This window comes from Lonchura striata, chromosome 10 (genome assembly GCF_046129695.1).
Source record: "Lonchura striata isolate bLonStr1 chromosome 10, bLonStr1.mat, whole genome shotgun sequence".
Classification (NCBI taxonomy): domain Eukaryota; kingdom Metazoa; phylum Chordata; class Aves; order Passeriformes; family Estrildidae; genus Lonchura; species Lonchura striata.
In genome coordinates, this window is record NC_134612.1 from 12,119,263 (window position 1) to 12,241,158 (window position 121,896).

The 121,896-nt window shown below is 42.4% G+C and overlaps 1 protein-coding gene across 3 annotated transcripts; it reads right to left on the reverse strand.

Moving 5' to 3' along the window:
• Window positions 1–25,661: 25,661 nt before the first annotated feature.
• PID1 (phosphotyrosine interaction domain containing 1) lies at window positions 25,662–117,677 on the reverse strand. Of its 3 annotated transcripts, none has more exons than XM_021536980.3 (3): window positions 117,661–117,677; window positions 75,693–75,839; window positions 25,662–27,287 (listed from the first exon to the last, which is right to left on the reverse strand). In XM_021536980.3, the coding sequence occupies exons 1-3, from the start codon at window positions 117,667–117,669 to the stop codon at window positions 26,811–26,813; spliced, it is 633 nt and encodes a 210-aa protein (XP_021392655.1). In that variant the 5' UTR covers window positions 117,670–117,677; the 3' UTR covers window positions 25,662–26,810. The 3 variants fall into 3 exon arrangements, with proteins under 3 accessions (XP_021392655.1, XP_021392654.1, XP_021392657.1); XM_021536979.3 differs by lacking the exon at window positions 117,661–117,677 and adding an exon at window positions 108,779–108,856; XM_021536982.3 differs by lacking the exons at window positions 75,693–75,839; window positions 117,661–117,677 and adding an exon at window positions 108,779–108,867.
• Window positions 117,678–121,896: the final 4,219 nt, after the last annotated feature.

Below are 121,896 nucleotides of genomic sequence, written 5' to 3' on the forward strand. Positions count from 1 at the left end.
TTTCTGCTGCTCCCCAGCTGCTGTTTCTGCCCACATTCAGCCACTCGGGCAGTTCCTGGTGCCTTCTCCTCACTGCACACAAAGTCCTGCCATGCAGAGCCCAAACCCTCCTTCCAGCCCCTTTCCAAACCTCCCTCAGCTGCTTCAGTCTCCACTGCAACCAGCATGGACCCCTCAGGCAGACAGAGCCAGGACCTGAGCACAGTCTCCATCTCCCTTCTCCAGGGTCAGGCCATGGCTGCATTTTGCAGATTTCACCTGCATGATACTTGTAAAATGCAATTTTCTTATATATTGAGCCATTAAAAAAATTTCACCATCACCACATCTCCCATCTGATACAATCTTACCTCAAAAACTCAACCTTCTAGCTCATCCCCTTTCGGAGACCTTCAGTGGATCTCTGCATGACATGTGCCTGACACCAGCAAACCCAAACTCACTGCCTCATCACTCACTGATTCCCAGCTCCAGGCAGATATTTTGCAGCTTCACAGGCAGAAACCTCTGTAGTTTTTTCCCTTCACCTCCTTCATTGATTTAATATCTCAGATCATTTTAACAGCCTTTTGGACTGAAAGGCTTCCTGGGTGCCTGCACCATTATCCATTCCCTGTGTTTACTCTGAGCATCCAAAACCATCAGGAGACAAATTAGACTCTTAATTACTGCAACAGGAAATTGAGCTTTACTACTAAAATTACAATGACCTCTTGCTGGAGTAAAATTTAAGAAACATGCAGAACTAGGAAAAGCACCAAGTGGACACAGAATCATACAATTATTTGGGTTGGAAGGCACCTTAAAAAATATCTAGTTCTAACCCCCCTGCCATGGGCAAGGATACATTTCACTAGACCAGATTGCTCAGAGCTCCCTCCAATCTAGCCTTGAACACTCCCCAACATGCTTTGGTATAATTTCCCTAATGCACCTGGTCAAAGATGTTGATACATGTTGATACATGTTTTCCTTAGAAAAAGCACCTCGTAAAAATTTTCTCCTTATCCTTCTTCCTTAAAGTCTCCAACAGTTTGCCATTTTGTAATTATTTTGTTATCTCCTGCATTTGTAGTTCATCAAATCTCTCATTAGTTGCTTATCCACCAGGAATTGGAAATGATTATCACTCTGCTGCTTTGAATTTATACTTTGATATGATAATTTGCTGTCTGGATTTTATCAATAAGAGCCAGAGGAAGCAGCATGAACACCCTGGCTGTAATTTGATGAAGGATTTGTGGCCCTACTTGGCAGTTCTTTAACAATCGATCTTCCTCTGCAGGGACTTCACCTAATGCCCCCCGTCTGCCACACAATGAATTAGGTTGAGGTGCAGGGGGAGCAGTGATTATTCCAATATATTATTTCCACATCAGAGTGTCTAAACAGTGTTTACAGCCTGTATGGGAAGGGATGGTTATAAAGGACTTGTTTACAGCCCTGAATGCACACTTCTCCTGGAATTTATTATGTAGGTAAATAGCTCGAGTGGTAGTCAGAGCTTGTGTTTTGTGTCCAGTTGTAATTCAGTTGTAACTCCATTAAAAAGATTGTCAGTGACCTTTGCTAGTTCATTGTATATATTTGAGGGAAGAAAAGGGAACTTGTTCTTCACTCCCGTTTATTCAGTTATTTGTGTAATAAAAAGCTAATGCCAGACAGCCTCCCTGCCAGCACTAGAACTACATCTGAGCAGAGGAGCAGCACCAGTTTGCTGGTTGCCCAGTCTTTGAGAAGACAGGCACATTTATTTTCACAGAAAACATGAGCAAAATTCAGCCATTCATCTCACCCCAGGGTGATGGTCCTCCCTGCAGGGACCCTGGAGCTCATTTGGGTTTAGGAACAAAGGCAGTGTGGGATGTCCCTCTGCACAGCTCATCCCTGCCAGCCGTGGCCTTGGGCACAACCTCCCGGTGACCGGCACCGCTGCCAGAGACACCGTGCCCCAGCCAGCACTGCAGTCACAGGGGGAGTGCTCTAAGCCTAGACCAAAATAATTAAAGTCCCTTGTCAGCTGCATGGACAGAATGTCACTGTCACCAAAGCCAAATTTCCATCGTTTTACAGCTCCCAAAACAGGCTGTCAGCCTGCACCTGAGGCAACAGTTCTATGACCCTTCACCAACACTGACTAAATAAATTCAGAAAGAAGATGATGACAAACACAAAAATTGGAAGCAACCATAAAATTCTGCCTATTTGTGTTTTTCAAGACAATTCATGTTTGTAAAAGTTCCCAGTTCTTGGACTCCTTGGCTCAGCAGCTGCTTGCCTGGTTGCATAGCAACTTTCTCTCTGCTTCTGCTTGCCAGAATCAAAGGGCCACATGTTGCATAAAATAATTAGAATATTTCTTGGCTCAAGGGGACTGAAGTTCAAGCAGGCCGGCTGGCACCTTGCTGCCTGCACCGCTCTGTGACTCCAAATTCCCACCTTGACAATAAGTGATATTCATGGGACTGAAATCACAAACCTATCATTTGCCTTTTTTTTTTTAAGGGCACACTGGCTATCTCTTGCTCTGAAAATAAAGATAAAAGAAGATTATCCAGCATCCTTGTAAGAAAACCTGGCTGTAGCACCATCTGCATTAGAAGACCCAACGCTGTCTTGGTCTTCCCCAGTGAGATGTATGATGGTTATTTAATACTTCATAAAGATGCAAGACCTGACTGTGACAGCACCTCTGGGTGCCAGTCATGAAAGTGCTGGCAGTCAGCTCTGGACACTCAGTCAGAGCCATGAAACACACACCAGCCCTGGTTACAGCCTGGCATAGCCACAGGCAATGCCAGCCCCTTGAAATATTACTCACTAAGCCTTTGTTTACTGGGTTGGCTTTAGGAGAACACCAGTTGCATTTTAGCATGAGGCTGAAGCATGGTGAGCTCCACCAGCTCCTTGCAGGACTGTGTTCTGGAAGGTTGCTGAGGGGACAGTGTTTTGGTGTAATTTCATGTATTTCTGTGTACCTGTGCTTTTCCTTCAGGGCTGTACTCCAACACAAAACATGGCTTATCTGAAAGAGACCCAAGCTGTGCCTCTCATCACTGATCTGTTTTATGCTTTGTCTATAAAATCAGTAGGGTAGGCAATTACCCCAAATTTTTTCCAGCTGCCACAAGAATAACCCTCTTTAGGAGCAGTCCAACTTTCAACAGAAAACAAACAAACAAACAAAAAAATCACTCTAAAAAAAAAGACATTTTACAGGATTTTTAGGGCAAAAACTTAAAATGACAAATGACTGCCTTTGATGGAAATATACAGATACACACATACAAGGATCCAGCCCTGCTATCCTGTATTGCTGCTGTTACTGGGAAATGGGTGTGTGGATTTAACAGTCTTTTACCTGACTCTAAAACTTCCCCACTTTTTTTTTTTTCCATCTCATAATTTGCAGAGCACAATGTCAGCAGGAAGAAATCACAGTGAGCAGTCACTCCATCCCTGTGCAGCAGCTCTGGATCACATGGGCAATCCAACACTGTTCTTGCTGGGCTTTTGGGCCAGGCCACCCATCAGCAGTGCCAGGATTTGCTGACAAGCAACAGAAAAAGGCTCTGCCCTGGCAAACAACCATGAGAGCTCACAGCAGCCACAGCCAATACCCACCCCTCTGTGGGTGGGGGCAGCTGGCAAGCACAGCCCCCTGAGCTGAGCACACACACAACACCCACCTCAGTGCATCAGCCCGTGCCCAGCAAGCAGCTTCTGAGCTCCCTGCCACTCCCTAACAGCTGAGACAGAATTGTCTCCTTTGTTCCTCTTTCCAAAACCCCACACTCCTCAGTTCTGCTCTGTGAGTCCAAAGTGGTGGCTCAGATATAAACCACGGGAAGAGAATCAGCCCTATCTTGCCATATCCTCTGGTGCTGGTCCTGCATCAGCTTCAAAGGAGTCACACTTTGTCTACATCACCCTGAAGGAAAGGAGAAAATCTGGCTATTTTCAGCATCCATCCCCTTTTCTAGTGCATAAAAAGCAGCTTACCTTGCTGGAAATATGTTGAAATCTCAGATTTAAAAGACCTAGGAACTTCCAAAGATAAGACCAGTGCTGGATTTGATCTGAAATGTGCAATGAAGAAAAAAAAGGGCAGAAGCTCAGATTTTTCTTTTTAGTCTCTGTACAACACAAAAATGCACATATTTGAAGAAGCTGTTTTCATTAGTCTCATCCTAATTCTTACACATTTTCCCCTTAATCACCACAATTTCCAGTGAAAAAAAAACACTCTCAATTTCCCCAATCCCATAAACATATCTTCAACACTATAAAGATTAAATTTGAAGAGGGTAAGGGCAGAGCCAGGTCACCTACTCACCTTACTGCAGGGTCAAACTTCCACAAGGAAAAGTCCAGCTGTGTCTGAACCTAGAGCAACTGGTATCCAAGAGCACTAATTTGGGATGCTAATTGATCTGCAGGCAGGTACCTCCTCAGCTCCTCTAATTTCTAAACAACGTCTGGAGACCAAGGCATATGTTTGTGCAAGGCATCATTAATATGCAAATTATGTATATGTGTGTGAAGATAAATACGTGCTAATTAGCAAATACTGGTTGTAGGGACATCTAAATACTTTTTAAATTTGGCCTCAGCTGCAGGAAGTAGTAATACTGTGCTCCAAATATTTAGCAATGAATAAAAATCTGGTTCCTGATCATTCTAAGGACACAGAAATGACTTGAGATTACCCCAGAAATACTTTGTTACTCCACAAGATTCTTTCCACCCACATTTCTTCCCAGCTGTCTGATGACTGTAGAGTGTAAGTGCACACACAGAGTGGGCAGGAGGCAGGCTGCAGCTTCTTGAGAGCTCAATATTTGGATGAAACATTTCTAAAATTCTTCAGTCATCTTTTCAATTAAAAAAAAAATACAATTATCTTTTCTTCTTTCCTCTGGCTATACAGCTTCCCCTCCTGAAGGATGTCTCAATGCCCAAGTGCTGACGTGCCCATCCCATGGCTGCAGAGTGATCTGCCACCCCCATGAGCTCCCAGGCTTCCCGAGCCTCCAGTTCCTGTGGGTGCCAGAACTCTGAAGGAGGAGCACACTCACAGTCTGCTCTCAATCACTGTCCTGGCAGGTGCCAGGATGTACCCTGCATTCCTTTGGAAACATGTGCCATCTGATGGGGACTTGCACACTGCCAGGATGCTTCACTCATGCTGTGATTTTACCTTTATATCCCCCTTAGTTCCTGTAAACACCAGCATGATCCAGCCTGAAAGGTGTGCTGCAGCTCCTTGCTGGCCCAGCCAGTGCTGCCCAAAGCAGGTGACAGCAGACACAGGTGAAGACATGCTCAGCTTAAAGAATCCTAAGTTTTGGTTCTTTCACTGGGACAAAAACAACCACTGAGTAATTTGTTGCTCAGGTGAGCAGCTCCTCTCTTCACATAGTCCATCTAAGGAAGAAAAAGGGTTTTTATTCTGAGAAAAAAAAAAAAAAAAAAGTGGTATTTTCTGTCTCACTGTCCCCCCAGGCTCACACTGACACACAGCTGCTGAGTTATGGCTGCTCAGCATCCACAGCCATACTCTGGGCATGAGCTGGGGCTCTGGGCAGTGAGTCGAGCTCCACCCCTGCTGCTGCCTATTTGTAGTATAAAATCCCATCGGGGAGCAGCCCAGATCCACCACCCAGCTTTGCCACTCAATCATATGCAGTGGTTAAGTGGGGAGTTATCACCTTTGTGCTGCTGAAGCCACCCAGTGCCATGGGCACCTCTGGGGGCTTTCATGTCCCTGCCTGACTCCAAGCTCCCAGGGTGTGTGGGATCCATCATCAGAAATTAAGCACTGCCTGAGCAATATAATTTCCCTCCTTTTTTCTTCTTTAATGAATGCAACAATGACAGCACAGTTATGATAAAAGGTTCCCTCTGGCAACAGAACCATAAAATAAGAATATGATAGACCCTCTGTCTGCTCTGAGCTGTATATTGGCTCTGGCATTTTTATTTTTTTAAATTCAACTCCAAAGTACATAAACTTGGGCTAAAGCTTTTGGAAGTTGGTTTAGTGATATGGAATAGGATTTGCTCCCATGAAAGTTTGTTGCAACTCCTCCTACTTTAAGTTGTAGAAACGGACATGAAAATAGCCATTAAAAAAACACATAGGTGCTGGGAATTCTTCCTACAAGCCTCCCCTTGGTGACTAACATTGTTGTCCTTCAGGTTTTTTACATCACCTTTAGAAAGTCAAGTAGTCCAAAGTTCAAGAATGTCAAACCTAAGGCTATTTGGACAACTTATATCACTGAATGGAAGACATTGGTTACAGACACGTTTGGTGATATTAGCACCAAATGTGTTTGAACATCACCTCAGTACTTCAAGGGAAAACACCTCATTAAAATCCCAGTGACAGTGGGAAATGGGAGCCTTTTATCCTCCATGTGGAGTCCTCTGTGGTGGCAGATTTTGGCACACTGGCAAGTACAGCTGAGCTCATGGAGCCTTTGGCTGTGCCCAGCTCTGAGGATGGTGTGACCAGCTCCCAAGAATATGCCATGGAGAGGGTGCAGGTGAGAATTATCACCTTTCCATCATGTCAGGTTATGATAAAAAGACTTTTTAAAGCAAAAATCCTTCCAGGAGAATAAAAGAACAGCTGGACCCGTGGTTTTTCTACTCTTGGTGTTTTCTTTACCAGCTGGATCCTTTCAGACAGAAATGTCTCATCTTTGGCTTCCATCCATCTGCCTGGAACCTCATCAAAGCCATCAGTATTACCTCAGTCCCTGAACTGGACCTGAAGAGGAAGTGAAAACCCCTCCACCCACAGGCCTCAGGAAGTTAGGATTTGCAAATAGGTCTTTTCTTTAGGACTGTGTGTTTGTTCATTTACCATGAACAAACCTGGGTACACCTGAGAAACTCATCCCAAAGGTAATACTTGAGCCCTGGAGCTAACTGATGGAAATAATGAATACATAATACACTGATAAATCTTGTCTATGGTGCAGTGAATCTGTCCAAAATTTGGTAGGAGTTCCCATAGAGTGAATTATTTGCCAATAAATTCTTTCAATTCATAGAAACAGGACAAAGCAATGAAGATGCTGTCACTGAAATGCAGGGAAAAAACTAATCTCCAGCAAGTATTAATTATGTTAAAATATATATGCACAGTGCATATAAAAATACATGTAAAATATATATTTATATAAAATCTCATTACAGGGTATGCCAGGCATGTAGGTTTATGTGTAGAGTACACGTGATACCCAATTACAAAAATGCTACATAGTGATTTGCTGCTTTTAGCAGGTTTGCTCTTAAAACCACAGTTCATAACCAATTCCACATTTTGAACTGGAATGTTTATAGCAGGTTTTTAATATGGTAGTTTTCTCACTTAGAAAACTATCTGTATATTTAACATACCTATGAAAAAATATTTTCTTCCGTTGCAATTGAAAATGGGTATTACTTCACTAATTGGGAAGAGCTGTTTATCTGAAATATATTCATTTAATTGGTTTGGCAATTGTGATTTTGCACTCTGACAGAATATGTAATTTGCATAAATAAATTCTAAACCTCTGTCAACTTGGCTGACATGAGTATTCGCCCTTTTTTAATCTTCAATTGCAGCTTTTGCATTAAAATGGACAAGCTTGATAAAAACAAGTCATGAAGAGATAAAATTTCCTTGGAAAGGCATTCATATAGAATTCACTTAAGCAATTTCTTTGTGTCCAAAACATATGGAATATGGAAATCACTTAAGCAATTTCTTTGTGTCCAAAACACTCTTTCCAGGGTCTTGTGTCACTTTGGCAGGTTGGGTTGCTGGTGTGTGCAGGAGAGTTTGACAAGCACTGAGGTACCAAAGAGAAAGATCTGAATTCTCAGTATCACAGAAGCATTGAAAATAAATAGATTTGCAGTAAAATCTAAAGGAGAATTAGAATTATTTGGAAGATTTAAAAACCTGACAGAAGAGTAGCAATAGCACCAATACAGGTCTGTTGGGGCTTCCAGTTGATGTCAAATGCAGAATTTGGGATATGAATTCCAGTGTGAGAGGGTGGAAACTTTCCGCTTCTTATTTCTGTCTTGGGTCGTGCAAAGCATTGAGAAAGAGCATGTTTGCTGTCAATGGCAGGCCCTCATCTGTGAGTGAAGAAAGCCCTCCCTTTCTCTGGGAGTTAACAAAGGGCAGGACATCCCAGCCGGGCCACCTGGGCTTGGTGGGCAGCTGCTCAGCCAGACAGGGCACTGAGCACCAGGGTACTTGGCACTGCACAGCCCAGTGACCCCTTCACTGCTGCTGCTCCCCAGCATAAGCATTTGCTGTGCAGATCTATCAATTACAAATTGAAAGCATCCACATACTCAGGATAGTTGCAACATTTTCCCCAGGAATGTGAGAGATATTTGAAATTTCCAACTTCAAAAAGGGGGAGGGGGAGAGAAGGAATTTAATCCTGCTAGTGTATGAGGTAACGGCAATTCCTTGCAGTCAGGAGACTGGGGCTTAATTGATATCATATGGCTAACAAATGTACTCCAAAGCCAGCCTCATTTGATAGCTTTTTAATAACTAATAACTCTCAGTGGGAGTCCAAAATATGTATGTATGAAAAAGAGTGCTGGAGCTGCCTCTCTTGTCTGCCAAGATCACTGTTCCTGAAGCAAATTTGTACCTTTTGCAGTCCTGGAATAGACACCAGCAGTGGCTGGACACGTATTCTCTCGGCCTGCTCAGCCAGGAGTGTCTGGAAGAGCTGCAGAGATGCTGGAGGGCATGTCCCTGGAGGTGGCTGTGGCTGTCCACCCTCGCTGGGGTTGGTGATGAGCCATGGCTGGGGGAAGGACTGAACCCCTCCAGAGGTCCTCCCTTGCCTGCCCAGACCAGCTCCACACAGGCACACTTGCCCATGGCTGCAGGGCACATAAAGCTGTTGTCACTGGGCAATAATTCTGTCAGAAATAATTTTTCCCATGGGGTCCATTGCCTTGCCAAGTCACAGATCCCAAAGCAAGGAACTGTCCTCTGTGATGGGGCAGGAGAATCATCCATGGCTGGGCTGCTCAGTCCCCTTTGGTAGCCCCATGTCACCTCCCCTGGTGCTCAGAGTCTCCCTACCTGCTCCCCAGCCTAGGCAGTGTCAGCAGACCACCAGCAGTGTCCCTCAGTGTCCCTCAGCCCAGGAAAAACACAGAAATCAGCTGGATTCCCTGAACAGCTGATTGTAAAAAAGCTTTGCCTGAACAGCAGGGTCCAGGTGCAAGCAGATTTTTACAGAGTAGGATATATGCAAAAATATGGTCTACTGACTAGCACTAGCTGGCAAAACCAGAGGCTGAGTCCTACTTTCCTCCCTTTTCTCCCTGTCCCAGCAGGGTGGCTGAAGAGGAACACAAGGATATGACACTGCTGTGTCACAGAGTGCCCTGTGCCTCTCTCCAACCCTCAAACTGGTGGGTGAGTGGCCAGGACTGGGCCATGTAGGGCCAGGAGTCACTGGTTGGCTCCCCAGGGCTCCTCAGCTGCTGGAAGCAGCTCATGAAGTGGCCACTGTTCTATCCCTTGGCAACTGAAATATGTGGTGGGGGTGACCTGAGTGAGTCCCTCACTGTGGCAGCCTGTGGGAGCCAGGACAGGGGAAATCCCATGCTGGACATCTGACCTCCTGCTTTATGGCATTGGTGAAACTTCTCATGGAGGGCTACTTTGTTTCCTTGTCTGGACTTGGTTTTGAGTTTTATGATTTTGGTTTTGTTGGGGTTTGGGTTTTGTGGGTTTTTTTTTAGTTGGTTTTTTGGTTTGGTTTTTTGTTTTTTTTTATCCAAGGAACCAAATGTTGAAAAAATTGTGATCCTGTGCATCTTTCATTCCACCCATGGTAAATACCTCTTCTTGCTGTGGTTGCATCTGGGTTAGTGTCAAAAGGAATTCAGATGGTTTGTGCCTATAACCAGATGTAAAACTGGGCAAATTATACTTGGGATAATTCGTATGTATTTGATTTCTATTGCTTAACAAGAGGATGCAAAAGAAAACTTATTTAAAATGTGTTTGCAGAAGGGCATTGAAGTACATATACTGAGAACAATTAATAAAGGACTTCTGGGATTATTAGAAAGACTACTAGGAAGACAGCGAATTATAGAAAATTAAAGATACTTGATGCAGGCCAGAAAGAGGAAAACAAAACCCAGGCTGAATAATTAATGATGAAAACAAAATTATATCCTACTGGAGAAGAAAACAAACACATTCAAAGAGTCCAGGAGTGCTTCTGTGAATAGAGTCTGATGACTGTAGCACTACCACTGTTTCTGTGAAGCACTGGCAATGTATCAAAATTAGTAGAAAAATCATGAGCTTTAAAACAATTCCTCAGAAAAGCACAGGTGAAATACTAGAAATGGCTATTTTGTGTTGAAAAAGGGAAGAAAAATTACTGCAGTGTCCATTGCCTAGTTATTCCTCCACTATTCCTCTGCTTCCAAACCAGCAGAGGTAACAGACTCATCAGAGGACACCTGCCCAACCCAACTTCCTACAGAGACACAATGGGACCAATTTATAAATGTCATTATTGGAAGCAGTGTCAGGAAAGATTGTGGACTGTTACTATTACAGGACTGGTGGCTTTGTTTTACACATATACATACTGATTCTACTTCATCTCTATAAAGCTGCCATTGATTAGATTTTCATTAAGACTCACTAAATTGCACAATACATTTGAGTCAAGGTCTTTCCTTTAGCTTTCCACTTTTCCTGTTTCTCTTTGTCCATCAAAGCTCAAAATGATAATATTTTCATTCTGGAGTGTAAGATAATCAAAAGACGCTGTTATTTCATAAATGTCTGGTAAAAAAAGCAAAACCAAATCAGCCCAAACAACAGAAAGGAAGACCTATTGCAATGAAATTTCAATATGTGGTTCTGAAAACAGGTAGTTTAGATGTCAGCTTCAGTTCATCAAGGCCCACAAGAACTAGCTTACAGCTCTTCAAAACAAAAGTGGTGTTATTCAAAGTAATATTGAAGCAATATGGTTGGTAATTGTAGTAGATGATTTTGGGCTGCTTCTAAGCAGCAACAGAGTAAGATTTGCAATACCTTTATACAGTACTGATGGACCTACAAAACCAACCTAAAAACCCCAAACCCAAACCAAATAAATCAACATTGGTACTCTGTTACTGGAATGGTGCTGCTGCAGGAAAGAATTACAAGAAACAGGGTTGATGTTCAGGCCTTTTGTTGAAGACTGCAGGTGCTCAGTACTATGTGTGACAAGTTCCTCAAGCCATTTAAAATGCAGATCTCTTGACTCCTTTTCCTGATATGAGTGAGTTGCTTAACCTCTATAATTTTATTCTTTGTCACTTGGCCATGATTAGTAATAGGAATAGCTTACAGCCTCACAGGTATATAAAGAATCTGTTCTTAGGTTTATGCAATTAGAGGTTGCATCCTTCAGTATTTACTGTTACCTTTTATCCCAAAGGAGCAGTAAATTCTGGCAATTTGTTTCTTTCCTGTCCTTTCTCTGCACTTCCTTAACATCACCATTAATGCTGCAGTGCCAGATCCTACCCTTGGAAAACTGAGGTGGTTCCTTGGCCAGTGCCTTGCACCAGCTATGGAGCTGCTCCATCAGAGGTCCCCATGGGCAGGTAAAGCCACCTTTAGCTCTGGTGAAAGCCACCTTCCCCTTCAGTGCAAGACATGCCTGGCTCCAAGTGCTGATCACAGGGATCCAAGTCAGAGCCATGGAGCAGAGTTCCCTGCCATAGCCACGTCCTCAGTGAGACACAGCAAGTGTACCAATGTACCACCACCACCCCTGAACTGTTTCCATTTCACAACAAGATGATACAAAAATTCTTGTGTCTGAGCATGCAAAGGTGCTCATTAAAAAGTTTGCTAATTTTTATGCCTCATAAATGTAAAAGACTCTTCAAGTTTGCTGTGAAAACATTCCTTTTAAAATCTGAGATATGCGACACAGAACAAATAGGATTTCAGAATAAAGCCTAGTTTCTATTATCTCAAGAATTCTGTTATTGTTAATTAATAATTCTGCTTTGCCTTTCTTTGTTTTCAAGTCTTTTCAAGGCATGTATTTCTGAAGATCTACTGTTTTACTGCTCTCCTTTGATGAATATTTTATCACATAGTAATGAACATCTTGTAAGGCAATTGTACAGTTTACAACTGTTACACAGTGAAACATAAAACAAGAGAGGGAAGCAGGAGCAGAATTCTATTAAACATTTAAACTTTTAGAAAAGCTAAAGTGACATGATATTAATTTATTCTAATGCCAGGCAGCATTTTGCCATTCTGCTCCTGCCAGCCACTTCCCTGAGTGGTGAGATTTGGCTGCTTGTGTGTGATCAGGTTGTTGGTCACCCTTTTGGAAGCATGGGCACAGGGAGCCGTGGTGCCACTGCCTGAGCTGGGGCACAGAGCTCTGGCAGACCCCACACCTGCCTGTGCCTCTCTTGCTGGCACTGCAAACTTCTCCCTGCCTGACAGTCGTGGCAGCTGATGCAGCACTGGATTTCATTTATCTCTGTCCTGAAGAGCTATTTGGAAACCTCGTGGTGAGTTTCTGGTCGGAGCACAAGGTCATTGCCCCTCAGTGGCTGGGCACATCCCACAGATGCCCTCCTGATGCAGAACATCACAGTGGGGGAAAGCATTTTCAACAGACATTATTTATTTACAGGCTGACAAAATGTAGGCCTTAGGGCTGAATATTAATGTAATAACCCTAACTGTAATAAACCAGCTGCTTCTCAGAAGTGCTGATCTCCCACAGCTTTCAATGTCTCTTATTTTTTTGCCCATATTCTTTACTGTTCTAAAAATCAGACTGCTTTAATTTCACTCTACAAGCAACAGTCTTATGTCAAGCAGCCTTTGGAGTTACTGTTTTGTTTCAGGATTGATTCTTGTGTTCTACTAAAGTCATTTACTTGAAAATTGTTTGCAAGACTTTTTTGAAGTGTTTGGGTTTTCAGGATTTCTTAAACATTCATAAGAACAGCACTACATGCAGTACTCTCCTGAGCAGTGTGCAGGTACCACAGATTTGATGTCACCGTTACCTGATACCCCCAGGGAAGCTTCACACAGTTCAAATGCAGGAGTTTTTTCTGGTGGAGGAGCACTGGCATGTTTTTGTGTTGTGTGTTACATGGATGCATTTGGACCATTACTGACATTTGCATTTTATGTTATGAGGTGCTGATAAAGTGCTAGGAAAGGTTGTGCCCACCTTGACAGAAAAGGTTCCTCTTCTCTTGACTCTCTCCTTCAGCTCCAATTCCAGGTTGTACAGATAGTCCCAACCTTCACTATCCCTCCTCAGTTCAGAAGCTGATTTTTAATTTTTCTTTTCTGCAAAATGGATGGAAAACCAAGGGTTGCTGTGTGCTGGAGGAAGCACCCTCCATGAGATCAGTGGTTCTGGTGCAAATGTCAGGCCTGAAACAACAGCACAGGGTGAGGTCTGCAGACTTGGCTTCACTGCTCTATTGTTCCTTAGGCTTTATAAAAGAAAAAAATAATAAGGCTGTGAGAGCTGATGGAGTTGTATTGATACCTCTCAAAACATTGATCCTTGTCCACAAGAGCTCTGTCACACTTTCCTGTTCTGTGGTCTTGGGTTGCTGCTACACTGTTCAGGAGGAAGCAGAGGGGCTAAAACCAATACTTGTGGAAATGTTCAACAGAAGGGGAGTAGGATTGTTTCTTCCCCTCAGGAAGTGGCAGTGGCACGAGGAATCTTTTCTCAGCCTCAGGAACCAATCTTGCCCCCAAACATGATGTCACCAGTTTCCAGCTGCTTGAGGCCATATTTCTTCTACAGCTGCTCCTCGAGCATGAGAAACTGCTGATAAACCAGAGTTTCAAATGCTCTGGATGAATTTTGGTGTTTCTACTGGTGCAAGTCTAGAGAAGCCTCATCAGTAGCAAGGTAGAAGATCTACCCATAACTCAAGTACCATTCTATAAGAAATACTGAGAGTTTTATTTCAGCACAGATTGAGTAGTAGGCCCCTACTACAGACAGTACAGAGCAGTACAGAGACCTACAGGAAAGAAGTAAAAAATTAGCTAGAATATGCTAAGTTTTCCATTTGGAGCATACACAAGCACAAGGATACCTATTCAGCTGCATAATCCTGCCAGAACAGGAAAGAACATGGTGATTTTATCCATTATCACTGTAGTAGAGTGAAGGATTTTGCATGGGGGAGTAAGCAGATTTTAAACAGCTTTAAAGATTTACTACTGCTTTTAAAAAAGTTGCACATCATGTCCATAACCTATTCACTCTGCCACATATTATCTTTGCATTCAATTGTTTGATAGGATTCACATACAAATTAGGCAGAGGAAAATGAGAATATCAGATGGCTCTAATGAGGTAGATCTGTTTAAAAAGATGTAAATACTCAGATTTCCTTGGAGCAAAAGCCACTTCCAAAGACAAAACAATGCACAGAACAGAGCACTGCTCTGCCTGCTATGGTAATTCCCACATCCTGAAGGGGCCTCATACTATATTTTACTGTGTCCTCTTACACACTACATTTACATAAAAAAAAAATAGTACTTGCTATCCTTGAAGTGCACACAAGAATTTTTAGCTGCATACCCACATAAGTGCAGAACTGCCTTGGGTTTTCTCCTGGCATTATTCTGCCCTTGCCTGGCACCTCTGAGCTGCTTCCAGCCCAGCACTCCTGAATCAGTGGAGTGAGCTGACAGTGAAGCACAGCACACCGAGCCTTGTGTGAACACAGCAACAGTTTAGGAAATTGCTATCACTATCTCAGCATTTCAAATGGCATCAGTCTTCAGCCCAGCATTATTGTTATTACCTTATCTCTGGAAACATCCAAAATCCAGAACACTGGAACCCTTTTATTCCACAGGCTTTCAGTGGGGCCCACAGGCTATCAACCTGAGCACTGAAAATCAGAGGTGGAACTACCAAATTAAATCTTTCTCTTGACTTCCTTTGCAAGTATCTTTTGACACTTTCATGTCCACCAGCCCATCCAAAGGCAGGGGCTAGCTCAACACTGTTTTGCCTTTGGCTGCTGCAAATACTGTTGGAACATGCCTGGCCACCAGGCTCACCGCTCAGGGAAACACCAAGAAAGATGAAGGTGCAAAGAGGAGAGGGAAAAGGGAAAGAAACATCTATTTTTGGACATTAAAATAAAGTCTTTTTTAAATCACCAGTGCTGGCAAGGAAAAATATTTGATTTGAGATTTGCAAGTGATTAATTATATTTTTAAGCTGGCATGAAGTCTGCCCTTTGTCTCACAGGATCTAATCCAACACCAGCTGAAATCACTTGCCCATGGACGTGCACTTGGACTTTCATGTAAGTTAATACTTTACATAAAAACTTACAGCTTAAAATTACCCAATAGAAATGTTTGCAATAACTACCTTTCTATAAAAATAAGCCTCCATATTTTTAGAAGCATTTTAAGTGTTTACTATAAAATTTTATTATATATTAAACTTAATTACCCAAATTAAGTTCTCAGTTATTGTACCTGTGCATGTTGTTTTGTTCTTTGCTTCAGTAATGCCAGACAGTATAGTGATTTGATTGTATTTTGAAATTTTGATTGCATTTATTCAGGTATTTCAAACTGGTAGTGAACTAATGATAGAATCTGGTTAAGCTTTAGTATTACTGACAGCAACCATGCAGGCTCTGCACTGCCAATCATGGCTGGCAACAACCCTGGGATTTTCTGGAAGAAAGGCAGCAGTGATCAAACAAATGTGACTGTCTGCTAGGTCCTAATGCTGAATCAAAAGCAGATTTCCATTTTGAAGCCAAATCTTTCTCAAACCCAGGTTTTCATAGATGAAAACATTACATCACCTTGGGGGAAAAGGGAAAGGATACAATAAGAAATTTTAAGGCAAATAAGCCTTATAGGTTGCCAAGTATATGACTGCTGACAATTAATTTCATTTATGCACTTACAGAACATCTTTTACATTCTTATATCCAGTATAATAATCTCCTCCCCCCATACCCTGAGTCTCCACAGTACTAAACCATCAAAATAAGAAGTTACATTCTTATTATTTTGATTTGAAATGTGAGTTCCCTGTTACTCTAAACGTTGTAGCAGGCATATATTTTCTGGTAAGCTCACTGATGAGCTCTGCTAGCCATACAAATAATACAAACATAATTCATTGCAAAGATATGCCCCTTTCAGAGATCACTTCATTTATTCCTTGCAGTAGCTGAAAAATCCACACATGAAATCAGGTTTTCCAGCTATGCTTTTTGTCATATTTATGGTCTCTTTGGTAAAATCAAAGGAATGCACTTCTGTGTAATGGGGCATAGTTTGAATGGGGCACAGTAACCATCACACCATAAAATTTAGAGTTGGGCTGCCTGATTACAAAAGCATGTCCTCACTCCAGCCTTTGCACAATGCAGCTGTTTAAATCACTGGGAGTTTAAAATTGGAGTCACCTGAGAACTAGAATTGCATGTGATGGCAAAATGGAAGAAGATATTAAGTTTGGGCTGCCAATTTCAGAGCAATTTCTAGAAGTCTGAGAGCTTACTGATAAAATTATGAGATGAAGAACATGCAGCAGTCATTAAACTCCTTCCCTTTTGCTTGCATCATGAGATTTCTTATCCCAACACTTTACTGTGGGACTCCTTGGACTTAGAAACAATACCAACAAACAAGAACAGGGTAATGAGATTTTTGATGAATGGGGCCTTTAACTCCTGCTGGTTTTCTCCTGAGACATGCTCTCTGCTACTGCTCACTGGAACATTAATAAATGTTCATGTATTAATATATTGGACAAAACCTTGAAATCCCTACTTGGTTTAAAAATGTTCATGATGTGACAATCCCATGTAAATTTCCAAGTACAATATGCTAGTGCAATGACCACCCTCCTTTTCTTTAAGGTGATGAACATGGAGAATGCCCCTGGGAGACCTCACTTCAGTCTTCCAGTACTTGAAGGGAACTTATAAAAAACATGGAGAAAATTTTACACGGGCAATGAGTGTTGGGAATGGTTTTAAACTTAAATAGGAGAGATTTAGATTTGCTGTTAGGAATAAATTCTTCTCTGGGAGGATGGTGAGCACTGGCAGATTCCTTGGAGAAGCTGTGGATGCCCCATCCCTGGAAGTGTCCAAGGCCAGGTTGGGTGGCAAAGTGGAAAGTGTCCCTGCCCATGGCAGGGAGTTGGAACTAGATGGTATTTAAGGTCTCTTCAAACAAGTAATTTACGAGTTGCTGCTGAGGAAGATTTGTGCCATGGCTTAGTTTGGGCAGTGGAGCCACCTCTGATCCCACCAGCTCTGGAAGGTGGATGGGAACTGGCCAATCCCCACTACATTTCTCTCCTCTGGGAGCATGAGACAGAAAGAGGGGGAGGTGACACTTCACCAGACACTCTAAGTTACAGTAATTGCATTGTTATAAGAAACTACAGGGGCTTTTTTTCCCATTTTATTTTTCATGCTCCTCCACAGAAGCACCCAAACCATGTGAGCTGCCAAGGATACTCAGGATGATATGTGACTCATTAAAACTCAATAAATGAAGGTTTAATAGCATGCTTTTGCTGCTTTTCCTAATTTCAAATGCTAAATAGCCCCATATCTTATTCTCAAGGTAATTCTCAGTTTTTGAAAAAAGAGAGAAGACCACACTTCCCCACCTAAATATTAAATACTGAAGACTCAATAATTTATTTTTATCAGAAATGTGTAAGGAAAAATAATGTGATTATCAGAGCTAATGCCAAATCACTGTCTCCTCAGGATGACATCTCAGAGGTTTCCAGATCTCATGTCAAAGCATCACTTATCTCCCATGCAGGGCAGTTTCTGCAGGGCAAAGGCCAGCGCAGAATCTGTCCTCTACTCTTTCCTGAGGCTACTCATACACTTTCCACAGGAAATGAAGTTTAAGGATTACCAGACACCATTGCAAGACGGCTCCTTCTGGTTTTCCTATACTAATAAACCCTCAGCCCTGCTGCCAACAAGATGTCAGTAAATTCAATAGCTTCCAAAACCCTTTGTTAACTGTGGAGCATCTGCAACAGCACAGGGATAAGCAGAGCAATCCTCCTTCTCTACAACCTCAAAACTTTTATTTGGAAATTAGTGGAAAGCCATTGCTGAACCAGAGCATCACAGGGAATTAAAGGTACAAGACTTCTTTCTTTTCAGCAGTTAATTGATTGTAGAATTTTTTTCCATGTTTGCAGCTATTGTTTTTCTCCTTTCTATTAAATCTGGGTGTATAGTACTTCAGATAATTTTGATTACCACCTGCATGAAACATACACACATCTTGCATATGACATCACCTTTCATGGTGATGACCTTATCTGCAAGATTTGAGTTAATTCTCTGTTTTACCTGATTAACTCCACTGAACTGATCACACTTGCTTCTCTCTCTGGCTAAGATGTACACAGCTGCTCATCTAAAGCATACAAATTATCTCATAGCCTAGTTATGCTGCTGACACAAGGTCATGAAAAATGTGCCAACAAAACAGAATCCCCAGCGCTCCAGCAGACAACAACGAACCTCATATTTCACTATAACTTGGCAATTAAGTTGGAAGAAATACCTCAGGAGAGGAGCCATTCTCCAGGATTTCAAGCAGAACAAACCGCTGCTGCTGAATTAGCTGAGACCCACTGCAGCGTGCAGGCAGAATGTGAACCATGCTGGAATGCTCTGTTCTTAACCTTTATAACAGCATAAATTAGGATTCCTGTAAGCAAGGCACAGGGAATGCTGAGATCTGCTGCATGAAACCGTGCTCAGCAGAACTCAGCATCACCAACCCCTGCAAGCAGCTGCAGTGCCACCAGCCTGCCAGGCACCCCAGCCTGTGGCCTGGCTGTCCCCTGGGAGCACCCCAGAGCCAGGGTGACAAGGCTGTCCCCTGGGAGCACCCCAGAGCCAGGGTGACAGGGCTGTCCTGTGAGAGCACCCACAGCCAGGGTGACAGGGATGTCCCGTGGGAGCACCCCAGAGCCAGGGTGACAGGGCTGTCCCCTGGGAGCACCCCAGAGCTGGGAGTGACAGGACTGTCCTGTGGGAGCACCCCACAGCCAGGGTGACAGGGCTGTCCCATGGGAGCACCCACAGCCAGGGTGACAGGGCTGTCCTGTGGGAGCACCCACAGCCAGGGTGACAGGGCTGTCCCCTGGGAGCACCCCAGAGCTGGGAGTGACAGGACTGTCCTGTGGGAGCACCCACAGCCAGGGTGACAGGGCTGTCCCCTGGGAGCACCCACAGCCAGGGTGACAGGGCTGTCCTGTGAGAGCACCCACAGCCAGGGTGACAGGGCTGTCCCCTGGGAGCACCCCAGAGCTGGGAGTGACAGGACTGTCCTGTGGGAGCACCCACAGCCAGGGTGACAGGGCTGTCCCCTGGGAGCACCCACAGCCAGGGTGACAGGGCTGTCCTGGCCCCACAGGTTGTCCCGTGTGCCCGCTGCTGGCTGGTGCCCCAGACACACGTGAGCCCACTGGGAGCATCACCCTGACACCAAGGCAGTAGTGAGCCGAGGCAGGAAAGAGGTGGATGCAGCCCACAGAGACCTGCAACGAGTCAATTATCCAACACCGGCAATTACTGGCAGTCAAACTTCTGCAGACTGCAGGAAGGAGCTTTTCCTCCCTGCTCAGCACAGCCCAGTACATTACCATACACACACTTCCACAGCACTGGTAAAGAACAATGTACTTTTCTGCCAGGCCACACAAATTTAATCAGAGCACACTACCTGCAGCAGACACTGCAGTGGCCCAGGGAGCAGAGCAGGGCTCACTGGAGGTGACAGCCATCTCCTTGCAGGGACACCAGGGACAGGCAGAGCAGGACTGCCAGGCTGGGGCAGAGCAGTGGGTGCAGGGCTCCCACAGCTCCTTCACACAGACCTGCCCCCAGCTCATCCCAGGTCATTCATTCCTCTGCTACCCAACAGCAAGGACTGTTAGAAACAGGGAAGGGAGGCACAAATGCTGCCGCTATTCTGCGTGGCCAGAGCAGACTCAAAAAGATACAAAGAAACTTGGAAATCCCAGAGAAAATTAGGTCCCAACCCATTTAGGAGAACCTGAGCAGATAGCATGGTCTATTAGTCAAGCACAGTTTCAGGTTTCACCTGTTCCTGCACTGGAAGAGGTCTGACATATTTTATGGACACAAAAATATCTTGCAGTTGACTATCATTTAACCTCATTTTTCCTTTCTAGAAGAGTTTCCTTTGAAGTTCCTCTGTGTATTTCATTATTGTCTTGGGATCTGGAAAAGCTGTTGTTACTTGAAACCATGAGATCTGGAATCCATTAAAGATGAGGCTGAGCCAGGGAGCACTGGCATGGTACTGAGCGCTCAACCACAACAATTTAACCCAATTGTGCAAGAAAACCTTGATTAATTATATCCTCAGTAATTACGTCTAAAACTATTTCTACTCTCTAAATGAGAGGTAACTAAATTGAAATAACTAATTTGAAATAGGAATAACACACTTTATCACATTCAAATGACCGATATAAACTGTATAAAATTACAATTGACTAAGAATGAAATCCACTCCTGTCCATCATTCTCAGAAAATCTATACTGCCCGCAGGAAGACATACCAGCCACATGATGCATTATTCATGGGATTATAATGTTTCCTCTCTTTCCAAAAGCAGTAAGATTTGCAGGAAAATAACAGAGTATGTAAAGTACAATGCAAATCAAAGCCTAACAGGTAAAAGTTACCACCTAGTGCTATCTTCCCACTCCAGTGGTGGAGGCTGGGAAGGACAGAGATGCTCCAGTCTGCACAGTAACCATCCCCTGGGGACGGGACATTCTGGGGAAGTGTGATTCTGCACCATGTGACAGGTACAGCAATGAAGAGTCACACCTTTGCCATCAGAGCTGGGACCTTGCTGTGCCCTCCCACCCTCTCCCCCAGGATTAAGCCCAGTGCCAGTTCATCCCATTTGCAGCACAGTCAGCAAGTGCATCACACCTGTGCTTCCAACACATCTCACAACCTGAAAAAGTTCAGAGAAGAACCACAGCAGACAGATAACATCTCTCCAAACATACAATTATTTTCAGTAAATCATTGTATCTGCTTTAACAGCCCTGATCAAAAGTAATTACAACCTTAACTGCAGAAATTCTCACAGCACTTACAATAAAGGGCAGCCACACAAGAGAGGTCTTCCCAAAGATCAAGCAAACCACAGCAGACACTCTGCACTGCAGCACAGGGGCACAGTACCAGTGTCCGTGTCCTGCTGGGGTGGGAGGGACCACATCCCCTGGACAACCTTGCCTTTCCCCAGCCAGCCATGATCAATGGCACATTGAGAGAGAGGAAGCATTTTAATGGAGTTCAACAAAAAAGGAACTTTCAAAAACGCCCTGTATCTGCTTAAAATTATATTAAAAGAAAGGTATAATGAGTGTCTCTACTTCCACTAAAGGATATCTTCTCTTACTGTAAAATCTGGTCTACAGCACAACAATCATACATTTAAGTTAACACTTCCCAATTACATGCAAATTAATAACCCACTGCCACAGGGAAAAATGAGCCTAACCACGTATCATTCTTAGAGCAGCTAATGGGCATGGAGTGGGATAGCTCTGGTGGTAAATGGTAAATAATGCATATAGTACATCAAATTTTGCAGGTAGGTAGACAGTTTAATTTGCTTCCTACTGAAAAAGGGAGAACCTTTTAATGAGTAAAACATTGATCTCAAGACTAACATGCAAGACTTCCTTCACACATCCACCTACTGTTACATATGTCCATCATACAGAGAATATTTAACACAGATCATGTTTCAAGGTATGTGTGTGGATATGTATGAACAGACATATCCATACATGTGTATACAGACACACAGAGAACCTTACAATTAAAATAAAATTCTCTGTGAATTCACTGATATGGAAGTCTCAAAACATCTGAGAATAACATATTTAAAGTTTTCTAAGAGACTGATAAGGGGTTGCCACTGTATCAAAGGCTCCTCAATCACATACCATTTATCTGTAAGTTTTAGGAAAATTAAATGAAAGTCATTTGCAATATCAAACTCTTTTTCATATAAAACTGAAGTCATTCCCTACAGAAAAGCTAAGGAGTGCAACCAGCTGCACAGGGTTTTGTTTTTGGGAGATTTTTTGTTGTGTTTTTGTTTTTTTTTTTTTTTTTTTTTAGGTTTTTTTGGGTCTTTTTTGGGTTGTGTGTTTTTTGTTTTTTTTTTTTGAACAAAACAAAACATTCAGCTGTTCTTTGGAGCCTTTGAGTTTAAATATAAAAGAAATTACTCTCTGCCTTTCTCCATCCCCCAAGGCTAGAACCCCCATGCATATCTAAGCAATTCTCATGCAATCTATGCTCACTAGTGCGGAGTGTTGCTCTCCCCATGGCACAACCACCATTCACTCACAGCTCCACAGAAGACTTGGTAGGAACAGAAGATATTTAGACTTCAGAGCTTGAAAACCAAACAAATTTACTCTATACAGAGTAACAATTTCTCTTTCTTAAGGTAGTTAGAAAAATTGTGAAAATTGCCTTGACATAACCGGGGTGATGTTATGCACTGGTGTTGAGGCGTAACAACCTAAATGCTTTTTCCACACTCCCAATAATGCACAGACACTCAGACCCTTTCCACTCGGCCCTAGAAGCACAAGAGGGAAATAAATCCTTCACATGTTTTCCTGGCTGACACTGAAGGAACTCATCAACCCACAGCGAGATGCAGTGAGATCCAAAACTGGACTCTTTGTAGTTGAGCAGGAACAACTTCAGCCAACTGGAAATTACTCCTGATGGAAACTTTGTGATTTTTCTTTTCCAGCAGATTAATTGAAGTAAAAGTTTAACTTGATATTTCATTCCAGTATCTCCTGGCAACTGATAATCAGTGATAACTGCTATGCTAGCGATTCATAATTGAAAGCATTTCTCCTTCTTGCAAATGGCATCACACATTTGGAATTGATAATGCAGAGAGATTTGGCCTGAATTCCAAATTACCTAAGGATTCAAACTCATGATACTGATTATTTTTCAAATCTCGTGTTTTCAAAGACAAACTGCAGTTCACATTCCCTCATATTCTCTTGCGTGTTTGAACTATTAGAAAATAGCTGGTTCATGTTTCAAAGGATCTGATTTTCTAATAAAAGGTCTAGAATTTTATCCTTTATATTTCATTTTTATAATGAAAAATTCTCAGCTAATCCAGAGCCTCCAAATCACTTAGGAATTATCACAGATACCACAGTATCAATATCTGTGGGAGAACTCCCCAGCCCACTGTAAATCAGTACATCTGTAAAAGAGAAATATAGACTGTCCTGTATAAGAAAATAAAAATTAAGACAACAGTAAAAACCCCAGCAAAGGTATTCTTCACTCAACCCACACTGGCAGGTGACTTAGGGAGACAGATCAGGTTCCAACACATTACAGGAAAGACAAAAATCAAATTATCATAGAATTATTTAGGTTGGAAAAGATCTTTCAGACTATCAAGCCCAAATGTTAACCCAGCACTGCCAAGCCCACCACTAAACCGTGTCCTTAAGCCCCACATCTACACGGCTTTGAAATACCTCCAGGGATGGTGACTCCACCACTTACCTGGGCAGCCTGTTCCAGTGCTTGACAACCCTTCTGGGGATGAAACTTTCCCTACTACTCAATCTAAATATCCCCTGGTACAGCCTGAGGCCATTTTCTCTTGTCCTATCACTTCTTACCTGGGACAAGATTCCAATTCCCACTTTGCCACAACCTCCTGTCAGGGAGTTGTAAAAAAGGGTGAGGTCCCCCTGAGCCTCCTCTCTCCAGTCCCCTCAGCTGCTCCTCACCAGATTTGTGCTCCAGACCTTTCCCAGCTCCGTTGCCCTTCTCTAGACACATTCCAGAACTGTTGTATACTGAGGGTCCCAAAATTGGACACCACACTCTCAAGGTGCAGTCTCACCAGGGCCCAGCACTGGGGGACAGTCACTGCCCCGGTGCTGCTGCCACAGCACTGCTGACAACATTTCTGTAGTTGTGCTCTGCCCTGGGCTGAGAAAAGGCCAGACTATGTCAGCCGGAAAGATCACACCCATCCCATGACAGGAAGACATCCCACCCTCCAAAATATTTGCTCCAGAAATGTAAATCCCAAACTCAAACCGCCCACTGTGGTTCTCCGTAGGGCTGGCAGGAGGCACCTCAGCTCCTGTGTGAGGTGGGCTGGGAATCTCCTGCTCCTTCCACACTCCAGCAGCCCTTGGCCAGAGCTGGGGCTCGTACACAAACCCCTCTGCTGTCAGCAGGGACATCTGAGTGAGAGGATGGAATGATGGATTCCACACGCCCATTCATAGCAGCTTTGGTGGCAGAGGATCCAAACAAGTCAGGAAAATAACATATGACTACAGCTCTGAGCAAAAGAAAATAATCCGTTAAAAGCTGAAGGAAATTTTGCCTAATTCTGCCTTTGATCAAAAAGGAAACTATATACACAGCAGGACCCAGATTTTTTTTTTTTTTTGGACCAGCATATAGCCCATACATGACTCTGCACTTCCAAGTACACAATGTGGGAAGATAAAGAGAAATAATTTTTTAGATCTGTATTTGGAAACACTGGGTCATCCAAAGATTCAGAGAAAAACTGGAAGCTGCCAGCTTGGTGGTGTATTCCTCATCCTGTCATCAAATGCCCTACCTGAACCATGCTGTGATTTCTGAAGCAAGGCAATACTGTTCCCACTCAGCAGAGTTCATTTCAACTGGCCAGGTTGCGAGGGGGTTATCTCTGCCACCTCCTGCTAAGCAAATATTATAAATCATGTCCCTGCTCCACAAAGTAAAAAAAAAAAAAAAAAAAAAAATCAAAAACCCAACCCCCAACCAACCAAAAAACCCAAAACAACTCAAAATAATCAAAACAAACCAACCAAAAAAAACTACAAAAAAACCCAACAGCCAACCAACCAAGACACAATACCCCCCCCCAAAACCAAAACAAAACTTTACAGCAATAATTAACCTAAATATTGAAGTGAAAATAATATTAAAATGTTAACAGCAATTCTCATGAAGACTGATGCAATAATTAAATGGAAATAAATTAACATTTTCATGCACTGAATGAAATAAACACAGAACCCACACACACAAAACCACAGTTTACATTGGAAAGACAGTTTAAAATGAGCATGGTTTAACTCAAAATTTTTTTTATTAAAGTATGAATGCATTTATGCCGGAGAACAGTTTACATACATTGTAAAGCAACAAGCATATTTTCAAGAGGTGTGGGCCCTCCTCAATACATCTCCATGCTCAATCTACATGCTTTACCACTGGACTCGCACATACACTCTCACATACAAACACAGAGACACAACACAGACACAGAGCTATCTGCTTGGATTAGCTTTCTTTTAAGGCTTCTGTAAGGTGCCCTAGTGCCCCTAACATTACCATAATTACAAACAAAATTGTACAAATGAGCAGCATTACTTGCAAACTATTGATCTGCTCTCAGCCTTAAAAAATATCAAGTGAAACAAGTTTTTCCTTTATTTGAGTTTTATTAAACATCTGCATTTAAGAAAGGCATGACTGTATATCTGTGAACAAGGAAAGGTATGGGAATCTTAACATGAGGTTCTCAACCAGAACAGATGTTCAAACCTGACTCCTAAGGGACCATTTCCTTTGATCTTTACAGTGAGGCAGCCCTGCGTGGTGGGACACTGCCAGCTCCATCCCACCAGGGTCGCTCGACCAGCAATGCGGCCAGGGGAACACAGAGCTGTGCCCACCGTGCTCGGATCTCGTCACACCTGAGGTTGATGAGAAGTCACAGTTCTAACACTGACCCACCCAAGTGTCCCTCAGCTCTTCCCAGCGGGCTCCCTCCTGTGGAGCACATCAGGGTAGGATAATGCACAGACAGCAGGGCTGACTTGCTGAACCCCCGGCCACCAGGGAGTATTTTTGCCCACCCCTTTTTGGTATCCTGCAGTAAATAGTCTGAAACTGCAACTACTGGTGTTGGGTGAAAGACGTGGCAGCCAGTATATTAAGAAAATAGGTACAATGAATAAAATAAAGGATAGCATATGATATAATGTGTACATACAAGCATCTTTCATTTTTTATCTGTGAAATGTGACTTAACTGCAGAATGCCAGGCCATTAGTCTAGAAGGCTGTGTATGGCTGTCTTAGCCTACGTACAGTCAAAGGATCTGTGTGATGTATCGTGGGGAAAGATTCTTCGGGAACCATTAGGGCTTTCCAGGCCTACTTGCTTTTGTGCATCAGCATCAGCCCGCAGCTAGGAATGCCAGAGAAGCAACTAATAAAATTGCCTGACCGGTCTTATAAGACAAACAGGAATGACTATACTTTATGGTATGCGCCTGAACTACAAAGATGAGAAAGGGACAGTGATGGGAGGGTGACAGAGGTGGGGGAGGGAGATCTTTTTCTCACTCTTACAACAGCAGCAGATTTCAATGTAACGTAATTACTTTAATGATGCATATCTCTAGGTACCAAATTGCTCTTCTGATTTAAAAAGCTGGTCAGACAAGTGTTTGGCAGTCCTTTCATTACCCAGTTTCAATTGTTGCTTATTCATCTATCAGCTCTCATTCCCTAAGCCATTTCTGCCTTTGCTGAACTGTGAATGAGTTCAGTCAGCCATCATCAGATTCAAATTCATGAGACACTTCCTCCGATGAGCTGTTCCTGTGGATCCGGCCATCGCTTTTCATGCTGTGAAAAGTCTTCTTAAAGGCCTCCATCATGGCATGGGCCAGCTTCTTGGCCTCCAGCTTGCTCTCACACTCCACAGCGTGGCAGTCCATCTGGTAGGACAGGTCATCGTTGATCTCCCGATAGACCCAAGCAAAGATGTTTGGGCTGACGTTGTGGTCAGCAGTGCAGTAGGCTATACGTGCTACCTGAAAGGTATCCATGTGCACTGTCGCCTCACCTTTGAGGTCCAGATGATGCAGCCAGACTTGGAAAGGACGAATTTCCAGAAGGGCATTAGCTGGGTAAACATCCTCCCTGGTGAGTGTGTGCTTCTTCCACAATTCAATGACTGGTTTTTCTGTGCAGCCTGACAAAAATTGCATCCCTGTTGTGGAAACCTTACCCAAATATGTAACCTGCAAAGAAGAGCAAAGATAGGTGAAAACACAGGGAGCAGACTCTGGTGGTAATATCTGCCATCCCGGGGAGTTTCACTGGGGAAATAAAAGCACACACCTCCCCCTCACAAACTCCCAGATTTCCGCATCATTTTCAGTAAAACAATTTTTAAATGCTCTCCAAATATTTGCTTTTGCAAATGCTGACTTCATCATTCAAACCCAGAGATTAAAAATGCCCAAGTGTCTGAGTTTTAAGGCATTCCACTTTCTTCACCACCCCTACACAGCCCAATTTTAGAGCCCATGACTACCCCAAGCTGATCTTAGCAAGTGCCATTGGAGCAGGTCCCAGGTAGATGTGATGCAAACCACTGCTTTTTTTGCCTTCATACTTTATTCAGATGATTTTTCTGTACCATACTTCAAACATTAGTATTAGGGAGATGGAGACAGTCTCAGTTTGATAATGCAAGGCTGCAGGAGGTCAGAAAAGCAGTAGAAGATTTTAAACTGTTTGAATGTTTCTGTTCCAAAATGATCCTGTTTTTCCACCACTTCTGCTACTTCTACTTAAGTATTAAGCCAGGAATAGCTCAAAGCTGTTCAAAACTTTATCTTTGAGCAGGGCTGAGATATTTATTACATCAATTTAAGAAACTATGCTGCTAAAAACTCTAGCAATAAATCTACCCAAGTTTAATCACATCATCTCTCTGCTTTCCTGTCTAGTCCTTTTGAGTAAATACCCCTGTTAGGCAATCAGCACAGGAAAGCAAGGTGGTTTTAGTGCCTTTACAGAAATTTGTTCACCAAATATCAAATTCACTAGGAGGTCCACATCAAAATTCTGTATCAAGCCTGTGCAGAAACATTCCCCTAAATCTGTGCATCTACTAATGAGGCTTCCTTCCACTTACAGCTGAATGGAAGATTATTTTATCTGGGAAAAGGGATTTTCTCTAGGAAAGACAGATCAATGCCACATAAATGCAATTATGTAGATTATTCTATTTATTGCTGTTGTCAGGATGGTACATTTAAGAACAACTATATGAAAGCAAAATTGTCTTCATCTATCTCTTGCAGCAGTAACTGCTTGAGACAGAATCTTGCTTGATGTCTTATAACCTTCTCTACATTTTACTCAAGGCATTTGGAGGAAAAAAGTAATCACATGAACTTTTCAAACTAATTTCTTCAAAATTCTGCATTAAACCCACAGTATAGGTTATTTTTATGTTGCAAATGTGTTAAGAAATGTAAAGAAAAACCATGGAATTTCTACATTTAAGCACATTTAAAAATTATAACCACAAGAAATACAGGATTTGTAATCCATGCAAACAAAATTTTCCACAAGAAAAATATTTTGCTGCAAGTTTCACACGTTTTGTCAAACTTAGAGGCCTAAATTAAGCCATAATTAAGAAAAAAACTTATGAAACTTTATTGGAAGTCTGTGTGACTTAATCATGCTTGCCAAAAAAGCAATTTCATAGCACTGACATTTCAAAATGGGAAGTTTTATTCTTTGCCTATAAATATTCATGATTTGCACTGGGAATAAGTTGAATCTTATAAACCTTTGTATTTTTTTTGGAACAGTGGGAAACACAACAGCTAGAGCAGTTAACAGGCAAGACCTACCACCAGTGTTTTGCCTTATTTTATTTTATTAGTGATGAGAGTTGAGTTCCCTAAAGTACTGTAGAAAAACTTAAAAGAAAACCTCAGAGTTCACAGTGCCAACTAAACACATACAAACAGCATATCCAGGACCAAAGAGGAATGTGTCTACAGCATACTGGGGGGTATTTCAACATATATCCAAAATCAGATTGCTTTGAACAGAGCAAGATCATTGTGCAAATTTGCACATTCAATATATTCTCCAAAGGCTTGCTCAGCACTGTTTCATACTCACAAGCCAGCTAACAAAAGACAAACATTGTAAACTGACACTTGGGGTCAAATTCAAAGCCCATTGCAGCATCAGAAGTCCTTCACTAACTTCAAAGAGATTTGCACAAAGACTTTAAACCCCGAGGAACATGAAATAGCCGCTTGCACTTTGTCACTGCCCAAATACAGCTTTGAATCCCTGGCTGCAGGAGAAGCTGCCACCACAGCAACATTTTGTCCCCTTGGCTGCTGTTTGGAGAGGCCCAATGTCACCTGGAGACCACAGAAATCAGCACCTCTCATGAGTGCACAAGAGGGGATGCAGGGAATTGTTTCACTGCTGGCTCGTCCTAAAGAAGAAGCTGCTGCCAGCTCACGAGCTGTCCTGAGCAGCAGCATGAGGACAGGGAGAGGGGAGGAAAGCAAAGGCAGCTCCATCCCAGGCAGTCAGTGTTGCTGAGCTCTGTGCTGCAAATTCACCCCAGCACACAGCATCATCCTCTGAGCGTAGGCAACTCCCAAGTGATGCTTGGACCTTCAGTAGACAAGGAGCAAGACCAGAGTAAGTAGTCACATAGCAGCATAAATTGAATTTAATGTTCTCCTCTGTTCCTCTGCAACACCTAACTGCAACCCTCTGTTGGCCATCAATCCATGTGTGTGGCCTGCTTAAGAGTGAAGCTACAAAAAATAATGGACTTCCCTAAAATAAAGTAGTTGTATTCTAAGAAACAAAAAAGCAGTGAATTACTCTGTAAGCAGCCAATGCAAAAGTAACTAACAATAAGGATGGTATTCTGGTTTATCAGAATGGGATGTACTGGTCTGATTTGCTGTCCCAGTTCTGTCACAGTATAACTGTGTAGGAACCTTCAGAAAGTTGCTTCTTTTAACATCACTTTGAACCTCCATTATATAAATCTCATTTTCCTTTGAGGACACGTCCATAAATATTTATAAGGTGCATAGACATTACAATAAGGAGCTCAGAGGAAAGAATAAACAAAGCCTCAAGTTTAAAGTTTCTCCTGCACTGTGTCTTCTATAGAAGCATCTACACCTACTAGTGCTGTTACTTTTTGGGTTTTAAAATGAATTATCTTTTCCTAGTTGAGATACAAGCATTTGACAAGAGCAGCATCACTGAAGCTCTTGGTGAAGACAGATGTCTAACACTGTATCACAGCATGATCCCCTTCCAAAACAGGGATACAGGGGCTGGTGAGACACCTCCACTCTCTGACCCACGGAAAGGCACTTCTCCCTGAGCTCAGAGTCACAAGGTTATTCCACAAGCAGTGCTCCCTGCATTTTGGCTCCTCCCTTGACACACCTCACAGCATACCAGCCTTTGTTTAAATGCTCAGAAACCACTGACCACACCATTACCAGTACAGTACAACCATCTTCCTTTTCAATTTCCAAACTGCCAACCAAAGGTCAAAGAACAACTAATTCCTTTCATTATCAGATGGAAAAGAAAGCTATTTTGAGGCAAAATTTCCTACTGGTGGTCTTTCCCATTAAAATAATTGATATCTTAACAGTGTGAAGCCAGCAGGTATTATAAAAAAAGACCCAAAAAAACCCCAGAATTTCATCTTTAATAATCCTAGGAAAGAAATGTGAAGGGCACAGAAAGACATTAGTAGTAGCAGCAGTAGTGATGTTGTTACTGCTATCATTGCACATACAAAAGCACACTGAAGTGCCTGAACAGAATCAACTCCACAGCTTTACTGACCAGAGAGTGATCATTGACAAAGACAGGCAAAGCCACAGTGCAGGCTGAAAGCCACATCTGTGATAATGCAGCTCTGAGCACCAGCAAAAGTTCACCAGGACTGAATAATGCTTTTTCTTCCTCTGAAATTCTGGAAGTCACTTCCACAAATTTCTGGAAGATAAATACACACTTCACAAAAATTTCTCGTGCATGTTAAAAATTATCCACATTCTTTCCAGCCTTTCTATGGCAAATTTCATCCTCTGGCAAGCCACTGTCACCAAGCATGACATAAAATACTCTTGAGGTTTCAGCACCTCTGCTTGCAAGAACCCAAATCTTTTGTAAAGCCAAGATATTCTGAAGAGCTTCTTATTTTACCCTAGAGATTTGCCAACACCAGTGTCAGTATCTGGCAAAATCACCCTCAACTGAAAAATGCTGTGCCTTTGCCCTTTTGTAATGCAGCTACACCCATGTGACACATAGAGATGTCTCATGTCAAAGGACATGAAGAATAATTGATGTCTTTTTCATGCACTCTCTGGAACACAGAAATATCTGAGTATTTTGACATTGTTGTTTTCAGCCCCTTCAATCCAATAGTGTATAGTGAAAATGCCTTTTAATAACTATGTTTAAGAGCTTACAAACTTTGAAAAGAGCAGTAGAACAACTGCCATAGACATTTACACTTCTAGCACAGTATGATTTGTCAGAAGTCATAAGGGGTTTTTCCTTTCCATACTTTCCATCATTGATCTCACATTTTTCACTTGCAATTCGTAGCAGATAAAGAGCAGCTCAGCTCCTGCATGTGTTAATCTGACCTCAGATCTGACTCCCCAATGGATCATATACCCATACTACTCCTATCTCACAAGCCTCTCTAGGGCACCTGAAGTTTGGCACTCAAATGACTTTTTCTCCTTCTGTTCCCTACCCCCAGTCCATAGACTATCAGTGCTCCAAGAAAGCAGATCCAAGCTGTAAAGACCCATAATTATGGCATTACAGGAGGACAGATGCTCTTGGCACAGGAGTTGGCACAGGAACACATACCTCACAGGACTCTCGCCTCTCTCACTATTCAAGACCATGATCAAAAGACCATATGTAAAATTAACTCCTTGTTTATTTATTTATTTCTTCCATACCAGATAAGGAGGGTCTTTGTCAGCTAAATCAACATAGAAAATGAAAAAAAAAAAAAAAAAAAAAAAATAGAGCACTGACCTTGAGCCAGCAGGTATTTACTCTGCATATTTGCAGTCACCAAAGGATGCCCTAGAGGATCTTGAATCCTGTGCAAATCTTAGTAATAGATGACTGTCTCTTTTGTTGATCAGTGTTTTAAAAGAAACATTCCTTTAGCCTCAAATTTGGTCTAGTTGCAACTGATTATGTTTGATCAAGACAGTTTGCTTCACTTAAATGTGAGGCAAACAGATGTAATGAGACATTTTCTTTCTGAAAACAGACCTCCTCCTGTGGCACCTTCAGGATATGTGGCAATGAAGAAAGTGACTGTAAGGGTCTATGTTAAGATGCACAGGTACAGACCCTCCAGTCAGCAAGTAAACCACAAAATCGTGAAAACATCAGGATTGAAAGAGATCTTTAAGATCATACAGCCCAACAATCCACTCAGCACCACCACTGCAACCCCTGCACCACTGAACCACATAATCCAGCACCAGATCCAGACACCCCTTAAACACCTCCAGGGATGGCGACTCCACCACCTCCCTGGAAAACCTGTTCCAATGGCTGAAGCTTGTCACTTCATCCCAGCCCAGCAAGAACCATCAGCCTACAGATCAGGTAAACTTGCAGAAGTTTAAAGAAGAGTGAGGAAAATACCACGCAACAGAAGAGTGCAGAGGAGATTGGAAGTACAGTAGCCAAAAGCAGGTTTAGGAGGATGTGTTCATGTCTTTAAAATTGCTTCAAGAACACATACATGGGTTTGCTCCCTGGTTTTGCAGCAAAAAAAGCAGATGAAGGATGAAAAAGTTCAAGCTTCACCAAGATTCCAGGCACACATTGTTGAGGCCAGGACACAGCAAGCTTCATCTCCACATCATAACAAGATCTGGAAACTTCTGCAAGAAGTTGCTACTCAGGAAACCTGTGCTCAACTTCACTGTAATGTCAGTGTGCCCCCAGTGGCATCTCCAAGCTGAGTGCCTGGGGAGAATCAGGGCTCACCAAGGAGTCACAGATTTGATGGCTGAAACTAGTTTTATCCTCAGTGGAGCTGGGATACAAGTGGAACAGGCCTGCAGCATGCTGCCCAACAGCTTGGTAAATCCTGGCACAGCTTTCATGTCAATAAAAGCAGATTTAGCTGTAGAGTAATTTTCAACATCTTTAATTAACACATCCAGCTCAAGCACAGCAGGAGCGCTCTGTGCTGGGCAGGGTACCCGTCTCACCACACCAGCTCAGCTCTCCTCACCCTAAAGCACAGTGACTCAGCCTCAGGCTGGCAGCTTGGGATTTAGAGCCAAAAGCTGCTTGTTGGCTCTGAAGGAAAAACAAAAATATCCCAGACATTCCACTGGATCACTGAGCAAATACCAGGAACTGCATTCAAGCAACATTTGCTTAAGACCCAAAAAAATAACTCAGTCAAGTAAAAAGGCTTCACAGTTTTCCTCTGCCTGTCACTGCTTCCTCACCCACACTGCCTGTGTCCAGCCAAAGCCTTGCAGCACAAACACAAACACAAGGACCTTTGTGGGAACGGCAGGGCTCCTCAGCACAAAGAAATACACAGTAAATTAAGAAGTGTGGCTTACAGAAATATGTGAAGAACTTTTATTTTTGAGACAAAATTCAGAGGGAGAACAGACAGAGCTAGGCAACGATTTAATGGAAAATAACCATCAACTCTGAGGGCTGCCCACTGGATTAGGAGGGGAAAGAAAATACATCAGTAGTTAATGTCTGATTTATTCCAAGGAATCAAAGGAGAGCTCCAGAAAAAGCTGGAAGCATCAGCACCTCTTCAGCAGTTAAGTCAACAGCACCTGACTCCTTTTGTGGGACCAAGGCTGAACTTGAGTCTTACAACAGTGTTACAATCCCCTCTTGAAAACAAAAAAAATAAACAAGCCCAGCAAGAAATGCATTTGACTCTTTACATCTTCAGAACTGCTAAGGAAAAACAACTGCTGGGCAACAGCTGCTCCAGTTGTCCATCTGTCCCCACAGCCACACTCACAGCAGCCCTTTGCAGGTGCTTTTATTTTCCCATGTGTTTCTCATCTGTGACCATGCAGAAGATCCTGCCTTAGCTGACCCCCAGGAAGGGGTCGCCACACAAGTAAGGCATAAAGTGATAGCACAGAATAGTCACTTTGTAATTCCCCAAACTAAATGTCTTTGAAGAACAGAAGAGCTCTCATTTTTAGTCCATCATTGCTCTTTCAGGTTTTACAGCCTCCATGCTTCTCAGTAGCTGTAGCACGCAAAGGAGAAGGAAGAGCTGGGGCACTGTGAAAATACCTTTTCTTGAAAAATGTCCTTCCCCAATAGAAAGAAAGACATAATTCCAATTTCAGTGCTGCTGCTTCTGAGGTTGCCTAGGAAAGCTGTTTAACATGGCAGCAGGCAGATGTCACAGGTGAGTTACTGTGATCCAGAGTGGATGTCTACCCCAGGTATTAAAGTACTGCCTTCAGTTAGACCTAAGACCTAACTTATATCCAGTGATCAGGAGTCTCTGCCTCACTGGCAAAATAGTTAACCAAGCCCAAACACAACCTCAGCAAGAGCCAGCTCTGCTCCCTGCAGCCTCCCATTAGCAACAAAAGGATCGCCTCTTGCATTTCATTCTCCACTGGACAGGAAGCTCTTTTTGTGGTTTGGCTTGCGGGGATGAATCTGAAATGAAATCAAGTGGAACTGGCAAACTGCAGTGAGCTTGCAGTCAGAGACTCTTTGGTCCTGGTGTGAGTGGAAGATTTACACTGCACTATTTAAAACTCAAGAAATCAATTTCATTCTAGCAGCAATTTAAATATGTTGTTGTTCAAGACATAACTGAATGAATAAATATATCCATCACACATAGCCTCAGCAGGGGTGCTGGACACCCTATTGCACAACTTGATTACTTTTACTCCCAAATATTTTATTTATGTTGCTATTTAGATCACTTTCCTCCTTTGTCTCCTTTCATTGTCTCATGTAACTGCCTCTCTGTACTCAGTTACCACTGGGTTGAAATTAATACTTGGATAAACCAGTTATCTTGGATAAACCAGTTATTCCCATTGTCTTCAGGAGTCTTCACAGGCAAGGAGAGAGGTGGAGGCACTCAGGAAGGTGAGAAAACCAACCCACTCTGCAGCCACTATTGCAATTTCTTGAAATTTCCATCACAAAAGGTCCTTTCAAAACCTTTCCTCTGCTACCTCAAAACCTTCTCACCAAGAACATCCCTTCTGCCAGGAGAATGTGGCATAAGTTTGCATGACCACAATCTCCCTGCAAATAGACACCTACCTTGATGTTTATGTTCAAAGTACACGTAAACCTTTTTCATTCTTTATTCACATGAGGTTGAAACTGAAAATGGAATCCTGATTAAGCACCTCATCATGTTTCAGAAAGCTTTTTAGTCCTGGGAGTAGAGGGAAGGAGTCCATGAACACAGAGGGGAGCAGACTGCTTTTACTTTGTTCCCCTTCCTTTCCAACCCACAGAAAATTCACTTTGGCACCAGTCCTACAAAAACTTTTGTACCTCATGGAGCATGCAAAGAGGGAGTACAAGAACAGTTACTCCTTCAGCCACCTTTTCCATTGAGGCATGTGTATTTTACATACTCTCCAAGACTTTGGACACTGAAGCACTCCCAGAAAGCCACACAGAATGCATGTTTTTCACTATCTTTTATGGGTAAGAGATCTGTCCTCAAGGTTCTCTTTTTTGTGCATTCCCCAGGAGATCCTTGTGTTTCTCCTTTAGTTCTTCCCTTCAAAAGAAGATGCCAAGTAATAAAATTGAACAAAAACTCTGTTACTAAGACATGCAGTTCTAGAGACCAAAAATCTCAACTGCACTTGATTCCTGGCACAACTTGACAACACCTGAAATTAAGAACAAAAGGGAAAGGAGCCAAGTTCAGGAACCACTGAAGATGACTACAAATTTGGATTGTGTATCAAAGGAAGTGTCAGGTCTACATTGCAGAAAGAAGCAATGCTCATAAAATTATTTCAATTCTTCTTCCCCCAAGTTTTATAAGACCAGTACCATTCAAAAAAAGGGAAAAAAATTACAAAACAAACCACAGAGACTCCCAGAAATAGCAGTACTTGGTCCTTCTCCTATCATTCACACACTACAAATGAAATACATTCCCTGAGGAGTACAGGAACACAGAAATATCAACCCCATACAAATGTAATTGTACCCACATCCCACAGAGTCTCAGATTAAAATACTCTGCTATTACTTTTACATCTCCTTCATGATCATTATGTGAAATGAGTTCCATGACTTAACAAAACCCTTTGAGATTTTTCCATCTCTCAGAAGTTTTAGCATCTTCATGAAAAGTCTTATTTAAAGGCTGGAGAAGAAGAAATACAGTGCTTACACTGGGATGGAGTGCTTATACTGCAGGAATGAAAAACAGACCTTGCATATTTCAGCTTACTAAAAAACACTAAACATATTATAAAGAATAAAATATAGTTAAACAACTCTTTTTATTGCCAAATGAGTCCTTAGATAAATATGCCTGATTTATCATTTGTTTGTGTTATCAAATCCTGGATCCAGGCAATAGCAACAGAGGCTCTACACAGACCAGAAATAATACAACCTCACTGCCTCTAAGGTTTATGACACTGTATTACAATTAAACCAGAAATTTCCCTTTCAAAAATGCAACAGTATGTTAGCAGACTAAACAGAAGACTTTAAAGGAATTAATATGTCCCAAAGATTATAATGATGGAAGACAATAGTGCCATACAGTTTTTAATTCATTTCCAAAGCCATGGTTCACAGTGCCTCCAAGGTCCTGTTTTCACAATGGATTTAGCACTTGTCTGTGTCTTCAATATAGTCACTGTGCATTTAGATAATGATTTTCCAACCAGCACAAAAGGACCTGAAAGTGATCCTTAGGCCCTGTGAGTGAATTGGGCATTCATCAGGCTCTCTGGGCTCCAGAGATGCTCATCTGCAAATTTCTCTCTGCATCAGGAGGCTTTTCACAGTGTCACAGAGGGAGCCTCCTTCCTTTTCTGATTAATTTAATCACAGTACCGCCCAAGCGCCTCTCCCAGAAAAGCTACATTGCCTCCAACCCAATCTCTTGGCTGTATTTCACCTCTGAGGTGACAAGCCTACAAAGCAGCCAGAAATACAACCCTTAACCACCTGCAGCAAAAACCAAGACATGGAGATTTCTATAGTGCTAATTTCAGCCAAGATGAAAGGAAACACTAAACCTAGGATGGGAGAGCCTGGAAAGCAGCACTCCAAAGTGAAGGACTGTCTGGAGGAAAGAAGGGGATGGAGGCAAAGGTCCTCCTCTCTGGGGACAGCTCTACTTATCACTGCTGCAATTTATGTCATCCATTACAGCAGCTTGCCCCCAGTACCACTCAGATGGTTGCAGGTCAGACTGATCACTACTCACACCAATCATACAGCAACCTCCTAGAAGCTCCCTTCGTAGCCACAGTTCATCTCTCTGTATTGCAGAGGTCGTGGCTTTTACAAAGGGCAGAAAATTCATTTTCATAGGTTCCACTGGCCCAGAAGTTGACTTTGCAAAGACAAAATCTATAGCAAGTAGCTCTACTGTTGATCTTTTTGATAAAGGATGAACTGGTGAAAATTTTAGAGCACTAAGGAAAAAAGAAGCTACTTACGAAAATAAAGAAATCCTTCACTGTTTTTATCCACAGTTACCATCTTTATGCAGTAATGAATACCACCAGCTGAAAACATCATAATTCTATTTTCTACCTTTGCAGTCTGGCAGTCACTGGGCCACTGCCAAGCCACAGGGAGGTGAGAGCCCCCCAGAGACTTTGCCACTGACACTCAGAGACCTTTGCCCAGCTGCTGCTTGGCCTAACCAGGGACAGAGGGCCAGCCCTGGATAAAGCAACACTGACTCTGAAATGGCTCTTCAGCATGACAATAGAATACAACTTCCTAAAGAAATTAACATTCTAGGATGCCTATGACATTCTCTTGAAGCAAAATGTATCATATGAAGCAGAGGCTATTCTGTAGTAAAATACGCTCAAGGAGGTCCCACCACCCAAAAATATGGCTATGACTGCAATAAATAGATGGTAAAAATCTCAGAACCCTTACCCTTATGATTGTTTTCTATATAAACAATTACTCCAACATTTTCCATTAACAAGGTGTTTCACAGCTCTGTAACAAGCAAAAACTCAGTCCCATTTATCATCATTCTAGGGTTACAATTTTCGATATAGTTTTTTTTTAATTATTTAATAGAATAAGCAAATCTTTTAAGAGTTTAATAGTCCTTGATTATATCAAACTAGGAGTACAACTAGTGCATAATACTTTCTCCAGCAGTTTCCAGGATCAGACAGTAAGGAAGAATAAAGAAGATTAAAGAAGCAATGTACAAACTGACAAAGCAGTGGCCAAGACAGAAATAACTGCTCCCAGAACAAGGTTTCTCCTCCCCAGAGACCAGGAACCAAGTATTTCCAGGCATTTCAAGAAAACTCATGGGTTTTGAGTGTTCTCCCCCTTTGCTCTGACACGTTGACAGAGAGATTTTCAAAAGAGCATGGACAGCAACGCATGTCAAGCATTTTAAGAAAAGCTGACCATTCTCTCAGTATCTAAAAACGCAGGCAGAAATTTGGCAAGAGGAATTAGTGTGTGCATTAACAAATAAAGAATCACTCATCCTGTAAAGTTCTGTAGCTTTCCCCATGTAGCCCAAAGCCAGGAGAAGCAAAGTGGTCCTGTTCCCAGGGAGCCTGATCCAGACACAGCTGTACTTTTATGCAAGGATTAGAGCCTCTGCTAAGCATCTCCTAACACTCTCATTTCCTACCAAAGCTGTTATTATTTTGCTTAAGTGGTTTTAAATAGAAAATGACATATATTTTAGGTTAGTTATGCATGAGCTTAAATATGACAGCACAATAGAAACCAAACAGCATTTTGGGTAAGAAAGAATTTACTTTTTGCTGAAAATACAGACATTTACAGTACAAGCACACACTATATTATTTGTTTCCTATTATCTGCTTCTAGCCTGCCACTCTTTTCCTCTGCTGCCTCCTCATCAAAACAAATTGGTATCTCTTGTTGGGCCGAAACCAAGCAGAAGATCCTTTAATTACAGTGCAAACCCACAAACAGCATTAAAGCTCAAGCCATGTATGCAAAAATCAAATCTGAAGAGACCAACCTAGCTATTCCTGGGAAGAAGTATTATTTACAAGGAAGCATACTGCATCTACAACAAATTCATGGGAAGCACAAAACTCACAGCAAAACAACAAAAAACAAAACAAAAAAAAAACCTGCACTGTTTCTTACTCCAGGCAAGAGCAGACAGTACATGATGTTTCTTTGTAGGCTCTTGTTTGCCTTTTGTTTTTCAAGGAGAAAAAGCTGAAATAAAGGTTAGACCCTTCCTGAAAAACCAATTACTGTGGCAGACAATACAGATGTAATTTTTCTTCATGTTTTGTCATTAGCAAGGTCAGATATTTAATTTTTTAAAAGTAGATATAAAACAATGGCCTCTCCCTTTCTCACAAAAGCACCAGAGAGATTATAAAAATCTCCACATTAAAATCAACTACAGCAAAAACAAGGCAGCCCCTCCCATGGCAGCAAGATCATGCAACTGCAGCAAAGCCCCTCTGGGGAGGAACTCGTAACACCCAGAAATGGCATTAATGCATCATCTCGTAATGCCTGTCACAGCCTTGGGTTCCTGTGGTCCCAAACTGTTCAGCAGTGCAAACAGACAGCTTCCTATCACCATCCTTAAAGTGACACTGTGCTATTCTAACAGGCTATGACAGACATATATATGTACTGCAAAATAACTCTATTGAATTGTTTATAACACTTTTCTTCTTAAAGAAGCATTTAGCAAGCTGTATCATAAAAATGCAACAAGCAGCTGCCTACATGGCCCTGTATATGCCAAATTCAGAGTTTAAAAGAGGAGGTGATGAACAGCATTACTGAAATTTATGAGGGAACAGGGCAATTAACAGAACAGAAACTGGGCTCCAGCAGTGATGCTCAGAGTACTATTCCTGCAAAAAGAGACACAGCTTTCCAATGATTGCAGTACTTGGGACACTGCCTCATTCACAGCACACTGTCATTAGAGAGGTGTCTCCCAGCATGGCTGGGGACAGGGGGAGCAGTGGCCTTGCACCACCTCCACACCCAGACACTTGGCAGAGCAGGTTCTGGCTACATAAACACTCAAGAATAAACAAATACAGAGGACAGGCACAAATGAACCAAGATAACTGCACTACCTTCTTGCATCTGCTTTCTTTCCTGTGTGTCATTTGTTCTGCTTCCATCCTTTGCTCCCAGAAAAGTGCAATCCTGGCAATGGACAAGTGTCCCCTCTCACCCCCCCCAGCACTGCTGCACTGATGGAAGCAGCACCTGCTTGGGACAGAGCCCAGGCAGAGTGTGGAACCCACAGAAACTACAGCAAGTGGGAGCTTTATCTAGGGAAGACTGGAAATTTGTGGAACAGATAAAGAGCCACAACACGACCTGGAGAAAACCCTTGGGAGATATGCAGCTGTTTCAAGGGCAGAGTGCAAACCAGAGTACACCTAATACAGGGAAATGCATGGATGTGCCTGGATAATCCATAAAGATACTCCATACATCAGTCAAATGTAGTTCATGTGATCATGAACCAATGACTAGAACAAGCACTGTAAGGTTTACCCAGACATTTTTAATTTAAGATAGCGGGGTGAAATTTTAGAAGGTGAAGAGAAGAAATTCCATGGAGTGATCCAAAAGGTGCATCTCAAGGGTGGGTCATACAGTAGAGGATACCAGCCAGAACGGCTAATAAAAACAGAGAAGCTGTGAGATCCCAGCAGAACTGCCACCTGTGCTCTCTTGGATGTGGCCCAAGAGGATGACGGCATGGTACCACAGGCCAAAGCAAAATCTACTCTCCATTATATCAGGCTGTTGCCCTTTGGAAAAATACATAACCAGCACAGCTAGGTTTAGCTAGAGTGAACTTCAGAGAAGGCAAAAATCACTTTGGCTACTACTTATAGATTGGGTTTGGACATGCATTAAGAACTGTCTGGAAGACATCATGAAACCAAATATTGCTCTTTGATGTAGAGTCCAAACTGCTCTGGAGTTTCTTGTTAAAATGAAAACCCTTTTTTCCTTTTATGCTTTAGGCAAAGGAGACATAACGTCCTTCACACTTTCCAGCTAACACTTCAAACTCTTAAACAACACTATGTCAGGTATAACCAAAACCTAATTAGATCAAGGATGCAATAGCAAGAGCAGGCTTCATCTTGCTTGCATTTTTCTCCAATTCCAGTGACTAAGCCGCCACCTTCAGGCACCTACTTTTCTTCTGGAAGGAAAATTAAGTAAGCACAGACTGTAAAAGAATAGAAGAGAAATTTTTATCCAAGAGTGTTCAGCAAGTGTAGAAAAGGAGATAGAGCTCTGGACTTTGCCAAATGGCACATTCATCTAAAGCCTGGAAAAATTCTGAAAGAATCAACAAAAGACTAACACAAATCCTTCCCCATAAATGGCTAAAGACACATGGAGCAGCTTTCATAACACTCAAGTACTTTGACTTAGGTACACGTACAGTCATTCTCCTTTTTCACTTCCTAACCTGATAAGGAATGCAAACTCTTGGAATCACAATTTCTTCTACTTACATATGCACTTCTCAGCAGATGACTCTCAAATGAACAAAGCCCTAATCACCCCTGAAGGACATAATCATGTGCACAGCACTGCCAAATCACCTAACACCTCATATTCTGAAATCACAGTGAATTCCCAGTTGAAAGGAGCTATAGTTCTTCTGGTTTCCAACAGATGATCAGCTTGAAGTTATTAAGAAAATAGTGGGATTTCTGGTGGGTTTTTTTAACTAAGAAAGACAGACTGGTGTCCAACTGTTTAGCAGCAAAGCAACACAGAACAGGAATTCAGCAAGATCACAGAGCAAAACTGACCTTGGGGTTCCCAGTGCTCCATGTCAGCCCATGTGAATTTACTGTGTGCTTTGGCAGCAGAGCACAGCACTGGTCTTCCCTGCTCCCTCTGCAAAACAGCAACAGCTCAAGGAGAACAGAATTCTGACACCCTTGAACAAGAGACAGCGTAAAAGCTGGTCAGAAGAAAACCAAGGCCAAAGCTGGTGGCTGGCCCTGGCAACTCTCATGAGGTAAAACACACATTCCTGCTAGCAAATGACAGAGGGAAACAAAAACTCTTCTCAGCAACAGCAGTAGTAATACCTGTCCAAAAACTTTTGAGTCCTGTGATATGGTCTTGTTAGATCTATCATACTAATATAAGCCAGGCAGTAAAATGTCTTGAAGCAACTGCAAAGCCTAGGCTCTGGTTGATGACTCAAATACCAAATAATTACATGGACATGTATCTGAGAAATTTCATCCTGCCCCAGGTAATTCCTAGCCACTACCTAAAAGGAAGGTTGTTTCAAGTTTGACTTGCTGTGCACTTGGTCACCAGCATTTGTGATATGGAAGAAACACAATTTTAACCTCTGGCACAGAGCACAGGAAGCAGAAGTATAGTGGCTGGCACAGTCTCCTGGGCACGGATGTCTGTCATTTGAAGCAATCCCTGGTTTTAAATGATGAAGCCTTTTAGATGTTTACTCCCTCACCTCCATCTTCAGCAGCACAGTCCATGGTCATTCACATCAAATGTCTCTTACTGAAATGGAAATCTGGAAAGCTCACAGATTCCTGACAAAAAACTAAAAAGGCTTTATAAACAGTGTTTTCAGTGAGGAAATCTGTGTTTAGCACATAGAACTAGATGCTGATACACCAGGTTCATGCAGAGCACTGTATACATTGAGGTCATGTAGGGAAATGTGGGGGTACTACTACAGCATCTCCCAAAAGAGATGAAAGAAAAGTTGTGGTGCCACAGTGTGAGTAAGAACTAGAAGCCAAGATAAATACTGTGCTTGTCCCTAATATGGCTCAGACACCATTGTAATAGGTGTAACTGCTCCAAAATTGAACGGGATCAAAATTCATTGTGCTAGCTCATAAAGTCATCCAACATGATCAAGGCCCTTGGAAAAGAAGCTCATGGTCACAAAGACATGACACACTTGAAGGGCAAGCTGGATTAGTGAGTTAAGTTCAGAGAAGTTATTATGCAAGGCATGAGATCACTCCAAGATGACAGAGAGGGCGAAAAAAAGGAAAAAGACATTGTATACTAAGACAGCAAACAGTATCTGGAAATCCCAGGAAGTCAGAGAAAGTGCCTACCCTCACCAGAGCACTTAACATAACTTAAAAAGAATAAAAGATTCCTAAAAATATAAAGTCAACAGAAAATACAACTGACATTTGCAGGCAAAAAAAGTAAACCACCAAAAAAAGTAAGAAAGCTGAAACTGAAATTTCAGTGCTGGTCTGACGTGGCCTCCCATCACAGGAAGGTGACATTTAGAAGACTGTTTCAAGAAAGCTGGATGATGTCTGTGCTCAATACCAATCTGTAGCCACACCATGTCACTGAAGCCACAGTCATTTGTCCTTCCTGGGGCTGTGTGATCACTACCAGACACCATGTGAAACAAAGAAACAATCAGCAGTGCATGGGACCAACTTTTCCCACTTTTCCAAGTTTTTTAAGCTGTTAAACTTAACAATGCTCTGTGACACAGCTCCAGAGGGAATTGTAATTCTTTCTTAACTGCAGAGATACCTTATCTTCACTAGGAACTAGAACTCTATCAAGTGCATTTATTCAGAAATATTGCTAAAGCTCCAACAGCTGCCTTCACAGTCATATATGCAAAACAGCAGGCTGGAATTACCCATTAATCTCACAAGAGAAAATTAGGTTGATGTCACATAGTTTGAATAGTAATTACAGCATGAACTAGAAACTGTTCACAGTAATAAAAATTGTTATAAACAGTTCTAGAGCCACAGAGTATGATGGATGACTTGTTATGACACTGAATAATGTTTTAAATATTGCACTGTTTAATTTCCAGTATAAAGCACCACATTCAAATTTAGGGTGACTCAAATTTGATTCACACCAAAGGTTTGCTTGACCTATAGTATCTTAATTTAGAAATATGGGTACAGCCAGTTGTCCATAAATGGTTTTGCCAAGAAGGTCAACATGATGTTTTACTTGAATTCTGCATTATTAAAAAACAAATCTTAGTCAAACTACTGGGAGCTTTTGGTCCTGTAAACATAATGAAAATCTTGAAATGGATCTTGGAAGCATCATTAAAGCTGGATGAAAAAGCTACCACTGCCCAAACCAAACTAGGTTATATCTAGCAATGGATGCAGCAGCTTGAACATCTGCCTTCAACATCAACACTCTTCATAATGGCACCTTCTGGGGGCAAAGATATTCTAGCTACCCAACCAAATACCATTTTCAGTGGATATTTTCAAACTTTGGCAACCCACTATTTTTAACAATATCCCCTACTATTCTTCTGGAGTAAAAATGATGGGAATATTTTGGTTTATTTTGCTGCTTGACAGCCAATCAAATTTGATATTTGTATTGTACTGGGATAATGAAATGTCAAGATGGATATTACAACAACATTGCTGAAGATAGTAATTTAACCTTCAGTAGTCCAATTTGATTTGATGGTGTCTACAGGCTTGCAAATAATTGTATTTTAGAGCCCTTAACCCTGATGAAATAAGTCCTTCCCCTCCTAGACTGCTGGGTCTGGAGTGCCGCTCGGTGGCCAAATACAAACACTCTTCACCTCCCTAACACCAGTCAAGTCATGTGCTAGAGTCTAAGTTTGAGATACACTGGATTTGGAAACAATCATTCTGCTTTTATTTACCTGACAGCCTAACACAATGAGGAACGTTTTTATTCCTCATATAAACTGGGGTCATGAAACTCTGGTGACAGTCTACACATCCTCACTGAGGCAGAGAGCCTCCAACTCAACAAGCTGAACCTCACCTCTCACTTCAGAAAAAATCCAGCCATAACAAACATGTCCCCTGTGCACAACACACAGAGAGGGACCTGCAGCCCATCCTTACCAGTGGATAACTTTGAATCCTTAGCACTGTGAAACTTAATTTTAGACCTAAATAATTAAGTTTCTCTACATAAACTAATGTGCCTATTCTAAATTAAGAGGAAATCAGAAACTAGGATGGAGCAGGCAAACAAACTTTATAAAGGTGGAAGTATCTGTACCACTTGTACACTACCATCACAGGAGAATGAATTACTGTTTATTTATTCACAATATGTCATAACTCCAGGCCAGTGCTGAATTTGCATCACTCTGACCTGACCAGTTTCAAGGGCAAAGCATTTCCTGTACCATCAGAAAATATCCACTTCCTCTTACTCAGCTGCCTCCCAGACACTGAAGTGTAACAGGGATTTTGTGTTCCTACTTGTTTTTATTACAGTTGCAACAGCAGCCAGCAACAGCACTCACATTCAGCATAAACACCACCCTAGCAGCAGGTGGTTAAGAAAAGATGGAGAAAATTAGTTTATGCATGACTAATGTCTTTCATCATTCAGAGAATAAGAAAAAAATCCACTCCTAAATTTAAAAAGTTCCTCACAATCGAGTTAGTTGCACTGTTCCTTTTCCTGCTGGATAGTACAGTATATAGGAATGGAGAGCAGAAGTGATTATCTTGCATGAAGAAATGTAACTATTGAAATGAGATTTCATTATATCAAAAAATATCAAGCATACTTTTTTATTAATACCTTTATTGTAAGCTTTCCAAACTGCTAGCCAGCTCTTCCCAAAACTTTTTTTTTTTTTTTTGCCTCTTGCTTTCTCTCAAGGGTAAATGGCTCACACTGCATTTAAGAACTTTAATCACTTTTACATGGATATCTGAATAAACTCCAAATAGGTCAAATTAGTATTCAGTGTTCTTCATAACCTATCCACAGTGTTTTAAAGAAAGGAAACATACTATCTGATTATAAATTGATATCAGACCAGAAACAACTGTCAAATATAACACAAGGCAGGAAAAGACAATGCATTCTTAATTCAACAAGACATTAACTCATCCTGCATCAATCCACACCACTGGGCAAGGCTCCTGCTGGGACGTGACTCATACATGGGCATCAGTCTATGGGAACAAGAAGCTGCCTGTAAAACCAAAAATTGCTGCACAGGAGACTTGTACCCATGTGGGCAAACCTCAGAGGCTCAGGCCTGCCGGAATGTGTGTTTGCATTGCTCACTTCAGCAGAGCCTGGGATGCTGGAAATATTCACAGGGATACAAAGGTCACCACAACTGTGCCTGTACTGTGGTACCAAAACCATCTTCCTTTCAGAAGATGAAAAAGAAAAGGAACAGTGTGAAGTCATCACAAAAAAAGAAAAATCCTACCTGATTTTTGTAAAAAATCTGTGAACAGACTGTTCCCTATGATTTCATCACAAGAAGTAGCACGAGAAGCAGCTCTGACATGCAGAATGTTCTTTGTAGCATCATTTTCTTAAACCAGAAAGTGACAAACAGTGACAGTGTGCTGAAACCACATCATCCTTACAAGGAGGAGATGCTAGCATGGTCCTAAAGGATGCCAACATTTCCATCAAATCAGCTACAAAGCCATCATCTGGTTTTGTCCTCACAGTTATCAAAACCAGTATATTCCAAATACCTTTAAATCCCGTGTTCTAATAAAAAATGTGGTCCAACCAGTGAACAACTGCAGGCAGATGCATTCTGTGTTATTCAGCACTTGCAAATGAAAAAAAGGGATATTATTTGCTTAGAGCAGGTGAGCGACACACCTGAGATATTAATTACACACCTGAGATGGGAACTGCACACCTGAGATATGTGCCACAACCAAATTTCAGGGAGGCTGACATCCGACCTTTCCAAGCTGGAGGAGGCCAGTGGTGGCTGGGATGACCCCACAGAGCTCCCTGCCATGGGAACAGAAAGCTGAGCCAAAGTGGTCAGAGCCCAGTGAGGAGCACCAAGCTGAGCTCACCAACTCCTTACACTTTTCATGTGACTTCAGTGAAGTGCTTAAGCACAGGAACCTACCCCATGCTCTCTGTAATAGGAAACATTGACTTTTGTGAATGATTATAAACACAAGGCTCTTGAAAGGGCTTTATTCCCCAACACAACCCCTTAAATATTGACATTCTGTACAGTAAGGACTGTTCACTACCAAGGCAGCACAGAGAGCTGCCACATGCATGCGCCATGCCCACAGCTGTGCCACATCTGCCACAGCAGCAGCAGCTCAGCTTGGCAAAACAGGATGCTATGGCCAAACTGCTGCCTAATCTGCCCTTCAAGTTAATTTGCAAATAAACCACCTATATTCTTCCCTTCCAGGACACAGCTCAGCCATCCTCTCTTAATGTCTCTGAGTAGCTCCCCCAGAGGATTCAACTCCGCCCTCTACGCTGCAGCCTTCTGGAAGCAGCAGAAATAATTCACCACAACAGACAGACCTTAAGTGGGATTTTGCACTCTTTTTTTTTTTTTTTTTCCTAAGAGCTAAGGATGGTAGTCAAAAGAAGCTGCTAATACAGCCCTTACACACCTCCAAAATGCAATTCATATCTTGGTAAGCAAGAAACATAAGACAAATTAAATGAAAATATGGAAGGAATAAGATAGGGACATTTGAGTCACTTCTGTGACATGACCAAAGATTTTACTAATTGCAAAACCGTGCTATGTCCATTCAGCAGCCCATTTTACAGATTTTCATTTAGATAGAGAGGCTGACATTTAGCATAAGCAAACAAAAATCCTGAAAATTCACAATAGGTGGTTCCTGTTCTGAGACAGCTCTAGTTTATCACTTTTTTTTTTCTTTATTGCTATTTAATGACTCATATCATGCAACTCTTTCCTCATTCCTAATGTCTGCTGATGAAGTCTTCTCTAGAAAGATAATACTTAAATGCCTGAGGGAAAGTCAGAGAGAAAGATAACTGCAAAAAAATCATGAGAGTCATCATTTCCTAAGTCTGCATTGAAACAGATAAAGCTTCCATTGCCAAGATTAGTTCATATGGTACAATATATGGGGAGATGGACAGATCTCTTTACATGGGATGACAGGATGAATCTTTCCATCAGCTATATATGCAGACATATATGAAATAGCTTCTTTGAAATCAGCTGAGTTACTTTTGATTCACAGCCAGAAATATAAGGGCTGAAATGAGTTTGTTCTGTGATTTGGCAGCTGGAAAATTCAACTGATTGTCATAGAGAAGGTGCATCTTCTTTTGCAATACAGCCAAGAACACTAAGCAGAAAAACATAGACCAGATGTTATCTTAGCATATCATTGCATACAGAGGCATTAGTTACTAACTAATTTCATGCACAATAACCTGCTAAAGTAAAGCTGTAACTGTCACAAATGGTGCTGTCCCTATTTCATCATTACAGGTGATTTGATTCACCTTGCTAAATATGAACCATACTGCAATTACTGAACAAAGTCATTAACCCAGATCTTCACTTCTATGCATACCCTAAAGAATGCACAGCAGTCCTAAACATTTTGATATGGGCTGTTTTATATCATAGCAATGAATACAGTCATGTCCTGCTCTCAAAATTTTAAGTGATAAATCTGTTTCCACACGTGTGTATTATCTCATTGCTGGCCAACATCCCTGACAGCACAGGTGAGTGAAGATGTTTTATACTGCACATAATGGGAAATCAGAGATCTATCCTGTGAAAATCAATAAACCCCACATGACTTCACAACTAGGCTTGCAGAGATTCCTCAGGGATTTTCCTGGAGAATCATAGCAAAGAAAACTGAAGATATTGTAAAACCAATATTAGAGTGTTTTCCAAGTGGGCAGATGACTTAATTTTGACCATAAAATTGCTACGACTTAGTAAAACATACACTGAAGTTAGGCAAACGTAGAAAGTCTTTTTCAAATGAGCTTGCACCAGCTCTGCACAGCTTTTGACACCAGCCACGAGCCCTGCTATGACCAGGTGACATCCTCCCCTCATGCCCCCACCCTACTGTCCTTACACACATGCTCTGCAGCAGCTCAGCATCCATCTGTGCTGGCTGCACAGCCACGAGTCTGGCTGCAAGGCACTCACTGGTGGATCACAGTGGGGACACATCCTCGATCCTCTAACCCTGTGCCACAGGGCAGAGGGAGATTGCCCAGACAGCAACCTGCAGGATAACTGGAAAGCAACTGCACAATGAAAGAAACTCTGCAGAAAGGAGAAAATATTTTCCATATTTTCTATCCTCGGGAGACTGCAGAAGTCACGCACAAAAACCTCTGGCTCCTACTGAGAGAAACTAACTGTGCTCAGTAGATAATGCCTTTAGAAAGAATTGCAGGGAAATAGGAAAACATTCTGCCACAGGCTGTGGCTGCAGCAGCTCATACCGAGTCTCGAGGAGCTGCCATAGGAAATGCATTGCAGAGGTGAGCCCCAGGCTTCACCCCTCTTCTTGCTGGGAAGTGTCAGCATGCAAGGAGCACAGACCACATGCTCTGCATGCCTGATGCTCCATTCACAGCCTGCTCCCTATACAGAAGATCCTTATACCTGATCCCTAGTACAGAAGGCAGCACAGAAACCTGCCAGGATCAAGAGTTTTCCTACAGTCTTCTACCCCACATTTTAAAATCCAGTTTGGTTTGATTGTAGTTCCCTCCTTCCCCACCGCCTGCTGCGACTCCCTATCCAGAGCACTGCCTGCCTAGATATGGACAGAGAAGAGCATCCCTCCCTCCTCCAAGCACCAGCTGATGCTGTCTGTCCTGAGCAGCCAGCTGAAGCTCTACCCATGCAAAGCCTCCAACAGCATAATTAAAGGATTCCTCAGCTAAGCAGGAAAGCAATTTATCCTTACAATTATCAGAATGCCTCACAAATCTTCCAAGCGCCCTTCAAACAGCGCTGGATTTGCACTGACAGAAAGAGCAATTGATTCCATGCTGGCAAAGGTGGAAAATTCAGGGACATGTTACACTGCAGTTAATACAGCACAGAAAGGATGCTCTCAGGAACACCCCGTGGTCCTCTCTAGCTCCAGGGACAAAACCATCAAGGCTTCCAAGCTAAGCTGCTGCAGATGAGCTCCTTGAAGTGCAGGTCTTTCATCACGGATGCCTATTTGATAACTGTCAGCCCCTAAGGTAAATAATGGATTTCCATTTCAATTGATAAGCATCATTTACTGTGCATCAAAAGGACCTCTGTCCGTAGAAGGGATTAGAAAACCAGGAGGTGCCTCAAGAAGGCCTTAAAGCTTTTGGGAGAAGATTAATTTCTTCTCCCAAATCTCCATCTTTTCTCATTTCCATCTCCATAAACAATATTATTTTATCCAATAGGTTCTGCAAATCCAGGTAACCAGTAGCAATTTTTCTTAGGTGGGGGAGCCCTGGTCCAGGGTCAAATAATGTTTTGACAGTTTTGTAATGTCATTGAAAACCAAAGAAAACATTTGCATTTGCTATGACTTTGATGTGAAATGCATTTAAATGAAGTCATTTAGGCTGAGCTTGGGGCAAAATTAAAAACCCCACATGGGACACAACCACATAGGAAAGCAAATTCACTGAGCTTTGCAGAAATCATTATAGAGATCCAAGCAGAAAACCCATTGTTAACTTACTGTAAGAATGACTAAATTACAAAGACAACACTGAAACATTATAGTCAAAACACGTACTCTTGAAAGAATTTAGGACTTTTCCTTGAGGCCACTGCAGCCCAGGCCCCCAGCGGGTCTGTGCACAGAATTTCTATTGTCTTCAGCAGGAGACTTTTGTATGGAAGAATCACTAACCAAAAGATTAATTCATGCCATTGAAATAAGTATTAAATGTTTATATTATATACAGACATATACAGAAATGCACATATTTTCAAAAAAATCTTAAATATCAGGCATTACAAAATTTTCTCAGTCATGAAAATTACAAAAAGTTCCCTGAATTGTTATCAAAAGAGAGCAATTTTCTAGAAATACAAAATAAGTAAATATATATTTTAATTACTTAAAAACTTCTTCCGGAATTAAGCTCATCTTTTAAATACTCCTACTTTTTCTATATCTCTTGAAAGAAAGATAGCTGACCTCATTTCTAACCCAGTGAGCCAGCAAACCATCTGTGGCATATGTGGCAACACCTATCCTGCAATCAGAAACCATGTTCCTCTTCATCTTGAAATACAACTATAAAATTATAAGTTGCCAATAAGTTGCCACACTCTTAATATTTACTGCAGGACACCTCCTCAAACTAACAGCCCCCCCTCCTGCAGTGCTGGCAGCAGCTGCCAGTGGGCTGAGCATGGTTACTTCTCACTTAGCAAAAGAGTGACTCAGAGAAGGGACTGACCTGGGACCTGCCTCCCCACCACTGCAAAGACCCCAGGAAGTAGGGCTCATCTCAGCCTGCACTAAGAGTGAAGAGATCTCTGTCATTCTAGTTATGGTAGTTTTAGAGCTGTGGAGGGGTTTTAATACTTTCTATGATAATGTTAAAATTAGATACTAATTACTCTTAGCATTTTGTTTAGGAACTACTCCTTAAATAAGGCAAAAGTACAATCAAGCCAACCAGAGTTTGTTCTGTTGGATAACAATAGCATCATTCCAGTGATTCAGGATGAAGCAATTACATCGTTGTGATCCATGGCAATGCTTAAACCACAGCTTGGGGAAATCAAACAAGAAGAAGGGAAAGAAAAGGGGAAAAATACAAAAAGGAGAGTTCTAAATGTGGTTGTAATTGGTTAGTTACCATGATCCAAAACTGAATGCCAAAAACCTGACAGCTCACGTTTGCAACCTGCATCTTCCAGCAGCCAGAACTTGTTGAAATACAAATAATACAAGGTATTCTAAAAAAAGATATTCTGCAGGTTTGCATCACCACAGACTCACGCAGCCTGCAAACACTACCTCTTCTGGGTATATGATGGCCACTTATCCTGCAAAGCAAGACAAAGTGGAAGAAAATGCCCAAAAATAGGCAGAGATGCTCCATCTCTGGGCAGCTCTCACCATGGGCACAGTGCCATGTCCATCCATACTCCTGTCCTCGCCTGTATGCAGGTGTAGCATGGAGAAAGTAACACGCATGTAAAACAGATCCAGATGTAAAAATAGTTAGTCAAAGCCATAATTTTTCTTAAAATACTCATGATAAAAAATCTGGTTTATTCTGAGCATTGTTAAAACATAACTCAGTGTAAGATAAAGCAAATTAGAGCAGAATCATGAAAAGGATCTAGAAATAGCAGTGTAATTCCATTTCAGATTTTGATTCAGTTACTGTGCTGGAACAACTCCAAGTTTCTACCACCCTGTCAGACTATGATTTGCTACACATATATGAAATTTTCCTCTGAATCAGTGTAAAGAAACTACAAAAACCTGAAGTCCAAGAATCTCAGTACAACACAAGAAGTTCAAAGGGGAGTCCAAGAATCCCAAGTAAAAATATTTTGCTTTTTCCAAGTATGTACATGTGGAAAACCGCCTCTGAAATAATGGCAGTTTGCAAAACATCAGCACACAGAAGTGCTGAAATTACCTCTCCACCCAACAGCAAAGTGTTTGCAGCTGCCATACCATGCTCTGATCAGTTGGAAACCTGTGTGCTGCATTCCCTCCTCCTCTCCTGAACCTGGAGAGGAGGGAGAAGACAGTTATGACCTTTCTTTTGGTTTTTCAGAGCACAGTACACAAGTCTTTCTTAAAAAAATAAAAAAAAGCTGCATATGAACCAAAACCTTTAATCTTGCCAAACAATTGCTTCCACTGAGCAACACAAAGACTCCCTCCTCCTTACTAAGGTAGCTCCATAAAGCATTTTAATCAGCATTTCCTGTCCAGACAGTACTTTTCACTGAGCACTTCTCTCCCCTAAAGGACTGCCCAGCAAGAACCACCAAAAATTTAGTGTTTTAAAAAGAAGTTTTCAGGACCATGAGATATGATCTTTAAAACCTCCTGCTTCTGCCTCCGCAGTCTGTTTGGGTGCCAGCCTTGGCAAATGCAGTATTCAGCAGGGACAGGCATGGAGACAAACAGCTCAGCCCTCCTGGCTGGTGTAAGCCAGGAAGAAATACCATCAAGTTCTCTGGGAAGCCCACACCAGCTATGGACTGGGCAGGCAGCTCCAGCTCTCCAAGCTGTCACTGCAAGATGCTCTCACGCCTGGTACCACAGGACTGCAATTCTGTGCTAAATGAGTAACCTTTATAACAAATTTAGGAGGTCATGATGTTTCTCTTGCTTCTGGTATCCATTTCCAGAAGCAGTAAATGGCACTTTTCATACCTCTGCTCTCGATCTGAAAGCAAAATAGACAATCTCCAAAGGAGAGGTGGAAGGAATGGCCTAGAAGCCATTTTAATCAAGCAAGAGTTTGTTAGAATACAGGAGCCAACCAAAACTCAGGAGGCATATCAGACATGAAGGGCATATTCTGCTCACCTCCAGCCCCTCCAGGCCTTACCCAACCCAATACCATGAAAGCCTACTCAGGAAAGAAAATGAAGCAATGTGACAGCATGGGTGCCCTTGCTGTCTATGCCTTGTTTTTCCATTCATGAAAGCCATCTATAATTCAACACACTCAGATGACAGCAAATCAAGAAACAAAGCACAGGAAAAAAGCAAAGGATATTTTCTCAAATGAGACAGATGTGTGTAATAATAGAAGTAACAAGAAGAGATTGTGCATATGTGGTCAGGTTAACAGACTTTTTTGTGAACTCCTTCCTGCCACTTTTTATATTCTGTAGGACAGGAATATGAAATTATCCTGAAGGAAACATTTTTTAATATCATCATCTCAAAATGGTGATGTCCTGTCAGTCATCACGTAGCTGCAGAGCCCCTTCCCTCCATGTGGGCACTCAATAGTTACACTCCTGTTCTGCATTGTATCTAAAGCCCTTGCACAACAGGTTCATACTTATGTAGAAAAGATTGGGGTTTGCTTCTATAAATCCTACATGTTTTACAGTTTCTGTTGTTCTTTCAATATAAGTTGAAAAATCAAGCTTCATCATCAGTTTGATTCCTTTCTTTGCTGCTTCACCTAAGGGGCAGGGAAGAAAGTAGAGAAGAAGAGTCTGTGTTTGGCTCAAATTCACCCTTTCCAGACAATAGAGCCTGAAAACAGTTTGGGTCCTGCTGCAATAGGTGCTGTGGAGCTGATGTTGCAGGACTCCTAGGAAAAAAAGTTCTTTCCAGATCAGCCTAGCACCTAAGCAGCAACACCCATCATTAAAATCCCCACAGCTTCCACTTAGTACAGATGTGTGTACCTGCAAGATGGTCCTCTGGGATCTCATGTTAGGAAGTGTACTACTGTACGAGTGACTGGGAGAAAAAACATGCTCTCATCTGGACTACTTAGTTAGAACTCCTGTACTTATTCTTGCTGCTACCCACGCAAAAAACATGCAGCACTGACTTCAAAAGTGAATTAATTACACAGTGGTGCCCCTCATTCACAAGCCTTACATTCATGAAGGATCTTCTTCACTTGCCTGATTCCCACAGACCTCCTGAAATTGCATTACTGAACTCACACACCAGATAAAAATGTTATGCCTGCATGTGCATGTGGAAAATAAAATCTTATTACATCGTTAGTCGTACAGAGCCTTAAGACAGGGCAGAACAACACAACTTATTTGTAGCTGTTTCATAACTCGACCCCGCCTGTGATCCAAAGATGACACTTTGGGTCAGTGCTGGATTGGCCAACCTCTTCCATGCACAGCTCAGGGGCCACCACAATGCTGAATGCTGCCCACGGCAGAGCAGAACCACCCCACCGTGTTCCCTTCGAGGGGCTGGGACAGCACCCCCTAACACACCTGCCCATGTGGCAGTGACTGGGCTGATAGCTACAAGGACTGGTTTTAAATGTACTTGTTATTCATGGTCAGTGTATCTTTACTTCTCCCATCTGCATGGAATTATTGCCCCTTTCAAAATTGAACCTTGGTACAGTTTATTTCACGATGACTTTACAAGGCCTTCTATGTGATATTCATTTCAACAGCTCTCAAATATTGCACAACAGTCATATGATCCAGTGTGTGTGTTTTATGAGACAGACATGACACATGAAAATTAAAAACAGGTTCCTTGTCTGGAATACAGAGAGGGACTGGAGGGGAAAAACAAAAAAAAAAAAAAGAAAACCAAAAAAAAAAAAAACCAACAACAAAAAAAAAAAAAACAATGCAAGTGTGCGCCCAGAGATCAGGGTGGAGGGAAAAGGGGAGGAAAAAACAGGATGAGACGTCAGAGTCATGTCATCCTACCCAGAGTGAAAACAGCTTTCATCAGTATGAAAGACAATTAATTTGCATAAATTTACTGCACAATACAATTGAACTGTGCTGCTGTATTTCAGGACTGGCAATAAGGATTGCTGTGTCTATAGCCTATATGCCTACAGTCATTTATCAATAATTTACAATATTCTCCTTCTGCAAGCAAGACTTTGTAATTGCCCTTGCATTTCACATGATATTTTCTGTAGGTATTACATTCAAGGAGAGAGACAGATAATCAGCTTTTAAATGCACAGGATTTAAAGTTTATTTTGCAACCCATAATCTCAGTCCTCAGTAAGAACAAGGAGGTATTTCCTACGGTCAAGAGTATCCTACATGTTCTGCTAATTACAGAGTATTCAGAGGTATTTCAAATATCTCAGTGCTGATTTGAGTGCATCTCTCACTCAGACTCACTCTCCAGACTGCACAACTGAACAATTTACAAGATCACCAGAAGCTACAGTCATTTTGGTCTGTTTAACTTTGAATATATTTTTATTGCCATGTATGCATCATATACTATACTGGGAACAGCACAGGCAGAGCAGAACACCTCTGCCTCAGGAAGAGTGCGTAGCAGATGTAATCTCTGAGCTTTTGCAGAGGTCACAGCAGGAAAAATCACTTTTACTTTGTCTGATTTGACGTTATGGGCTGAGACAAAGAGGCTCCCTGTTTTAGCCAAGTGTACTTCCTTGGTCAAAGGGTTATAAAATAGGTAATTTTACAAAGTTAGGTAACACAGCAGGTGTTATATTTACAGCTATGTGAGCATGAACAGAAAGACCTGAGGTAATCAAATCTCATGCTTGAAGGATAAGAGGATTCATAAGATGATCACCAGCTGAGATCAGGATTTATCCCACACCCCTTAGGCACCAAGCAATCAGCCAGGTGCAAATGTCTTTTTGTCTACTTTTCAGTTTCTCCTTCTTCAAGGCATCTGCTGCTGGAGGTCAAATAGAGAAAAAGATGATGATCAAGGTCTATTTGTTTTACCCCATGTAAGCAAAGTGCAGATGAGACACAAATACCTCAGCACACACAAGTAATTGGGAGGCAAGCCTGGACTAGTCAAAATGCTTGTACTTCTCCATGTATCTCAAAGACATACCACAGGCTTACACAAAACCCAAAGCACTCCTCCAAACATGTGAGTGATTCACTTCTGCTGCCTCTCTCATTGGTAATATCCCCAGAGTTAGCAACATTCTTGAAGTAAACATATGTTCCATTGTATGGAGATAGACTGTTTCTAAAACGAGTTCACCTCTGTGGGATCTTTTAGAACATGTAATTTTAAATTAATACCATCACAACCATATGCATTTTATGACAACCTCTTGAAAAAAATATTTTTAAACATAGATGTTGATTTTATGGGGAACTGAGTGCCAAGTAACAAATAAGTATAAAAATATATAACAAAAAACCCAAAAACATTTCCTTTGAGTGAGAAAAGCCATTGGAAAGGAACACCTAAGAGCATTTTTATAACTTCTGTTCCAAAGCCTACTCAAGACATGCAATACACAAACATCAATTGAGTCTGCCTGTATATGTTACCCCAGCTGTGATTGCAAGGGAGTATTTCCACCAGTAAACAATCACTACAGTGCCTGTTGAGCCTCTCTGCACACACAAATATAAAAAATAAACAAGTACCACAAGAAGTATCCAATTGTAGTGAATTTTTAAACTGCCTTTCTTTGCTTTGCAGCTTCTTCTTTTAACAGCTTTAATGAACTATTTATGTTTGTTTCTTTTAGTATTAAAAAAAATGCCAAGGTCAGCAATCTGCTTGTCAAAGGTATGCTATTTAAAGGGTAAAAAAAGAAAAAAGCAAACAAGAGTCATAATATGCAATAGTACCCCTCAGCCAAATCCAATTGGTATCAATATCAAAGGAATTGCCATCATGAACTTAAATTGGACTAAAAATCGTATCTAAAATCTAACTATGGTTAACATCATATCTAACTATGGTTAAAAAAGCAACTTTCAGACAGTGAGAGAGCAGGGGAAATGACAGTGAGAAAAAATATAAATAAATTGACTTAATTTAATCTACATTCATTGACAACCAAGATCAGGACTAAACTGATTGCTTCATACTCTCCACTACTGCTAGTGCAGAATATCACAGAGGAGCAATCAATCTCTGTTCAATATAAAGTAATAGACAGCAAAATGAAGGCAATAATGGATTTTCTTCATGATACTCTGCAAAGAGGAACATAAGGGCCCCAAGATAATATTAATTCTGTGGGCTTAAAAAAATCCTTCTAAGGTTTGGAATTTCTTTTGGGTTTTTTTAAAACAAAATAATTTGGAAAATTGTTTGTTTGAGCCAATATTTTAGAAAACTTGTTAAAGAACTTGCAAGGAACATTTCCAGCCAATGCTACTTGCATTCCATATCGTTCACATCCCTGCAAAAACACTTTGATTTGCTTTGAGACAGGATCCTATTTTAGTTGTCTTGAAGGATCCTAAAAATATCACCTAGTAAATTGGACTTGTTCTTGTGTGCATACAAACTTTCACGTTTATATCTGACCCCCGTAGAAAACATGGAACATGATTAAACTTTGTGCTTAAATGTAGGGAAGGGGAAATATAATGTTGTCCATCTTACAAAAAAAAAAAAAAAAAAAAAAAAAGAAGTGGGATGTATGGACAGTGTCCACTTCTGTCCACTCCTAAATCTTACCAGGTAAATCCATTCTGATTCACCAAAACGTTGGTAAAATGAATTTACTTCATTTCTCACCACAAGGAAACCATGAGGATTTACTTGTGGTATCAATGCCAGCATGTTCTGCAATCAATCCAGTAAAGCCAAGTATAATCACTCTCCTAGTTTTTTTGTACAGCCTCTACAAAATAATTCAGAGATGGCCAGGGTCTGTGTCCTCAATCCAAATCTAAACATTAAGAGGCACAGAAGATTTGTAGGGACACACTTTGAAACCTTCAACCACGCTCATACCCATCTCTTGCCTGAACTACTGATGGGTGTGCAAGGTAACTGGACCCAAGGGAAAGTTAAGCATATAGGCATTATTCACCATTATTCATCTCTATAGGAAGATCAAAACAACAGTGGCCAATGCTATCTTACCTTTCTTTCTTGTTTAGCAGGGAGAGAATGAAACACTGGATAAAGTTAATATATATTAACTGTGAGGAATGCATGTTGGTTTGGGGGGTTTCATTTTCTACTAAGATCTCTGAATTTTACAGCTGGGAATAGCAGCCTTAGCCATAGGTTTTTTTATATGCTGAACAAGTATCTTAAATATCTTATATACATTTTGATTATGTCAAACTGTTCCAGACATGAAAAGACTGTGTCTTGCTTTTTGCTATACAGCAAAGGCCACAATCATTTATATGAATCTGGACCCTGAGCAAAAGAAATCCAAAACAGATTTCACTTGGTAGAATATGAACAATATGTTTCCTATATTACACAAAATGTAGTTGGCTTTATATACAACACTCCTCCCATCTTGGAGGAACTGACAACTGTGCTTTATATTGCAGTGGGGGGATATCAGAGCAATCCTGTATGTTTAGTGCAGTTGCCGTGCCATTATACTGCTCTAAAATGAACAGGGAATTTGCCTATGAATCTACAGCACTCTATTAAAAATATCTTTTCACATCTGTATAATCAGGCAGAACTTTCACCATCACCTGGCACATGCCCCCTAATACATTTCACATTATTCAGCTCATCAGCTCTGGAAGAACTAATTGAAAAGATAGCCCTGAGAAGTGAACCAGCACACCAGCTTAACCAAATGCAGGGCTAAACCACAGGGCATCTCCGGCTCATTCACAATGATGATCCTCATTTATACCTTCTGTCAGCTGGAAATAAAGAAACACTTCATATCTTGAGGCTACAGTCAGGCATGACTACAGGATAATTTGTCTATTTACTGTCTGATTTCACAGCAGCATGAAATACTAGGGAACTAGGCAGGTTTTTTTCTATTTATTCCCTACTTCCCTTTTATCAACCATCCTGAGGTAGGGGGAAGAAACGAAATGTAAACTCCTCATCACCCTGCAATTTCAGAAAAAGGCCCAGTTTTTTAGGGATGACATTGGTGAGACCTTCCTCTCAACCACAGCCTGGAGTCTCACACTTCCTCCCCACCCCACATGTGACAGGGACCAACAATCCACATACAATAATCATAAAGAAAGGTACCAAGCTCTCATCCAAGGCTCCAATCATGCCACCAAGAACGACTGGGTTAACCACATATTTGCATGTTTTAATTGCAATTTACTGGCCTTTAAAGACTACAGTGGAAAACAGGCAGCAGCTTGTTTTAAGTGGGTGCAAACTTCAGAGAAAGTAGTGAAGGACATTTGCTCATTTCGCATCCTGGGTCAAATTCAGCACCTGCATTTTTGCAAAGTCATGCTCTTAGAAGAAGAAAGCATTTGTGTTTTCAAAAAAATCTAGCCTTTCTTTCTTGAAAAGACAGCAAGGCTTTCTCTCATGTACTGGGAAATGTCATTCTTTGTCTATGCAGTTTTACAAAAACATAAACAATAAACAATGAACTTGAAGCAGAGAAGTCAATTACTGTACAAATTACTTAATCTTTTGTAGTTGTCTTTCATGTATAAACAAATTGTATTTCTATCCTATACACTGTTTAAAGGCAGTGCCTTATAAAAGATATTCTAAAACACGCAACATAACCATTGCTGTAACTTGTATGTTGTTTTTTGGGTTCCTTTCTGAGAAAAGATAGTGCTGCTTTGCAAAGACAGATAAGATGGGACAGAACTCATTCACTCTGCAGCTACGGATTAGTCACTTAAACCTCCCCAATTTCCAGTCTGCCCATGTGTATAATGGGGCAGCTCTAGCCAGGATTGTTAGGAGGATTAACTAAGTGGCACTGAAAGGCCTTCAAATCTGCTCAGTAAAAATTATTTCTATAAAAGTGCATGTGCATAAAGTACTAATTGATGCCAGCTGGCCTTTCATCCTGGGCAGCAAAAACAGCTTCTTACCACACACGTTTCCTTTAGTGGGCACCAGCGGCATATTTTTTTTATTTCTAAATTCCTGGGGTTTGCCTTAAAACATACAAACCGTTTGATTTTCAGGAATTATCCATTAGGAAATTGATACAGCAATGTATTTCAAAAATTACCTTAATTAACCTTGCACATGCAATAAGTGTAAAATTTTAACACCTTTCAAACTGAGAAATGAGCCCTATTTGCAGTGCCCAATTCTAGATTCAGCAATTTGCATCTTAGAGTCTGCAGCACACTGTTCATTTCCTAGAAAAACCTCACAGTCAATTTACAATGGCCCTTGAAATAAAGCAGAAAGTTGCTGTTCCTGAACTGGCTTCATCTGACAAGGGAGCATCAAATGAAGATGCATAAGTAATTATTTTTAATTTCATTTCCCCTCTGTGCTGCAAACAACCATTTTTTCTGGAGCCCCTCCCTCAGCTGCAGAAACTTGGAAATGCTCCACCTGCTTATGTTTGCTGATAGACGCCAGAGGAATTTTCACTTCATCTGTTTCACAGATGCTCAGACTCTTTTCTCAAGACACATCATACAAAAATGTCTCCAAAATAATTAGCAGAATTTTAGTCGGCATGACTGTGTGGCTGCACGTAAAGTAAAGCTCAGACAGCTCTTAAGAAATTGAAGCTCTGGAATGATGTCTGGGACCTTAACAGCACTTATTTAAATCTTCCTGCTTGACACATTTATAGTTTTTCATGTAGTCGAAAGGGCAAAGGGGTTGGTATGCAGAAAGCTGCTACAATGTGAGAAACATCATGAACTTCTATAACCTCTTGTTCTTATACTGACATGAAAGTAATAGCCAGCAGAGAACAAACATGCAATCTAATTCAAAGAGGGGGAAAAATTATGCAAAGATTTCTGTAATCATTGTCTCTGTCTCACTTCAAAATAAAATTCACTACCTTACCGAGGAGCTACCTGAACAAAAATAATCCTATGAAATATGTTGCAATAATAGCATATTTAATTGAAAGATGCCCCTCGTTTGGCCATTTGCCTGGCAGTGCAGTCATCAAGCAGGGCTCTTGACCATCCCAAGCCTGCTCCTCCCTCCCTGCTCTTCACCATGCCCCATCAGGCAGCTGAGCCACAGGCAGCACATGAGGACTCACTGCAAATGAGGGCACACTAACAAATCCAAAGAGACAGCAAGAGTGCCTCGTGATAGTTCACAAGGCTCACGCTACCAAGTCCAGGGGACAAATTACCTGAAATCTCTGGTTGCACATTAAACTCCCTGAGAGTACTCTAGTGCCAGTGAAGGACTCAAATTGTAACCCTTTTGTCCAAAACTATAGCAATTTAATTCCCACTGCATAAACTCTTGTTGAGAATATTTCAAAGGGCCACAAGTCACCGATGTCTGATTTCAGACCTATTGCCACATGCAAGCGTCCTTAAAAAGGACAGGAAGGGGGATCGAAGGAATCAATGGCTGGGATGGCCAACCTTCCACCCAACGCCACACCGGAGAGTTTTTCCTTTCTTTTATTTCTCTTTGGATGTAGGAAGGGCTTATTCCTGTTGGCTTAGGTTATCAACATGACGAATGCTCAAAAAGCTGCAGGTGTTCACCCCATAGCCCGCAGGCACAGGCAGCTGCCCATTTCAGGGACAGCGAGACCCCTGGGAGCACACACAGGAACCTCAGGACTCCTCCCAGAGAGGCCCTGGCTGAGGGCATGACCAGGGCCAGGGGCAGAAACCTCAGTCATGGAGCAGTGGCCAGGAAGGGCCCTCGAGGTCCAGGACAAAGCCACACATGTCCTCTGTACCCATGACATCTGTACCCAGATGGCAGCAGGGGCCACCTGGCCCTAAAGGATGGAGTCACCTGAAGGTAGGAGACACACAAAAAACATCCCTACTCTGAAAATGGCCAGCAGCCACCAAGGAACAGCAGATACCCTCACTACAGCCCTGACCCACAGCCCAGGGAATGGCTCGGGGGGGTGACAGCCATGCTGGGCCTGGAGCAGCCCCATGACCAACAGGTGCAGTCAGCATCCCAGGGAGGTACACAGATAGCCCAAACCTGTGCCCTGATCAACTCCAATTTATTTATTTACCTATTAAACCCAGGCTCACTTGCTTATGACAGTACCACACAGAGAACCTGAAAAGCTGACACAACTGCAGCTGCTGAGCAGAACCAGGACACAGGAAACCCACCATGTGTCTTCCTTTCTACCTTTTATTTAGTGATCCACAAACAAAACAATTTTTTAAATATTTGCACCTTAGGTAAACGTGCCCACAAGCATTCAGTGGAACACCACACCAGCAAGAGGCAGCAGCAGCCATGCCCAGGGAGTCGGGGCTGGGCAGGCAGATTGCAGCCATTCAAAGAAGTTCCATGAGAGGCATCCCCCTGCCAAATAATGCTCAGTGGCTGCCGGGGTGCCATTCCGGGCCCTGGAGACCACTGGTGGCAGGGCTGGGAGCTGGGATGCTCAGACATGCACAGGCACCACAGCATGGGGCTGCCTCCAGAGATGTGCCCCCCGCTCCAGCCAAAGCCCACCTTAAACCCCCTCAGGACTCTGCTACAGCAACAGCCAAGCCAGTCCTTTGCTTTGGGACAAGTGCCACACCCTCAAGATACATGCTGTCTGCATAAAACTGGTAACAGTGAATAAAACCCTATACACAGATAAGGAAAGTCGTGCAGAACAAAAACTTTACAGCAGTCCATCAGTAAGTCACTGGTAATTAAAGTCATTCAGTTTATCCTCATTATAAGAAAATACTTTAATCAGTTCCAAACTCAAATTACATATACAATATATTTCTTAGATGTATATCATATCTTCCATTTGGGAATGCAGAGTGACACAATTTATTTGGCCTTGTACGAAGGCCTGCAAATGCAACTCAAGACAAAGCTCTGGGGTGAAAACACCTTTCTTTAAATTACTATTACACTGTTACATAAAAATCATTTCAATAATTACTTAATATTTTTAATGATTCTGCCTAATAGCAAATGACAAACAGCACTGGTTCCCATAGGCTGTATTCAATTACTTTGAGTTTATTAACAAACTGCTTTCAATCATTAGGAACTCCAAGCCACATGTCAAACTAGAACAGCAGATTCTTAAATAATATAACTTAGCATGGCAGTTCAGTCAAAGGAAGTATGCCAATTTATACCATAGCAAAGCCAACTCAAAAACTGCATCCCATTAATGATCATTCCCATGGGGATTCTGGCCACTGTGGTTACAAACAGCTGACAAAGCTGAAGTGTATTATTGCACTATTTGTAAGAATGAGTCAGACATCAGCACGGGGGAATTACTCCCAGCCTACATATAATTCAGTCAAAAAAGCAGCTTTCATAAGGAACTAAAACCAGTTTGGTTTTCTCTTCATCCTGTTCCAGAGAACACTCAGAATCCACCTCAATGATAGTCTCAAAATAATCATAACACACGTATATTATCTTATTTTGATTTCTATTTTCTTTATCTCTCCCAGTTTACTACTCAACTGTACCAGTCCTTACGAAGATCGTTCTCTAATTTTGGAGAAACCAATTTAAATCTTTCTGAATTGAAGCTTGCTTTCCACCCCTTTGAAAAATAAATTGGGGGATGAGGGACCCACAACAAACACTGAAATAAAACAAGTCCCCAAGGATGAAAAAAATTCCATCAAACAACTACTCATTGACAAATCTTTCTAGCAAACATTTCAGTGAATCTTCAGTGAACTTTAGAAAGTACACTTATAAAGACTCTTTTTAGTCTTCCAAAATTTGCTCATTTAAGTTAGTTTCCTTCTACTTTAAATGTTTGTGTATGGACATCTATTAAATATAAGGCTATTTACATCTCAAGTTTGGGATTATAAAGTGCAGGTCTCTGCCATGCCATTTAAACCTCGAGACGACTTTAATCAAAATATCGTGCCATCATGCCCTAGCTGATAAATTCAGTAACTCTTTTTCCTCAGTGTGCTATGCTCTAGCACTCAGGTAGCAACCCTAATATCTACCAGGCAAAAAAACATCAGCTTCCAAAAGGGATGGACCACAACCCCAGTGAGTATTTTGTTTCATCCAAGTTAACAGGGTACTATCAATTCAACATTAGTTTTTTATTCACTAATAAAACACGATAAACTCAATTCCAAACTTACATTGCTGTGAAATTCAGTATTTTACTTCTGTGGCAATATGCATCATTTAATAGGATCTTGCTATGAAATGACTATAGGTGAATATCAGAGATTCCTGGGTAAGTAATACAAGGAAAGTTCTTAATTTTGAAGTACTTACTCATTTTCCAAATCAGACTGTAAATTTTAAACTTGATCTGTCTCCTTTCTTAGAGAAAAAAATAAACAAACAAAGCACCCTCATACTTCTGTTGCACCTGTTATGCCTGTACAACCCACAGTCCCAGAGAAGAAAGCTTACTGAATTACCACCAGCATCAAGTCAAATATTCACAAGTTTACAATAAAGGTAATTGATCAGCGATAGATAGCATGCATCAGGCCTTCAACTTGCCAGAAGTATTATGATGGCTATTGCTATGAACTTTTAATTAACTATGCAAAGAAAACAATCTTTTAATGAAATAAATACAAGAAATTATTAGTCTCAGACACTGACATCCAAATCCTGGAATAAAAAAAATTCTTTCTCTTCTGAGCTAATTATTTATGCATCACACTGCATTGCAGAATATATTGCAATAGTACAAGGGGAACAGGATTACTTCTGAAACTGTACAGAAATAGAAACAGAGGTGGCACAAAGGACTGTCCTTTCTCTTATGACATAAAGCACTTTGGATTGCAACATTAATCTACATTCCTGCAGCCCGTGCACTACAGACATGGCCACGGGTACCCCATCTGCAGGAGAATGGATCTGTAATCCAATTTCAGCTGCTTGCTTGCCAGTGTCATTTGCTCCAGTGGGAAGCTTTCAGCACACAGGACTGGCCCTAAAATAAGTACTGCTGGGTTTGGGCATAGTACAGCTGTAACCAGAGATTACAAATTCCCAAGAAGGCTCATGTTGGCTCAAACTAGCCTGAGCAGTGGGTACCCAGTGCCAAATGCAAATTTTGCAGTATTCTAATGGAAATCAAAGAAACAATATCCATGGCTTCAGGGGAAGAGCCACACAGAATACCTTCAGAATAAGCACACATGCCTTTGTTGTGAAAAAGCACATCTGAAAAGATCTGCCAACACCTCTCCCAGCACATTTCATGCTGGTGAGTGGGGAGGGGCCCATTGCAACAATAGGAGGGAGCAACAACAGAAGAACCAGAAGTTTTTTTGATTCTGTTGAAGAATAACTTCATGTGCTATGAAGAAAGGGTGCCTCCTCCTCCTCCTGAGAGCCAGCTCACAGCAGGGTCCCTAATGCCCCGAGGGCCATGGAGAAGCAGCAGCTTCCTCTGTTCTCCAGCAGCACAACCCACAGCTCCATCCTTACCTTGCAACAGCCACACAAAGATGGAAACATTTCTCAAGGACACACTAGAACAAAACAATTGACAGTGACTGCAGCATCTGCTCAGCCTAGCCAACATAATAAATTTCAATCTCATTTTAATTTTTATATGTCTAAAGCTATTAGGTCTTAGATAGCTGAACTTTAATTATTATGGAAGCAATTAGCTCCTATGACCAGAAGGCTTTGTCTGAACAATTGCAATGAGCACAATATTTTCTACAGCAAAAAAATAAATACCCTGACACATCTGTAGCTATCTAGGACCTTGCAACTGCCACTATGCTTCACACTGCTGTCCTGGCTTTGTGCCAGATTGCAAAAGCTGGAAATTACTGGCGTAAGTTATATGCCATTGTATATATGTACAATTGAAGATTAACTTCTAAGGTATTCTGTAAATTTAGAATTTCAACATTTAAATATTTCCTGCTATAGAGAGATTAAATTGGTTTTGAAATTTAAATATTCTCTCAGAGAAAACTATTTTGGTACATTATGTCCTATAAAGACAGCTATAATTAAACAACAGCTCCAAGTACCCTGAAAAGTGGTATTTCTAAAACTGACAAAACAACTTACATTTGTGTTTCAAGATACAGAAATATTCTGCGGAGCTTTGTGCATCAAAAGAATTCCATTGGTATATATTGCTTTTTGTACCTTCATTCAATGCATTACTACTTAATAGAAGTATGCATTTTAATTCTCATCATCTTTTTCACTTTTCCCCTTGTGTATTTTATCCACAGTACAGTGGGCCCACACAGCTTTTCCTCAAGCTCTGCTGAGCTGATCTGACCTCTTCAAACAGGGCTGCTGGCAGAGAACACCAGCTGAACAGCAGGGGACAACAAAGCTGTTTTAGAAGGGGCTTGGGGACCTTTCTGGTTCAGAAATACTACAGAAGTACAAATGACCCTCAGTGAAGAGTGACTGAGCATTCACTTGCACACAGTGTCCGGTCTCCTCAGTACCTCAACAAGCTTCCCTTTGCTTTTACAAGCAAGGGTGGAAATTCAGGAATGGACAGTGCTTGTTCTTAACCAAGTCACAGAGAGCACTTTTAATTCCCATATGTTGGCATTTTACACAGTGCCCTTTGAATGCCAATCACTATCTCTTCCATAACCGAGTGAAATATAAACTGTTTAGTGCCATGTTTTACACTAAAAGGTTTGATTTAGATTACTTCTGCTGATAAATACCATTTGCTAACAAAATCAAAGACCGATGACTTCCCATCCAAGCTTTTGCTGAATCAAAGGCAACCAATAATGTCAAAGCTCTGAAGCCAAAGGAAGTGCTAGATTCCAACCAAAGGGATTTCTGTTTAAGTTAAAAACATTTTTCCAGGTTCTATATCATGCTCTGTCATCCACCTTCTTCACTGGGACCCAGTGCCCTACAAGGGCAGAACTACAGCAGTAAGAAGAAATGCAATGTACACAGTTGTGAAAATGATGAAATACATGCACCAAGGGGAGGAGCAAAGCAAAGCATGCCAATGGATGCCATGACTTTTTTTGCATTTTCAAGGGGATTTTATTGTTTAGGGGTTATTTTCTACAGTCTAGTGACAAAAAAAAATGGGCTCAGACACGCATCATCTGAGCAAAGTCTGGCTTACCCAGTGCAACCTTTCCGCTCTTATTTACTCATGCAAGACAAAGCAGTGCTGGGAACAGCTCTGTCCACAGACAAAGCCTTGCTCTGAGGAACTGAAGAGACCTCCTCAACACAAATTGGCAGCACTGGGGCAGGGGGACCTCTCTTCCCAGGTGCCCAGTCTGTCTGCAGGGTCCACAGCAACTGGAAGCCTTCCCACACAGCCCAACAAGTAGGGACCACAGTCCCCTAATGCTCCTGGGAATGTGCACACACACAGAGCTATTTTCAGCATATTTTCACACATCTCCATGAAACTCAACTCACATCTGATCTTCCTGAAAACATGCCCAGCCTTGGGCTCCCTCCCTCTGGAAGCAAACCCAAGGGGAACCACAGGAAGAAGGCTCTGCACCCAGGGTATCTCCAGCCCTTTGCTGGCCAGAAACATGCAGGGCAGCTCCCAGAAATCCTCCCTGTCACCAGTGCTCCCCTCCCAAGGTGATGGTCTTATTCTTTTCATGGAGCTCTTTAAAACTATTTGAGACACGCTTTTTCAGTGAAAATCCAAAAGGAAACGTAAATAGGCAAAACTGATTTCCTTTAATTAATATACATATATTCAGAGCAAGGTTGCTCCACCATACACAGAAAACAGACACATTCTTCTATGAAGGTAGTTAAAGCAGAAATATTGAGCTGACTGCAATATATGATGATTTTTAGATGGGATGTAAGAACTTCCTCAATAACAAGATGCCCTTTACTTGAACCATGGCTTGAAAAACGTCACCAGTGCAAATGCTAAGGAAAAAACAAATACCACCAACATATCTGACAGGACATAACTTCCACTGCTCTCAGTATACATTATTCTTACAATGCCACTTTAGCAGTAAGCAAATAAAGTTATGCCAAAATACATCCAACACAGCAAAACTGAACACTGCAGAAGATACTATTTAAAGCAGGCTCAGTTAAAAGATTAATTCAGTTGCTTTACCCAATTTATATTCTCCACCTAAGACTCCTGGACATCAGGAAATTAAGTATTGCGATGCTTTAACAACCTTCTGCACTTGCATCTACCCTTCATGTTTCTATTAGGTCTTCTGCACTCATTTAAAGTATAAATTCCACTGACATAAATGGGTTTTCCATGCATGTAATTAAAAAAATCATATGCAAGAGAGACTTTTTCCTAAGCTGAGAGCAGCCAGTGTCAAACACCCTGCAGTGTGTGCTGCCTGAGGGCTGCTTTTTTTTTCCTTTATTTCTGTAACCCTAAAAAAAAAAAAAAAGAAAAAAAAGAAAAAAAAAAAAAAAAAGAAAAAAAAAATATACTGCATCTTTATATAGCATACTTGTTGGGTTATTAGTTTATTTGATTCACTTCACCTTTGGAAAACACATCATACAGACTCTGAATCTCTCACCAACCAGCACTTTATCTATATCTAAATATAGTGAAGCTACTAAGTTTTGCCCTATGCAAGAAGTCACATGTGTCCTTTTGGTTCATTTTATGAGGGGAGAAAGAAGCAGAAAAACAATCTCTCAGTTCACAATGCAAAAATAATGCTTAAGGATTACAGTAGAAGGCCTTTAATAAAGCAAGAAGGAAAAAAACCCTCTGTGCTTCTGACTGAGATGAAAGATGATGGAAAACAGCAGGCTGGGGAGTGATGGTACAATTAGCTTTTCTCACTTGTTTAATTTGTTTCTTTATTAAAGTTAATGGTCATTTTAATATTGCAGGCCTACAAAATGGTAATGAAGACCAGGCTAGTGGGACTTATATTTACAGCTGCACTCAAAAAAATCATCCTTGACCATTCTATAGATGCAAAGAGAGCACTTTTATTAAGTTTTATAAGTATAAAGTGAGGTGGTTTCAAGAATATGTGCAGCTTCAAATCAGCTATGGTTCCAGTAGCCAAAAGAGCAATAAACATTCAACAGCACTAGGCTTTTTAAATTATTTGTGGAAATTTAAATAGAACACAAGATTTTTAACTACTCATTTATGTCATCTGGATTTTACCATTCCAGAGAGACTGTGGATGCATTTGCAGCTAATTTGAGTCAACAGGACATAAAACCAGTAAAGGGTACCTTGGTCTCTGGGTACTGACAGGAGGGACAGTGTTCTTGCTGCATTTTGTCTGTTTCAATAGGACAAACCAACCCAAAACAGTAACAATTACAGGGCAGCAGAGAGAAGCCATTCGCCCACACTTCAGTGACCCAGAGCTAAAGCTCAGGCACTGGGGACCAATGAAGGGGAAGAGGAATGAGGCTGAAATTACCACCACCAAAACCATGCTATATAGGCTATTTGAAACTGGGAGGATGGCTCATCAATTTACACATTTTCTGGATGCTGAAGGGCCTCCAGGCCCAGCAGATGCTGAACCCCTGAATGCTCAAGCAGTAACAGATTTGGGCACCGCAGGCTGAGCTGATGAGGATGGGACACCAGTGGAAGAGCTTGCATAGGCCAGAAATGCTTGGGAAAGAAAACAGCTTGGGAAAGTCTGGCCTACAGGGAAAAAAGTAACAACATTGTAAGTTTCAAAAATGTGATGACCAACAAAAGCAACAACACAGCATTACTAAATTTGCTATAGAGGCATGTAGAGTAGAGTAGAAATGGGATATTTTGCAAGTATGTGGTAAGAGACAGTCCTGCTGCAAGGCCTTTGCAATCAAAATTAACAAGGCAGAAAACCAAAAATAGGCAGTAATATCTGAGAAGACATTATTCCTAAATGACTGCCTTACACAAGGAATTAGAATCAGACTAAGGAGGGCAATTTTAAGACAATGTTTCATGTTTTTTTAATATGTATCCCAAGGAGAAACATTGTAATTCTAAAGATCATCATTAAATCACAATCAATCTTTCTCTGTATTCATCTTATAAGCCTATTATGAGCTTCCCCCTACGTCCTAGGGTGACTTTATGATGCTGAATTGTATCCCCATTTGTCCATTTAGCCCTTGCAGACCAAATTTCCAGTCTCTGCTGCACTGCTGTACATCCTGTTGCTCAAAGCACACAATTTAATGTGCATGGAGATTCATTAGTAGGGCCCACAGGTGATGGAATTGTCTCTAATGGTGAAAGCTACTTTTGAGAAAAGAAGAAAAATGGAAGACAGAGAGACAAAGGGAAAAGGAAAACTGTTGGCAGCACCCAGCAAAGCTGGGAGAAGAGCAGGAACAAGGGCAACAGCCTTTGGCTTTGCTGAAGGGCCAGAGCTGCTGCTGGAGGGCAGGCACAGGTCAGGGCGTCTCAGGCACTGCCCAGCTGTCCCAGAAACCCCCCAAATCCAGTTCATAGGTTGACAAACATGTACCAGCATCAGCTGTACCCCAGAGTTACACCAGTCAAGCTTGGTGTCCAGCTACACTGGTGCCACAGAAGCCCAGCTGTGGCCTCGGCCCCACTGTCACCACCAGCCTGCAGCCAGATTAGTACAAGAAACATTTCCTTTTTGGTTTGGGAGTGAAACCATTAAGCTATTCTGAAAGACCAAACTCTATTAATGTTACTTCTTGTCTACTTTTAAATATCCATCAGTACGTGCAAGACTTGATTTTAAAACACTATTACCCCACAAATGCCATTTCTAGAAATTTTTGAACAAGACTTTCATCCATCTTAAATTAAGATACCCCATCACAGAGACTTCCACATCATACCTTCCACAAAGACTGAATCAATAAGCTCCCCAAATCAATCCATTCAGACAGGCAAGCAATGAGTATCATTCCTGTAAGTACCATATCACTAAAATATATTTTCCTATTTCTTTAAAGCATTCTCTTAAGAATACAACTATTTGCACTGTTAATGCTCCTCTCAGCCTCTGAGGCTGCTGAGAAAAACTTGTCCACTGGTGGGAACTGGAGGAATAAGATTGCCTGACCCAGTGCTGATTATTCAGCACTGACTTCACTTTGAAGAGTCTTCCAATAAAAAGGAAAAAAAAAATTAAACCTACTACACCACTTCAAAAATTGCAGACCTCCTTTTTAACCTCTGTCCTTTTTCATTACTGCACCAGTGCCAGAAAAAGCTACAGCAGGAGAGAGAAAGTCATTTAGGCAGCTCCCTTCATGCCACCACCATGGCTCAAAGGGACAGAAATCAAGAAACATTAGAATCAATATAAGCTGATTAGGACATTAAGAAAGAACAAACCATGCAGAACTTAAGCAAAATCTGTTAAAAGGCATGGAGAAAGCAGGCATTTCTGAGTAGAGAGTAACTTATTATCTGGAGATATTCCAGATTTTGCATTTCCATCTGGTGGTACTCAGTGCTGGGATAAGTGACAAGCAGGTTTCCAGCTGAAACACAGGAGTGCCCATTTGACACGAAATACCTACGAGCAGGACAGGCACAGTTTAATTGAAATCCCTAGGATCTGAAGAAGAATTGATGCTTTTTTCTATACACACGTCTAAATCACGCTCATACCCAAATGGAAAACATGCTCTACTAAAATAAAATCAAATCAAAACCTGGGACTGAAAGTGTGGTCCACTTACTAACAAAAGATTTATTCTCACTCTTTTTTGTCATTCTTCAAGAAAGGGTGGTTTAGCTTAAGCTGAGACTTGCTATTTACAGGTATATAATAAGCCAGGTGGGTTTTTTCACTTTTTGGAGCAGCTGCCGACCTTAGCCCTTGGTGACCCAGCATTCATAAATGCCACACCCATTGCAGGGAAGAGGCAGGGTGCACACAGGTCCCCAGTTGTGTCCCCCAGGGAAATGGCAGCTCTCTGGGCACTGCATCTCAGTGCCCTACCCTAGCATCCTCAGCTGAAGGAGGACATGAGGCTGCAGCTCCTTGGGCCAGAGACCTGCCTCCAGTGACTGTACAGCATGGTTTAAATTATACCCCAGGAGAAAGCACAGAGGCTGAATATTTCATTGTACCCAGAAATCCTGCTCTGGTTTGGACTGTCTGCTGCCTGGGGCTGCACCACTCTGATCCCAGGCCTGCCACTCCCCACTTGCAAACAGGGCTGGTGGGCAAAGGAGGGAAAGAAGGTGCCCTTTGGGAGCTACAGCCTCCAAGTCAACCCACCTGACTGAGCAACCAGCACCACAAGCTCCCAAATGTGTGCACCTAAAGCCCTATGCTGCAAATCAGTGCTAACACTATCCATTTCTCCTTCTTGGGGCAACCATGTCCACGAGTCTAGAAGGGTGGGAAGGACAACAAGAACATCAGACCCAAGCAGGCAGGTGTACACATGCAGTTATAGGAGGAATGAGTCTTAAGCCTTCTGTTATAAGTAAAAAAATTATATTTGAGAAACCATGATGGCAATGAAGTTGCACCAGATGTGGAACTGGACAAGAAAGAAAAGATCTCTGAATTTGTTCAACTGTTTTAACTTTCCAGATTTGATGGGGTTCCCCAAGATTACTTCAAACTAGACATTTCCCTGCTATTCTTAAAATCACCCCACTGAATTACTAAATGAAATTAGATCTCAGCAAAAAAGGTTTTTTTCTTCAAGATTCAGCAGCTAACTGCAAATGAAAGCAAAAAGAAAAGACTGTCTTGTGATGAAAGGACAAGTACAAGAGCAATCACATCAGAAAACCAATGCCCAGACCTCTAAACAGCAAAGCAATTGCATGTGTCAAGTTCCCATAACAAGATGGTGCCAGCTGAGGCTTATGTTAAAACTGTGCAATACAATTAGATGTCTGGAGCCTCTGTCAGACAAATGATGCTATCTCATTAATGGGATTACATAGAAAATTGGAGGAATTTCAGTCAAGAGGAATAAAATGATTGAGGATCAGAAAAGCGTGACTCATGAAAGCAAGTAGAAACTGGCTGCTGTGCTCTTGCCTGAAAAGCCCAAGTCTCAGAACGAGACAGGCGTGGTGGTACCAGCAATGCCACAGCATCTCCTGCCTTACACCCAGAATAACAGGAATTGATCAGACCTGCCAGAGCAAAAAATCATATTATAAAATTCTAGGTTTTTTTATGGCAATGTTATACTGTTGTATCAGTCAGCAAAAAAACTAATAATCAGAGGGGAAAGAGGACAGGGAAGTTAATTACCTATTAACAGTTGGCAGGAAGAACACATTTAGTCAGGAAAAAAGAGGGAGAAAAGAAAGAGGTTGTGACTACAGAGACTGGGTGAAATTGAAGCCTTTCAGTTATTAACAGGAGAGGATTTCTTTGCCACAGGAACAACATAAACATGGCAGGTACTGAAAATCACAACAGCTGAATCACTTGAAGAATGCATGGCCACTACCCCAAAACCACCATCATAAAACTCCAACGCTGACAGGAGGTAAACTAGCTATAGGGGAAGGGGAGAAGGAGAAAAAATGCAAGAAGGAAAATGGGAGTGTTGTGGTAGATGTTCCCTAGTCAGCACTACTATGCTATACTGCAGGAAAAATAAATGAATAAATAAAAGAGATTTAAATAAAAGAGATTTAAATAAAAGAGATTTAAATAAAAGAGATCTGAATCTGAGATTCTCTTCACTGAGGGGTTCAACATCTCTCTGCAATTCTTTCCAATTGAAGGACTGTAAGTTGGATAAAAAGCTTCATTTAAATTCTATACACATTCACAAAGATAAACTGATTTCAGAAAGCATTATTATGCCTGACCTCTCCGACTGGGGGTGAAAGCCAGATACTTGGTGAACCATTTTGATGATACTAATATTCCCTAAAAATTCATTTGATGCCAACATAAAGGACAAAAGCACCACCATGGAAGAGCAGATGCTGTGAGCTACCATACAAAGCATATTAGGGTTGCTTCCCCTGCATTCCTCTGCATCAGCACAGGGCACCTCTGCTTCAACACCCAGCAGCAGAGTCCTGTTCCTGGCTATTGTGTCAGACAAAGAGTCAAACACTTGGGAAGTGACACTTCTCAAGAACAAACTGCTGAGGAAGTGCCAGGCCTGGGGTGCCCAAGTACAGTATGCCAAGAGAAGCAGGGGAAAGCAATTTCTTCCAACCCCACCTCACTCACATCTGATCCCCCAGCAAGGAAGAGTGTGTGTGCACATGTTTGTGTACACACTGTGGCAGGGAACATTTAATTGCACTTTGGATGTTATCCAGCACACATAGCATCCAGCAACAGCTCTCCTGGAGTTAACACTTTACAGAGCAGGGAAGTCTGAAGCCCAGTTCTCCCCATTTTCACTAAGACCCTCAAGGGCAGGTGGATACTCCCAACAAATGGTAGCCAGGATGGGTGAAGGGGAATTGGTTGCCAAGCCCCAAGTGGCAGCACAGGCCAGACTGGTGTCCAGCTCAGTCTGCTAGGCTGCCCTTGGCTCTGCAAGGCCAGGAGAGCTCTGTGATCAAGGAAAATTACTCCAAGAAAAGATGCAAACAGTGCAGATTTGTTTCCTATTTTTATATGGTTTCTTACCACAGGAGAACACACTCCAGGCTCTTAAGCCATTAAACTTTTTAAAAGAGGAATAGCCTTTGCAGAAGCTCCGTTTTTGATGTAACAGGGCATATTGATCTTGTTGCTTAACAAAATAAAGAAGTAAATATCCTGCCCTCCTTTTCCCTCTTTTTAATCTTAAAACCCCCAAACTAACAAAGAAAAAAAACCCAACCAAACTAACCTCGAGTTTTAAGCTGCAGCACTAGCCCTCACAGAAATAATGTCAGTGTTTACAACCAGCAGTTCATCCAGGCTATTAGAAATCCTCCACAATTTGCATCGTGACATGTAATCCAAATCTTTTCCTCCTAAAACCCAAAACTCCTGGTCAAAAATGCTCAATGGCTTTTTTGATTCAGAAACATTATAGTAATAGTAGCAGTTAATGGAATTTCCAGAACGGTGTTGGTTACTCTGGGCTCTTTAGAGTTCTCACAATCACACGGGACACCTCCACAGTGGCCTCACTCCCTCAGTTTATACTTCAGAGTACCTTGCAGCCAGTGTGAGTCCGGGTCTTCATGAGGGGAGTTGTGGTGCACAGCTCAATGGCTTCTGGTTCATGGAAGATCACTGTCGGGAGAGGCTCTTTACGAAGAGTTAGGACATTCAACTTAGTCTTTAACATGGTCTGAAAGTGCTAAACAGAAAAAGAAAAGAAATTACCTCCAGTTCTAGTGCATAAAAATGAGAGTTAATAATTGGATGTGTCTGCATGTTTCACTTGCTGTTCAATGCCTCGCAAGCTTTCCTGGGGAGACTCAACTAGTTCTATGACTTAAGAGCATTCATTACAATCAGCAATGTGGAGACTATTTTTAATTAAAAAAGACATACAGAAAGTGAAAGAATTCATTATAGTTCACATTTGTTCCACAAAGGGTCTAAATTCAACCTCTGATCATTTGCAAGTACCATAATAAGGCTGGTCATGGACCCAGTTCCACTATTAATGTCCACAGGGAGGAAGAACAGGGGATCAAAGACCATTAAAAGAACTTGTTCTCCTTCCTCTGTACTTAAATCTCATCCCAATGACCTTTGTAGATGTTACCATTCCCACCGAGTTGAATCCCGCATTGGTTTGCCTTTGTGAATTTTATATTCTCTTCCTTTGTAAGCAATAATTCCTGTAGCCTCCAATGTAAATGTCACTCTTGGTACCAATGAATAGATGTCACTCAAAATTTGTCACTTTCTAAAACAGTCTCCCCAGGCTTAGGTGAAGAACTATCCAAGTGGGCAGTAAAATCATCAAATTAAAAGTTTCTCAGCAATTGCTTAGAGTGAGTAAATTCAATCCTTGAAGGACTTCCAAATCAATTTTGTGGAATCAGGGGAGTCAAGAAATTTTTTTTTAACATTTAGATTTTTCTTTGACCTGATTTTCATTTCAAAAACATTTTCACATGCTACTATTCATCTAAGGGAAAAAAATTGCAGATATGTAGTAGTAATGTGCCACAGTGCTGCCTAGTAAAATACGACTTTATCAAAACTTCATAAGTTGACTCTTATCAAGCAGCAGTTATTAGATGTACGTGCAATGACTCCAGGTTACTTTCCTCAAAACTAAACCATTTGTTCTGACTTTTGATAGGAGATTCTTAACTTGCTTTGCAGCCACCCCTTTTCTCAGTCTCCACTTTACCTCCACAAGGCAGACAAGTATTGCAAGGTTTGGATTGCAGAAAAAGAGATGGTGAGTGATTTCCCAGAACCATGCAAGAAGTCTCCATCAGAGTTAGAAATCAACACAGGTCCTTGTTGTTCAGCCCTGTACTTTAAATGAAGAGACTGTCTATTCAACATTTTATTTATCCACAGGGGATGAATCAACTATTTAGATACTATGCTGGTTTTCTATGGATTTTTGTGGATATGAATATTCCTTTGAAAATAAACTTGCTCGCAGGTCATAAATACTTTATCATGTGCCAACTGAAAGCCTGTTGATACACTTTTGTAACAGTTCAGTCCTTAGATTGTCAGTGTTTAGGTCTAATAATTGTTATCCTACTGGAAGTACAGCACTTCAAAGACTCTTAGAAATATGTTCAAGGCATATACACTAACAGTCTGTGAAAGCAGTACTTGCTTACCTATTTCACACATGAAGTTACAGCCTGTTAACAGCAACACTTTAGGACCTCTGTGGTGTTTGTGCAAGCATTCAAATTTTCATCCCAGTGAAGCGCTCTACTCATACTATTTTTCATCTGCTCATATTACACGTTACCCCATTCACTTCCCCAAACACAGCTCCAGCAAAAAAAGTACTCTTAAATGTATGATCATTTAAGATGATTGTGCATTAAAGAATATTCTCTGATATGTTTCTGAAGATAACAGAGCTCTTTGACAGCCAGGATTGCTAAACTGACTGAGAAAACCTACTTCATTTTACTTTAAATTGCAATTAACAGCTGTTTGTTTGGAGTTTCCTAAGCCTCTCCAGTGGAACTGTTAGCAAAGGCTGAAGAGCAGGTAAAGAGCCATGGGGAGTACAAAGCAAGTGGAAGGTTTGAGATGCTGTGTTTAAAGGAGCATCGTTGATTACCAGCTGCAGTCCTGGTCTTGCTGATCCCACTGACTAACTGCCGTCTACGACAGCTTGACTTGCTTCTACCTATAGGCTCTAGGTCTGCTAACGTGCTGCTGAGGTTGTATTTCTGGAAGAGAATAAAACACAGAAGACAAAGGCTGCTGGAGCTCAGGCCCAGCTATGCACAGGTCACAGCGATTTCCCCTGCAAACAATCCCTTTTCAAGCCTGGGGAAATGCTACCTCCAGGGCTTTCTGCTGCTGTCTTGTGCATGCACTGGATGAAAGAGGAAGGAAGAGATGGAAAAAATAAAAAGATGGAAAAAGACGGAAAATTAAGGTTAAGTTGTACTATTTCCCAAGTGAGCCAATTTTGGATCAGCAGAGATAATGGCTGTGAAATAATCGGGTTGAAGAACCTGTCCTAGCATTTAACTTTTCCCTCCCTTGAATCCTGAAAGAGCTCTATTTCCATAAATGATCTGTTTACAGGGCTTCTCCAGTAAAGAATGGTGCTTCCATTAGACAACAGATGTAAACAACTCCATTTAGCCCTTCTGAGCAGCGAGCTTGGACCTGCAAAATGGCTGTTCTACTCTGCTGACATCTCTATAAACTTCAGTGGGACTACTGACAGAAAGGGCACAATTTGACCAAAATGAAGAAAATACAGCAATGATCTTTTTTTTCATGTCATAACAACCACATATACAATCTCAAACAAGGAAAAGCCTACTCTGCCTTATAAAGACAATTCAATACTTGCATGAGCAGCAAGTTGGAGCAGTTGGGTGCCAAAAACACGAGAGCACAATTGGCAGCAAACAGCTGATCAGCTGCCAGGGAAGTGCAGAAAGGACTGGGGGCGGACACAGAAATAGCCTTTGCTTTGGCCCACAGGGCTAATGCAGACCACACTGTGCTCCCTGAACAGGTCATTTGATGGCTGCCATAAGAAAATCAAGTCTCTGCCAGCAGACATCATGCAGGGAGCCCCCAAATAAGCACATTATTTAAACACATGCCTAACTTTCACTATGTGAGCAGTCGCAGTGAAGCACACGTGGGTAGTCAATGGGATTATTCACGTGCTTTAAGCCAAGAACAGGATAAAGTGCTTTCCTGAACCCATTTCTTGGATTTCCACTCCAAACTGGCATCTTCTGCAGAAACTGTTGGCAAAAGCTGATCTATAACAGCAGCCAATGTATTTTTTGAGAAGAGTCATTTTCTCTCTACTGCTGTGAACTCGAAATATCTCTTTAAAGTGCTTTAAATTCACAAAGTTCTTGAAAAGCATGACTTTGGCAACCCAGTGAACAATGTTTCAGGGAACATTATACCATTCACGTTTCATGTGCCAGAACCACTAGGTTCATTTGGTGGCTCTTCTACAGAAATTCATCATAAGAAGATATTCTTAGTTAGCATGATTATACCAACAGCTCAAAACTACACATTGCTCATTCTTTATCCATTTAGATGGTTCTACTGATATGACTCCTTGTATTTCTTTCAAATATAACAAATGAAAATATCTTCAATGCCAAAGAAAGCATCAGACCTGTAATTAGCATTGTATTTTACTAGTTGCTGAACATTATATCATTCAGAGCAAAATTTAATAAATGTTGATAATAACACTGGACAATTATCTTAATTCAAAACCATAGTTTTTTCAAGTATTCAAGTTCCATCAGATTATTTTGCTTAGTTTACTCATCTTAATGTTTTCCTTTCTCCCTGCAGAAGAAAACCAAACAGTGCATAACTGGTAGCCCAAACCCATAGCTGGCTAAGATTTACTACAGAGATACTGCCTCTTGCCTCCTTGGTGACCCTCAAAGTGCTCCCTATTTCAACGAAAACCCTGCCATCACTAGTACACTTAGCTACCAGTTAACTGAATGCAAGAATCAAGAACCTCTGTGTTGCTTAACGTATATTTTGTTATCAGCTCAATAGTCACACATTGGCTCTAGACTAACTAGTTCAGAACATTCAACATGCTGCATATTTAGCTCAGGCACAATTTCTGTTGCAGTTAAAACTAAAAATTAGCAGCATTTGGTTTAGTTTGTCAGCAAAAATGCAGTCACTACCAGAACTCAGGCCAAATATCTTGGAGAAAATAACTATGATTCCATGCAAAGAAACATGACTTGGAAGAGAAAATTATGCACTGAAATTTGTAATAATAATGCTCTTTATCTTCAGATCTTGACAAAACAGTCACTGCTGCTCACAACATTGAGTATTCAGCAGCCAAGCCTAGCAGACTTTTTAATTTTCCTAATGGAAATAAAGGTAATTTATTTCCAAATTCAAAATCTAAGAAAGGGTTATATATTGGATAGGAGTATAAAAATAAATGTCAAGAAAGAGGGGAATGTAACTCATTGTAATCTGTGATCCAGCAACAGGAGTTAAGCAAAATAAATACATTTTACAGGTTGACTGGGTTGCAACATGGTGATTGAAAGAAAAGTCTTCAGCACCTTAGCCCTCATCCCCCCTCATCCCCCATTCTCCCTTAACATCAGCATTACAATCAACACATGACTGCATCAAATGGCATCACATTTCCAGATGACCTGTACTCAGCCAATTTTGCCAAAGATGCACATTGACTCCAAACCTAAAAATGATAGGATGTTTACTTATGAAAAAGAGTTATTCTAAAAGTTCAGACTCTGAAAGAGGGATCTGCCAGAGCAAGAATCAGTCCTCTGGGCAATTCATCCTTCTACAGCACCTACAAAGTAATTCTCAGATGAAATCCATGTTAGTGCATCAGCAAAAGATGAAGGGAAATTCAAAAATAATATCTATAATTTACTATTTCAGCACAAGTATCTCTCTACCTCTGAAACCCATTTAGTCTCAAATGAGCCCAGAACCTTTCAATAGCATCCCACAGCAAGAAAAAGCAGCCTAGGAGAAGAAAGACACAACCAAGTGAATTGAGCTGCAAGAGAATTTTAAAAAGTACAAAGGTTCCTTTTCACCGGTTCCTTTTCCACTGTTCCCAGTGGAATCTGACTACCAGCATGTCCAGTCTATACAAGAGGAGATGACAGCACAGCAGACCTTTAGCACTGTGGTTCCCCCATGAGGTACACGAGCACAGCTGTGAGCTGAGGACCACCCAACCCCAAGCCTCCAGCTTTTCAGCAAGGAAAGAAGCATTCTGATCTATATGAAAACTAATCCATTTCAATGCTTTGTTGTGTTTAAAGCCAATCTGTCCAATACAGATAAATGTCATCTCTGATCCATTTCTTGTTAAACAAATACTGCTAATACAATATAAACGCTTTCCCTCCCCCATATTAAACTATATCATGCTTTATTTATTTATTCTTTACTAGCAGTTCATATAAACATTGTACTGAGCACTGCAATAAAACTCACTACAGAAGGGATGGAAGCAATTTATCATGATAAAGTCAGAAATCATCCCACCAGCAGCCTGGTCTGTAACACAAAACTGGCATGTACAAACCCAAGACCATTACAACTATACTCAAGATGATCCATCCCAAGCAGCCTTCTTGAAACAAATCCAGCTCCAGAAATCTGGTTATTAAAATCTTATATCATCTAGTATCTCAAAATCTATATTTTTCCAGCTTATCAAAACAAATCCATTCAATCTCTTTCAGGTAACAGATGCTATTTGTGTGAAAAGTCATATCATATAATTATGCCTGAATTTTCACCTTTCAATCACAAAAAATTGGCAACATGCAGAAGTGGTAAGACAGGCTTGCCTGCAGGCACCCTGTGATACATTTTGTAAGTAGAGGAGCTTGGCCAGGCCTATGGCACAACTTGTCATGACTCAGTGGGCTGAGGGCATGGCACCCACAAGAATCCTGGGACAAAGTATCTGGGAAATGTTCCACAAAACAAAAACAAAAACCAACCACAAAACCAACCAAACTTTTTCCCCCTCTCCACACGTCCAATGACCATGCATGGCTGCACATGAGACTCAACCAGTGCCTGCCACCACTTCCCCCCTCATGCCCCCGTGCTCCTTCCACCCTACCCAGCAGACAGCATAGGAGAGAGATGGGGTGGCAGAGAATTTGGGCACAGAAAGGAGTAATCTGCATTTGACAGGATAAGCTCTAATCCTCATGAAAGAACAGCAGGAGCAAGATGGCATCGAAGCAAGCAGGGCATGAGATTTGGGAGAGGCGGCACTACAAAAAATGATGCCAGGCAGAGCCCTCCTGACTTCTCCTGCCATTACTGAGGGTAATAGAGGAGCCAAGGATAAAGCTCTGATGGAAAAACCTGTAGTATACAGAAACAATAGATAATGAAAGGGATGCAAGACTGCAGACAGAAAAGCATTATAAAGTACATAGGACACCAAAATCAGCTGAGTGTCAAAAAGCCTTCCAGCGAAGATGCTACTGGATCTTTGCATGCAAGTACTGAGAATTATTCCATCTCACTCTGACATCAATTTCTTGGGGGTCTCCCTTTTCTTGTGGTGCCAAGATGTATCTCTTAAAAACACATAATTATCAAGATTTCATAAATAGAACCAGCACTCCCTGTCCATACCTGTGATCACACAGCTGCCTGTGTGACAGTGCTCACATTGCCTTGTTTTCTTAAAAGTTTAAAGAATTTCAGTTTCCTCACAATTTAATTCATGTGAAACGTTTTGTTCTCAGACCCTGTGTACTTCAAGTTTGCTCTGGCTGAATGCCCCCGTTCTGTTGCCAAGCTTATGCGATTCCGATCAGCAGGATTGCTGCCCAAACAAAACAGTCCCAGATACAAACACCCTCCAAACTACAGAGAACTTCAGAGCCAGATGAGAATTTCATGACTGATCCTCTAACATCTCTCCATCATCAGTCAAACTAAACAAATCTAAGACAGGATATTCAGAGACCAAGTTCCCAGTTCAGTCACAACTGCTCAGAACATAGAGCCTCACTACAGAGATCCACATCACAGTAGGAAGGAGGGAGTCAATATTTCAGGACACTCAAAATCATGAAAATAAAAGATCATGAAAATAAAACCTCTCTAAGACATGAGTCACAGTACCACAGTAAAATGTTCTTTCATCAGTCTCTATGTTATACTGGCTAAATTCCCAGGTCAAAGGCATGTTGGTTAGAAGATGAACATCTAAATATAACTGTTTAGATTTGGGTTTTTACAGTATTTTACCTACTGATGACTGTTAAATATATTTAGAAGTAAGCTGTAGGTTCCAATGCCTGGTGTTCATGGCATATATATTTTATAACAGAACATTTTTTTTCACATCAATAAAGCATAAAAAGACCTTGACCAATATATCAACAGAGCTGTTCTCATAAGTAACTACTACCAAAATTTTGGCCCCAGAAATTACTGTTAACTCTCAAAATCTAATAACTTTGTCACAGCTGAACTAGTTCTGGAATTTTAAACTAGATTACAGTTTCAAAGATGCCAGAATTTCTCAGTGGAAGCAGAAGAATTTATCAGCTCCAGCATTTTTCAGGACAAATGGCAGTCAAAATACAAGTCCAAGACAAGGTAATGGTTTAAAGAAAAAAAAAAGAAAAAAGTAGAAATAAATTAAGAAATAGGAGCTGACAAGAAAAGAAAGAACAAAATAGAACACGCAGCAGCATAGATATGTCAAGTTCATCCACTTTGATTTTGAGCTGACCCCTAAGCTGCTTTCCAACATATTTTTCTCCTAACATGAGTTCCCAGTACATGTATTATTTGGTATAGTTGGCCCAATATTAAAACAATGGAATCCTGCAGCATGAAGGCAGCTGTTGCTTTTTCAATTTGCTCTTGGAGGCTTTCCAATAATGTCTGTGTCAGAGGATGCTTTAAAAAGTTTTTCTCCTCACTCTGTGCCTGGCACAAGAAGCCCATCTCAGACAATACCTGCCAGACAGCCACTGCATTCTGCAATGCAGCCCTTTCAAAACCAATGTTTCACTCTGCCACTCCTTCATTTTTTGCAATAAAGCAATAATTTGGTTAGTAGCTATGTAGTTCAGTGACACCTCTCTTGCATTGCTAAGACTTTGTTTCTGAGACAGGGATACAGACTGGGTGATAAAGGCACGTGCTACAAAAATGGAATCTGCCCTGATTATATGCTACAAGTAACACTGTTTAATACTATGGACATACAACATGCACAAATTCTTGACAAAAAAGGTTACCTATTGCTAAATGTAAATCAAATTAATTTCTGGTCTAATGAATTATTGTATTGAGAGGTGCAAAATAACAAGCATCCATTCCTTCCTCTAAAGTTTTTTGTTTTTTTTTTTTTTTATCACCAAGTCCTTTGATGCTAATGTACAGCACTGCTTTTTCTGGGTCACAACCACCCCCAAGATTTAAACCTCGCACTCCTGAGCGTCTCTAAGAAGGGATCCTCCTACTTCCCATGGACACAAGCCACTTCCAAGGGAATGAACCTGCATCTTTAGCATGTCAGCCATTTTGGGAAGCCTTCATCAGCCCTTGCAAAGGATGAAGAAGCCTGGTGGCTTTAGCCTTCCCTCCTACCACGCATCCTCATGAGCACCATCAGTGCCTGCCCCAGAGCATCCCCAGGGAGCTGTGTCTGGCCAGCACAACTGTCCCATCTCAAGGAACTTCCCCAGCCCTGACTATACTCACAGGCATTTCATCTGCAACACTACTCCTTTCCCACCTCCAACACCAAATTATTCATCGTGGGGGAACTCTGCCAGGATTATAGCTATACAAACCTTTGAGCAGACAATGCAAAATATAGAGGAAATTTGGGTCCCACTGCAGTGCAGATACATAGCCACTACCACAGGGCAACTTCACACAGTAGGTTTTCTACTTCTTTAAGCCATGAATAAAAGTAGTACACTAGAGATTCTACATCAGAAATAAGGGATCTACAGAAAGTGATCAAAAATACCTTTCTACAAAGAGTCTCATTAATTCAGCAAAACTTTGGAGTTGGAAAATTGACAGGATTTGCACCAAGAAACCTTTACAAAAGAAAAATCAGACCAACTCATTTACATTCCTGTTTCTCCTGCAACTAACTTACTTGTTAAGCTGAGCCAAAACAGCCACATGCTAAATTACTCTGCTTTGTACAGTTCAGAATAAGTCAAGTAAAATGGCTGAGGATGCTGCTCCCCTTTAAGGCCAACAGGGCCCATGGGTAGGACAGCCTTCCAATATCCACATCCTCCAGATAAAAAGGTTAAATCTGCATAGTGTTTTCAAGGTTTTTCCAGAAGTAATAATCTTTTCTGATGCTTCCATTTTTCTGGTTTTCAAAGAACAATTCATTAGCACTTGACAAAACAAATATTAAGCTTCTGACTTCTTGCAATTTAGTCATTCAAACTCAGAGATACTCAGAAACTCCAGCTTCTCCATAAAATCTCTGTTTCTTCCTCTTTACTTGTCAGCAAAGTTCAGATAATTTTGCAGAAGCTTAACTAATCCCTCAGCTGAGTATTAAGTTTCAAAACGCTAGTGGTTATACATATATATACATATCTACAGTTCTAAGAACAAAGAAGGAGGGGAAAAAAACCACGGGAAAAAAAGCAAATCCCTCCAGAAAAGAAATAAAATATGCACCATGAGATTTAACCAGATGCCCTTATCCCCTCAAGGCATGGTTAATATACTATCTGCCAGTACATATGGGACCAATTAAAAAGAGCTAACTCCTCACACAGGCACTGCAGCGTCACTCTGGAGGAACCCACAATCCATTAAACAAACTCATTCCAAGTAATTCCATTCTGGAAACACGTGGTCATTCATAACCAAATCCCAGTCTTTAGGAATCTCATATGCCATGAAAAAAACAACCCTACTTCTACAGAAATCTCTGGCAAAACAATCTGAAATCCAACCTGAACAGAACTACCCTTATCTTTACTGCTGCTTTACATGTGCTACTAGCTGCACCTATGAAGAATTACTACCACATCTTAGAGAAGTAATTGTCTTGGTCTTATACTTCAACATTGCCAATGAAATTAAGTGTACTGAATGATGGAAGTAATGCATTGTTTAACTAAAGGAAACAGAAAAGTTTGAAATTATCCAAATGTTCCCTTCCAGCAAGACCAGCAGAATGGGAAGACTTCAGGCATGTACAAGGATCATCATTCAACCTCTTTACATTGTGAAAGCTACTTCCTCTGTTTCCAGTAATTCTACTCTCACTTTTGTCCAATCTGCTCCAAACTTTTTTCAACACAGCAATGACTTACAAGTTCCTACACACAAAAAACCTACAGAATAAAGAATTCCATTCAGCAACAAAGAGGAACATCCTCATTCTCCGTACAGTCTCAACTTTCCTCCCCCCATCCACTGATTGCTTACCACCACAAACTCAATCCATTCTCAGCCACTTTAAAACCTAAATAGTTTTGCATTGAAAAAAACCCCTGTCTTTTCAAGTTTGGGCTCAACTTTGAGAAATGAAGCTGCAAAAGAAACAGGGGGAGGAGAGGGGTTATTATTATCAAGTGTTTGTTCTGTCAATTATTGCAAGCAGTGTTTTAATGTGTTTTAAGCTTAGAACAAATGAAGTAATATACAACACCAAGATCCAAGGAAAGAGACCTGGGATGTTAAAGCCCTGAGCTTCTCTAGATAGAAATATAAAATATATTCCTATAATACAAGATGGAAATACATTGAATACCCACTACATTTACAGACCCCTGTCTGCCTGTGTCAGGCAGCTAGTTAAAAGATGTGAAAGAACCAACAAAATTAAAATAAATTAAGTGCCTGCCCAGCATTTCCCAACTGTCTTACTCCTCTGCCCCATTCAATTTAACTTTGAAGCATTAGTGATGCAGTTATTCCAACAACCCTCAAAAGGCACAGAGTTGTAGCTCTGCAGATGTTGACAAGGTGGCTCTTCTCAAACTTGATGCAGCTGAAATCTAAATGATTTATCCTGAAAGAGAAGGGAATAAAAGAATTTAGGGGCCTCTGATAAAATATGAAAGTATTGAATCCTGTGACTATCTATTAGTCATTCCTCTGAGGAAAGAAGTATCAAGACATATATTTTTTTAATAAAGAAAAGTCATATATTTGGCTGAAAGAAAATACTCAACTCTGATGCTAAATGTTTGAGCTGCTTTACAAATTCAGTCCTCTATAATTATACCGAGACTGCTAAAAATTCCACTTTCATAACCACCACCACAAATAAATAAGTGTCAAAATAAATCCAGTAGATTATCATGCAAAAATGTGTCCTCTACAGCTTAATCTTGAGATAATGCTTTTTATAGCAAGTCTTTCTGCCCAGATTTGCAGCTCTTGTTACTTGCATTCTGACCACTAAGCACAAGGGTCATCAATCTTATAATTCATTTTTTTCATTAAATTCTTCATGCTGCAGCCCTGCTGATGGCTTTTCATCTCTGCTTATCTAAGGTATGTGCATACAGAATGGCCATACAGTTCTTTGAAAGATCTCCAAGCCATACTCACTGATGTCAAGAACAGTAATTTAGCCAAAAGAAAAGAAAAACAAACAAACAAACATTTTAGAGGCAACCTGTAAATACGAGGCAGATGGATGAAAGTACACAGGGATTCACTATGAATCTCCAGTGACACTTCTCTATTGGTCAGCCCCAATTTTGCAATGAAAAATTCACAGAAGACTTTTCAAGGGAATCTCTGAAGTTTCCTTCTTTTACAAATACTTTTAGGAAAAGTAACTCTATCTCCATGTTTAATGCAGTTTCTTATGTTTGGAAAGCAAGGGTCATTTAGAAAGCAATTAAAGTCCATGGCTGGGAGGATCAAGACCAACCAGTCTGATGGAACACCCTGCTCAGAAGGGAAGCGCTGTGGAGAGCGTTTATCAGCAGAGCTCCCCAGCAGCCAGGGCACAACGTGACAGCTCCACAAGACTTGTGCCTCGCCACCACACACTTCCCTCAGAGCTTCATTACAGCTGCTGAGATCCCAAACGCTGCCCACTGCAAAGCTGCTCTGCCTACACCCTAATCGTGAATGTTCAGCACAAAACATTCCACGTGGGCACAAAATAAGGCTTTGCCTCTAGGTCTCCACTTGGGAAGTCAAAAGGTAGTCAGAGCTGAACACTCAAAATGAACATTTCTCTTTCTGAGGGGTAATTCTGAGCTCGATGACAGATGGCTGTTTTCCTGCCTTCCAAGCATTACCATTATTTAGAGGAAAGTCTGTAAAAATGTTTGTACTGTTGGTAAGTTACTTGGGAGACCACCACAAGTAAAATATTTTCATTTTTAAAGAAAGTATGCCATTTCAGTCCAGAAGCAAAACTTGAAACAGATAACCTCAAAAGTGGAAAGTCTTGGGCAAGTTGTTAACTGAAGTCACAGATTTTTCAGAGGGGACTTTAACTCCACATCAATTAATCACCACTAGTTCCCCTCCTACAGACCAACCTTTAATCCAACTGCACTATTTTTAGTGTCAGATGGTTTGAGGAACAGAAGGTATCCTTATTTGATTTTTTTTCAATTTTGGATCCCAGGTTGTCTGACTGGAACAGATTTTCAGATGACATTAGAAAAGCTCTGAAATAACATCAGTCAATTTTTGCATGCACAGCTATTTGCACAAGCCAATTTTACATTTTTACAAGACAATCATCTACATAAACATCTGGCTGCTCCATTCCCAGCAGCTGATGAGCGAAGGGGACCTTTGATCATTCACCAAAGCCAGTTTCCTCCTGGGTGCAATCCAGCAACCACCACAATTCAAGAGTTCCAAGTTTTGCTGTTTCCCTGTCCTGAAGCGCTCATTGGCTATCACTGCATCTCAGTGTCATCCTCAGCACAACAGAGAAAATCAGAGGTTGAAGTCACAGCAACTCCCTGCAGAAACAGGAACCCAAATTACCACCACTGCTGGTTGTTCAGGCCAGGGGAGTGTATGCTGCAGTTATCCACACAGGGTGACCGTGGGTTTTGACTGACACACAATGAAAAAATGTATGACAAGGGCACCTGCTAAAACACAGATTTTTTTAAAAAAAATTTGTTTTAAATACAGGTAGAAGTCCTTTGAAAACCATGATATTATACCTTCCCTTCTATAAAGATTAAAAGAGGAACAGCTTCAACCAGCACATGAAACAGGGCTATGTGTTATGATCTATTTTCCCCGTAGCATCTGCAGAAAGCTGATTAGTTCCAACTCATGCTCAACAACATGAGCACTTCCACTTTCATGTTTTATCACCATTATAGTCAGAAATTAAAAGACTAGTGGCTATCACTGATGTTCCCAACCTGGCAGAGTAAAGCCACTCCTGAAAGATTTGGGATTGCTTTTTCTGCTTACACAGTAGAGAAATCACAAATGCAGTTTACTGTGAAGCTGCCAATATTTAATAGTGTTTAATAGTGTGGTATCTGAGTGGGAAAAGGGTGCAAGTGTCTATCTAGAGAACAAATCAGTTCATCAGCTTCCCACCGAGCTTCCCTCTTTGCCTTCATCCCTGAATGTGTGCTGCTGGGTTGGAGTTGGGGGGATATTTGTTTGCTGAAACACCATCTCAGAGATTATTCTGGGGAAGAAACGGGACGTAATTCTGAAAACAGAGTCAGCAACATGCACAGAATTGTGCATGAAATACAGAAATAACATAAGCAGGACACGGGTAAATCTCAGTGATAACTATAGCAAGGTCTCTGACCTGCCTCAGGTCGCACAAATCACCCTGGGGTGCTGCTGCCCCGTCGCTGCTCAGGCTGTAGCCAGCCCAACTGACCCCCACAGCTGCTTCCTCATCATTTCTCACAGAGGATGGCTACCTTTCCAGTTCTTTAGCTCTAAGTGTGCATGCACAGCAGAAGGAATGAGGAATGCAAGGTTCATTTTGGCCCAGCCCATTTGGTTTGGAAGATATTCTTCTGCAGTTCTGCACATGAAGTGCTCTGCCTTCAGCCTCTTTTCTGTTTGGCACACGATCAAACCATATTTAGAGGAAATTCAATTCATCTATAAAAGCTTCATCTCAATATATTGTGACTTACCTCTTCTCCCTATTCCCATTCAAAGGGAGAGAGCACAGCTTTCAAAGCCATTCCCATTTAAACATTACTTTCCATCTGCACATTTTTCAACTTCCAAAACTTTACTTGGTATGAAAAAAGAACAGCAAAGAAGGAAGGCTGTCTTACTGTATTATATTCACTTAATAATCATAAGCAATTTCTCAGAGAAGGCCTCCAGGCACAGTTTTAATGTTAAAGCAATTCTTGCTTCATTTTAACTATCCACTGATGCAGAGCTGATAGCCCAGCTCATTAAAAAGTACAGGGCACTACTTCAAGAAATGTAATAATTTATCAGGCAGTTAAGTCACCCTGCACATGGCAGCCTGGATGTACAACACCCACAGCCTCTGACACTTTCTGAATCCAGCCCTGAAGTCCCTCTGCTTTGGGCTCAGCCCCCCATGTTGCAAAGCTTCCTGCTACAGCGTCATCATCTTTTTCAAGAGGTTTAGCAACATTTAAAAATGCATGAATCTCACTTGAGTGACAACCCATTTAACCAGCTATAAAACTCTTTAGAGGAAGGATAGTTAGAGAGAAGATAAATATTGGATTTTTTTTTTTTTTTTTTTTTTTTTTTTTTTTTTTTTTTTTTTTTTTTGCTTTAGCATGGGAAGTCCCATATTAGGTTGACTAAGGAGTCCAAAATCGTGACAGAGCTCTCACTTTGTCCTGTTGGACAGTAGATTTGTCATATCACTGACAAGATCCAACACCTTGACTTTGCAAATTGTAACAGGCAATGCAAGGAATCATTGCCTGGGATGAGGTTCAATTTAACCCCCAAATTATTATTTTGAGGGACTGTGTTTCTATTCTCTCAAGTACTCCTAACACACAGGAGATAATTAACTGATTTTTGGGCTCATGTAAGAGGGCAATGAACCACCTCCTCTGCCAATCTTCCAAGAAAATGGGCATTAGAAGAAAGCAGTAAACCCATCCCAAGCCCCTGTCAGGAAGGTGTGTGTTTGGGACTGTACAACATACTGGAAACCAAGTGGTGACTCTATCAGTAAATTCAAGTGGGTGCTACATCCAAGTGTGACACTGCAAAACCAGAGTACCTTGCTGATTCACTCTGACTCTGCAAACATCACAATGCTCTGCTTTCTGTGTTGCTTTCTGGAAGAAAACCTTACTTTTAAACTAAAGCCCACTAAAAGAAGATTAACTGCTCTTAAAAAGTACTTAACCACCTCTTTGCTTGTTATCAAGTGGCCCATATATATCTGTCAGATGAGCACCATTGACAACGCATTAAATAAACACTTCTGCTTAAAATACATAAGTTTACTTATGAGTAGTTTGAGACACACAAATATCTACAGTTTATTCAGTTGAAGAATCTTCTGCTCTCAAAATGTCCATTCAGCAGCCCTGCCAGATAGTGTTTCACAATACTACAGGCTCACTTATTCATAAACAAATCATTAACATTCTTGACATAAATCCATAGCGTACAACAAATCCCAGCTATGATAGTGTTTTACTACATTTGCTGTGCCCATCATGAATGGAAGTCCTGTTTTCACTAAAAAAAAACATTCTCAACAAATAAAAGGCAAATTATTCTCGGCAAGAAAACCACCAGGATGAAATGCCTATGCACGGATTACAAACTAATTATCAAGTTCATACAGCAATAAACCTGGTATTCAGTTAGTGAAAAGGGCTGCCAAAATGTATGCAAGAAATTTTCTTCCTAGAACTCTAGTAGCTAAGAAATTCTGAAGGTAAAACACACCATTACAGGCTTTTATATTTTCCTCAGCTACTCAAGAAACCTCTCATACACCCGCATTTCTCCACACACGGGCACAAGAATCATCCGAGAAGACCCTTCAAAAGGCCTTCAGCTTTCACTCACTGCCAGGAGTTTATTTATAGCCTTGAATCAGAGGGTTTCAGCCAAGCCCAAAATGATCAAGGCCATTTTTACATACCTACACCACAACTTAAATTAGACTAATTAACATGAACAGAGTAGTTTAATGAATGGATCAGGACCAGGCTCTTTGTTCTCTCTGAATATACTCCACATAGATGAAAGCACAGGGCAGTATTTACCAAAAAAAGTCCATATGTGAATCCTCTGCAGGTACCCCAAAATGGTTTAATCATGCAAGTGGCATCCCACTGTGCTGAGGGGCATGGAGAGCATGGCAAGATGGGATTCCCTACTCGGAGCTGGTCTACAGAAGCACCTCCCAAAACAGTTCACACAGCATCCAGCCACTGGCAATGGCCATCCGTCAGCAAAGCTTCGGATATCACAAGGTTAAAACTCTACCCTCAATTCATTCATATCTTCCTCACCATATTTAAAGAATTAAATGCTTCCCTGAATGGCCATATTTATGTAATAAAGAAAAAAAAAAAAAAAGAAAAAAAGAGGGTGGAAGATAGTTAAGTTACTATTGGTGTTCTTGGCAGATGAGATATACGCTCACAAGAACTGGACTTCTCCCCGGGCTGATAAACATAAAGCAGGCTGCCTTCTGTGCCGGCTGCCAGCTCAGCCCACAGAATAAAAGATGTTTTCAATTCCGGAAAAGATCCATGTGCATTGGAACACTGAACACTCAGCAAGGCCTCAGTCCCTTACTCACAGAGCACAGGCCTGTGGGCACCGGGGGCTGCTCAGAGTACGTAAAAATACACATATGGCAAAGTTTTGCAGAAATGAGACCTTTGTTATTGTAAATACATGCAGATTTTCATAGCAATTACATTGCAGCATTTTTAGGGGCATGACTCCTCTTTTTATTACTTCCATTGGCATGGCTTTTCCATTTCAGCTTGCTTTAGTTCCAGTTCTGTGATAATTTCATGGCAGTACGCTCATATGTGAGTATATGCGGAATGAATGGCTCACCGTTTTTAGGTGCAACTACTGAGGATTGTTCTGCACTTCAGGAGAGCAGGTTTACAGGATCTAAACATTTCAGATCTATTTTTGCCAGAGAACACAGCTACTGAAAAACACTGGGGCTGTCTAATCTGGCTATTGGTATCACAGAGCTCACCATCCTTAAAGTTCTTGCTTTGACCCTTGATCACCTAAAGTGGTAACATATCTGTTAGTATGGAAACCATCACAGCTGAAGGAGTTCAAGGGGTGAATAAATTTAGGAATCTTCTCATTTGCCTCCAAGTTTTCCGAGCACCTCAATCACAGTTTTAGATGTTGTCTGCAAGAGTAACGAATAAAACCTAACTCTTAAAAAAGCAACAATTTAAGACAGAAAATCACATGTAATCACACATCTATAGTAAATGAGGCACTACAGAAATGCCAGACTACTGAGGAGGTCAGACTAAAGTGATACATGAAAGAAGGCAAACAGCTCTGCCGGGAATCAGCAAAGAAACCAGACAAGTTAATCATTCATTTGCAGTATGATACAACAGCCAAATGACACTGAAACCTCAGTGTCAAGTCACCCAAGGAAACCACCATGCTGCAGAGCAGCCCAGGAAGCCCCTGCTTAGGAAACACACACAACACGACCTTGCTGAGCAGTGCTGGGAAACAGCAGGACTGGGAACAACTAAGTGGTACTGGAAAATTCAGATACTCATGATCTGAAATAATTTCATCCTCCTGAGCTACAGGTAGATCAGAGAGCTTGCAGGGCAGCTTGCTAAGAAGGAGTGATGCCAGTGAAATGCCACCTGCAGAGTATCAAAAGCTCCTGTGCTGGTCCAGGGAGAACTGCAACAGGCAAAGCCAGGAGCCAACAGCAAAAAGACCTGAATTAACAGGGAGGCTGAGCAGAAATACTGAGGACATGAGTGTTTGCCTTGATTGCCCATTTTCTGTAAATATCACTATCTCCAATCTCACCTTTCCTTTGCTGACCAGTAACAGCATAAAAAACATTAAGCTCTGCAAACGAACAGCTGCACAGCACCTGGTACTGCTAATGTCTCTTCACTAACCTGGTTTAGAAGCTGAAATAAACACTTTTGTCTCTAAAGGCAGAAGCTGGTCATCAAAACCCATCTGTCACTGGCTGTGCTCCGAAACACATCTCATGCTAAACCCCAGCTTGCAATTGCACAAAGCACACCCCACTCACAGAGCCCCAACAGGCACACTGACCAACCACTTGTCTCCTTCAATACACTAGTGCTGTATTTTGCCCACTGATCTAGTTCCTGGAAAAGAAAAGGGGGGGAGAAAAGGCATGACCCCCTTGCCCTGAGCCAGCAGCAAAATGTTCAATATTTTAACAGTGATTTCAAACAGGAGAAAAGCCAAGCCTGAATCCTCAGATTATCCTTTGCAAAACCCCAGCATCAGCGTTAGCAAATGAAAAGATCAAGTCAGTTGGCTCAGACAGACTGTAATTTCTGTACCTATATTTATGAACAGTAGATACATAAAACTGAGGAAAAGAAGTGCTAGAAAAACACACAGTGATGTTAACCACTATGGCAAACTGAATGCACCAATCCTTTCCTCCAGCCAGGAAACATTTTCAGGCTGTTTCTTTTAGGCTAGTCATTGGGTAGGAAATGCTTTTTAGACAGAAAAATATTTCCCTTTTCAGAAGACACCATAAAACCCAGGCACAGAGCACAGTATGTATTTTGATGAGAATTAATTACTTGTTTATTGTGGTAGTTCATTACACAGCTAATCCCCACACATTGTCTAAACAACTTATTTCCTCTGGTGAGTGAGGAAAGGTCAACATAAACAAAACAGTTTGATTTTTTTCTAAAGAAGAAGATGCAGACCACTGGCAACACATCTGCAGGGTGTAAAAAGCTGAAGAGCAACATCAGAGGATGTTCTTTGAGCACCTTCCAGTTTTTTAAGTGAAGGTATTCCAGAATGAAATGTTACCAAATATAATGGAATTGAGATGTTCCAGTATACAAAAATATTGTTCTAAACCAAGAGCTATTAATTCTTCAGAGCTGCAGGCTGTAGTTTATCATTAGCATCTAGAAGTGAAGGATGGTTATACCAGTCAATTCCATTTCTCCCCTGTGACTAAATCATGTACTAGCTAAATCATTTATGAATGTCAAAGGGTGACAGTTTTCAATTAAGATAATGAGATTCTAGAGGCTCTGGCCATCTGAACCCTGTTTGTGGATTCTCTTGCCAATTAAAAAAAACCCCAAAACAAAACAACAAAACACAAAAGGAAGCAGTCTGACAAACTGATTTTACTTAAACTGGGTACTAATAATTTAGCATTAATCCTACCACATATCTGCTAGCTACATACCAAGAATAAATATCTATACTAGTCACCACATGCTGTTAGGCATTAACACAGGGTTAAGAAGTTGTTGCTTGAATCATACATGTTGGAAACTGAAAAAATTTTGCTCCCCTTGCAACTCTTCAGCTCCTCAGGCAAGGACCCATGCTCTGTCCATACACCATCTCAGCAAAGGGACACACAGCATCCAAGGCCTGGCTGCTCCAAGAGAAGAGGGCAAAACAGTCAAGAGAGAAAATCAAGAAACTGCTCACTCACACAGCAGGAGTGGGCAGCCTCCCCAACAGCCAAAGTGCCCTGCTGATCCTGGGTCAGGTCTAAATGAGAACACAACCCTCCAGTTGCAAACACTGCCTGGGTGTGGAGATATACATTCCAGATCTTTGTAAATATGACCCTTTTAAGTGAGCATCCTACCCATTAGATCCTTTACTGTTAACTTCCATGAAGCATCTATAATATAAGTGCTGGTAGCTACAACCATTATTCCTTTTAGCCATCTCACACCCACTGTTCAAAGTAATTCTTTATACTGACCCACTATTTTTCAGGGAAAAAAAAAAATCAAAAGAAACCCTAAAGAACAACTACACAGTGAAAGTGAAGATTAATTTCTTAGGGTAAAAATTCAAACTCCCACAGAAGTTCAGTAAAGTCAAGTCAGAAAAGTAACACGACATTAGATTTGTTGGTTCAGACGTTACTAAGCACTGGCCAGACTCCATGCTTTCCCTTTTTATTTTACTTACAATTAGCTGGCAAGTGATGATGATTACCTAGAAAAAACACATTCCCTTTTGACCTCCAGGTGTACAAAGCAGAACAGCATTAAGTATTTCCTAAAGCAAACCCAGGATCTTCAGGCAGTGTGCAGTAAGGCTTCAAGCAGCCATGGCAGCAAGTCACCGCACAGTGTTTATGGCACAAACTCTCACTATGGAGTGTCAGCTCCTGGTCACATCTATCAAGGCAGGCTCTGAGTGTCATGGCACTGTCAGGCTGGCACCTGCTTCCAGACTCTTTTCCAAAGCCTTGTTCCAAGGCTGGACCTCTACAAACTACTGCATACATAAGAACTTAAAGAGGACAAGCTTACAGCATATTTATGTACAATGATGTGCACTGCCAGCTCAACTCCCTGTTCCACTGGAGAACTGGACTTTACCATCTCTGTTCCTAGTTCATACCCATACTCAGGAAGAATTAGAAGGGCCAAAGAGTGCAACAATGCCAAGTATTGGGAATCGCCCAGGCAAAGCAAGGGGAGTTACTCGTGCAGGCAGCTCTGTTCACCAGGGGGATGTCACCATAGAGCACACAGGATCCAGTCACCTTAGCACTGCTGGCACTGAAACCATCTTCTTCCCAGTGGAAAAACAGATTACATTTAGGAAGTGCTGATATGCTTGGAAGTAATTTCTCCCCATCTCCAATAGATGGACAAATTGTGCTGTGCCAGTTTGTTCCTGTTAGAAAATAGTCCCCAATTCGCCTGGAGAGCTCCCAACATCTCAGTTCCCTTCCTGGCCAGTCCACCCCACTGGCATTGCAAAGGGAGCCTTTACCTGCTCCTCTAGCCAGAGAGCTCCAACTCACGGGCTTTAATAAAACCACTGCTGCCTGATGAGACCTTCTAACTGGGATACTGCAAAGAAAAACTTTTCTGGAAACTGTGTTGCACAGCCAAAACCACTCTGGACTGAGGGCTCTGCAGCACAGCTGCGATTGTTAGCAGTGACTAACATTGTTACCTAGAGCTCCTCAAACTTACAGTACTTTACAACCAGCATGGGAAGTCAGATATGGTGCTGGCACAGCAGTGTAAGGTCACTTTAAAGCAAACACCAAGTTACAGAGCTCAGTGGAGACCAGATTTAAAAACCTCCAAGAAAAGTGTTTAAAAATTAAGAAAAAATAAATTAAAACTGACAGATTTTTTGGGAAATGAGGAAGACTATGACTGCACACATATGGACTTGAGAGTAAGAACATGTTGGAAACAATGTTTTCTTTTCCCAGGATGAGGCAGACTGCTCTTTCATCTCAGTTTTGTAATGATGGCTGCTGGATAAGAAACATTTGTTCCTGATAAACACTGAAAAAAATAAAAAGCAAAGTGGGCATTTTTCACCCTTTGAAGAAACAAATCCAAGACGTTTTCACAAGAAAATCTGAAAATAAGAAGAGAGCTCAGAAGCAAACTGGATCCACAAATAAGCTATACAGGTTTGGGCTGAAAGCAGAAAATATTTCCTGAGGTGTGTCAGGCCCCGGGCTGTGCCGGGCAGCAGCTGCAGCCACCATGGAGCACCAGGGCTGGTGATGCTCTCAGCCCACTGCCAGGCAGCTGCCGTGGCCCTGCTCCCACCCTTCTGTGACAAACTCCCTTTTTCCCCCGCCAGAGGAGAGCAACTGGGTGACTGCGAGGCATATTTACACTTCCATAAGTATTCTGTAAAGCAGTTTTCCCCCAGCCCCAAGTGAGCGGGCGGTGCACTCTGCGTGACAGACGTTCCTCTGGCAGATACAGAGCAGCCCCTTATCCAAACAGCATTAGGGCCTGGTCCAGGATGACCTCAACAGCACACACTTTCCAAAAAGTCATACAGAAACATTTAATTCAGCTCTCTTAGACATTAAAGCTACTCTTAAAAAAAAAAAAAAAAAAAAAAAATCAAGTAACATTTGGACTTTTAAAAAAACACATGAAGTTTCTTCTCAGTCATAATAAAAGAAACATACTGGAACTCCACTGGCATTAGTACTGGCACTTAGATTTATACCAACGCTCTCAAAATCTGAATTTGGACCAAAATCAAAACCCACATATAGACAGGGGCAAAGTTTATCCCCAAGCGAACAAAATAACATCTCTTGTAGACATTAATGGCTTCTGAAACTCTCTAGCTTGATATGACATTAGTGATTTAAATGCCAAACCACATTCACTCTGTTTATCTTGGGAAGCTCAACATCCATGTAAGAACACCCTCAGACTATAACAGAGGAATGAAAGGTCAGGCTGTTACTTTCAGAACCAGTGCAGTAAACTTAAACAAGGTATGGACACTTCCCTGGTCAGTGCCATGCACTGGCTATTTTTCAAATATCATGTAAGCAGCATGAATAACTTCTGATACAGAGAAATAAAAAGCTCCACTTTAAAAAAAAAAAAAAAAAATACACTCTGAAAGTAATTTAAACCAACCAGAAGTGAGCTATTCCAGTGCAAGATTTCTACAGATGCAGCTCCTGGGCCATGCCAGGCTTCTCATGGACATCTAAAGTCCCCAGCTGATGACCTGCTCCTCCCACACTCAGAAGTTCTACATCATTGTATAGCACTTAACTTCATCCAAATCCTCCTTAGATTCTGTCCTTCTGACAAACACATGTAGATATTTTAATCTATACAGACCTCACTGCCCCACACAGCTGGACCCTGCTCTGCCCTGCTGGAGCACAGTCCCAGGCTGAGAAAACCTCTCGAGGTTATCCAGTCACAGGGGTGAAAACTCTAAGCTGCAGCTCTGAATGTCTCTTTCCAGTTGAAGATCTGTCCATTACTCTCTTCAGCTCACACTTGCAGCTCAGCATCTCTTTAAAGGTGACTTTTCTTTAGGGGAGATGAGCTCCTCCACCACTTCTGCAGCCTGAAACGTGTCAGCATTTTAAATGCAAGGAGGATGGGAGAGAATGGCTTCAGGAAAGGAATTATTAAGCACTAACTAGAATAAGTTAATATTTTTCACTGTCTTGAAGTGCCAGGGCTTTTCACTAGCCTTGATTACAAAAGGCAGTCACCTCATTCATTTAGAGATGAGTCTCAGGCTGGCCATAATGCCCAGACAAGCTGCCCTGTGCCTTGGCAGACCATGCAGCAAGACTGATATTTCTGACAGGGCTATTTCCCAGACCAGGCAGCCCCACTTCCCACTGGACACCCCCAAGGAAATTATCTGAATTCTGTTTGTGATGGCCATTGAGGAAAACAAAATCCCAAGTCTTCACAGCAGGTTAAGTCCCGGAAACTCTGGGTCCTGTTCCCAAGCCAGAAGGTGCAGGACTGTGAAGGGCAGGTACAAGGAGTCACATATGACCTCAACAGCTGCAAGAAAAAGACTGACTATTGCAACACCCTTCTGTGGGAAAAGGCAAGAGCAGATCCCACCTGTGCTTCTGCAACCTTTCAAATTGTTCAACTCCCCCTTCCATAGCAACTCTGTATTTTAGAAGTACAAGATTAAAACATTGCCCTTTGAAAATGTTACCTGTCCCAGTACCAAGCTTCAGATTCTTTAATGAAGAAACAGCCTCTAAGCACCAGATCAAAGCAAAAGTCAGTCACAAACGCTTCCTAACATTCTTTATATACCATGGAAAAGTTACATTGCCATCTCAAATGGCAAGATAAAAGTTAATGGATTCAAAGGCCTATCCCTATGCACCAAGATAAAGCTGCATGCCTAAATCTGAGTGATTTAACACTCCTTTATCAAAGTGAACTGTCCAATCTCAGGAAGTGAGATCCCTTCTGCAGCCTTCAGCACCGATGCTCCATCATCAAGAATGTCACAGAGAGGGTTCCACCTGCCCCATCATCCCAACAGAAAGCACTGCTGATGGCAGTGCAGCACCAGGGGAGCCAGGGCCACAAACCCACACCCAAAACCTGAACCCAGCTCCAGACCTAGCCAGTCCCCTATGCCTTGTCCTTGGCTGGAGGATCTCAGGGCTTTGGATGTCTCAGAAATTACTGATGTTTTTTTTCTCTGTTACCTATCCGAAAAAGCAAGCACCCAGCACTCCTCAGCAGCACTGCACATCCCTCCAGCACTCCGTTCTAGCAGGAAGCACCAAAGCTGTCTTTACTATCAGGACTTTCTCAAACACACAGTACCAAGCTCAATAGGCCCTTTCAGCCACACTATCAAGAGGCCAACATAAAATTTTCAAAATATCCTTCCTTCTAATTCTAATCCAAACAACAGAGCACAGCTGTGAAAACTGAAGCCTGTACAGATCTGTGCTGTATGGGCTCCTTCTTAAAAGCACTGGGACAGGATTCAAGCTTCTACATTTTCTGAATCAAATTTATAGGTAGGCACAGAAAATTCCCATGGACTAGGGAAAAAAATCAAAATGCTTAGGCTGACAATTTTCTGAAATATTAAAAAAATTCACTGCTGTCTTCTGCTGACAGACTGTGCAGCGAGCTGGGAGAGAGGTCCACACTATGCCCTGACAACCAGGCAGCTGAGGGAGCTGCCAACTGCTGTTTGCTTAAGCTCCAAAATGTACTTTTCTGGTCAAAAACCAGAAAAAATATAATAAATGCCACATGTAAAAGCTAAAATTGGGCAGAAGGTTTGGTTAAATAAATAGCCTCAAATGAGAGGGAAAGGGATTAAAACACTGTTTTTGAAGTCTGGTGTATTCTTTTTCTAGCAATTTTGCTGCTTGTCTTTTCACTCTCCAGCTCAGAGCCAAAGCCAGAACAACCAGCACACCATAACACAATTCCCAGTGCTCCTCTCCCCAGCAGAAGGCAATACTAGAAAACCATTGACAAAAGTCCTTAAACACAACACTAGAAACCCAGTTCAGCATGCTAATTTGGATGAGAGAATTTTGATTAATAATAACAGAAATTTGGTTTGCCTGTTTTTCTTAAGCAGAATGACAGGGAAGGAGGGAAAGGTGATTTCTCTCCCCAAGAAACTACCATTTTCAGGTCAGTATCACCATGATCAGTTCAGAAAGCACAGATTAATCCTGACAGCAGGAAAGCTGGTCCCCAGATAGAGGAAAGCTGCAGAGCAGCTGAGACTCACTCTGGAGACCCTCTCCCTGTAGCCATTCAGAGAAGGAATGTTGCATCCAACCATCCCTTCTGTTCCTCAACACCCAGACTCAGGGAGGGAAAGGAGAACTAGAAACTTGCAGGTTCAGATGATGTATTTGATGTTGCCACCATCATGATGCTGTGGCCCCTCACAGACCCCAAACTCCTCTTATCCTGCCTTCCAGCCAGCAGAATTACTCAGGAAGCTCCATAGCAGAGAGAATTGTTCATTTTAAATGAGACCATACAAAACCTCTGGATCTCCTGTAACAGTCCAATGGATGGGTTTCCTGCCCTGCCCTTGAGGTTCAAGGTTGGTACTGACCCCAGTGAAGCTTGGATCAGATCCTACTGCAAGAGCTTCAAAGCAGTCACTTCACCAAGGGGACCAGACTGATCAGTTCTCCTCTCCAGCCACTCAGTGAGTGGGTAAGATTTCACAAGAGCACAAGTCCACCAGGTAAAACACTCTCTGAAAGAGCCTGGCCTTGAACAAAGCTGAATACAGCCAGCTGAAGACTTGTAAATTTACTCTGGGGTCATTCTGCAAACTTCACGTGAGATGGATGGAACAACCATCCCTCAAACCCAGAGGCAGCTTGGCATGGGAATAAAGAGGTGGCCACAAATCTGAGCTTCAGGACACTTAATTACATTTCTATCTGCTCTCAGTGTTCTTGGCAGCTTCCATCAAATATATCTGGAGAAAGCATTTTCATGTGAGGAGACATTTGAAAATTGTCTGGCATAACACAGACCCAAGGCCACAAAGGGTGATGGTGCAAGGACTCCAACTGTCCCTGCGGTCCCAAACCCAGCAGCACTGTGCTCGCAGCACAGCTCCAGCAGCAAAAGTCACCAGCAGCAACTCAGGTTAGAAATGCTTCTGCTCACATTGCCTGGAAGCAAAACCAGCCATTAATCTGTGAAAGGGACATTTATTTAAATGGTCCCAAAACTCATGGAGGTTTTTCAAAGATCAGCACTCCTGAAGTCGTCACCTGAACTGCCAAGGTGTCAGCACCATGAGGCCAACTTAGTAATTCTGAGGCTAAGTGTGATTTTGTAGAAGCAACATCATTAGAAGAATATTAAATACTGGCAATACACAAATTCTCATTTTTCCTTCAGATTCTATGCAAAGATTTATATTTGCCACTCCATATTTTCAGGATGTCAGCAGGAAAAACAAATCATGAAATGTTCTATTAGGTCTTCTCAGGACACTTGTACAATCATCCACATTTAACATCTTTGGCCAAAGAGTTCTGATACATTTATTCCAAAACAGCTCAGAAGACTTAACACTGTCACCTGTAACTTTTCCAGCTATTATATGAAGTGCAAATAAGTCCAATTCCTATACATGAAAGCACTATGGGGGAAAAAAAATATTGTAAGTACTAAATATTGCTTAAAGGGACTTTTCAGCTACACATTTATCTGTCTCTGGGTAATCAGACTCTCCTCTTGCCTGCACAGTGCCACATCAAAAACACAGTAGTGCTGTAAGGGTGAGGACACCTAGCCCAAAACCTCAGAACCAACCCAAGGCATGTCTGCAGAGAACACAGCCATGCCTGGAAGGAAATGTCTGGGACATCACTGCTGACTGTCCTGTCCTGCTAGATGACACCAGGGACATACAAAATCTGAAACAGGCACTTAAAATTCTGAACTAGACTGAATGCTTTAGCTTGCTTTTCTTCAAGGAAATCACTGCTTAAATTTTTTGTCTTGGTCATCAAACAGGCTGGCAGTTTCATAAACAGAAACTAGTAGTACACTATAAATGAACCCTGAAGATCATTTCCCAGGGGGTTTTCCACAAGACACTCATTGATTTTGATTTTCTTTTGGTCATAGAATGTTTCCCAAAATTAACATTTTTCCAGAGACATTCATTTTCTACAAAGAATAAATAATGTAGGAAAAAAAGGAGCTGCCTGAGCTAAGTGGTGCCAGATGAGCCTCCTGGAATCACAGGGCTTTGTTTTAAAGATTCCTGACTGCTGTAAAGTCATAGCAGCAAACGACTGCAAAAACTCTGATGCCTTGAAAGATATCCCGAAGCCATATAGTGCCAAAACACCGGGCTGTAAGACTTCAGACATTTGCAGCCACATGACTCAGGCTTAAATTTCAAATACTTATCATTTTTTCCTTCTGACATAATATTTAATGATACCAGAGTTCAGTAGTAGCATCAATCCTGCTATACATGTCTTGCAGCAGTTTCTGCCTAGACAGCTGTTTGTGTGCTTACAACTAGCTTGTATTTGGTTTAGAAAGGCTTTCCATATGCTTTAAAAATTGGAAAACTATTGTTTCAAATGGATGCTGTATTTTAACACACATATGCATGTGAACATTGAGAAGGATTAGAAGCTCATTTTGAAAGCACCAATAGCACCTAAAAGCACATTAAAACTGAACACATGCAAACATGTCACCAAACCACAAAGGCTGTGATCACCTAGAAGTCATCACACGTGTAGGTTTACCCAGAGCTCACTTCTCTTTAGTCAGAGATCTTTTCAATCCTTCTTGTACAGGAAAGGCAATTGATGCATATACTAGAGGTACTAGATGCATGTAATACACATGAAATTAGCAACAGTCTACAACAACAAAATTTAAAAGTAGATTGAAGATGTAAGACTACAGGTACATTAATAAATTCCTGTGAAAAAAGCAATATGTTTATGAGGCCTTGGAAAACAGTGCTCACAGCCCAAAGGTGAGCAGCAACACCCCAGTACTGCTGCTTTCATTTTTTTCACTTCCATTAATAGCTAAACTGTTGTTTTACTGCTGCATCGTAATGATGTGGAAGTACATTACACCAGCCACTCAAAGACTTCAGTAAAGCAACCTTACACAATCTTATTTCTCAAGGACTTCTGCAGACCTGCACATGTTACATGATGACAGAATTAAGCCCTGGGGTTTAAGAAACCCAACTTGCCCCAGTAAGGGACTTGAGGCTTCCTGCCCTTCATCACCTGCTTCACTTCATCTCATCTTGCCTACCTGCAGCTCTCCTGCACAGAATTTCACAGCACATTAGGAGAGATGTGGAACTTTATGAAAGAAATACATTCCAACAATATACTACAGCCATCCATTATTAAATCCTTGCCCAAAAATGGCCCCAAACTGTGGGTTTCCATCAGGCTACTGAACTTCCAGATAAGCAGACACAGAATCACTGAAATCCTGCTGTGAACACTTGGCTATCTGCATGCCTGTATGAAGCCAAGCAGTGTCCAGCCCAAAGCTCCATGACACAGCACCCCTGTCTGCTCCCCTCTTCCTCTCCCCACTCATCTAAGCCCACCCCCTGTACCACCCACAGAAGCAGAGTGAGACCTTCTCTGAAAAGAAGGCTCATGAGCATGGCTGGGCAGCACCAGCACTGCTGCTCCGGGGAAAAGCTGTTTGAACATGGTTATCCCTGTTACCCACATGTGTCAAGGGAAGCAGGGAAACTTATAAGCAGGGCTTATAAACAGCACAACCTCAGCAACTATGCACCCACTGGGATTTATTATCTAGAAACAATGTCTGGCATCAAGCTTCCAGGAAAAATTAGGTTACAAAGCAAACAGCAGCCACCTCTCAGGCTGTGAGAATACCTTGCTTGTTTTCAAACACCACTTCAGAATCCTCACAGGAGCATCACTGAGACCCCCAGCTCCAAAATCCTGGTGCTGCTAAGGGCTGCTGAACCAGGCACAGAAGGCAGATGTGGAAATAGTTTTAAAGAAAGATTTCACAATATTTTTGGCATCATTTCAACAAGTGCCACTGCCACAAACATCAAGCCACAAATCAGTGCCCACTGCTTATAACCATTGATATGATCTGCTGCAAACACGGCAAGGCAAATCAGATCAGGCAGCTACACTGAGCTCCACACTGGAGTCTCTGCATTCCCAGCAGGGGGAACGACCTTTAAATACCTGAAGCAACCTTGGCTGCTGCTCCAGAGAAGGCTGGGAGGTACACACATGTTCCATATGCTCACCTGCACTTTACCGAACACAAATCAGGAATGCCACTACAAAAATTAGAAGCGAAAAAGTCTCCCAAACAGATACAATCCCAGATCATCTTTCTTAAATTAAGTGTGAGCAATGCTAATCCTGTATTACCTGCAAAATCATGATCTTCTTACCACATCAGAGACTTGCTGATCCCTGTGGTACATTCCTGCAACATCCCAGATGTATGATTTCACATCTAACTACCTGTCCCACTAACTTTGGAGAAAACAGACGTAACTTCAATGTTGCTATAGGTGAAAGAATCATAAAAAGTGAAAGAAAAGAAAAAGCGTAAGAAAAAGCAGGCTTTGCTGTATTATATTTTCAAGAAGAAACCTCAGTATCTACAATTTCCTAGGTTATTCTTCTAATCCATTTAATTAAATTCTACATATCTTCCAGAAACAGAGGCTTCTTCATTAAACAACAGCATAACAGGAAAAGCTTCCATCAGAGGGAAGCAGAGAACAGGCTGACAAAAACAAAATTTAAAAAAAAAAAAAAAAGTAAATCAAAAAATACTCAATCACAGCTTATTCCAGCAAAGCCAGAAACCAAGGCTCTGGGAAGGAGGCACATTTCAGCAGCAGATGAAGCTTTCAGCAGCAAATGGCCACAACAGCAGTGGGGACAAGTCCAGTTCATGCCCCAGCTCATTGAGTTCTGTAACCAGCTGCTGATGACTCTTCATTCCTATTGCGTATGCGTGAGCTTTGCTGCTGACCTCACTACTGGAATTGTACCCATCCAGTCAATGCCAAAAACTTCAGCACAAACTATGAAACTTGACAGGACTGAGCACATTTGGAACAGAAGGAGATTTTGCGTGAATGGCAGCAGACCAGGAATGTGCAGTCTTGTCATCCTTTGAGTGGGACTGGGAAAGGAGGCCTGTGAGCAACTGAGGACAGTGGCACAGTTTGTCAGAACACGACGGGAGCCTTCACACTGTGCTGGCCACTGGCATTTCAGTTAAACACAGCTTGCCTTAGCTCCAAGAGCAGGACTGACCTGTACCAACAGGCATCTACTTCCAAACGCAGTTCATACTTTCCCTTACTGAACCAGGCCAAAAGAAATATTCAGAGAGATGAAAATATTTTCTTTGCCGTTTTACTTAGCACAGAGCTACACCATAGACTAACAACAGACCTGCACTTCCCCACAGCTGGGTATTGACACAACATACATCTGGATCAAAACTAAGTCACATACCATGCATACATTAGAACATCAAGAAAGCTGGGCCAGCTCTACACTTCCTGCCCCCATACATCAGCCTGATGTAAAAGACAGGGCTGTATCTATCATTATACATCCCCTAGATATCCTACAGCAGTGACTTGCCATAACTGCAATCCCAGAATACATAATAGAGACCACAAGACGTCATCTACTCTACCCAGCGACCACATACCACTCTGCTACAACCAAAATCCCACACCCAGATCCTCCCAACAATTGCTTGTCAGCCAGAGAGAGCTTGTGATACCAAGGACATGCACAGGGCCCCCCTTCAACACCCCCATAGCACCAACATTTGTTTCACAGCAGTTACGTGTCAGGAGGGAGGGAGCCTGGGACACGCAACATGGGACACCTGAAACTAAATTAAGATGTTGAGGGGGAGGAAGGAGGGAAAAAAGATGCATTTATAGCGTGCACAAGCTCTCTTTGGGGGGCCAAGCAGCACTGCCAGCAGTTGTGGCCAGGCTGACGATTCACAACATGTAAAGGAGAGATCAGACTACTTGAAAGAATCAGGCTTCAAGGGTCTTTTGGAGAAAAAAAAATTCAGAGGTGTTCGGGTTATTAGATAGTTTATTGCCCACATAACTCTAGCTCATATATATATGGATTACAATTAAGTTTTCGGGTACAGGATCTCATCCTAGTTACCCCAGCATCCTTCCCCTCACTGCATTCATTTTTTCTACAATTCACTACATTGTTATTTAGCCCCTTGTGTAAACACAGAATTATTATGGGCTTTCTGTAACTTTTCCAAGGCTTTCTCCCCATTTCAGAAGCTGGCACAAGTCTAAAGCATCCTTTAATTCTGCAGTTTTGAGTTCCCCTAATTTCTTTATTTTTTTAGAGCACCTACAGTTATTCATGTCAACAGAAACTCCTGTTGACAAAAAGTGCATTTAGTGGCACTCAGCATTTTGATCAGCTCAGGATGCCTGGAGACTCCAGCTAGGGGCAACAAAGTAGATTTGCACATAGTGGCCACTGCTGAGAACTTTGGTGCTTGTGGCTCCCTTTCAAGAGCAGGGAGGAGCACAGGCTCCCCTTGCTACAGGCTTGGGTTCTGCTGCAATAGGTAAGTGAGAATCCCAGACATCAATAATCCCCTCTCCTTACAGCCCTGGTTCCCAACAGGACATAGCCATTCCCACCTGCTCCCTAAGGCCAGACCACTAACAGTGCACAGGATACAGCTAAACAAGGCTAAACAAGGTTACACTCACAAGCTTATTCTGTGAAACACGAGCATTTGGTTCTCTTTAGCCTTGCATGCTCTTGTAGGCAGTATCAGATATTTGTCATAATAGCACCTTGTTATTTTAACACCTCCCTAATTCCACAAAGGGGACACAAAGCCATTCTGTACAATACAGATCAGCACAACACTACTAACCTAGGCTTTCCCTTTCTCCTTCTCTTCCCTCACCTCCTCCTTTGTCACCAGCCACTGGGTGCAACCTCACCTGAGGTCTGTCCCCTGCATCAGCATTTCCACAGGGAGCACCCCTGCCACCACCGCACCCAAGACCATTAACTCCTTCAGTCAGGGCTTCCTGCCACTTGTATCTAGCAGAGAGGTTTCTGACTAACACAGGAAAGAACTAATAATACACTCACATAGTTTTATCCTGGAATCCATCAACTATGTATGTGGTACCTCAGTCCTATCCACTAAAAGTCAAGCTTTTCATTGTACAGAAAAGTACGGCTTTTTCAGACCAGGAATTATTCCCATTACTGGCTGGTGAAGATTAAAGCTCACGAATCTCTCAGCTTGGCTCTACTATCATCTGAAACTGCTGAATTTTTTGCTTGAAAATATCAAAGCAAATTCTCATTTTGACTTGCAAAAGTAATAATAACCTTTTCTTGTCATCTGCTGTGCTCATTGATTTGTATCTAAGATATCCAATTCTCCCTCACTTGACACTTGCCCTGGAAAACTACACGAAACCGACGCAGTGCAACTACAAAGTGAGTTTGATTTCATCTCGCTCTCTGACTGCCTCGGATTTCCCCGGACTGTGCAACACGCACACGAGCCACACGAACAACGGCAGAGCCGGCAGCGTACACCCGACCGCCGCCGGAGGGTGCGGCAAGGGGGTACCCCGGTGACCCCGACACATCCCCACCTCCGGGCGTGGGGGGGCACAGGACTCCCGCGGCGCTCCGAGGGACCCTCCCGCTGCCGCGGGTCAGGCAGGGCCGGCCGGGGGTGCCCCTCACCCGCGGACGCGGCGGAGAAGCCCCTGAGCGGCGCGTCCGCCGCCGAGCAGGGAGCGCCGGGAGCGCCGGAGCCGCCGGGCAGCGACACCCGGGTGCCGCCGGGGCAGCGGCCCCCGCACTGCGCGCCCCGTGTCCCCGCACAGCCGCCCTCCGCGCCGGCGGGGGGAGAAGTTGCCACGAACTCCCGGTACGGGAGTGATGCTCCGCCGGTCCCGCTGCCACCCCGGAGCCGCGCGGCCCCGCCGCCCCCGAGGCTCGGAGCCCGGCCGCCCCCGAGGCTCGGAGCCCGGCCGCCCCCGAGGCTCGGAGCCCGGCCGCCCCCCTACCTGCAGCCGCTCCGTGGCCGGCTGCCACATGGTGCCGCGGCGGCGGGAGGCGCTGCCGAGCGGGGCCGCGCGCGGCTCTCGGCGGGCGCGCGCCCCGCCCCGCCCCGCCCCGCCCCGCCCACGCGTGGGGGCCACGCGCGGACCCGCCCGGCAGCGCCGGGCCTCGGCACGACGCCCCCGGGCTCGGCATCCATCCCACCCGGGCACGGCATCCATCCCCTGGGCACGGCATTCATCCCCTGGGCACGGCATCCATCCCCTGGGCACGGCATCCATCCCTCGGGCACGGCATCCATTCCCCGGGCGCGGCATCTCCCGGACACGGCATCCCCGGGCACAGCGTCGATCCCACCTGGGCACAGCATCCATTCTCCCGGGCACGGCAGACATCCCACCGGCACGCCTGTGGTGACCGGGACAGCGCCTCGCCCCAGCTGCTGCCCAGCCCGGCGCGTCCCGGCCCCGCACGGCTTCTCGGGCAGCGGTGCCGGTCTCCCCACTGGCGCTCGCTGGGAGGGTGTGGGCCCTCCCCAGAGGAGCCTTCCCCAAGGGACGCTTGCCTCACCGCAGCTGAAACTTTTTCCTTCGGTTCTGCAGGTGGCTCAAGCTGCTGCCAAGCACGTAGGACGTGTCAGGGCTCTGTAAGGCCACTGGCAGTGCAGGGTCATGGAGCACAGGGAGCCATCAGCTCAGGGCCGGGGTGATCCCCCCAAGACCCAGCAACAAACCAGCATCAAGGCCACATTCAGCTGTTTCACGGGGTTGGGCATCCCAGCTGTGCCCCGGCACCCACAAGGACAGAGGTCTGCAGGCACCGTTCTTCCCTGTGGAGGCCAGAAATGCCACAGAAAAGCAAAGTCTCTGCAGGTTCCAAAGCTGCACCAAGGAACATTTTTTCCAGACATAAAAGCTGCCCCTGGCCCTCCCTGGTCACCTGAGGCTGCCTAATGCCTCATACTTGGATGCGGGAGGATTTGTTAAAAACCCAGAGGAGCCTGTGCCATACTTGTCCCGAGCATTGACCACCACATCCCTCAGGCTGCAAACCAGGCTCCAACACATTGTGGGTGTGTGACCCCGGGGACACAGGGTATCCTTTTTTTTGTCAGTGTTTTAAATAGCAAGGAAAAGCAATACTGAAGGGAATCTTCTCAAAAAAACAGGCATAAGGCTCGCCTGTGCAGAAACCATGACCTTTGGCAGGGTAGCTCTGCCACAGGATCCATGTTGAGGACCAACACCTTGAGATACATTGCAGGATCTGGGTGAGGCTGGGTGTGATCAGAGCAAGACTCAATGAATATGAACTTTTAGATTGTTTCTGGAAAGACTACACCAGTATATCCCTGGGCAGTGATGGCCTAATTAAAGCAACTCAAGTGTTGCAGCTCCATTTACTGATGTATCACCCCCTTCCTTCCCCTCCAGGAGGGGAAGCACTAATTCTGCACCAGCTCTTGGCCGAGATGCCCACTAGAGCTCTTTCCAAACACCATGTCCCTGTCACACCATTGTTTCTTTCAACTGGTGCCTACATTCCTGTACAAGGGCCTTTTCTAAAAGCCTCACTCTTCCCCAAGTGAACTCTGGAGCAGTTTCATCAACCCTTCCCATATGGATAAATCCACCCACCACCATTTCCTGAACCAGCAAGGAGCTAGCACAACCCAGGCTGTCAGCAGCAGGGCACACAAAGGAAGTTCAGGGTTTGCAATTAGCAGGAGACCAACCCTGGGGCTGGAGGCTGCTTCTCTCTTAATTTACTTGACTTTTATACAAACTAAAACAATTGGGGAGGAAAATCTGCATTTGCTATGAAATGGGTGGCACGTTATGAGAACAAATGAATTATTTAATTTTAAAAAAGGATATGAAAACAAGAGAAAATGAATGCTGTAGGCTTCAGTTGTATGAAAAGAAAGTAGGATTATGCTCACACGTGAGGTGAAGCAGCTCAGCTGCAAATTTTTGAAATCCAGCTGGTTGATTAGAAAGCAATCTGTGAACCCCTGAGCCCCACCAGCATCCTCCCCAAACCTTACCCCTCACCAAGGCAGCAAAGTGGCACTGTGGGGATGAGAGAGCTACTGAGCCCTTCTGCTCATGTTGGTTTAGTCTGCAGGTGCGCTCTGCACCACAGGCTGTCTCAGGAAATTCAGCTGGCTTGCCTTTTTGGTCATGGCCCACAACATCTCTGCAGGAAACTCAATTTTCAGCTGGTCCAGGTGCTGCTGGGGTGGTCAGGCACCAACCAGAGCCCAGCTCATGGAATGATTCATTAAACTTGGGTGACTTCATGTCACAATCTCACTAATATTAGGTCATTTCTACCTAGACTTTCTAATATTTTAATCTAATCATCATTTTTTATTTGGTATTTAATCTATTCTGCATTAGGTAAGGTCCTGCTCCAAGCCAGTCAGAGATCTTTTACTTAAATAAATAGTGTGAATTCCTATTTCCAGGAGGTACTGCGTTCCAGAATATGCCTGTAAGAAGATACAGGGTTTTTTCTATTATTTTTCCTTTTACTGTGCCAAATCATGGAGTTTCTCTTCTCAGAATGAGTTAAGACAATTCTTTCCAAAGACTGCAATACATTACACAGGTTGGTCCCACTTTTCTCAGTCTCCTTCATTTCAGTGCTCACAGGACAGAAACAGTGGAGCCAGGGGAAATCTTCATTTCAAAAGGGAGCATTGGATGCATTAGGACCAATTTCACTTTTATTCAGATAGTAAATCTGAAGCATTTCCTGTGACTCCAGGCTTCTAGTTATCGGGTTTGTCTTCCTTTTGCACCATCTCATCCTCTAATAAGGATTATTTTATTTAAGGTCTTTATAGCAATAAAGAAAAATAAATTATTTTTGTTTTAATTATAGTATTGCCTTTTTAATTAACTAAACTCATCCAATTACTGATACCATTGAATTATCTGACTTCAAAAGCTCAATTTAGCTTCAGGAGCACTATTATTCCTCACTGAAACATGACTAGAAGAGTCATTCAGTTATTTAAATGCTGCTTCCCCAAATATTTTGCAGACTTCGCAAGTCCTGTTTCCAAGATCCTCTTTTTGATTATGCAAGTTTACAAAGCATACAGAACTCATTAAACACATCTCCTTTTTTATTATTAATTCGGTTTACCTTGTATTTGCTTTTGTAGAATAAGTTTGCTTAATTAACAAATTTAATGTTCTGTAAAGTGCTGTAATTAATAGCATACTTCCAAAATCTAAATACACTTGTTACTCTTAAACACTTTGTCAAATCACTTGAAGCAAATGCAGCTACCCTGCATAGATGGCACCAAACACACAATCTGAACTTTCCAATATTTCTATGAAAAAAATTTTAGTGCCTAACCAACCCAAAATACACTGCCTCATATCCCCTTCACAGGTATTTTAAAATGGCATCAGCAGACACTGTAACCTGAAGCAGTGTGGTGTTAATGGTATGTGAAACTGAGGCAGCAGTAAGTATCCCAGTCAAGGGAGATAATTCAGGTTTGGCTATACCATATTCTCCCACCCATCCACGTTGTGCTTGTCAGGGATAATGAGGTCCTGATTTCCAATTTGTTGGGGAAGCTCTTGCTGGCGTTCCCATAGCGACCAGGTGTCTTTAATTACCTGTGCTGCTGCCAGAAGAGCTTGTGTTTCTCATTCCCTCTTCAGCTTTAACTACCCCACCACCTTCCCCAAGTACCAGGACAGCTACTTCTCTTCCAAAAGTTCTGTTTTGGAGGTGGATGGACTAAATAAAAGCATGAACTGCATAGGTAGTGATGTATTTGGCCATGTTTATGTGATATCCCTTTTTTCTTCTCTCCTGTAGAGGTCTTATCTTTAGAAAGGCAGATAGATATTTGGTCTTACTTTGCCTTCATGTTGGCACTGTACTGGTCCTGTTCACAGCAGCAGAGAAAATAAAGCACCAAAGCCATGGCAGGTAAACAAGTGCAGAGGGAAGGTTGCAGCAAAGGTCTTGCATACATTTAAAAGGGCGCAACACTTCTGTGAAGGCAAAACAAACGATACTGAAAGGGCGAGCAAGTTTTATTCTGCCTCTGCCAGGCAGCCCCTCCATGGTCCCCGCAGGAGCCCGGGTGAGCGAGGGAAGCAGGGCTGTCAGCCTCCCAGCAAACACAGAGTTATCTTTTGGAGACGCCAAGTCCCTCGGGCCAGCACCCCCGAGCCTGTTTTCCCTCGGCAGCTCGGGGACCAAAGGCCGAGGCTGCGGGCGCTGGCAGGGGCCGCGCTGCGGGGCTGCGGCCTCCGGGCTCCGCGCCCGCGGCCCCGCGCCAGCGGCCGCCGGCCGGGGGAATTCAGGCCACGGAACCTGGGCCGAGCGGGCGGCGAGAAGAGCGCCTGGAGAGAGCGGCGGGGCGGAGGCGATCGGCAGCCCCCGGGCCGGCACTGCATCCCCCGGGCCGGCACTGCATCCCCCGGGCCGGCACTGCATCCCCCGGGCTGTCACTGCATCCCCCGGGCCGGCACTGCATCCCCCGGGCTGTCACTGCATCCCCCGGGCTGTCACTGCATCCCCCGGGCCGGCTCTGCATCCCCCGAGCCGGCTCTGCATCCCCCGGGCCGGCACTGCATCCCCCGGGCCGGCTCTGCATCCCCCGGGCCGGCTCTGCATCCCCCGGGCTGTCACTGCATCCCCCGGGCCGGCTCTGCATCCCCCGGGCCGGCTCTGCATCCCCCGGGCCGGCTCTGCATCCCCCGGGCTGTCACTGCATCCCCCGGGCCGGCTCTGCATCCCCCGGGCCGGCTCTGCATCCCCCGGGCCGGCACTGCATCCCCCGGGCCGGCTCTGCATCCCCCGGGCTGTCACTGCATCCCCCGGGCCGGCTCTGCATCCCCCGGGCCGGCACTGCATCCCCCGGGCCGGCTCTGCATCCCCCGGGCCGGCTCTGCATCCCCCGGGCTGTCACTGCATCCCCCGGGCTGTCACTGCATCCCCCGGGCCGGCTCTGCATCCCCCGGGCCGGCACTGCATCCCCCGGGCCGGCTCTGCATCCCCCGGGCCGGCTCTGCATCCCCCGGGCCGGCTCTGCATCCCCCGGGCCGGCTCTGCATCCCCCGGGCCGGCTCTGCATCCCCCGGGCCGAGCATGGCCGGGCAGAGCCGTGTCCGGCTGTGGGGCCGGGTGAGGGGAGAGTCCCAGGGCCGCGCCCCAGAGAGGAAGGGGGACTCCCAGCAGAGAGGCAGCGCAAAGGGAAAATCCCGAGAATTTCCTGCTTCCTGCAGAAAACAAGCAGCCAGGGGCGTGGGGGCAGTGATGACATGCAGGGCAGAGGAGAGGACAGGAACACGGGACAGCTCCCATGGGAATGCTCTCCCCGCGTCACCGCTGGCACAGCTGCTGGCCAGACACCTCCTTGCAGGAACAGTGATCTTTCCCAGGCAGCCTCCAACAGCAAATCTTGCATTAACAATCGAAAGAAGTTCAACTCCAGCTCTTAATGCACCAATTAATCTTGTAAGCAGCAGAAAATGAACGCCAGAAAATCTTTGGGTTGACACATGCCAGATGCTTGCATATTTTTTCTCTCTTAGTCCAGAAAAACTTGAAACAAGACCTGTTAAGATCCCTGTCCACCTTGTGCACCTTTGACTATATTGTGTTTGTTAATTACCCCCAATGATTATTAAGCACTTATTTGTCTGTGACAAAAAAAATATGTACCTCCACAAATCTGTACAGAGATCCTGATCACACTTACACCAGTTTTACAGTAAGTTAAACCCATGGCATCCACGTAGCTCCTGATCATGACACTTTTCTGAGTTGCACAGGTGTGATTCAGTGAATTGAATTCAAATTACTTCTGATTTTTAACAACATAAGAGAGAGAAGAATCATGTCTATATAGATGAGCCGGTTTTAGACCGAGCACTGAAGAGACTGAAATTATAAAAATGCATGAAGAATGATAAATGATAAATAATACTGTGGGCAATTTTACATGCACTGGATATTCCCTCAGAATAAGAAAACTTACCAAGAAAAGAGACTTTTGACAGTCTCAAATTGCAACTTTGGTTTGCAGAGCATCATTATAGCAAGAAGATTTGGCAATCTGTGATCTAGATTTCACCACCCAGCTACCCAATTTTATCTGTTAAAATAGGAAGTTACTAGAAGTCACACTTCCTATTTCAGTGACACATCCCCAGCAGTTATTCAGAGGCTTGGGGAGACTGTGTGGCAATCCAGGAGATGTTTCTCCTTCCCTCACTTGAACACAGGAACGTGGAGTGCTGCTGTGACAATCCAAATTCCCCTGGAAATGACTGTGTGCACAAGCATTGTTTAAGAGCTAAACCCAGGTAATTTTTTAATTATACTGCTGATCTGTTCATGGCAGTGTGCAACAGCACTGGTGTCATTTGTTTAGTGCACTCACTGTCCCCTACACCCAACAACTGGTACCAGTAATACCCTAATGGCTGAGTATGGCCAAGCACAGAAAGGTGCAGGAGCCCAAGACCACTGTAGGACAAGGGACATGTATTCCCCGTTCTGCTGTGATCATAGACTATAAAATGGGTGAGACTGGAAACAGAGCAGAGTTCAAGGATGAAACAATACTTCAATTCACCCCAGTCCCAACCAAGAAAAGGCAGACAGGTAAGCTGGAAAGGGCTGCCCTCTTTGTCCCTAAGCTGGGCACTGGCAAATACTCATAAAGATTGTAAATAGAGATTTACAAAGCATCCAGAAAAGTACAAGAATTACCCTCTTGTGTACAGAGTGAATGTAGAGCCCTCACGGAATGTATAAGGCTGATGCACATAAGATTTTACCAGGTCTTGCAACTCAAAAAGCTCTATAAATGCAAAAATACCTCAACCCTAGAATAGGCAAAAATGCATAATAGAAAGTTAACAAACCTCCAGAGTACTTCATTAAACTTATGCTTAAATTTCATCACAAACAGTGCCCAGCACAGCAATGCAGCTGGTCTCCCAAGCTTTGCTCAGCACCATGCAGTTTGTTTCAAGCAAAGAGCAAGAGATTGGTTACAGAGCTGAACCTGAGACAGTCAGAGGGACTCCCAGTGGATCCAGCACATAAAAATGCCAATTTCACATGGCCAGAGCAGTTTTTGTATGTGTAACATATCTATAAGTAATTATGAGTTATAACGAGATGGGATTTGCATTTGTCCTTTCAAAAAGAGTTGTCTTTTTAAAGAAATTCAAGGGTTGTGTGCCTCTTTGGTGTCTGACAAAGAAGAATACATCCCCTTGCTGAGGGAAAGGATTTGCCAACTATTGCTACACAATATTAAACAGAAAATTGCACTCGTAAATCACCCTTGACACTAGAGTTTGAAGGAGAGGGATGTAAGTCAGAGACAACACATAAACAAAAGAGAGAGAATGAATTCTCAGAAACCTCAAGGCTGAGTTGCTTTTGAATGAAGACCATATTTAACTGTTAATTTGAAGTCTGATAATTCTCTGTCCACAATTTCTGCCCTCTTTGAGAGGTACTGCCTTATGGGGAAAGAGACTATGACTATTGCTTATGCAAATCAGAGCTTCTTGAAAAACAATTGGAAAAACATGGATAGTGTCAGGCCAAATGCCAGGGTAGAGTAATAATTTTGTTGTGAATTTTGGTTTTCTCTGCAGATGGCAGTCCCCTAAAGTGAGGGAAAATTAGATAATATTAACCAGTTTTTACAGAAATTTTGTAGTTTATTGCATGAAACTCCAAAATGTTATCAAAGCATCACCGTATTTATCATTCAATAATCTAAACCATTGAATAATATATTCCAAATGAAATCTTCCAAAATTCAGCAACATATATTACTAAGTAAATCACAGCTGTGAGACATTTTGATTTAAATCTGACAAGTCTGTCAATACTGCTAGCTTACTACCTCATTTTAAATCTCACATGCATTAAAGAAAAATAACCCTTCAAAGCTCTCAGGGATTAAGGTATCTCCATGGAATTGTAGAATATTCTCTCCATGGAAATGAAATGAACAAAAGACAGAGTAAAACTGATAAACTTCACGCCTAATTCAGCCCTCTAAAAATCTCATGCTGTCTTTTGTCCTTATTGCACACAGGCAAGACAGGGCACCAGGAAAGAGGGGAGCAATGTGATGAGTACTGGAGATAAAAATAACTGGTCATCATCTTTCATATGTAGAACAATCTCAAGTCCAAATTCATGGCAAGATGAAAGTGAAATGGCATAATAGGCACATGCGAAAGCAGATCTGTCCTTAGTTCCTGACACTCTGTCAGCTTTGTTTTGACAGACCTTTCTAGCAAATGCCATACAAAGGCATAACAACTGAAATAAATGTTCAAATTCAATTAATAGGAGGAACTGGTGTCATGTACAGACCACAAATAAGACACTGTGGACTGCACATTTTAGGTACAAAATCCTTGAAATAAATTATTCTGCATCATGGCACATTATTGGCTGGATGCCTTATTCACATGACAGATGCAACATAGCAAATCAAACAACCACAGACTGAGCTGTAGAATAAATATCATGACCATACACTGGGATCTACAAACACCCTTTTCAGCAAGCTCAGGCTGCTTTCTGCTCTCTGTAACCTACCCATATATTTCTCTATTCTCAGTGAGAAAGAACCATAACTGGAGAGTGTTGTTTGTACTCTATCTGCCCAACACAATATAGAAAATAAGCTTCTAGGAGACCAAATTGCACCAACAGTGATCACATATCCAACAATTACAAATGGGGCGAGAACAAAGTATTCTGCTGACAAGCTAATTGCTAATGCAGCTCCTACATGCCAAAAATAACCTCCATTGCATGAGGCTGTTTGCTTTTCCACAGAAGCTACATGCATTTTCGTTACCTTATGCATCTTGTATTTGGCTTATAGGCTCAGATTCCAGGCAGATTCACTTCAGATTACTTCAAAGCCATATGTCAATAAAAAAACATGGTGAAAATTGGAACAGTCACACTCACTTCCTTGAGTGGCATTGGACTGAGATCCATACAGAGTCACATGCAAACTTTCTCATGTGGAAACATGAATGGAGTCCAAAGTTTAAGACCCTGCAGATCCAGACTGATGTCCATGTGTGTTCTACTCCCAGGAGATGGAAGAGAAGCCACAGCTGACCTCATCAGAGATCTGTTCTGTTGCAAGGAGCTACTGACAGGAAGTAGACCAGTCCACAGGAAAAGAAATAAATCAAAAATTCAGGCCAAACGACATCTCCTTTGCAAGACAGCACTGCTGCCAGAGTGATAAACAGGATCTCTCATGGTCTGTGGGATGCTAGCAAAAAGTCCAGGCTCAGCAATATAGAGCAGATTGTTTCCCTTAGACTGGTCTATTATTGAAGAAAGCACAGCAGTACAGCTTATATTCCTAAATCATTAACTTTGCTGCCTTTTCTGCTCAGCACATCAGATAAAGAAGTTTATTCAGTTAGCTTATTTATTTACATTCCTTTGCCAACGGTCTCACCAAACAAAGCCTATTTGATGATTTATTCTTTGCTAAAGGGGAAGCTTATTTACAATAATCATCTTATCATAAATGTCTTAAAAAGAGGATTTGAAACTGGAATTCATAATAACAGAGTAATCTGACTTTTCCAGAGAGGTCATATTTGTTATCCATTTTGCACTGCAGAAGAAAAGAAGCCAGCTGAGCGCAGATGAAGCTGGATGTGGCATAACTGCTTTGAAGTTTTGTTTGTTTTCACTGGTTGACCCATGTCCTGTGGAAGGAAATCACCTTCACCTACTTGGAGCTGTTCCAAAACATGACAGGGGGAAAGGATATAAAGGGTTCAGGTACTGGGTCCTACAGAGGGAATTCTGCAGCACAGAAGTTGCACTGGAGGGATCCTCTCAAGTGAAAACAGCAGAGTTAAAAAGTGCAACAATGATTTCTGAGGGTCACCTCTCCAGTGACCAGCACATGACACTCTGCCTGTCTTGGCACCAATCTCCAGAATTCTCAGAAAGCAGCAGCATCTGATTGCTCAGATGCAAGGCTCTGGCTGCTCTCATCTCCCTGATGAGATGTTTAAGATGAACATAAAAGTGTCTAAAATCTGCCTTATGCCACCCCTCCTGACCCCACACAACTACAGTGCTTTGGCAGATGCTCAACCAAAATCTCAAGGGACAGAAGACGAACTTGCAGGGAGGAGACAGAGCAGATCAGCTCCATGTCTCTCATTTGGCACCAGCTCTGTATTTTGCCCTTCTCTGACTGCTTCCCTGCTCATGCAGAGCATTTCTTAAGGGTAATGGATGCTGAGAGAGAAAACAAATTTTAAACAAGCATTTTGTTCATATTTTGTTTTAAAATAAAGGGTGCTTCAAAGGTGTAAGCCAGTGCACATCTCTCATAGCAGGTTTGAAGAGGAGGTTTAAGCACACACTGGACTGCCCTGACTCCCATTTTTTATTTTGGGAACATGTCTGAACTCATTAGCTCTTGATAATACACTCATTATTTTAACTATTCATAGCAGAGCACAGCATGGGAGACTAAACTCTTCCCTGAATGAATCTGGCTTTCAGCTGCCCTCCATGATCCATGTATTTCTGCACCCCCTGTGAGGTCAGGCATAAAAGAGCAGAGTACCATACAAACAGCAATTTCAGTCCAGTTGCCCTGAGCAGCACATGAACCTCAAAAACATGGCAGTAGTGAAAAAAAAAGGCTTCCCAAAGCTGGTAACACAGCAAGTACCTCCCACAGAAACCAGGCTGGAGCCACCCATAGGGAGGATGGGCTGGATTTGCATCTGTCTGATGCAATGTGCCTGTCTGCCCTGCAGAAGCTGGGTGGTTGCAACATGAGAAGGGAACCTCAGAGAAATTTTGGACACAGGATTTAGCCACATGAAGAGGAAAAGAAGTTCCCTCTGGCAACACAAGTGAGGAATGGCTCTTCAATTCCTCTCAGAATAATTTTCAAAGGTGTTGGGTTTATTCCTCATCAGGTTTCTATTGCTATCAAAGAAGAAACTACACATCTTCAGGAATGTCATAACTGCTCAGGCATTTCTCAGCAAAGCCGTGCTGGAGAAAAGCCATGCTGTTTCCAGAAATGAGGCTGAGACAAGATGAAAACATCAGTTCTGTGACAGAAGTGTCACAACACAAGACTTCACTAATACGAGTAATGTTTACTCCTATGGTCAGATCTTTTATATCTTTAGATGCCCAGGGACACCAAGCCACTTTCCCCCAGAACATCACACACATATTTTTTTTAAAATTCCACTGTTTTCAAAGCGATTATCCACACAGAGATTTTCACTGTTTGAGGATGCACTTACCGAGCTGAAGACTCTCTTCAGCTCTCATTCCCCTCACCAGTTGTAGCATTTGGCCACAGCTGCAGTGGAGGGAGAGCACCAAAATCAGGTTTATGGGTTTGGAACAGGGTATTACCCAGCGCTGACAATGCACAGGGCTATTCAGGGCAGGGGGAGCTTCCTCAACCTCTCACCTCCTATGTGTCTTCCCCACATCCCATCTGCAGCCATGAATGTCCCTCCGAGCCCATTGCTTAATATACTAACAGGAGCAGGGTTATAAAGCTGAAAATAGAGTTCCTGCAGGCTCAGCTGAGGCAGGACTGCATCTCCAGGCCTTTCATCCTCTGCCTGCTTGCCCACGTGAGGGATGGGGCTGGCAGTGCCCTTCGCGACTCACGGCAGAGCCACTGCTGATCCCACCTGGCACAGGGACACAGCAGGGACCCCAGCGGGGAGGGGTGGTCTGCACTCAGCTGCAGAAAGGCCAGGCCCCTCACCCCAGAGAGCACCCCACAGCACAGCCCCTGCAGTGAGTGTGTGCTGGGGACCCCATCTCCTGCTCAAGCTACCTGCACCTCCCAACAACTCCATTTCTCATCGTGTCTTTGGAAGATGAAGCGTGCTGGAGTAAGGAAGGATTGAGAGCCAGCTTCTTCCAAGTGCAAGATCTGTTACCAAATGCTGGCTCTGACGTGGGACTGAGGCTTCTCACCTGAGGGTTTGGCAGTGCATCACCTCTGGAGCCCACAGAAGAGAAATGCAGATTCCCAAAGCACTGCCCAGCAACAAGATGCAGAGAGGAAGAATCTCTGGCAATGATCTAATTCTTCTCAGCTAAAGTGAAGTTTACACCTGCAGGATTTAAAGGGGATAATTTTTCTGATTTTAGCCAACATGTGTTTTCTAGCTGTTGTCCTCAACTGTTCCCTCAGGCCTTGTATCTATGCCATACTGCAATTAGCCCAACCACATAGATAGGGTCACTGTCTCCATCACTTTGTACTGGCCCTATCCAGAACCCATGTAAATGATGACATTTTCCTGTTAGCACATGTATCACAACTCTGAGCTCTAAAAACAAGTTTCAAAACATCCCAAGAAACAAGTAAGAAGACATGTGCATGCTTCTGGGGAAAAAAACCACTCAAGGATGTTTTCCTATTTCCAGATGGAAGAGCATAAAAAAATGACCACACTTGGAGAGTGCACAGGTGTTGCAGCACGTCACAGTTGAGACGGCCACGATACACAGAATAACACCATGCCACTTCAAAAGGCTTCAGGTGTCTCCCCCTACAGAGTAACATCACATCATTTCAGAAGGCTGCAATGCAGGCATCTGCCCTTGTTCTCTAGCCCAACCTTTCATCCCCTCACGTTGCTGCAGTGCCCCTGTGAGCCCTCTGCTCCCTTTGGTGGTTGCTCAGTGCCCCTGGGCACTCCATGGCTCATTGTGTCAGTGCTGCTCACCTGCTGCTCACAGCTGAGCCACTGGGGATGAGGCTCCCACAGCTCCACTCCCAATCATCACAAACTCTGTGCCTGTACACAAGTACTAGAGGTTAATGACAAGCCCAGAGACTTGTCTCTGTCTTGTCCAGGAGGAGCTGGAGGCTGTTAACCCATTGCTAGGGAAAGACTACATACAGTCAGCCCTTTCTGCAATGGATTATTTACAGGGAAAAAAAAAAAAAAGAGAATAAAAGAAACAAAGAAAAAGTGTAGTATATTAACAACATGTGGTATTTGCTATACATCTGTATTTGCTCTCTGTACAGAGCAAACCTCATATGGTT

Excerpts from the sequence above, each read along its gene's own strand:
- PID1 (XM_021536979.3), bottom strand. The coding sequence starts at position 108,808 with ATGTGGCAGCCGGCCACGGAGCGGCTGCAG. Across the intron at positions 75,840-108,778 it reads CGGCCACGGAGCGGCTGCAG|CACTTTCAGACCATGTTAAA; the intron begins GTAGGGGGGCGG and ends TTTTCTGTTTAG. Across the intron at positions 27,288-75,692 it reads GGACTCACACTGGCTGCAAG|GTTACATATTTGGGTAAGGT; the intron begins GTACTCTGAAGT and ends TCTTCTTTGCAG.